General features: G+C 39.3%; 1 protein-coding gene, 1 long non-coding RNA gene and 2 pseudogenes across 7 annotated transcripts, besides 4 other annotated features; 2 read left to right on the plus strand and 2 right to left on the minus strand.

The window, feature by feature from the left end:
- Nucleotides 1–20,949: 20,949 nt before the first annotated feature.
- PRMT5P1 (protein arginine methyltransferase 5 pseudogene 1) lies at nt 20,950–21,749 on the minus strand (annotated as a pseudogene).
- Nucleotides 22,908–24,107: an enhancer, noted in NCBI's record as "MED14-independent group 3 enhancer chr4:148381637-148382836 (GRCh37/hg19 assembly coordinates)". NCBI's record gives its function as "activates an origin of replication core promoter dependent on BRD2, BRD4, P300/CBP and CDK7 cofactors, and independent of MED14, by STARR-seq in HCT116 cells {active_cell/tissue: HCT116}" and the evidence as "EXISTENCE:reporter gene assay evidence [ECO:0000049][PMID:35650434]".
- Nucleotides 43,520–107,377, plus strand: EDNRA (endothelin receptor type A). 6 transcript variants are annotated; one of them, NM_001957.4, is made up of 8 exons: nt 43,520–43,799; nt 48,035–48,524; nt 82,274–82,401; nt 94,929–95,127; nt 98,300–98,452; nt 102,240–102,373; nt 102,800–102,908; nt 104,901–107,377. In NM_001957.4, exons 2-8 carry the CDS (start codon nt 48,105–48,107, stop codon nt 105,039–105,041), a joined length of 1,284 nt encoding a protein of 427 aa, NP_001948.1. In that variant the 5' UTR covers nt 43,520–43,799; nt 48,035–48,104; the 3' UTR covers nt 105,042–107,377. The 6 variants fall into 6 exon arrangements, 3 of the variants coding, with proteins under 3 accessions (NP_001948.1, NP_001159527.1, NP_001341726.1); NR_045958.2 differs by lacking the exon at nt 94,929–95,127; NR_148963.2 differs by lacking the exon at nt 48,035–48,524.
- Nucleotides 44,210–44,309: an enhancer, noted in NCBI's record as "active region_21998". NCBI's record gives its function as "activates an Ori minimal core promoter by ATAC-STARR-seq in GM12878 lymphoblastoid cells {active_cell/tissue: GM12878}" and the evidence as "EXISTENCE:reporter gene assay evidence [ECO:0000049][PMID:35858748]".
- Nucleotides 44,340–44,419: an enhancer, noted in NCBI's record as "active region_21999". NCBI's record gives its function as "activates an Ori minimal core promoter by ATAC-STARR-seq in GM12878 lymphoblastoid cells {active_cell/tissue: GM12878}" and the evidence as "EXISTENCE:reporter gene assay evidence [ECO:0000049][PMID:35858748]".
- On the plus strand, nt 68,512–69,650 carry GTF2F2P1 (general transcription factor IIF subunit 2 pseudogene 1; annotated as a pseudogene).
- LOC124900795 (uncharacterized) lies at nt 87,553–102,241 on the minus strand. Its single transcript, XR_007058311.1, has 2 exons — nt 102,076–102,241; nt 87,553–88,955 (listed from the first exon to the last, which is right to left on the minus strand). It is a non-coding gene; the product is annotated as an uncharacterized LOC124900795 (long non-coding RNA).
- Nucleotides 113,388–113,447: an enhancer, noted in NCBI's record as "active region_22000". NCBI's record gives its function as "activates an Ori minimal core promoter by ATAC-STARR-seq in GM12878 lymphoblastoid cells {active_cell/tissue: GM12878}" and the evidence as "EXISTENCE:reporter gene assay evidence [ECO:0000049][PMID:35858748]".

Genomic DNA, 123,904 nt, shown 5'->3' on the forward strand with positions numbered 1-123,904 from the left:
TTACCAGAGGTACAAGGAGGAACTGGTACCATTCCTTCTGAAACTATTCCAATCAATAGAAAAAGAAGGAATCCTCCCTAACTCATTTTATGAGGCCAGCATCATCCTGATACCAAAGCTGGGGAGAGACACAACCAAAAAAAGAGAATTTTAGACCGATATCCTTGATGAATATTAATGCAAAAATCCTCAATAAAATACTGGCAAACTGAATCCAACAGCACATCAAAAAGCTTATCCACCATGATCAAGTGGGCTTCATCCCTGGGATGCAAGGCTGGTTCAATATATGCAAATCAATAAATGTAATCCAGTATATAAACAGAACGAAAGACAAAAACCACATGATTATCTCAATAGATGCAGAAAAGGCCTTTGACAAAATTCAACAACCATTCATGCTAAAAACTCTCAGTAAATTAGGTATTGATGGGACGTACCTCAAAATAATAAGAGCTATCTATGACAAACCCACAGCCAATATCATACTGAATGGGCAAAAACTGGAAGCATTCCCTTTGAAAACTGGCACAAGACAGGGATGTCCTCTCTCACCACTCCTATTCAACATAGTGTTGGAAGTTCTGGCCACGGCTATTAGGCAGGAGAAGGAAATAAAGGGCATTCAATTAGGAAAAGAGGAAGTCAAATTGTCCCTGTTTGCAGATGACATGATTGTATATCTAGAAAACCCTATTGTCTCAGCCCAAAATCTCCTTAAGCTCATAAGCAACTTCAGCAAAGTCTCAGGATACAAAATCGATGTACAAAAGTCACAAGCATTCTTACACACCAATAACAGACAAACAGAGAGCTAAATCATGAGTGAACTCCCATTCACAATTGCTTCAAAGAGAATAACATACCTAGGAATCCAACTTACAAGGGATGTGAAAGACCACTTCAAGGAGAACTACAAACCACTGCTCAATGCAATAAAAGAGGATACAAACAAATGGAAGAACATTCCATGCTCATGGGTAGGAAGAATCAATATCATGAAAATGGCCATACTGCCCAAGGTAATTTATAGATTCAATGCCATCCCCATCAAGCTACCAATGACTTTCTTCACAGAATTGGAAAAAACTACTTTAAAGTTCATATGGAACCAAAAAAGAGCCCGCATCGCCAAGTCGACCCTAAGCCAAAAGAACAAAGCTGGAGGCATCATGCTACCTGACTTCAAACTATACTACAAGGCTACAGTAACCAAAACAGCATGGTACTAGTACCAAAACAGAGATATAGATCAATGGAACAGAACAGAGCGCTCAGAAATAATGCCACATATCTACAACTATCTGATCTTTGACAAACCTGAGAAAAATAAGCAATGGGGAAAGGATTCCCTATTTAATAAATGGTGCTGGGAAAACTGGCTAGCCATATGTAGAAAGCTGAAACTGGATCCCTTCCTTACACCTTATACAAAAATTAATTCAAGATGGATTAAAGACTTAAATGTTAGACCTAAAACCATAAAAATCCTAGAAGAAAACCTAGGCATTACCATTCAGGACACAGGCATGGGCAAGGACTTCATGTCTAAAACACCAAAAGCAATGGCAACAAAAGCCAAAATTGACAAACGGGATCTAATTAAACTAAAGAGCTTCTGCACAGCAAAAGAAACTACCATCAGAGTGAACAGGCAACCTACAAAATGGGAGAAAATTTTCGCAACCTACTCATCTGACAAAGGGCTAATATCCAGAATCTACAATGAACTCAAACAAATTTACAAGAAAAAAACAAACAGCCCCATCAAAAAGTGGGTGAAGGACATGAACAGACACTTCTCAAAAGAAGACATTTACGCAGCCAAAAAACACATGAAAAAATGCTCACCATCACTGGCCATCAGAGAAATGCAAATCAAAACCACAATGAGATACCATCTCACACCAGTTAGAATGGCAATCATTAAAAAGTCAGGAAACAACAGGTGCTGGAGAGGATGTGGAGAAATAGGAACACTTTTACACTGTTGGTGGGACTGTAAACTAGTTCCACCATTGTGGAAGTCAGTGTGGCCATTCCTCAGGGATCTAGAACTAGAAATACCATTTGACCCAGCCATCCCATTACTGGGTATGTACCCAAAGGACTATATATCATTCTGCTTTAAAGACACATGCACACGTATGTTTATTGCGGCACTATTCACAATAGCAAAGACTTGGAACCAACCCAAATGTCCAACAATGATAGACTGGATTAAGAAAAGGTGGCACATATACACCGTGGAATACTATGCAGCCATAAAAAATGATGAGTTCATGTCCTTTGTAGGGACATGGATGAAATTGGAAATCATCATTCTCAGTAAACTATCACAAGGACAAAAAACCAAACACCACATGTTCTCACTCATAGGTGGAATTGAACAATGAGAACACATGGACACAGGAAGGGGAATATCACACTCCGGGGACTGTCGTGGGGTGGGGGGAGGGGGGAGGGATAGCATTAGGAGATATACCTAATGCTAAATGACGAGTTAATGGGTACAGCACACCAGCATGGCACATGTATACATTTGTAACTAACCTGCACATTGTGCACATGTACCCTAAAACTTAAAGTATAATAATAATAAAAATAAATAAATAAATAAAACAACCCAATAGAAAAACCACCACCTCCTTTCTGATAAAGGGGAAGAAATTAAAGACTTACCTAAAGGGTCTATTATATATTGAGTATGTGTGCACATGTATGTGTTTTAATGCAAAGTTAAATTAAGTTCTAAGCCAGACAAGTAGAACCTAGAAGCAAATTTTTGACCGAAAAGAAGTCAAAGTGAATTGTATTTTATCCAGAGAAGTAAATCTATTTTTATTTATTATTACTTCTTGACTCTTTAAAAAAGAAAAAAAATTTGTTATACTTTTCTGTTAAAATCAGGTATAAAATAATACTGTTGAAATAGAAGTTCAAACCAGAAAAGAAGAAAGAAACAAATATTCTGACCACAAAGGATAATTCAGTTACTGTGATTGAGCTCTACACATGGCCCCAAGCTTCTTGGCAGTCAAGAGCAAAAGGAAAACACAGCGAGTTATATAATATCAGTGCAAGAAAGCATACAAACGCTTCAAAGGAGAAAACCTTTGTTTCTGGTAATAAATTTTCCAAAAAGCATTCACTGCCAAATTAAACAATAACTGATAACAGTTGAGGTCTTATGGAAGGAGTTGCTTGTATTTGTATTTCTTAAAGATTACTACATTTTATCTTGACTGAAATTTATTATTCAACTCTAACTTATGAGAAGCCAATATGTATGCTAGTAATGGTATAATTGTATTGTTGTGAAAAAATGTATAAGAACACGGACAATATGCTAAAATCTTACTTTCTCCCAGTTATTTATAAGCAAACTTTACAATTTAATCGAAGTCTGATGCCAGTCCTTGGTGGCATCCAATAGAATTGTTTTTCACCTTCAAATCTACCAAGGGATATAAGGAACTGTCACTATCTTCACAAGTAAGCGAGCATTCCAAAAGAATCATCGTGACAATGGGATTTTAATGTAGCTTTGATATTTTACTATAGTCCAAAGTCTTGGGTGGGGGTATAGTGGGCTTATTTCCATTTTAATGCCAAATGTAGGGGAATGGGTTTGTTCTTGTTTCATAGAATGATAGAGAGAAATGTCTCTACAAAAGTGAACATTGGTACTTGGGGAAAGATTATAGAAAAGATTAAGGAGTGAAAGATAAAGGCCTTTACCAAAAGACAGAACAAGAACATGCAGATATCAACAAAAGGCTGCCAACAGACACTTAGGAAGGACGCAGGAAAGAGATACTGGCAGATTTTCAAGGAAAAGATGGATTTTAGAAAGAAATGATGAAAATTGCTGAAAATCCTGCTTTAAAAACAGTACTAAAGAACAAACAGAAAAACAACTTACAGAGACTACAGGAATTCTGGGAGATTCAAGGGGTTACTTAGGGTCTAAGGAAAGGTGCATAATGGTAGAATATATATCATGTTTATATTATGTGAGAACAGGAGTAATTACACCCACATGAGGAAGCCTTGGGAGTATTGCTACCACAGTCAAATAAAGTAGGAAGAAAAGGAATCCTGTAGGTAATTCAGTACAGAAATAAGGAAAGATAAGACAGAGATGGTGAAAAGCAGCACCGTGGATAATTCAATACAGAAATAAGGAAAGATAAGACATAGATGGTGAAAAGCAGCACCGTAGATAAAATGAGCATGAATTTGGAGTTAGACTCACTTGGATGTGAATCCCTTTTTTGCCACTCACTAGTTCTGTAATAGGAGACAAGTTATAAAACTTCCAGCCTCAGTTTCCAGAATTACGAGGAAAGTGAAAAGGAACAATGTGAAAAATACCTAACAGTGTATTCCATAAGGAAGATTATTGATGCATTTATAGAGCACTGAAGGCAGGGTGGGAGAGAGAGGAAGGAAGGGAAGAGAAGGAAAAGGATCCCTGGAATCTCTACTTAGGGAGCCTATAAAGAAATATAGAGCCAGGGAGGCCCAGGCTGCAGTGAGCCATGATAGCACCACTGCACTCAGCCTGAGCAATAGAGTGAGACCCTGTTTGAAAAAAATAAGAATAAGAAAAAGAAAAAGTATAGACAGCCAAATAAGATAGAGGAGAAAGCCCATGCTGTTATATACCATTAGAAGTCTTAGAGTGGAAATGACCCTAAGAGATTATTGAATTCAACTCCCATTTTGTAGATAATTAAACTGAAGCTCGAAGTGGTACTAGCTCAAGGTCACACTGCAAGTTTTCGGTAGATAAAAAGCCTATCATCATTATTTTAGAAAACAAAATCAATGTTAGGTAAGGTTGGGTGGTTTATCTGTGGCCCTATATAAGGGATGAGTGTTAGCCCTGGATGGTCTAAATTTTCAAAACTTATTATCTGAATTTTTTACCTGCTTTTGGCCTAGTCACTTAAAGACTGTTTCCTAAATTTAATGGATAGTGTTTCATATTCTAATTAAATGTAACTATAAATCTGAAGGATCTATTGAATATTTTGTTCATTATAAGACTGCCAAGACTGGGCATGTAGCTCTTTGGAGTAAGTAATTATTACCCCCTTTGTTACTTTAACCGCTGCCTCTGAAAACAATTTAGTCCAGACTTGTCAATTAATACCGGAATCATTAGTTTTTGGCAACCATGGCTTCTTGATAGCTTTTCCTCTATTCTAGCCAAATCCTGGTAGCTATAATCACAGAGATTCTTTTCAATGTTCTATAACTGGGTTGTCATTTTTAAATTGTAGCCAAAAAGAGTATTTCTCAAAGGAAAAAAAAAAGATTTTTTTAACGAGGAAAATAAATTCTGTTCCAGCCAATAAAGCATATTGTTGAATGTGTTTCTTAGTAGAGAGTATAAGCATACGTTTCAGTTCTTTCTTTTATTGTTGCGAACTTCAAATCACTAAAAAAAAGTACTTGGAATGTGATTTTAGTTTTTGTTTATTTTTTCATCAGCATATACAACTAGATATACTCAGGTTGATTTCATCTTAGGATAATGTCAAAGGTACTTGGTTTTACTTTTTAACCACATTTCTCACTAACTAGATGTTTTTAGTCCCTTTCCATCTTTCCAGAGAAGTGTCAGATTCCCCTAGCTTCACCAAGAAGCTCAACATCTAAATAAGGAGATACTACTTAAATAGTTTGAGGTAATTACTAACTCAAGAAAAGGTGTCATCCTGTCTTATTTAATGAGTAAATTATTAAGTAATTTAGTCAGTAAATGCTGAAATAAGAAGAGGGATGTAAGATGATAAAGGAAGACTTACACTATCATCATCATCATCATCATCATCATCATCATCATGACCATCACCTTCACAGGCTACCTTAAACACTTTACATACATTAACTCATTTAATTTTTACAACAGCCTGTGAGATAGGTCATGTTATCCTCACCTACAGATTAGGCAACTGAAGCTCAGAAAGGTTAAGTGACTTGTCCAGGGTCACACAACTAGTAAGTAGCAAATTAGAGATTGAATCCAGACATAGCTTAGGTATCTAAACCCAAAGGAGGCTCAAGAAAATCAAAGTTTGATCTGAGTCTTGAAGGATGAATAAGATTTCACTAAATGCAAAGGAGATTGGTGGCAAAAAGTATGAAGCAAAAAGAAAAAGGTAAAGAGTCTACTCCAGTCTGCCTGGAGTAGAAAAAAATATAAGATTGGAAAGATAAGCTGGTACCTTTTACTGGTAACCAAAACAAATAAACAAAAAAAACCACTGAAACTTTTAAGCAAAAAATAGACAAGTCAAAATGACATTTTTTTCTGTTCTATGCTGTTTATTTGTAAATATCAGTTTTTGTTATAAAGTCAACACCTGCTCATTTAAAATATCCCGACAATGTAGAAGAACATATGGTAGAAAATAAAGTTTTAAAAAGATCAATCTGCCAAGAATGTGCAAGATAGATCAAATGACTGGAGGACTAGTTAGCAGATCTTCATGATAAGCCAGATTTGTAGATATAAAGACTTGAACAAGTGGTAATGAGAAGAAAACGATAAATGGGAAATAGTACAAAGAGAAGTGTCAGATCTCATCCACTGAATGAACCTAAGGGATTAGAAAAAAGAAGACTTACATATGGTTTTGAATTAAACGTGGACAAATTGGAATATGACGTTACTCTTGACAGAAATTGGAAAGCTGGTTCTACAAAGACAATGATGAATTAAGTTGATCGTTTCCCTGAAATCATTGGTTCTCCTACACAAATGACTCTTCCTTGTATAACATGAGTCTCCAAAAATCCAAGTTGGTATTTCCCAAAGCTTAGCCCTTGGCCCTCTTTTCTTCTTTTCCATTCTTTACCCTGCAGACAATGTATCATTCTCGTGCTTCAATGTTCACTTCTGTGTTCATAATTCCTTAATTCTATATCTATATCCAACCTTAGCCTATCTTCAGAGTCACTATCTACTCTGGTGTGCTAAGGCTGCCACTTTAAGACACATCCGCCATTTTATATTAACATATTCTCGAATAAGTGAAGTCATGGCACACCAAGTGAGGAAGACTACAAGGCGCTTTACTGCTAACCCATATGCTCAGTAGATCTTGATCATGGCAATCCATTAGAAAAAAACTATAAGGCATTTAAAATTCACACATGCCCAGCCATACTCGAGAATCTCTAGCGGAAGGTCATGAATGTATATGTTTAAAAACCTTCGTGAGTCTTTCTATTGTAAAATGAGGGTTGCGAATCACTGACCTGTGATGAGACGATCAATAGAGCTACAGCTCAAGGTCTGGAAAAAGCAAATAGAACAATCAGAAGTTGGAGTTAGGTTGCAGAACAGAGCTCAGCTCTTGGATGCAACAACCTCAGGAAATATGTAAAGGAAACAAAAGATTAGATATGGGTTGCCCAGTCAAATGCAGGGATATTGGACAAAAAGGCCATAAGAAATATAGGAGGTGTTATAGCTTAGAACAACAGTTTTGCAAGTGTGATCCCTAAACTAGCAGTTTCAGCGTCACCTGGAAATTTAGAAATGTAAAAGTCCTGGACCGTACCTGGCCTATGAATCCAAAACTGGTGGTGAGGCCCAGCAATATGTGTTTTAACAAGTGTTGCAGGTGGTAATGATGCATGCTAATATTCAAGAACCACTGGTCTAGAATCCCTAAGCATGGACAGAAGGAAAGGACCTAAGTAGAGCGTAGGATATCTGAAGTGCTCAAATTGCTTCCAGGATCACAGAGAATTCATTTTTTTTTTTTTTTTTTGAGACGGAGTCTCGCTCTGTCGCCCAGGCTGGAGTGCAGTGGCGCGATCTCGGCTCACTGCAACCTCTGCCTCCCGGGTTCACGGCATTCTCCTGCCTCAGCCTCCCCAGTAGCTGAGACTACAGATGCCCGCCACCACGCCTGGCTAATTTTTTGTATTTTTAGTAGAGATGGAGTTTCACCGTGTTAGCCAGGATGGTCTCGATCTGCTGACCTCGTGATCCGCCCGCCTCGGCCTCCCAAAGTGATCACAGAGAATTCTTACAAATTAACCGTGTTCTATGCCACAAAGGAACTTTCATCTAACACTAAAGAATTGATATCATACAGATGCTATTCCTGACAGCAATGCAATAAAGTTAGAAATCAATAACAAAAATCTGTAAAAAAATAAAATTAGAAACTAAAAACCACGATTTTAAATAATTCATCAAGGAGATAAAAATCATACTGGAAATTACAAAATACTTAGAACTGACTGTTGACAAACATGCTACATATCAAATTTGTACAATGTAAATAAAATGATGCTTAAAGGGGCAATTATAATCTTAAATATGTACATTAGAAAAGATCAGAATTAAAAATAAATGGATTAAGATTGCAAACATAGATGAAATCTGCCATTTTCTAAATCTATAAAAATTAACTCAAGAAGAAATACTAAACCTGAATTGACTTATAAATATAGTTCTGAAAGATGGATCCAGACCAGAGACAGTAGTAATACTTGGGAACTTGTTAGAAATGCACCTTCTCAGAGCCCACCCATACCTTCTAAACTAGAAACTTGGGGTGGCATCCAGCAACCTGTGTTTTAACAAGTCCTCCAGGTAATTCTGGTGCAGTTAAAACTATAAAGTCCACACTACAAAGGAAGCTACTAAAATCATTTCATCTCCAATTTTCATCTGTGATTAACACCAGAGATCTTGCTTACAATCATTATGCATGTTTGAATGGGTTTTCATAGATGAAGTTAGTGATAGTCGTGATAATGTATATTGCCCAAAATATTTTGCCCCCACTTTGCATGAAGATGCTGTAAGTCTCTGGCATGCTCTGTAGCCTGCGCACTTCACAGTGGCACCCCAGCACCTTGAATTGCTCCTGTATCCAGCTTTGAATTCAAGGGACACTTGTCTGGACTGTGCCTCTAAAATACAGTCATGTTAGCCTTAATGACATTTTCAAACAAGTTATGGCCAGAACACCTAAAACACAAAGATTTGAGACTTTTATACCTTTTTGGTGCCTGCTTGCTGTAAATAAAAGTTGTACATATTTAAGAATTTGCTCTGAAAATTGCTTTTATTATGACCTGGTAATGAGGTGGTCAATGAATGGCAAGCCTCCATGTGCTTCTCTTTATAGGTTAGAACCTAAGAGTCATACATGACCAAACCGGTCTGGGCCAGTTCACATTAAGTGGATTGGAAGAGAGAATGGGAAAAGAAAATGAGTACAGACAATTCTTTTAAGAGATTCTGTAAAGGAGACCAGAGAAATAGGGCTTTAGCTGAAGGGGAAAACAAAGTCAAGAAAGATTATTTCATTCTTTCCAAGTACTCAGTAAGTAATCCTCCTATATTTTTTCTTTTTAAATAAATATTCAGCCAGCTGTGGTGACTCACGCTTATAATCCCAGCACTTTGGGAAGTCAAGGTGGGAGGATCTCTTGAGCCCAGGAGTTCAAGACCAGCCTAAGCAACATAGGGAGACCTCATCTTTACAAAAAATGTAAAAATTAGCTGAGAGTGGTATGCACACCTGTAGTCTCAGCTACTCAGTAGGCTGACACAGGAGGATTGCTTGAGCCTGGGAGGTTGAGTACTGCAGTGAGCTGTTATCACCACTGCACTCCAGCCTGGGCAACAGAGCAAGACCCTGTCTCAAAAAAAAAAAAAAAGTCTCCCCAATACATTGAAAGTACAGTCATCCTCCAGTAACTGCAGAGGAATGGTTCTAGGACCTCTATTTGGATACCAAAATCCATGCTTATTCAAGTCCCAAAGTCAGCTTTCACATCCTGTGTATTCTGTTTTTAAGCTGCATTTGGTTGCAAATGTAGAACCTGCAGATAGGGAGGGACTACTGTACTGACCATATTTCTTGAAAAAATCCCTGCCTAACTGGACCAGCATGCGTCAACTGTATTACAAAAAAAAAAAAAAAAAAGATGGAGAGAGAGAGCTTATGATGCTCAAAAACATTAAGGTGTTTTAAATTAATTCACATTCTTATTCCGCTATGTTCTACATTTGAATGTGCACATATGCAATCTATTTATCATCCCAAAGAGTTTGGTAAATTAGGAAGTATATTTAGACCAATATAATCAGTTTTTAAATGTCTAGAGTTTTAGCCACTGGAAAACAGGGCTGTCTTAGGCCTTCTATTCCACATCTGTTATTCTGTTCCACTTCTATGGAATGCCATTCCCCTTCAACCACCACAAACAAACTTTCAACAGGTTTTGTTCTGCCGAGTATTCTGTTTCCACAGCTTCAGGTCACAAGAAGTTTGGATAGGAGAGAGGGATTGTTTTGATAATGAGTCCTTCTCTTTTCCCGAAGCCTTAATCCTGATTAGAATGTTTAATTTTCTTCTGCAATAAATATGCCCCAAGGTTATTTTCCCTGGCAAATTAGCCAGTCACAGTTTTTTTCATGGTCTGACTTCAAAAATTTTTCTTTTACAATTCCCTGCCTGGCAGAATTCTCAAGTTGAAGACTGACTCACACACTCAAATCTGACTTCCTGATTTGGCATTCTGATGAAAAAAGTGAGTCTCTTCAGGTGATACTAGTTATAAGGAACTAACCAAGGGAAGGTGACTACTAAATATCTAGAATTCTAGGAAAAAAGGCTTACCCAGTCAAAATACATTAGGTATACTTAGACAAGCACATTCTAAGACTTTCTAACCCACTATCCAGTTGTTTCTGTGAAAACATCTCCAAATTAGTTCCTTTTGGGAACCATAATTTTGAAACATTAATGCAAACTCTACTTTTCATCAGATTTAATGAATTGGTCTACTTCATTAAACAAATAACCTCTTATTCTGCGTTTGTCATTTCCCATACATTAAAGTCTCATTTTTAACAATAAAAAACAATAAATATTTGAATACAAGGAGTCATCTCTAAGGAGGTCGAAAATTCTATTGATTTTAAAAATATGGATCTTTGTTGGAAGATAATCATTGGTAAGGTATGAGAATACTCAATACTAACTTACATTTACCTAACTTTTGTTTCTTAAAGGACCTTCACATTCACTATCATATCTGATTGTCACAAGAAATGTAGGAGACAGGGTAAGGCAGGTATAATCATTGCCATTTGCAGATAAGGAAAGTGAGTTCAGAAATTTCAAGGACTTGCTCAAGTTCCCGCAGCCAATGAGTGCCCAAGACAAAACCCAGTTATTGGACTCCAGACTCCAAACCCAATGGTTCTTTCATGACACCACTTAATGTCCCATTTGAGTAAGCAGAAGACAGTAGATCTCCCAATACTATCCCTTTCTGAGGGGTTACATACCAATCCTTTGCCAATTGATTTAGTGATTGAATTCCAGACTGGTCTTACTGAGTGGGTTATCATAAAGACCACAGTTTTTTTCTTTTTCTTTTTTCTTTTTTTTTTTTTTTTTTGAGACAGAGTTTCACTCTTGTCACCCAGGCTGGAGTGCAATGGAGCGATCTCAGCTCACTGCAACCTCCACTTCCTGGGTTCAAGGAATTCTCCTGCCTCAGCCTCCCAAGTAGCTGGGATTGCAGGTGCACACCACCATGCCCGGCTAATTTTTGTATTTTTAGTAGAGACAGGGTTTCACCATCTTGGCCAGGCTAAGTTAATGGTTCTAACATAATAAAGACGCTAAAGATTTAGAAGTGATAAAAAGAAATATTTATAGTCAATACCATAATGTTAAACATTTTTTTAAAATCTCTAATATTAATTCATCAACAATAGAAGAGAAAAAGCATATGTTTGGTAGGAAAGAGACCATGCAAGAGTTTAATAAACTAACAGCATTTGCTATACAGAGCTTACAAAGCTTTCAGTCTAAGGTGACAGACTAAACACATATATTTACTTCTTATTCCTTCCCAAACCCCACTTGAAAATATGAAAATATACATCTTGTCTTTGGCTCTGTTTATATGCTGGATTACATTTATTGTTTTGCATATATTGAACCAGCCTTGCATCCCAGGGATGAAGCCCACTTGATCATGGTGGATAAGCTTTTTGATGTGCTGCTGGATTCAGTTTGCCAGTATTTTATTGAGGATTTTTGCATCAATGTTCATCAAGGATATTGGTCTAAAATTCTCTTTTTTGGTTGTGTCTCTGCCCGGCTTTGGTATCAGAATGATGCTGGCCTCATAAAATGAGTTAGGGAGGATTCCCTCTTTTTCTATTGATTGGAATAGTTTCAGAAGGAATGGTACCAGTTCCTCCTTGTACCTCTGGTAGAATTCGGCTGTGAATCCATCTGGCCCTGGACTCTTTGTGGTTGGTAAACTATTGATTATTGCCACAATTTCAGCTCCTGTTATTGGTCTATTCAGAGATTCAACTTCTTCCTGGTTTAGTCTTGGGAGAGTGTATGTGTCGAGGAATTTATCCATTTCTTCTAGATTTTCTAGTTTATTTGCATAGAGGTGCTTGTAGTATTCTCTGATGGTAGTTTGTATTTCTGTGGGATCGGTGGTGATATCCCCTTTATCATTTTTTATTGTGTCTATTTGATTCTTCCCTCTTTTTTTCTTTATTAGTCTTGCTAGCGGTCTATCAATTTTGTTGATCCTTTCAAAAAACCAGCTCCTGGATTCATTGATTTTTTGAAGGGTTTTTTGTGTCTCTATTTCCTTCAGTTCTGCTCTGATTTTAGTTATTTCTTGCCTTCTGCTAGCTTTTGAATGTGTTTCCTCTTGCTTTTCTAGTTCTTTAATTGTGATGTTAGGGTGTCAATTTTGGATCTTTCCTGCTTTCTCTTGTGGGCATTTAGTGCTATAAATTTCCCTCTACACACTGCTTTGAATGCGTCCCAGAGATTCTGGTATGTTGTGTCTTTGTTCTCATTGGTTTCAAAGAACATCTTTATTTCTGCCTTCATTTCGTTATGTACCCAGTAGTCATTCAGGAGCAGGTTGTTCAGTTTCCATGTAGTTGAGTGGCTTTGAGTGGGATTCTTAATCCTGAGTTCTAGTTTGATTGCACTGTGGTCTGAGAGATAGTTTGTTATAATTTCTGTTCTTTTACATTTGCTGAGGAGAGCTTTACTTCCCAGTATGTGGTCAATTTTGGAATAGGTGTGGTGTGGTGCCAAAAAAAATGTATATTCTGTTGATCTGGGGTGGAGAGTTCTGTAGATGTCTATTAGGTCCGCTTGGTGCAGAGCTGAGTTCAATTCCTGGGTATCCTTGTTGACTTTCTGTCTTGTTGATCTGTCTAATGTTGACAGTGGGGTGTTAAAGTCTCCCATTATTAATGTGTGGGAGTCTAAGTCTCTTTGTAGGTCACTCAGGACTTGCTTTATGAATCTGGGTGCTCCCGTATTGGGTGCATATATATTTAGGATAGTTAGCTCTTCTTGTTGAATTGATCCCTTTACCATTATGTAATGGCCTTCTTTGTCTCTTTTGATCTTTGTTGGTTTAAAGTCTGTTTTATCAGAGACTAGGATTGCAATCCCTGCCTTTTTTTGTTTTCCATTTGCTTGGTAGATCTTCTTCCATCCTTTTATTTTGAGCCTATGTGTGTCTCTGCATGTGAGATGGGTTTCCTGAATACAGCACACTGATGGATCTTGACTTTTTATCCAATAGATGCAGAAAAAGCCTTTGACAAAATTCAACAACCCTTCATGCTAAAAACTCTCAATAAATTAGGTATTGATGGGACGTATTTCAAAATAATAAGAGCTATCTATGACAAACCCACAGCCAATATCATACTGAATGGGCAAAAACTGGAAGCATTCCCTTTGAAAACTGGCACAAGACAGGGATGCCCTCTCTCACCACACCTATTCAACATAGTGTTAGAAATTCTGGCCAGGGCAATTAGGCAGGAGAAAGAAATAAAGGGCATTCAATTAGGAAAAGAGGAAGTCAAATTGTCCCTGTTTGCAGACGACATGATTGTATATCTAGAAAACCCCATCATCTCAGCCCAAAATCTCCTTAAGCTGATAAGCAACTTCAGCAAAGTCTCAGGATACAAAATCGATGTACAAAAATCACAAGCATTCTTATACACCAACAACAGACAAACAGAGAGCCAAATCATGACTGAACTCCCATTCACAATTGCTTCAAAGAGAGTAAAATACCTAGGAATCCAACTTACAAGGGATGTGAAGGACCTCTTCAAGGAGAACTACAAATCACTACTCAAGGAAATAAAAGAGGATACAAACAAATGGAAGAACATTCCATGCTCATGGGTGGAAGAATCAATATCGTGAAAATGGCCATACTGCCCAAGGTAATTTACAGATTCAATGCCATCCGCATCAAGCTACCAATGACTTTCTTCACAGAATTGGAAAAAACTACTTTAAAGTTCATATGGAACCAAAAAAGAGCCCACATTGCCAAGTCAATCCTAAGCCAAAAGAACAAAGCTGGAGGAATCACACTACCTGACTTCAAACTATACTACAAGGCTACAGTAACCAAAACAGCATGGTACTGGTACCAAAACAGAGATATAGATCAATGGAACAGAACAGAGCCCTCAGAAATAACGCCGCATACCTACAACTATCTGATCTTTGACAAACCTGAGAAAAACAAGCAATGGGGAAAGGATTCCCTATTTAATAAATGGTGCTGGGAAAACTGGCTAGCCATATGTAGGAAGCTGAAACTGGATCCCTTCCTTACACCTTATACAAAAATCAATTCAAGATGGATTAAAGATTTAAACGTTAGACCTAAAACCATAAAAACCCTAGAAGAAAACCTAGGCATTACCATTCAGGACATAGGCATGGGCAAGGACTTCATGTCCAAAACACCAAAAGCAATGGCAACAGAAGACAAAATTGACAAATGGGATCTAATTAAACTAAAGAGCTTCTGCACAGCAAAAGAAACTACCATCAGAGTGAACAGGCAACCTACAAAATGGGAGAAAATTTTCGCAACCTACTCATCTGACAAAGGGCTAATATCCAGAATCTACAATGAACTCAAACAAATTTACAAGAAAAAAACAAACAACCCCATCAAAAAGTGGGTGAAGGACATGAACAGACACTTCTCAAAAGAAGACATTTATGCAGCCAAAAAACACATGAAAAAATGCTCATCATCACTGGCCATCAGAGAAATGCAAATCAAAACCACAATGAGATACCATCTCACACCAGTTAGAATGGCAATCATTAAAAAGTCAGGAAACAACAGGTGCTGGAGAGGATGTGGAGAAATAGGAACACTTTTACACTGTTGGTGGGACTGTAAACTAGTTCCACCATTGTGGAAGTCAGTGTGGCCATTCCTCAGGGATCTAGAACTAGAAATACCATTTGACCCAGCCATCCCATTACTGAGTATATACCCATATGACTATAAATCATGCTGCTATAAAGACACACGCACACGTATGTTTATTGTGGCATTATTCACAATAGCAAAGACTTGGAACCAACCCAAATGTCCAACAATGATAGACTGGATTAAGAAAATGTGGCACATATACACCATGGAATACTATGCAGCCATAAAAAATGATGAGTTCATGTCCTTTGTAGGGACATGGATGAAATTGGAAATCATCATTCTCAGTAAACTATCGCAAGAACAAAAAACCAAACACCGCATATTCTCACTCATAGGTGGGAATTGAACAATGAGATCACATGGACACAGGAAGGGGAATATCACACTCTGGGGACTGTGGTGGGGTGGGGGGAGGGGGGAGGGATAGCATTGGGAGATATACCTAATGCTAGATGACGAGTTAGTGGGTGCAGCGCACCAGCATGGCACATGTATACATATGTAACTAACCTGCACAATGTGCACATGTACCCTAAAACTTAAAGTATAATTAAAAAAAAAAAAAAAAGAAAATATACATCTTAAAGAATAAATCCCTAACAGCACTGGAAACAAGAAAAAGTATAACCAGTAGACCAGAAATCTTGAGGAAATAAAAAGCAGATGGTATTAAACTGATGGAAAATTCAAGGCAGAGAAAACTACAACACACAATAGGTGTGGGAATGACATCTGTGAATGAGACTCTGCTAGAGAGAAACTGCAAGCTCTAAATACACAAATATGGGCGGGGCAAAGTGGATGATGAAATCATCAGGAAAACAAAGAAATACCTATAGAACAACCGAGCCAGCTGTGTCCCTTCTTCTCCCTGTCTATGGATATCTTTTGGCTGGACTATTCACTTCTAGAGACTCTAGCTGGGCAGGACTGCTAAAATAAGGCAGGAAACAGAAGCACAGCAGACTCTGAGGTAACTCCAGACATCCACAATTGGCTCATGCACACACACACACACACACACACACATTCTCTCTCTCTCTCTCTCTCTGTCACACATACTCTGTCTCTCTCTTTCTCTGTCTCTCTCTCACATGCACCACACACACACACACACACACACACACAAAGGGAGCAGAGTTCTAGTTGAAGATACTCAATTTACAATTATTAGAGCTAATGAGAGAGTTTCCTGAGGGATCAAGATACAAGGTAAGTATACCAAAATAATGCCATTACTATAAAACAATGGCCCATTAAATGCAATATAATTGCATATTTATAATAACAATTAAAATTTTTATATAATGTATTTAAGAATAATCAAATGAGAAGTGTAAGAAAACTATTAAATATTTTTTGAAAATTTTTTGTAAAAAAATCCTAATAAACATCAAAATACATTATTCCTTTGAGTATAGGGAGATTCCATTGGTAACAGTATTCATTTTGACCAAATTGATATCTATAAATTCAATGCAATTCGGACTAAAATCCAAACTATTTTCAAACGAACTTGAAAAGTTGATTCTAAAGTTGACTTGCAGTAGTAAATCTGACCCCCAAAAGAAGTGCTTAAAAATAAAGAAAAGATGAGAAATTTGCCCTAACAAATATTAAAACAAACTATAATGCCATGCTAATTAAAACACAGAATCCATGTTAAAAATATAGCTATATCGATGTACACATGGATATAGATACAGATATACATACAGACAAACACACAGGCTCCTCCAGGATATATCCAGTATCAACAATGGTGAAGGAAATCTATGAGACAGGACATAAATAGAGCCTTCTTTACCCTTGCACCCTCAGTGCATCAGGATCAGCCAGAGTAACCCCTAGAGCCTGGAAGCTGATGAGACTGTGCAATTTAAGAACATTTTAAATACACTGTGGAGTATCCATAAAGATCAAATGATATCCATAAAGATCATATCCATAAAGTATCCATAAAGATCAAATTTCTAATGAGGGAACAGACACAGTGTGCTTTCTTCAGGCACACGTGAATTTTGACCTCGTATCAGGACCTAAGAAAACACTTGCTTTGACACTACTGAATTTGAAAGCATCTAATTTTTAGTTGTAGGAGATTGCCCTGTGCATTGCAGGATGGTTAGCAACATCCCTAGCCTCATTTTTATAAATAAATCAGATCATCTCTTTCTCTTATTCAAAACCCTTCAATGATAGCTTCTCGGCCTTTCAGCTAAGATCAAGCATAGTATCAAAACCCTTCAATGACTTTCTGTGAATTTACAATAAATCTAAACTCTCTACTGGTGCTGTGGCTGCCACCCAAATCTTCAACTCCTAATATGAGTAGAACTGCCCTCCCCACTTCACAGCTGTGACAACCAAAAATGTCCCCTTGGCATAAAATTGCCTGCAGTTGAGAACCACTGCTATGAACAATTGAAAGATAAAGTACATTCAACGGTGCACATTGCCACAATGCAATATTGGTAACACAAATCTGAGATGGGCCCTCTATATTGCCAGATATTTTTATATTATACCCTAGTCAATCACTCATACTCTCCTGGAGTCTGGGACTAGTGACAATTATTTCACCCCTTCTTTTTCTCAAACTTCCATCAATTCCTCCTAAATCCTCATTTTCAACTAGTAACTTTACCTCCTATTTCACTATGAAAACAGAAGTGATCTGAAAATAGCTTCCTCTTTGTTCTACCACAGAATCCACCAGCATTTGTGCCAGTACCTCTACATTCAACTTTTCCTCCTGTTACAATGACCAATCCCTCCCTGTTCCTATGTAAGTCCAGATCATTCACTTGTGCTATGAAGCCCTTTTCCAGAAGCCGGCTGAAAGTTTAGTTCCTGCAAGTATAGCCCCTTGCTCTGCATCTTCAATTTCTCTCTCTCTCTCTCTCTCTCTCTCTCCTCTGAATCATTCCCATCAAAATACAAAAATGCTGTGATACAGCTCCCTTCTATGTTCCCTTTATTGCAGTTTCCTCCAAAGGACTCTCTCCATTCACTGTCTGCATTTGATCAGTACCCATCCTCTGAGCCATCTGGTTTTTTTCCTACTAATGAACCCACTTGCATCAAAGTCATCAAGACCCTCATCTTGCCTAACTGCTGAGAGTCCCCACCAATATCTTAGCAGCATATGCCAAAATTGGTCATTTTTTTCATTAAACACTGTCTTCCCATGTTTTCTGGGATGCTACATCCCCCAGTTCTCCTCTCACATCAGTAGCTATTTCTTTGATGTTTCCTTTCCCAGCTCTTCCTCTTTTGGACCTCTTTCTGAACTCCAAGAGCTAGTGGCCCAGGCTCTGTCCTCAGCTTCCTGTCCTCACTACCACACTCTTTCTAGATGACCTCATTCAGTTTCATGGCTTTAAATAACACAGATGATCCCCCTCCCACCAAAAAAAAAATTATATCTCTATCCAGGACAATTCCTCTGCTGTTCAGACCCGTATGTCCAATTACCAACCACATATCTCCATTTAGATGTCTAAATTTGAAATCGGTATTTCAAACTTAGTATACATAAAGCTGAACCCTTGATGTAGCTCCTGCCTCCCCTAGTGCTCTACATCTCAGTGAATGAGAATATACACCTACTTCCTCCATCCCAAGACTTACAAGTCATCCCTAACTCTTCACTACCTACATTCAATCCATTGGCAGCTCCTTAGCTCTGCCTCTAAATTCATCCATGATCTTACCACATCTCATAATCTCTGTTGCTACTATCCTAGTCAGAGTGCTTGTCTTTCCATTTGAAGTCCTGCAATGAGTCAGAGTGACATTTTTATACATATTAGATTATATTTTCCCCTTATTCAAAACTCTCCAATGCTTCCCTCCTATTTACAGTAAAATCCAAATTCTTTACCACACTATGGCTACCACAGAACGCACCGACTATAGAGACCATAATTACCCAAAGGTCCCTGCCTCTCAGGACATTCTGATTCATCACTGTGTTTGCACCAAAGCCATGTTTTCCACGAACTCCTCCCAGCCAGTGACTAATATTAAATCAAACTAATTCCTGGGAATCACAATACTCTTCTGATGGCCAACCAGAACTCAAGGAAGCATCAATGATCTAGCTGCACCTTCCTCACACTGCTCGGCAGTCCACAAACTTCCACCCAATCTTCCTCTCTCCTCTGCCCACGGCAGACTAACATCACAGTATCACAGTCTCATGGCTCTCTTAGCCTTCACTAAATTCTCCCTATTTTCTGTCACCCAGGTATTCACTTCATAAAATCCTTCCACTTGTTTTTTTTTTTTTTTTTTTTTTTTTTAGACAGAGTCTCGCTCTGTTGCCAGGCTGGAGAGTGCAGTGGCGCAATCTTGGCTCACTGCAACCTCCACCTCCCAGGTTCAAGTGATTCTCCTGCCTCAGCCTCCCGAGTAGCTTCCACTTTTAATCTCATCTTCATATCTGATGCTTGCATAGCCCAGACCAATGTGCACATCCACAAGGCTCTGTGTGATCTTCTTCCTGAACACCTTGTCCATCTTGTCTTTATTTCTCTCTTTCTTACAAACACTGCTCTATCAGCACTGCCCTTCATTTGTCCCTTGCCAAGTGGTTTTGCACAGGCCTTTTGTGCATGCTGATTTCTCTCCTGGAATGCTCTACTCTCAATCTTCAAATGGTTTACTCCCTTTTTCAGTCAGGTCTCTGCTCAAATGCCATACTACAGAGAGACATTTCTAGATCATTCTTTTAAAAGAGCTCCCATCCCATCAGAATCTTTACCTACCCTGATTTACATTTCTTACTACATGTGTCACTAAAATTTTGTTTTATATGTGTATTTTGTCCAGTTGTCAATCATCTCTCTCCTCCTCTAGGATATAAGCTCCATAAAGGCAAATATATTCTTCCTGCCTGCTACCCAGTGCACTGCCTGGCCTACAGAAGTTCAATAAAATAAAATTGAGTTTATGAAATCAGTGATTTTGATGATATATTCAAGCAATGATAATTAACACATGCATTAATTTTATAGCCTTTAGTAATGCATACTTGCCACTATCCAAAGTATATATTCTTTGAGTTCATGTCCTTTGCAGGGACATGGATGAAGCTGGAAAAAAGCATCCTCAGCAAACTAAAGCAGGAACAGAAAACCAAACACTGCATGTTCTCACTCATAAGTGGGAGTTGAACATCGAGAACACATGGACACAGGGAAGGGAACATCACACACCGGGGCCTGTCAGGGGGTGGGGGCAAGGGGACGGAGAGTATTAGGACAAATACTTAATCATGCCATGCTTAAAACCTAGATGATGGGTTGATAGGTGCAGCAAACCACCATGGCACCTGTATACCTATGCAACAAACCTGCACATTCTGCACATGTATCCCAGATCTTAAAGTAAAATTTTAAAAAATTAAATAAATAAATAATTTTGTGCCTATATTCTTTTTTTTAGTGCAGGAAAGGGCTGTAACTTTATTTGTATTTCCTCTTACACAAAACCATCAAAACAAGAACAGAGAAGGGATGAAAATCTGTTCAAACCCCATGTTCTCAGGCATATTCCAGGGAGCTCTTGAGGCTGAGTGCACAGCTTCAAATCCAGCACTAATTCCTCAACACCTGGCCTGAGGTCTTCAAAGACTGGTGGCTTGAGCCCTGCAATTAATTATAATCCCTTGCCCACCTTGATATAAGGCAGGAAAGCAGATTGAAATGCTCCTCTTTGGTGGGCAAGGGGAATCACAGCCCATAAATGTACTACATCTTCTGTGCTACAGAAGCAGAACCTGAAGCTGCTTCCAAGGCTCTGGACACTTGCACACAGGGCTAGAGGCCAATGGTATATAAGCAGGCTGTGGGATTGTGAACAGCAGAACAGACTGGTGCTGTCATAGCCCACTGATACCACACCTTCTTAGAATTGCTGCCTCACCAGAAATGCACACAGATGGTCTGGCCTTCACGCACCATTATGGGCTGCTTAATAGGGAAGAGGATGGGAAACCATGAGAACATCCCAGGAGAGTGAGTCTCTGTCTGGACAGATACTCAGAGTGATGTACTGATAAAGCATCTTAACGTATCCTGCAAAGCCATGCAGTACTGTATTCACCTCCACGGGAAACTCCAAGGTCCAGTAGCAGTTGTTGTCAATCGTAGGATCTGTGTTGGGATGGCTGAAGGTGAAACAGGGCTGGGATGCAGACAGCTGGTGGAGGTTGTGCAGTCGTACCACATAAGGCATCTCAAACTAGGCCTCAGGGTCACAGATCTTCTCCCTACAGGCTCAGACCTCATTGTACAGCTTGGAGGAGGAGATGGGAGCCAGGAAGGAAGTGTATTCCCCGGGGATGCGCACGCCTTCATGTTTTAGGAAGTGCTGGGCTCCATGCAGGCACTCAGGGGACAATTCATTGTCAACAAACAAGCAAAAACTGTCTATATTCTTAAATTAAGATAGTACCTTATTCCAATTGTAGCACTATTATAATAATGTTTCATTTTAAAACTCTGGTCTTATACCCTAGTAATGCAACTTACAGGTTATCATTGAGTGTGAGGAATTCTGGTATCTGATATCTGTCAACAAAGTGTCTGGAGGTCCAATATCTTTGAAGGACAGGAATCTTCCATCTATCTGCTATTAGGCAACTACTTTTGTACCTTTGAATGAATTGAGGATGCTGGAGAGGATAAAGGTAACACTCTTTGGGTTGGTCCTTTATTTTAAAGAACACTGTCAATGAGAAGAAATATGTGAAAGCATTTTGCCAGGTTTGTCATTGGGCACCCACTATGTTGTTTTAGAATAGCTCTAAGGTAAGTGGGAGCTTTTCCTAAAGTACATAGCTCTCAAATTAACATTGACCCTTCAGGAAAGTAGGATCTCCTTACAATGTTTCACTTTATGATGCACTTTTCAGAGAAACTGGTAAGGAAATGGGATATGCCTATACCTCTTCTACCTTTCTCACAGGAATAGTATGAAACTAAAAATGTTGGCTATAATTGCATTTTGAAAAAATTAAGTGAACTAGATGCAAACTACTATAAAAAAATTCAGTTCATACTGCGGAATATTCTATCCTAAGGTGGCCAGCATGCTATACATGGCTTTTAAAATTTGTGGGACCAAAGATTATACCTATAATATGTGTTTCCATTATAAAATCCAAATAAGGAAAATAAAAAAGAACATAATTTGACAATCATTTAAGTAATCTAGAAGAGAGAGAATGGATATAGTCTAACCCCTAGAGAGATGAGTGTAAGTGGACTCAACCAGCCAAATCTGAAGATAGCCCACTAGTGAGGTGACTCAGGTTGTGATATAACAATGAGAGTGTTTCTGAAAAGGAATTGGGAGGGTATTCTGGTCAGAGCTAGTGGAATATGTGAAGGCTTGGAGGGAAGAGAGGGTGAAACTTGCATGAAAGCTATCAAATATATTTTTCTGACTCAACTCAAAGAGCATGCAGGCTCAAGGGTGAGACTTACCTATATTAAATAATAAATACAATCAAGTAGAATTTCAATTTGCAATGCTGATGGAGAGATGATACCACCAGAAGTTTTAGTTTAATGTAGTTCAGGGTGGAAGAAAGTGAATATCCTTGCAGGGTTCTGGAATGGGGGTGTAGATACAAGCCATTACAGTCTGAATGTTGGTGTCTCCCCAGAATTCATATGTTGAAATTCTCACCCCAAGGTGATGGTATTAGGAGTCGGAGGGTGGGGGGCGCCTTTTGGGAGGTGATTAGGTCATGAGAGTGGACTGCTCACGAATGGGATTAGCACCCTTATAAAAGAGGCCTGAGGGAGCTTGGCTGTCCCTTCCGCCATGTGAGGACCCAGAGAGAAGGCAGCATCTGTGAACCAGGAACCAAACACCTCACCAGACACCAAATCTGCCAGTGCCTTCATCATGAACTTCCCAGCCTCTAAAACTATGAAAAATAAATTTCTGTTTTTACAAGTTACCCAGTTTATGGTACTTCGTGAGAGCAACCCAAATGGACTAAGAAGCTAATATCATAGCGGCTCTATGAATTCTGGAACTGGCTTTGAATAAAGATAGAAAGAGGGAATGGGAATAGAGTCTCTCATATGAACTTTCAAGTTAATTCCTATGAGGTATTAAGGATAAAGAAAATAAATATTCTTGAGAAACACTACCACAACCAGAACTAAAAAAAAAAAAAGAGAACATCTCCAATAAATAAAGCAGGTTAGGGCTTCACATAAAAGAGTTTAGAATTTTGTTTAAAACCATGTCTAAAACTTCAGTATCTTCAATAATTTGGTTTAAAACAACATCTAAAACTTTAGTATTTTCAAGACATGATACTTTTTTAGTATCTTCAAGGCATGATTTTTTTAAGTCTCATGCAGACAGAAATTACAAACTGTAGCATGAGTAAACCTTACCTGGAGTGACTAACATCAACATAGCATCACTAAAATGATGAGTAGTAACGCATAACCACATCCTCAAGACTCACCCATATCAGCATTTCCTAATGTGATTTAACTGCAGAATGCTTTAGGAATTATAAAATGTTGATAAAACACCAACCTAGAAGATATTATGCACATTTGATTAAGAAAGAGCAAAAAATAAATGCTTCCAGAAAATATCAAAATTGAATTCAGTTTGAGAAGAAATAAACATTGAATAGAATCACAAATAAATTAAGTAGGAAAATGTTGTTATATTTTAGAGATATATAATGAACTACTTAGGGGTGAATGTCATGATGTCTATAATTTTTACAGTACTTCCACAGAAATATATACCTTTATGAAGCATATAAAGCAAACTGTGAACATTTTTTAATTCTTTCAAGCCCAAAGGGCAATTCATGAGGCAGCAAGTTGGAACAAAGCTACGGAGCCCAGAGCAGAGCGGTGTGTACAAAAATGTCTGCAAAATGTCATTTCAAGCCATAGAAAGCAAGTGTAGATGTTATTAAGGGCTGAATTATGTCCCCCAAAATTTATATATTGTATTCCTAACCCCCAGGACCTCAGAATGTGACCATATTTGGAAATAGGGCCTTTAAAGAGGTAACTGAGGTAAAATGAGGCTATAAGTGGGCCCTATCCAATATGACTGGTGTCCTTCAAAGAAGAGGAGGTTAGGACGCAGACACTCACAGGATAGACATGCATGCTCACAGAGAAAAGACCATGTGAGGACACAGGAAGAAGACAACCATCTGCAAGGCACAGAGAAAGGCCTCAGAAGAAACCAAACTTGGGGACACCTTGGTCTCAGACTTCCAGCCTTCAGAACTGTGAGACAATCAATTTCTGTTGTTCAAGCCACCCAGTCTGGTATTTTGTTACAGCAGCCCTTGCATACTAATACAGACGCCCTCCCGAATATATTCAGTCAGAAAGCTGTAGACAAAGGTCCTTGGGATACCATCTAATCTATCCATCATCCTTTAGGCAAGGCTACCTCTCAGTCTTCCAACTGAAGGACAAAAAGAATGCCTGAGAAGAACACTGGATATCCATGGAAGATGGCTGAGTTGCTGGAGATGGTACAATAAGAACACAATTCTGAAATCTTGATTCAAAATTCTCTACAGCACAAAACCCATCTATTTCAGAACTGTAGTCTTAAAGCCTTGGTTGACAATGATGAAAAAAATTGTAAGTCTTTGCTACAGAACACACTCTTCATTAGACATTATTTAAACTTACATTACTGAAAATTACATTAAGAGCTGAAAGTCTCAATTATAGCCTTTCTAAAATTTTTAAAAATATTTTTATTTTTTGAGACAGGGTCTTGCTCTGTTACCCAGGCTTGAGTGCAGTAGTGCAATCATGGCTCACTACAGCCCCAAACTCCTAAGCTTAAACAATCCTCCCTCCCAAGTAGCTGGGACCACAGGTACATGCCACCATACCCAGCTAATTTTTTAAACTTTTTATAGAGATAGGGTCTCCTTATGTTTCCCAGGCTAGTCTCCAACTCCTGGGCTCAAGAGATTCTCCCACCTTGGCCTCTCAAAGGTCTCTCATGCCTGGAATTACAGGCGTGAGCCACCAGGCCCGGCTATTATTGCTTTTTAAACTCAGAATTCAGCTAAGGTAATGAAAAACATCTTCAAATTTTAAAAATATAAATTAGAAATTAGAAAAAAAGCACTGCTTCAAGCTTTATCTCACAACTTTACTGCTTTCTTTTTCACCGCCATATAAAAATATAATTAGAATTGCTTCCTAAGAAAATTTCTTTTCCAGAAGTTACCAAGAAGTCTTGAAAAAGTCTAATGTAGCACATGCTAACAATAGATGGTGTTGATTTTTCTTCCACAAATAGAAAAACTAAAAATAGAATTACCGTATGACCCAGCAATCCCAACTTCTGAGTATTTACCCAAAGACTTGAAATCCGTTGGTCAGAGAGATGTCTGCATTCCCATGTTTATTGCAGCACTATTCATAACAGCCAAGAAATGCAACAAACTGCAGTGTCCATCAACGCATAAATAAAGAATATGTGGTATATAAACATAAAGAAATATTATTCAGCTCTTACAAAGAAAATAGCCAGGCACAGTGGCTTACATCTGTAATCCCAGCACTTTGGGAGGCGGAGGCAGGCAGATCACTTGAGGTCAGGAGTTCAAGACCAGCCTGGCCAACATGGTAAAACCCCATCTCTACTAAAAATTACAAAAATTAGCCGGGCATCGTGGTGGGCACCTGTAATCCCAGCCACTTGGGAGGCTGAGGCAGGAGAATCACTTGAATCTGGGAGGCAGAGGTTGTAATGAGCCGAGATTGTGCCACTGCACTCCAGCCTGGGTGACAGAGCAAGATTCTGTCTCAAAAAAAAAAAAAAAAAGAAATTTTATCATTTGCAACAAAATGGATGGAATGAGAACATTATGCTAAGTAAAATAAGCCAGGCACAGAAAGACAACTACCTAACATTGTTACTTATATGTGGAATCTAAAACAATCGAAGCAGAGAGTAGAATGGTGGTTACAAAGGCTAGGGCCTTAGGGGGGAATGGAATGATGACAGTCAATGCATACGAAGTCTCAGTTAAAGAGGAGGAATATGGAGATTTTTTGAGTTCTATTGAACAGCATGGTGACTATAGTTAATAATAGAGTATTTTATATTTCAAAATTGCTAAGACTACATTTCAAATGTTCTCATCATAAAAATGTTAAGTACTTGAGGTGATAGATACACTAACTAGCTTGATTTAATTCTTTCACATTGCATTCATAAATGATAATATCACCTTGTATCCCATAAATTTATACAACTGTAAATTGTCCACTTATTACACAATAAAATAAGTTAAAAAAAAATTTAGCAGAAAGAGTTATTCTCACTGATAAGCAATGTTTCTGCATGTTTTTTGCACTGTTTCTAATTACTAAGTTGTTTTCAATGTGTGTCAGAAAGAAGAATTTGCCTAAAGGCGAGGCTTGACACCCTTAGAACAATACCCTTCATCGCCCCTCCATGGCCTGTCCTCACTCTTCGTGACCTTTGCCCTCTCCCGGCCACCCATTCATTCCTGAGCCTCTCCTCTTTATTAGTGTTGCAGACATTACCCTTCCCTGACTCTTTCTCTGACGTTTCCATCTCTTTTTGATAAGCTTCTAGTCATTGCTTATCCTAACTGCATGCCTTCTATGAGATTTGTCCTGGTCTCTTTGACCTTTTCTTTTTCAGATTCTGTCCCTAAATCAAATGCATCCAACTCCTGGCTGCAGTTACTAATTACTACACTCTCATATTTCAAACCTGAAGTCTTCACCTAGGCCTACAGTGCCATATGCCATCAGATATCAGCCATCTCCACTGGAATGTTTTCAAACGGCTTCAAAATTGAATTGCTCTCCTTCCCACATAAACCCCTTTTGCACTCCTTCCAAATCTGGCTTCCTTTCAAACTTCTTTTGCTGTCCATTTTTCTTACCCAGCCACTTTTTTACATATTGTCTATGATTCCTTTTGTGCTATGACAGCACAGTACAGTAGTTTTGACAAAGACTGGATGATATACAAAGACAAAAATATTTACTAGACAGTCCTTTACAGAAAATATTTTCTCACCTCCTATCTAGCAGACAACTCTATGCTAACATTTAGTAATTTGTTTTTAAGCAGTTCACACGTCTTTCCCCCATTAGACTCTATGCTTCTTTAGAATAGGGTCAAGTCTTACTCTTTTTTTTTTATTTCTATACCTAGCACAGTGCCTGGTACACAGTATCTACTCAAGGAATTTTGAACTATTTTGAACTCCCTCTAGGAAATTTTAGAGTCATCTTTTGACTCTTCTCACTATATCCCCTAGGTTCAACCTGCCCCCCTAAAAAAATTATTTGTTGCATTAGATCGTTTGCAAAAATGGCTGCAATAATTGCCTCTCTCTCTGTCCTTGTTTAGTGCCCTCCAATACTGTTTTTGGACTTCAACATGTTGCTTGCTTTGGCCAATGGAATAATGGCAAATAAGATGCATTCAGACATTTGAAGGGTATGTGAACACTGGAACTTGACCTCTCCTGCTGCATGTGGAACTCTGGTGCCACCAGGGGAAAGAGCCAAGCTAGCCTGCTGAATAATGAAAGATACATTGCCCCGTTACTCCCCTACGCTAGCCAAGAGCCAGAGAAATAAGTGAAGCCATCAAATGCTAGCTGATTGCAAGTACATAAGGAAACCTCATTGCATGAATGAGCCCAGCTAAGACCAGCAAAAAACCACCTAGCTGAGCCTAGCCCAAATCATTCACCCATAAAATCATGAGCTAATAAACCATTGCTGTTTTAAGCCAATATTTCTGGGGGTGTGGGGGGTTGTTATACAGCATAGGCTAGCTGCTACATTGATCTTCTTCATTATAAACATCTTTAGGATTTGTACCTTAAACTTTACCCCAACCACTAAAGCAGTATGCATCATCACATTATCCTCACCCTTATGCTCCATATTAGAATAACTCACCAACTTATCTTTTTACCTCTAACTTCTTTTTTTTATTTTTTTATTATTATTATACTTTAAATTTTAGGGTACATGTGCACAATGTGTAGGTTTGTTACATATGTATACATGTGCCATGTTGGTGTGCTGTACCCATTAACTCGTCATTTACATTAGGTATATCTGCTTATGCTATCCCTCCCCCCTCCCCCCACCCCACAACAGTCCCCGGTGTGTAATGTTCCCCTTCCTGTGTCCATGTGTTCTCATTGTTCAATTCCCACCTATGAGTAAGAACATGCGGTGTTTGGTTTTTTGTCCTTGCGATAGTTTGCTGAGAATGATGGTTTCCAGCTTCATCCATGTCCCTACAAAGGACAGGAACTCATCATTTTTTATGGCTGCATAGTATTCCATGGTGTATATGTGCCACATTTTCTTAATCCAGTCTATCATTGTTGGATATTTGGGTTGGTTCCAAGTCTTTGCTATTGTGAATAGTGCCACAATAAACATATGTGTGCATGTGTCTTTATAGCAGCATGATTTATAATCCTTTGGGTATATACCCAGTAATGGGACGGCTGGGTCAAATGGTATTTCTAGTTCTAGATCCCTGAGGAATGGCCACACTGACTTCCACAATGGTGGAACTAGTTTACAGTCCCACCAACAGTGTATAAGTGTTCCTATTTCTCCACATCCTCTCCAGCATCTGTTGTTTCCTGACTTTTTAATGATTGCCATTCTAACTGGTGTGAGATGGTATCTCATTGTGGTTTTGATTTGCATTTCTCTGATGGCCAGTGATGGTGAGCAATTTTTCATGTGTTTTTTGGCTGCATAAATATCTTCTTTTGAGAAGTGTCTGTTCATATCCTTCGCACACTTTTTGATGGGGTTGTTTGTTTTTTTCTTGGAAATTTGTTTGAGTTCATTGTAGATTCTGGATATTAGCCCTTTGTCAGATAAGTAGGTTGCAAAAATTTTCTCCCATTTTGTAAGTTGCCTGTTCACTCTGATGGTAGTTTCTTTTGCTGTGCAGAAGCTCTTTAGTTTAATTAGATCCCATTTGTCAATTTTGTCTTCTGTTGCCATTGCTTTTGGTGTTTTAGACATGAAGTCCTTGCCCATGCCTGTGTCCTGAATGGTATTGCCTAGGTTTCCTTCCAGGATTTTTATGGTTTTAGGTCTAACATGTAAGTCTTTAATCCGTCTTGAATTAATTTTTGTATAAGGTGTAAGGAAGGGATCCAGTTTCAGCTTTCTACATATGGCTAGCCAGTTTTCCCAGCACCATTTATTAAATAGGGAATCCTTTCCCCATTGCTTGTTTTTCTCAGGTTTGTCAAAGATCAGATAGTTGTAGATATGTGGCATTATTTCTGAGGGCTCTGTTCTGTTCCATTGATCTATATCTCTGTTTTGGTACCAGTATCATGCTGTTTTGGTTACTGTAGCCTTGTAGTATAGTTGGAAGTCAGGTAGCGTGATGCCTCCAGCTTTGTTCTTTTGGCTTAGGACCGACTTGGTGATGCGGGCTCTTTTTTGGTTCCATATGAACTTTAAAGTAGTTTTTTCCAATTCTGTGAAGAAAGTCATTGGTAGCTTGATGGGGATGGCATTGAATCTGTAAATTACCTTGGGAAGTATGGCCATTTTCTCGATATTGATTCTTCCTACCCATGAGCATGGAATGTTCTTCCATTTGTTTGTATCCTCTTTTATTTCATTGAGCAGTGATTTGTAGTTCTCCTTGAAGTGGTCCTTCACATCCCTTGTAAGTTGGATTCCTAGGTATTTTATTCTCTTTGAAGCAATTGTGAATGAGAGTTCACTCATGATTTGGCTCTCTGTTTGTCTGTTATTGGTGTATAAGAATGCTTGTGATTTTTGTACGTTGATTTTGTATCCTGAGACTTTGCTGAAGTTGCTTATCAGCTTAAGGAGATTTTGGGCTGAGATGATGGGGTTTTCTAGATATACAATCATGTCATCTGCAAACAGGGACAATTTGACTTCCTCTTTTCCTAATTGAATGCCCTTTATTTCCTTCTCCTGCCTGATTGCCCTGGCCAGAACTTCCAACACTATGTTGAATAGGAGTGGTGAGAGAGGGCATCCCTGTCTTGTGCCAGTTTTCAAAGGGAATGCTTCCAGTTTTTGTCCATTCAGTATGATATTGGCTGTGGGTTTGTCATAGACAGCTCTTATTATTTTGAGATATGTCCCATCAATGACTAATTTATTGAGAATTTTTAGCATGAAGCATTGTTGAATTTTGTCAAAGGCCTTTTCTGCATCTATTGAGATAATCATGTGGTTTTTGTCTTTCATTCTGTTTATATGCTGGATTACATTTATTGATTTGCTTATGTTGAACCAGCCTTGCATCCCAGGGATGAAGCCCACTTGATCATGGTGGATAAGCTTTTTGATGTGCTGCTGGATTCGGTTTGCCAGTATTTTATTGAGGATTTTTGCATCAATGTTCATCAAGGATATTGGTCTAAAATTCTCTTTTTTGGTTGTGTCTCTGCCCAGCTTTGGTATCAGGATGATGCTGGCCTCATAAAATGAGTTAGGGAGGATTCCCTCTTTTTCTATTGATTGGAATAGTTTCAGAAGGAATGGTACCAGTTCCTCCTTGTACCTCTGGTAGAATTCGGCTGTGAATCCATCTGGTCCTGGACTTTTTTTGGTTGGTAAGCTATTAATTATTGCCTCAATTTCAGAGCCTGTTACTGGTCTTTTCAGAGATTCAACTTTTTCCTGGTTTAGTCTTGGGAGAGTGTATGTGTCGAGGAATTTATCCATTTCTTCTAGATTTCTTTATTAGTCTTGCTAGCAGTCTATCAATTTTGTTGATCTTTTCAAAAAACCAGCTCCTGGATTCACTGATTTTTTGAAGGGTTTTTTGTGTCTCTATTTCCTTCAGTTCTGTTCTGATCTTAGTTATTTCTTGCCTTCTGCTAGCTTTTGAATGTGTTTGCTCTTGCTTCTCTAGTTCTTTTAATTGTGATGTTAGGGTGTCAATTTTAGATCTTTCCTGCTCACTCTTGTGGGCATTTAGTGCTATAAATTTCCCTCTACACACTACTTTGAATGTGTCCCAGAGATTCTGGTATGTTGTGTCTTTGTTCTCATTGGTTTCAAAGAACATCTTTATTTCTGCCTTCATTTTGCTACGTACCCAGTAGTCATTCAGAAACAGGTTGTTCAGTTTCCATGTAGTTGAGCAGTCTTTTGAGTGACTTTCTTAATCCTGAGTCCTAGTTTGATTGCACTGTGGTCTGAAAGTTTGGTATAATTTCTGTTCTTTTACATTTGCTGAGGAGTGCTTTACTTCCAACTATGCGGTCAATTTTGGAATAGGTGTGGTGTGGTGCTGAAAAGAATGTATATTCTGTTGATTTGGGGTGGAGAGTTCTGTAGATGTCTATTAGGTCTGCTTGGTGCAGAGCTGAGTTGAATTCCTGGATATCCTTGTTAACTTTCTGTCTCATTGATCTGTCTAATGTTGACAGTGGGGTGTTAAAGTCTCCCATTATTATTGTGTGGGAGTCTAAGTTTCTTTCTAGGTCACTAAGGACTTGCTTTATGAATCTGGATGCTCCTGTATTGGGTGCATATATATTTAGGATAGTTAGCTCTTCTTATTGAATTGATCCCTTTAACATTATGTAATGGCCTTCTGTGTCTCTTTTGATCTTTGTTGGTTTACAGTCTGTTTTATCTGAGACTAGGATTGCAACCCCTACCTTTTTTTGTTTTCCATTTGCTTGGTAGATCTTCCTCCATCCCTTTATTTTGAGCCTATGTGTGTCTCTGCACATGAGATGGGTTTCCTAAATATAGCACACTGATGGGTCTTGACTCTTTATCCAATTTGCCAGTCTGTGTCTTTTAATTGGAGCATTTAGCCCATTTACATTTAAGGTTAATATTGTTATGTGTGAATTTGATCCTGTCATTATGATGTTAGGTGGTTATTTTGCTCATTAATTAATGCAGTTTCTTCCTAGCCTTGACGGTCTTTACAATTTGGCATGTATTTGCAGTGGCTGGTACCGGTTGTTCCTTTCCATGTGTAGTGCTTCCTTCATGTGCTCTTTTAGGGCAGGCCTGGTGGTGACAAAATCTCTCGGCATTTGCTTGTCTGTAAAGGATTTTATTTCTCCTTCACTTATGAAGCTTAGTTTGGCTGGATATGAAATTCTGGGTTGAAAATTCTTTTCTTTAAGAATGTTGAATATTGGCCCCCACTCTCTTCTGACTTGTAGAGTTTCTGCCGAGAGATCAGCTGTTAGTCTGATGGGCTTCCCTTTGTGGGTAACCTGACCTTTCTCTCTGGCTGCCCTTAACATTTTTTCCTTCATTTCAACTTTGGTGAATCTGACAATTATGTGTCTTGGAGTTGCTCTTCTCAGGAGTATCTTTGTGGTGTTCTCTGTATTTCCTGAATTTCAATGTTGTCCTGCCATGCTAGATTGGGGAAGTTCTCCTAGATAATATCCTGCAGAGTGTTTTCCAACTTGGTTCCATTCTCCCTGTCACTTTCAGGTACACCAATCAGACGTAGATTTGGTCTTTTCACATAGTCCCATATTTCTTGGAGGCTTTGTTCGTTTTTTTATTCTTTTTTCTCTAAACTTCTCTTCTCGCTTCATTTCACTCATTTCGTCTTCCATCAACTGATACCCTTTCTTCCAGTTGATCGCATCGGCTACTGAGGCTTCTGCATTCTTCACGTAGTTCTCGTGCCATGATTTTCATGTCCGTCAGGTCCTTTAAGGACTTCTCTGCATTGTTTATTCTAGTTAGCCATTCGTCTAATTTTTTTCAAGGTTTTTAAGTTCTTTGCCATTGGTTCGAACTTCCTCCTTTAGCTCAGAGTAGTTTGATCTTCTGAAGCCTTCTTCTCTCAACTCATCAAAGTCATTCTCCATCCAGCTTTGTTCCGTTGCTTGTGAGGAGCTGCATTCCTTTGGAGGAGAAGAGGTGCTCTCATTTTTAGAGTTTCTGGTTTTTCTGTTCTGTTTTTTCCCCATCTTTGTGGTTTTATCTACATTTGGTCTTTGATGATGGTGACGTACAGATGGGGTTTTGGTGTGGATGTCCTTTCTGTTTGTTAGTTTTCCTTCTAACAGTCAGGACCCTCAGCTGCAGGTCTGTTGGAGTTTGCTGGAGGTCCACTCCAGACGCTGTTTGCCTGGGTATCAGCAGCGGTGGCTGCAGAACAGCGGATATTGGTGAACCGCAAATGCTGCTGCCTGATCATTCCTCTGGAAGTTTTGTCTCAGAGGGGTACCCAGCCATGTGAGGTGTCAGTCCGCCCCTGCTGGGGGGTGCCTCCCAGTTAGGCTACTCGGGGGTCAGGGACCCACTTGTGGAGGCAGTCTGCCCATTCTCAGATCTCAAGCTGCGTGCTGTGAGAACCACTACTCTCTTCAAAGCTGTCAGACAGGGACATTTAAGTCTGCAGAGGTTACTGCTGCCTTTTGTTTGTCTGTGCCCTCCCCCCAGAAGTGGAGCCTACAGAGGCAGGCAGGCCTCCTTGAGCTGTGGTAGGCTCCACCCAGTTCGAGCTTCCTGGCCACTTTGTTTACCTACTCAAGCCTCGGCAATGGCGGGCGTCCCTCCCCCAGCCTCACTGCCGCCTTGCAGTTTGATCTCAGACTGCTGTGCTTGCAATGAGCGAGGCTCCATGGGCTTAGGACCCTCCAAAGCCATGCACGGGATATAATCTCCTGGTGTGCCGTTTGTTAAGCCCATTGGCAAAGCACAGTATTAGGGTGGGAGTGACCCGATTTTCCATTGGGTCACTTCTTTCTTTGACTAGGAAAGGGAATTCCCTGACCCCTTGTGCTTCCCGGGTGAGGCGATGCCTTGCCCTGCTTCGGCTCACGCATGGTGCGCTGCACCCACTGTCCTGCACCCACTGTCCAGCACTCCCCAGTGAGATGAACCCAGTGCCTCAATTGGAAATGCAGAAATCACCTGTCTTCTGTGTCGCTCATGCTGGGAGCTGTAGACTGCAGCTGTTCCTATTCGGCCATCTTGGCTCCACCCTTACCTCTAACTTCTATTCAGGTGTATAAAACACTTCTGCCAAATTAATCATCCTAAAACTTTTCTTTCACCACATCCTGATCAATGATAAGCAATGGTATTTTATTTTCTAAATATAAAGTCAATTTTATATCCTAAATGCCTATTTTTATATTCAAAACATTTACTTTGATCTTAAAACCATTGTAAGAGAACTGCCATGAGAAATAAACCGTAAAATCACAAATCATGAAAATGCTTTTAGTTCATTTAATCTTACAAATTCCCCTTACATGTGATGAAACTGAGACTCAAAAAGTCAAAGGAACTTGCCAGAGATTACACAGCTACTTAACAGTAGGAGTGAACTAGAATTTGAATTCCCTAATTTTCATTCTAGTTCTCTTTTAATTGTGATATGCTATAAACACTTATAAAAAAAACTTTTTCTTACTGAATGGACTCCTACATTAGAAGACCAGATTCTCCATTACTTTAAAAGTTATAGCCACAGACAGTGTTCATTTGGAACAGGGGCTTCTCACCATGATGGTGAGAAGTTTTATCTTCAGTCTCACCTCCGAATCCTGTCAGCTGTTATCTCGTATTTAGAGCTTACCATTTTCTAAGGTGAATCAATCATTCCTTCTTTGAAGACAGCAACTGCCACTCAAAACTAGCAATCCTAGAGGAATAACCTACACATAATATACAAACGTACCACTGTATATTCTTTTACAGTAAGAAATATACAGAGTTGTTCATTAAAACCATGTTTATAAAAGGAAAAAACTGTAAAGAACCTAAACATCCATGAGCAGGGGATAGATTAAACAAATTATGGTACATCTATAATACAAAGTACTGTTTAATAGAATTATGTATCTGTGAAATAAAAAAATTGCTAAGATATATAGTTATATAGAAAAGCAATTCACATACTGCATTACATAAGATATAATATTATCCCATTTATGTAAAATAAGCAAACAAAAAAGTGAAAAAGTATATGTGTATATGTGTGTAGGTATAAAGATGTGTGTATGTATATTTCTAAATTAGTAGAAGAAGGATTGGAAGAATAAGCGCTAAATGGTTAAAAGCTACAACCTGAAGAGAGGGGGGTAAAATCAAAGAATATGATGGGGAAGCCCTTTTATGTTTTACTTTATATATTTCTGTATTTTTTAGGCTTTTTAAGAGACAATATCTTTATATACTACTGTATCGTTTGAAGTGACAATATATCTATGCACTACCTGTAAAATTTTTTTGGTGAGACAAGAATTCACTACTGCTACCACCACCATCACCCAAGAGGAAGCACAAAGAACATTATAAATGGCTTTTTGTTTTTCTTAGTGATGTTGTCTATCTGCAAGCTAGCCCACTAATATTTGATCCTTACTATTAGGGGTCATCAAACTACAGTACATGGATCAAACTCAGCCAGTCATCTGTTTTTTATAAATAAAGTATTATTGAAACATAGCCACGGTCATTTGTTTGCGTATTTTCTATTGCTGCTTTTGAGTACAAAGGCAATGTTCGGTCATTGCAACAGAGACCATATGGCCCTCAAAGCCAAAAATACTTAACATCCAGTCCTTTCCAAAAAACATTTGCCAATATAACTCCAGAACAATGACAAAGACAAGTTTAATAGGCTCTCTAGGGCTCAGACTCATGAATGACCCCACTCTGGTCATGCTGTAATCAATTTAACAGCCACAGATACTATCAATAACAGCAAAATACACATCAAAGAGTTGGATATTTTTTTGCCTGGAGACTTTTCTTTCCCTTCACTTATACTTATTTTTTGTGTCTACATAATTTTCTTAATGTATTTAATTGGATTTCATTTTCTCTATGTCTAGACAAAACCTCTCTTATCTTTTCTATTAATTGAAATGGAGCAATTAATTTTATAATAAAGCCTTTCTGCTAGCCACAGATACTACTTTATGTTTTATTTCCAAAGAAAAAGAATGTAAGCTGTCTGTAGATTTTTAAGTTTCTTGCTGCTCAAAGATTTACTGCCATCACAGCAGGAAGATTTTGAAGCTTCAAAAGAGCAAGAATTACAATATATGCCTACAAAATGAAGGAAAATGAGATTTCCACTCTTTGGTTAACATGGACTAATGCAGATGGAATTAACAGATGAAGTTTCCTGGGAGCATAATAAAAGATAGCAAAGAGGCAGCAGTAAGTGGCATGGGAAAAGAGACTAATGGCAAATGTAGGTAGGAGTCAATTAAATATGATACAATGGAAAATTTACTGCAACTGGAGACAACACAATAACTTTCCATGATGTTTTGTTAGTGGACTATTAGAGTACTTGCCAGATATTAGGAACCTTAATTACTAAGCAACCATTGCCATCACTGGGAAACTTAATCCACTTACACTCTGTCCCTCTCCATAATATGAGGGAGTTGGTATAGATGATTGCTAAGGTTCATTCCAGCCCAAAAACATCATTTCCACCTGTCTGCTACTTAGTAAATGTTTTAGTCCATTTGGCTGCTATAACAAAATACATGAGACTAGGCAATTCATAAAGAACTGAAATTTACTTCTCACAGTTCTGGAGGCTGAGAAATCCAAGAGGGAGGGCTTGCTCTCTGTGTCCAAGATGATGCCTTGTTGCTGCATCTTCCTGGAGGAGATGAATGCTCTGTCCTCACATGGCAGAAGGGATGGAGGGGCTAAAAAGGGCTGTGGCTAGTTGACTCTGACCTCTTTTAGAAGAATACTAATCCATTCATTAAAGTAGAGCCCTCGTGACCAAATCACTTCCCAAAATACCTCACCTTTTAATACCACCACAGTTGGGATTAGGTTTCAACATGAATTTTGTAGGGGACACATTCAAACCATGGCACTAAGTTTATAACCTTGGGCAAGTCAACTAACCTTTTTAGGCTTCAGTTTTCTTTTCTGTAAACTGGGAGTCAAAACGGTAATTTGTAGTACTGTTGTATGAATTACATGAGATAACACATACAAAGCACTCAACACCATGTTTGCATGTGGTAAATGTAAAAACAGTGTTTATTATTATTATTTTAAAGGGATCATTCTACTGGCATTGTTATGTTTTGGCAACTATCCAGATGAGGAAAAGGCCTTCTAACTAAATAATTCTGTCTGTAGAAGAAATATGGCCATAGGGAACATTCCCACTAAAAGTTCAAAGGAAATTCAATAAACCCACATGCATATAAGCAATCAGAAACATTGAAATAAATTTACGAATAGAAGCAAAATTGGTGTCTTAGTCAGTTGCCATAACAAAATACCTTATACCAGGCAATTTAAACAACAGAAGTTTATTTTCTCACAATTCTGGAATCTGGAAGCCCACAATCAGGGTGCCAGCAAGGACTGGTTCTGTTCAGGGGTCTCTTTCTGCTGCCTTCTCACTGGATCCTCACATAGCAGAGGAAGAGAAAGCAAGCCTTCTGGTGTATCTTCTTATGAGGGCACTAATCCCATCATGACGGCCCCATTTTCACGACCTCATCTAACGCTAATTGCCTTCAAAAGGCTCTATTTCCAAACAGCATCACAATGGAGGCTTGGGCTTCAACATATGAATTTGGGAGGATACAAAAATAACATTCATTTTTGTTATTTTTGGCCCCTCACAATTCATGTCCTTCTCACCTGCAAAATGCATTCATTCCACCCCAGCAGCCCCAAAGTTTTAACTCATTTCAGCTTCAACTCTAAAGTGGAAGGTCCAAAGTCTTTAAAAATCATCTAAATCACATATGGGAGAGGTTCAAGGTACAATTCGTGCTGAAGCAAAATTTCTCTGTGTGTGTGTGCCTATGAAACCACGCAATTACATACTTCCAAAATACAGTGGTGGACAGGCAGAGGATAGACATTCTCATTCCAAAAGGGAGAAATCAGAAGATAGGAAGGAGTGATAGCTCCCAAGCAAATTCAAAACCTAGCAGGGAAAATCCCACCAGATCTTAAGACTGGAGAATAATCCTCTTTAGTTCCATACTCTGCCTTTCAGGCATGTTGGGATGAAAATGTCACCCTGTTGCTCTGTGGGGCAACCCTGCTCCTGAGGCACTGGAAGGTGCCATCCTGGCCTGCTGAAACCAAGAGGCAATCCCACCCTTTGAAAGTGAGATGGAAACAGCCTTGATCCCAGGCCCATGGGTGGAGTGGCAGCCCTGATGATCTCTGAATCACCTTTGGGGCCATTCTTCCCTTTCCTTAAAGAATAACCCATGCACGTTTGCAGCTGAATAGCCCTATGGTCCTGCCTATGTCTCCCTTTGGAATGAGAATATCTGTCTTATGCCTGTCCACCACTGTATTTCATTGTACTTTTCACTTTTTTTTTAACTCATGTCATGTTAACAATGAAACCACATTTCTCAAAACATATCTCCATCATTAAGACACATGTGCCTTGTTTGTTTGTGCCTTGGTAGTTAAAAGTATGTTATATCTCCCCCTAAAAGAATCTCTAAGATATAAGACCATTCTTCTATATATCCAAAATAACATTTTCACATTTAATACAATTAATAATTCCTTAATAGCATCTAGCACCTAGTCTAAATCCAAGTATTCTCAGCTGCCTCCACAAAAAAATGAGCTTTATAGTTGCTTTAGCCAAACCAGGATCCAATCCAGAACAGCACAACTGGATGTTGCGTTCCTTTAAATCTCTTTCAACCTAGAAAAAGATAATCATCTTTTCATTGCTTGGCTTGTTGAATAGACAGGTTAATTGCCCTGTAAAATGTTGTAACTTCCAGATTTGTTTATTTGCATCCTCATGGTATTTGTTTACCTTGTTCATCTATTCCCATCTTTGTTGGAAACTGGAAGTTACAGCTGAAGACCTGATTATATTCAACTGAAACATTTTTAAATGGATGGAATATATGATCAGTGGACACTTACTATCTGGTTACCCTATCATTAGTAATACTAAGATTGATTGATTTCTCAGCTCTCCAATGGGGCCACCAGCAATTTAAAAAAAACTTTGGGCTACTTGATATATTAAATATATTTTAATGGGATAACCTGGTCTAAACCACCATGTGCAACATTGTTGCAATGCATAAGCACTTTAGAATCTCCAGCAGCAGCTCATCTATAGACTAATTTTGGAGTACAGTCATGTGTCTTCATGATGGAGATATGTTTTGAGAAATGTGGTTTCATCGTTGTGTGAACATAATAGAGTGTACTTACACAAACTAGATGATAGAGCCTGCTACACATCTAAGCTATATGGTATAGCCTATTACTCATAGGCTACAAACTTGTACAGCAAGTTACTGTACTAAATATTGTAGGCAGTTGTAACACAATGGTACTTGTGTATCCAAACATATCTAAACATAGAAAAGGTATGGTAAAAAAAATATAGTATTACAGTCTTTTTTCTTCTTTTTTTTTAAAAGCATATTTCTCAAATCTCTTGCAACTTAGGTATTATAATCCTATGGGACCACGTGTGGTCTGCCATTGACCAAAATGTTATGGGGCACATGACTGTGTTTACCTCAAAAACAAATTGCCTCTAGTCAGTTTTAATTAAAAATGGATCTTCAACTAATAGGGCTTGTCTTTTCATCTCCAGACAGGTGTGTTTGCTGCCAATAGTCTTGGCCACAGCACTAACCAATGAGAAGGCTGTAGTGACAGTTTCAGGTCTCTGACATACATTTCCCCAATTTCTCTGCCTTTACTCTCACAACCAGTCTTTGTGGTTCTTCTCTGAAAACTTCAGGTTTCATTGCTCCTAGAGACCTTAACCATGAACACATCTCTAGCAAATACTGTGAGACTCAAAACCACTACTGCATTTCAAGTTTGAGGATCTTGGGAGTTAGCAACTGTGAAATGGATTTACAAATTTAAATCAAGAAACTTAAATTCAGAAGAACATTTGCCCCAAGGACACATGAAAAAATGGTTTTTTAAGTGCTATATTGAGTACTTCTTAATCTTCAGCACTTTTTGTTCATGAAATCAATACAATACTAACATGATGCCAAGATAAGTTCATTACAGTAATCCTCCACTTAGTGAGCTACTTGAACCAGAAGTCAAGTGTGATCAGGATAGTTTCCCCGAAACCCAGAAAACCTGCAAATCTGCATCCAACCCACTTTCCAGGGGAAAGAAATAACCTTTGGAAGTCAAGTTGAAAAGCTTAGTCAAATATATTAATTATATGTTCTTTGAAAGTAAAAAGCATGGAATATAGAGTTGGGGCAAGTATATAAAGTATTATCTATGGGGAGAAAGGTAACTGGAGGTAAAGTTAACTTGACTAAAAACTGGTTCGAGTCCCCTGAAGTCATTTGCCCCAAGTAAAGCTGAGAAAATGAGGATATAAATCTCCAACAGCTAAAGAACATTTATGTTGTTCTCATCTAGAATGAGGCAATCCTATTCTCTTACAAAGGCAGGTCTATGCTGATTATTCACATAAATACACTTACTTATGTTTAAAGATCTTAAAAGAGACAGTAAACTCATTTTATGAATTTAGAGGGCAGATCAACAGGTAACGTATAGAGGCAGATTTCATTTTGATGTCAGGAAGAATTGATTACGGTAAAAGATACATAACATAAATTTACCATTTTAACCATTTCAAAGTGTACAGTTCATTGGCATTAAGTACATTCACATTGTTGTGCAACCCTCATCACCATCCGTCACTGGAACTTTTTCATCATCCCAAACTAAATCTCTGAAACGTATGAAACAGTAAGTCCCCATTCTCCCCTCGGCACCTCCAAGCCCCTGGTAATCACTATTCTACCTTCGGTGTCTATGAATTTAACTATTCTAGGTACCTCATCTAAGTGGGATAATAAAATATCTATCTTTCCTTTTATGTCTGGCTTATTTCACTTAACATAATATCTTAAACGTTCATCCATGTGGTAGCATATATCATTCTTTTTTAAAGCTGAATAATGTTCTGTGTTATGTACATGTATTTATATACATATACATACATGTATATACCACATTTTGTTTATCCATTCTTCCACTGATGGATATTTGGATTGTTTCCATCTTTTGGCTAGTTTTCACCTTTTGGCTTTTCTGAATAATGCTGCTATGAATATGGGTGTACAAATATCTGTTTGAGACTCTGCTTTCAATTATTTAGGTAAGTACCAAAAAGTAGAATTGCTGGATCATAGGGTAATTTTATGTTTAATTTTTGGAGGGCTGCCATGCTGTTTTCCACAACTGCTACACTATATTTTACATTCAGACTGGCAATGCACAAGGGTTCCAATTTCTCAACATTCTTGCCAACACTTGTTCTTTGCTGTTTTTGCTTTTGTTTTACTATAATGGCTATCCTAATAGGTGTGAAGGAAGAATTTTTAGTAACTAGTCCTACACCACAGTGAGATCAGCTGTCTCAATAGGTGGGTCATGATGAATGTGTTCTAGCAAAGACTGGACAGATTGACATATTCAGATATGCAGGTGATGCACTGTCCAAGTGTGTCTGGCCACAGAGTGAATAAGGGCTGAAATCCAGCACATGTTTCACGGGCCAAGATGTGAACTGCCTCTTTTGGGAGGAAGCAGTAAGTTTTTCTTTCCCGAAAATATTGTCAGCTTGCCAAGCCACATGCCCAAAGGGTCACCTTTTTTTAATATAAACAATGGCACTTATAAAAGCTATTAGTTATTCTGGTTGGCTGATTCTCCCTCCTAGAGAAGCTGTAAGATTAGTGAACAGGGTAATATCTAGTCTAACCCTACTAGATGACTATTAAGGCCTCTTTCAATGGTGGTTTTCTGTAGATCTCTTTGATGGTTTTACAAAATGGTCCCTAAATTCTTTGACACTCCTCACACTAAGGGTTGGGCTCTATATACCCTCACCTTCAATCTGGGATTTGTGACTGCTTGACTAATAGAATCAAGCAGAAATGACACGGTGCCAGTTTCTGGGCCCAGCCCTTAAGAAACTGGCAGCTTCCACTTTCTGTCTCTGGGGACATTCACTCTTGGATCCCCGCCACCATGCTGTGAGGAAGCCCAAACCACAAGTCTCCACAAGTCTTTGTGGAGAGACGCACGTGGAGAAAAACTAACACTCAACACCAAGCAAGTGAACTGTCTTGGAAGTGGATCCTCCAGCCCCTGCTACATGGAGCAAAAACGAGCTGTCCCAGACAGGCTCTGCCCAAACTGCAGACTGATAAGCAGAGTAAATGAGTGTTGTTATTTTAAGCCACTACGTTTTATAGTAATTTGTTTAGCTGCAGCAGATAGCCGGAACAGCATGGGATATAACATGACCAGTGCTCCAACCTCACACTTCTACCATGTGCTGACTCTAGCAGTGCACTGAAGGACTCCAAGGCAGGCCTTCCCTGAGGAGACCCCAGTTTTTACTCACATGTCACAGGCAGTGGCCTTTGTCCCTCATCTCCTCTCCCACCCCCAATTTAGGATAAAGTATCTGCCGTGATAAAGACGTTGAGACCCACTTTCTGTAAGGTCGGCTTCTTCATTGTTTGAATTTCTTGAGGTTTCACGGAGCCACGCGCTGGAACCTTCCATAGTCTCTCCTGAGGCTCCTTCTTTGCCCTGGGCTGGAGGTCTGTAGCCGTGGGATGCTGGCTACAAGGGACAAGATAGAAGCAAACCACCTGATCCAGTAAACTGCTGTCCACTTCGGCTCCTCAACGGCCTCTAAGCTTAAGAGGGAGCACGCAAGCCAAGCAAAGGCGGCAGGGAAGACGGAGAAGAAACCACCCGTGGGCCCTGGCTCTGTGTCCAGTTGTTCCGTCACAGATCAAATCTGCCTGCACTAAGAGGATGGGTTCCTCTGCAAGGCCTTTCGGAATTCTGAGTCTTGTCTGTCAAACTCTACCCTCTCTCCTCCACATCCCCCACCTTTTCTTTCAGGAAGGAAATAGTTAAAAAAGACTCCTGCCCTTCAGGGCCTGGAAGGGGGCGGCAGCTTTGTGCTTTTTAGTGGCCGCGTCCCAGGATAGCTGGAAGGTTAGGACGCTCTTGCGGTCCCAGAGTGGAGTGGAAGGTCTGGAGCTTTGGGAGGAGACGGGGAGGACAGACTGGAGGCGTGTTCCTCCGGAGTTTTCTTTTTCGTGCGAGCCCTCGCGCGCGCGTACAGTCATCCCGCTGGTCTGACGATTGTGGAGAGGCGGTGGAGAGGCTTCATCCATCCCACCCGGTCGTCGCCGGGGATTGGGGTCCCAGCGAGACCTCCCCGGGAGAAGCAGTGCCCAGGAGGTTTTCTGAAGCCGGGGAAGCTGTGCAGCCGAAGCCGCCGCCGCGCCGGAGCCCGGGACACCGGCCACCCTCCGCGCCACCCACCCTCGCCGGCTCCGGCTTCCTCTGGCCCAGGCGCCGCGCGGACCCGGCAGCTGTCTGCGCACGCCGAGCTCCACGGTCGGTGCAAGTCTTTCTTATCGGGGACTGGGACTGGGGCGGGTGCGGGGATGGCGGAGACGCTGCCTGGGCCCCTCGGTCGGGAGAAGACGAGAGCTGGGAACGTTCTGGCCCGACCGCCCTGCAGCTTGGGCGACCCGTCGCAGCAGGGGCTGGCACCCACTTGCCCCAGGGCGCGCGGGGAGGCGGGCGCCTTCCGTGAGGGGTGCGCTGCGGACACGTGTAGAGTTCGGGGAACTTCACCTCTCCACGTTAGGGTTTAGGATTCGGAGTTTTAGGAAGAGGAAGCCCAATAGTTTTCCCTGGGTGACCCCTTTTCCCCAGGCATGCAAGAACTTTGAGGAACGCCAAGCTCTGTGGCTTGCTCCAGCGCCTTCTTGTGAAGTTGGCTCCACAGCCTTTTCTTACTGGCTTGCTTTTCCTCCCCCACATCTGGGTCTGGGTATGCCAAGGGTAGCCAAGGGCACTCGGTGTGAGGGACTGAGGTGTTTGGGGAAACCCCCTGTGTAGCTAGTTTTGGAAACCTGCCTGTGGAGGTCTGGGCGTTTTGTTCTGTGCTCGCCTTTAAAGGACACTTGTTGCTTCTCACGTGCAGAAAACAAGGGCTGCTTCTAGATAATCACCCTCTGTTTACATCATCCTAATGGCTTTCCCCTGATAGAGTTGGGGGTGGGAGGCATATTAAACTCAGGCGTTGTCTCTAAGGAGAGTTGCTCATTTCTTAACCAGAGAGCAAAACCTCAGAAAACTTGTAAAAAGTTCCTACTTTTACTTGTTTTTTCCTCCACCTGTAGTTGTCTATGTGTTAGCTAATTGAGAAACACCTTGGCAGTCATTTCATGTAAATTGAATGCTCTAAACTCATGCCATTTTGATAAGGTCTGAATTTCCAAATTACCAATTACAGGTGAACTTTGATCCTGAGAGTCTCATATGTTAAATGGTTAAAGTGTAAGCGTAAGGATTCAGTCCTCTTTCTTAATAATAGTTTTTGCACTCCCCAAACTCTCAGATTCCAAACAGGAAGAATGCTGAATCTATAGACCATGTCCTTCAGGTCTGAACCTGAGATGCTTCACTAGCGCTATGACTGATTATGAGTGATGATTCAAAGCACAGCCTGACTCAGATTCCTGGAAATGAGCTACAGACCCACCTTGGAAGAACCTGCAGTTGAGGGGCTTCTTTCATTTGGTTTTGTACTTTTCAGCCAATGATAATATGACATCCACAGGCCTTTGCCAAGTATCCCTTAGTTTTGCAGCTTAACATGTGTGGAGAGCTGATAGAGAAGTCATCAGAAATGATTTCTGTAGTGGTGTCATTGTTGGAGGAGGAAGGAAGGGGGTTTTAATGATAGCTGGCTCTCATGCCTTAAGAACCCACAGCGTTGGCCTTACCTCCTGGCATAATCAGCTAACCAAGCAGACCAGCATGCTAACGTTCAAAGCACCACAGGACCTCTGATGAGTAGAGCAGTACCCACCGTAGCCAGGTCAGTTCACAGGTCAGTTCCCAGCCGACTGTAACCGGCAGAGAGCCATTCCATTTCTGCAAAGGCCTTCTCTCTCTCATTTTTAAGAAAGCTGTTATTGAAGGTTCCCTTTCATTTGGGAAGCTGGAAGACGTTAGTCACGAAACAGCACAAGATATGAAAGTATTTCTTCTCCCCCCTGTATCTGTGATCCAAAAAGGAGGATGACAAGAAGCTTTTCTCTTGGAGTCCTGGTGTTCCCTTTGGAATGGAAATGGTGTCATTTCATAGGTCTATCAATTTTTGGCCAGATACTCACTCCAGATTATAAGAAGCAGGAAAAAACTGCAAACTGTTTATAATTAAGTCTAGTCAGAGCTGACAAATACATGGCCTGCCTCTAGCCTTGAAAAATTGATATTTTTCCCATTTAATCAGAGTGAGTCAAGTCCTATAAGCAAAATTATGTGTCCTGCCATTTCTTGGCTTTGAAACCTTGACCTAAATACTTCTTCAAGACTCTGGTTTCCTTATAAGTAAAATGGAGATATTGCTCCTGCCTACCTAGAGTCGTAAAGCTCAAGGCAGATAACAGATACATATATAATAAGTTACTATATGTAAATACTATTATTATTTCAGAGTTCAGGGGGAAATCTCTGGGGAAGGCAAAAGTATCCAATACTCGCACTTTATATATACCCTATACTTTCTATGCAACTTGAATAAATCTTATTTTATCCACGTATTGGCCAAACCTAAGCTTTACTGATTTCCCAAGATAATTGTCAAAATTCCTAAAAGTGGTTAACATCAACCTTGAATACACTCAGAAAAAGGATTCAATTTTATTTTTTACTTTTTATTTATTTAATTTTTTTTTTTTTGAGACAGGGTCTCACTCTGCTGCTCAGGATGGAGTGCAGTGACTCGATCATAGCTCCCTGCAGCCTTAACCTCCTGGACTCAAGTGATTCTCCCATCTCAGCCTCCCAAGTAGCTGAGACTACAGGCACACGCCACCATGCCTGTCTAATCTTTTTTATGTTTTGTAAAGACAGGGTCTCACTAAGTTGCCCAGGCTAGTTTCAAACTCCTGGGCTCAAGTGATCCTCCTGCTTTGGCCTCCCAAAGTGCTGAGATTATAGACATGAGCCACCACACCCAACCAGGACTCAATTTTTTTAAGATTAAATTATGACCTGGGTATATACATCACAGACACGTACACACACCACCGCATAAATCAGATTATGTCTTCATTTGAAGATTCATAAAAGCCTACAGAAAAGGAAATATATAAAATATTGAAATAGGATGAGCTATTTTTAATTATCTTTGATTATTCCTTATTAAGGTCTCCTAGACTTCCTGGACAGGAAGGACCACTTGCTCTCTGCAAGTGACTTAAAAATAAATAAATAAATAAATAAACCACACCAGATGGTCTTTGAAAATGTCTAACCACCCTCCTGAGTCTATTGCTTCATCTAAACTCTGGAGACTTCTTTAAAATATTTTACATACAAATAAAGCACAAGAATGAGAGACAGGATGGTTTAGTGGTTAACAGCTCCGGCTCAGAGTTGGACTGACCTGCCTTAGAATCGCAGTGTTGCCACCCATCACCTGTGGCCTTGACAAGCTGCTTCACCCTCCTGGGCCTCTGTTTCCCTATCTTCAAAATTGAACCGTGGATCTACCCCACAGGACCATTGTATGGATTACAGGGCATCATGCACATATAGTACTGAGTACAGTGACTGGCATAAAATAAATGTAGCTATATAGGATGGTTAAAAGATAGCATGGGGACAGGTGTCCCTTGGAAACCAAAATACTATGACTAGCCTGGAAAAGTTCATTACTCCCATTTCATTCATCGGCAAATACCGTATTGTGATGATAATTTCTGAGAAATGAAAAAGCAAAAAAACTCCTGTAAAAAATTTAGATTTTACACATTAATCATCAAGGTTTTCAAAACAAATGTTTTTATCAATTATTTCATTCTTAATTGAAACTAAAATTGTTAGATGTGTTAATGGTGTTAACCAGAGTTCTCATTAACATTTCATAACACTTTAGATGGCTACCTGTGCTGCACTTCATCCCTATGTTCATTATTTATCATATGCAAGACAGCACACATTTTAGAAGATTCAATTTTTACATTCGATAATTTTATTTTATGCCTCAATACCCTGTACCCTTTACTCAGCATATAATGCCTTTTCTCTTTCATTAAAAAATATGTTTGTATCTCAACTCTTGAAGATTTTTGTAATTCAGGTTCTTATCAGCCTGAATGTAGAGAAAGAAGTAACTACTACTTAAAGGAAAAACTGACATAGCCTCATCCATATTATGATGTAGATATAAGTATAGCTATGTATAGAGATGAGTGAGAGAGACAAAGCTAGAGAGATAGGGAGATGGAGATAGAGCTAGAGATGGAAATAGAGACAGAGATAGATAGCTATAGAGACGGAAATGGAGACAGAGACAGAGACGGAGATGACAGAGATGATGGAGATGATGGAGATGGAGATGGAGACTGACATAGAGGAGATAGAGCTTGCCCTAATAGAGCTTCAGTTTTTTTCTGGTTTTGCTCTGTCATAGGGTAACCTGATATACATATATCTTATCTAATCACCAAATATATCCTGCATTTTAATTGAATCAATAAATAATCATTGACTATGATCTTTTTGGCAACTGGGTTTTGGAACAAAAATTATTTTTCCTTTTGTTTCAGGTGAAAAAAAAGTGAAGGTGTAAAAGCAGCACAAGTGCAATAAGAGATATTTCCTCAAATTTGCCTCAAGATGGAAACCCTTTGCCTCAGGGCATCCTTTTGGCTGGCACTGGTTGGATGTGTAATCAGTGATAATCCTGAGAGATACAGCACAAATCTAAGCAATCATGTGGATGATTTCACCACTTTTCGTGGCACAGAGCTCAGCTTCCTGGTTACCACTCATCAACCCACTAATTTGGTCCTACCCAGCAATGGCTCAATGCACAACTATTGCCCACAGCAGACTAAAATTACTTCAGCTTTCAAATACATTAACACTGTGATATCTTGTACTATTTTCATCGTGGGAATGGTGGGGAATGCAACTCTGCTCAGGATCATTTACCAGAACAAATGTATGAGGAATGGCCCCAACGCGCTGATAGCCAGTCTTGCCCTTGGAGACCTTATCTATGTGGTCATTGATCTCCCTATCAATGTATTTAAGGTAGGAAGTAACCACAAATGTATTTGCAAATTTAAACCCATGCTCTGATTCCACGTGGAGAGTTGCTGCAGACTTTTCTGACCTTTGGAATTTTATCTGTGTTTTTACTGAGAGCTATTTCTGCTGTCTTCTAACTACTAGTTTTAAGATTTACAAATTTTATTATCTGTCTTATGTTACACTTAGTTTCTACCTTAATTGTAACAAAATAGTATTTCAGGGATGATGGTTCAAAATCATGGTGTTTCATGACTTGGATTCTCATGCCACCCCTGGGCTTGCTGGTTGGATAGGCTGTCTTGGCAAGATCCCTGGATTTTTATGAAATGCAATTTCCAGAGTGAGAGCTACTAGGCCCAGAAAATACTTGAAACAAACATATCCTTGAGTTTAGTTACCGTTGAATATGATGCTGTTCAGAAGCCAGATATCTACAGTCCAGCTTGAAATGAATTGTATTTATTTTATTTTGACTGTCTAGATTAATGATTAAAGCCAAAGGGCATCCTGGCTTTTCTCAGTGATATGGGTGACTTAGAGATAATGGGGTCCACATGATAGCAGGCCACTGTTGACCTTGCTGAGCAGCATTACTAACTAATACCACTTAAAATTTGCCTGCTTTACTGTGGTCTCCTTCATTTCTTCAGTCTGCATTTATTGAGCACCCACTGTGTGCCCACCCCTGAGCTAGGCAGTAAGGAACCAAAAAGAAACACAACAAAGTCAGTGCCTCAGTGTGAGAGGAAGATAACTAACCTTGCTTACAGACTGTATTAGGCCATTTCTACATTGCTATTAAAAAAAAAAAAAAAAGGCTGGGTAATTTATAAAGAAAAGAGATTTGATTGGCTCACAGCTCTGTAGGCTGTACATGCATGGCTCCAGCATCTGCTTCTGGTGAGGGCCTCAGGAAGCTTCCAAATATGGCAGAGGGAGAAGGGGTGCAGGCACGTAACATGGCAAGAGCAGGAGCAAGAGAGAAGGGGGCAAGGCACCACACTTGCAAACCACCAGATGTCTCGAGAATCACTCACTAATGCAAGGACAGCACCAAGCCATTCATGGGAGATCTGCCCCCATGAGCCAGACACCTCCCACCAGTTCCTACCTCCAACATTGGGGATTACATTTCAACATGAGATTTGGAGGGGACAAACATCCAAACTATATCAGAGACTACTTAGACCCAAAACAAACTAAAGCCGAAGGAATTACATATTCCATATTTGGTCTAGTTGTTGGGAGGGAAAAATTGCTGCAAGAATTCAGATATACTAAAATTCAAATGAAATGGCCTGATCTATGCCAGATTTTATGAAATGTGTTTATTCTAAACCCAAGAAGAGTATTTTCCTCAGCCTTGTTTTTTCCTTCTATGTATTATGCATAGAAAGCAACTATTCTAAGAGGTAATATTCTGAAATATTACTTTAAATGGCAAGTTTTGTCAATTGAAGATACAACACATTTTAAGTAAAACAGTAATCTCTCAGTTTCCAATAAGTACACTTAAGCTGTGGTTAAATTATATTACCCTAGCAGAAAAATCAGTGGTCTGATAATATAGATGAAAACAATGGTTACAATTTTGACATTGCAAATAAAAACTTCCCAAAATTACACCAGTACACTGTTTCCAAAATTGAAGAGATTAGAGAACAAACAATCAAAAAATTACCATCTCTTTCCACAGGATAGCATAAATACATGTGTTTTCTATTAGAGCTTAAAATAGGAATTTAGAACTAAACTATGATGCAAAATTGAAAATGTGTAATTGATTTAAAATGTTTAGCATATGCTACATAACTTTAATCTTTTCTTTTAAAAAGTTTTCTCTTTATGATATACTATGTGCACACAACCACTTGACTTTCTCCTGACATTTCTCCTTAATGATAAATTGGAAAATTCAAATTTTGACTCTTCAGCCATCAGAGTGTGGAGTATCAAACATTGATTATTCAAACTTATGAACTAGTGAACCAACCCATCATGGCTCAAGAAAATAATTATCCATCTCTGCATTTATAACTCCCTGCTGCTGTTCACCCTGAAGCACACTATGTAGACTTGCCATGTGCAAAGCAGCTTCTTAGCCAATCAATATCCACAACTGCTGGGAAGGATACCTGCTTATCTCTTTGCGGTGCTACTGCCAATCACCAGACTAAACATCATTTCTATTCCATGGCAACGTTTTAAGTCAGACCATCTGGAATGTCTCCAGATTTGGTAAAAATGCAAATAAAACTTTGCTTTACATTCACCTAGCAATGAATAAAAATTAACATATTCTTATTTGACCATATTGTTCTCCCCTCCTGGGAATCCAATACTTTGTATACCTTACTGTAGTTCTAAATAATGTGGACAGTTTGACTGGTACTTTTACATCATAGGTAGGAGTACATTTGTGTAATTCCTGTTTTTCCAAAACTCGTAATGAGTCATTTAACTATCATTAATTTTAGAAAGTAAACCTTTAGGCTAAAAAAACAAATACTCTTTAGTTATTTCAATCTTTTTCCAGAGGAAAAGAGAAAAAAGCACTGGAGTGTGCTAAAAAGGCTCACAGTATTTAGGAGCAATCGCCACATCTTTCTGTCATCCTCTTCTCTAGGTCATGAGATCATACATGTTGCTATTCTTCTGACTTCTAAGCAGGATACTCAAGAGATCCTTCCAAGCAATGTGAGTCACAGGCCCCCATCCCTTTCCCCCATAGCTGCCTCCCATAGTAAAATTCTGTGGGAGTCTGTCACATATTAAACCTATAGATTCCTCTAACCATATCAAGTTCACTACCTCTGTATTGCAGGGCAAGGTAGCAGCTGTCCATCTCACTTTACCATTACATTTATGTAGCTATGAAAATAATGCATACAATTGGAGAATATTCAGTTAAAGGGATGTGTGAGCCTTCTTTATTTCCCTATTAGAAGGATTAGGTTGAAAGAAGAATAAATAGTTGAAAGTATCTAATATGCTCTTCAAAGAAAGATGAGTTTTGAATCACACCTATTTTTGTGTTTAACAATTATATTAATTGCTTTTCTTTTTTAATTTGTATAAATTTATGGGGTGCAAGTGTAGTTTTGTTACATGTATATATTGCATAGTGGTGAAGTCAAGGCTTTTAGGGTATCCATCACAAAAATAATATACATTGTACCCACTATGAAATTTCTCATCATCCACTCTTAGTTGCTTTTATGCTCAGTTCTAAGGTGTCTCCAGACAGACAACATTGCTTTGAGTCATATCAGAGTCAGCATAAGTGGAAGTAGACTATTTAAAGATTGTATTAATATCTGAGGCAAGCTAGAATTACTGATAAGACTGTAATAATGTTACAAGAAGAAGAAGAAGGCACTATAAAGTATTCTTCCTATTAACGTTTTATTCCCTTTCTCTCACTTTGAAAAAGATTGTACTGAAACGGTTTCATAGAGCAATGTAATATAAAACACAACTGAAAAGTAACATAACAGGTATCAAACAGCTGGGCTGTTTCGGATGTCATTAACCTGTGTAGCTGATGCTTGGTGGCTCTGGATGGCCTGTGGCATGGAAGGTGGGATGGGGTCATTCCACCCCTAAATTTTCAGAAATTTCTTAATTTCTTAATTGATCTCCCTATCTTCAGAGCTTCTTCCCCATAACATATCCGGGACTTTGCTTCCATCTGTCAAGTGCCACTGCTTCTAAAAAAGCACCCAGGAGCTCCCACCTGTCCCCCTTTTCCCCCATGTTTAGCAATCAAGGCCCTCCACACTTTGGCCATACTTCACCTCCTTCCTACTAATTCCCAAAATGCATGGCTCAGCTCTGTCAAAATGCTATCACTACCCCCAAGGAACATACTTTGCCCTAAATAACATTCTCAGAGAGACTGAATGTAGTCACCGAATTGCTGCTGCTGAAGCATTTACAGATCCTAGTTTGAAAAATGAGTTAGGCCTAGAATTATATATGTTGCATCTAACAGAAATAACCCAAAAGATGAAAAGAAGTTCCTATAGCCCTTGCTTACATACACTCACACACACACACACACACACACACACACACACACACACAACCTGATGATAAAAGAAACTCAGCAATCTAAGAAAGTAAAATGCAAGGCAGAAGGAACCAAGGCAAGCCAATGAATGCCAGTTGCCTTCTTGGTTTTGAAACACAATGGCCTTGCAAATGCTAATGTTGAAGAAAAAACTATTTCTAAGATTATCAAAGGATAACTGATTTTTAGTTGTTCAAAATAAGGATAATATTACTAATTGCAGTAGAAGATTGACAAAAGCAGGAAGGAGGAAGGGAAAGGAGTTAGCAGATTTTTTCATATACCCAAGCTTATAACCCATACTGCTGGTGGATTCATTCTTGTCAATAAATTACATTATCTGATATCCTAAATTTTCAAGAAAAACAAAAACTTAGCCAAGTAAATTAATCTGTACATAGGATATTTACATTTGTTAGAATGGCAAAATAGTTAAAACATTGTCTCCATGTTGGGAGACTGAAAATAACCCCTGATTACTAGATGACAAAATAGATAAGTATAGAATTTAATAATTATATTATTTAATGATTCATGAGATTACATGTATGCCATAGAGTGTTGTCCATAGGGAGATGGGTTATAATTTTGAACAGAGTGGAAGCCCTAAAAGTGATATTTGTGCATGAGCCAAGGCTTGGCACCATGTAGCTTCAGGATAACAGCTCCGCCATTATGCACACACAGACATTTCCATATATCACTGTACCTCGTCTCTTAAGCAGAAACAAGAATGCAGGGAGATGTATGTATGAGAGAGATGGAGTAAGGGAAAGAAGTAAGAGGTACAGTCCAATGGCTTGCCATAGACGCTTTTGACGTGCATAGCAGGGAGTTGATGCCGTGGATAATATGCCACGTAAATCACGTCTCCACTTAGCATGTGGCACAAAGCAGATCTGTGAGAACAACAGTGATAGAAGCCGGTAACTCTGTTGATTACTAATTTTGTCTACCCTAAGCAACCACCCCTTATTGAGGACAACAATGAAAAATAAACACATCTTATTTCTGCATGAAGTTACCACGAATATTTTGCAATGAAAAGTCAAGACTCTCAATATGTTGCTCTGGCAGAGGATCTGAACAATGTGGAAATGAGAGACATCCACATAGAGCCAGTTATCTCCATGTTCACACAGCCTTTGACATCTTGTGCAACTGGGATCCATCCTTCTGGGGCAGCTTTACAAAAGCTGCTTCTTGACATATCAAATCACCACAGCAAATTGTGTCTTAAAAATAAATTGTCACAACTTACAGATTAGATACCTCAAGCATAGTAGATGTTCAGTAATGCTTGTTGTTATGATTTGATTTGATAAGGGCCTTCACTCTTAAATTAACTTCAAATCAGATTAATCTGAGATATTCAAATTAAAATGATGATGAAGGTGGGGGTGGTGGTGGTGATGATGATGATGATTTGTCAAAGGGATTCTTCATTTATAGACAAGGCAGAAGACATTATCAGTGGTATGCATATACTATTCCCCAACTTAGTCAAGTTACCCACCAAATTCCGTATGTGATAAGCATATTTCCCTTTTACCGCATCATCAAGCAAATAAAAACACACTTTTCTCATGTACTCCAAGAATCATGCTATCATCATAAAATTAGCTATAGAAACTGCATTCTCTAAATTTTAAGAGAGAAAATGTGTCCCTTGACCAAGATCTCTATTCCTCACTGGTGCATTGTATTCCAGCTAGATGTTTTCCCATAGGGTAGCTCTGATGCTGCCTCCTCTGTGAGCACCTCTCTTTCCATGCTTTTCCGCTACCTCTCTATACTCCAGCTAACCTGGTCTATCTATCTGAGTCCTTCTACCTGGAATATGGTCCTTCTACCTGGAATATTTTTTCCTCAGGCCTTCTCTGGCTTCTTCCACTTTATTCCTTGGATCTCAGCTTAATCATCTCTTTGGCAAGTATCCATGATCCAAACTGGGTTAGTGCCGCTCCCAAGACCCCCTTTATTAACCCTGTACTGGCACTTAAAACATACTCTATTGTATTTGCCAGCTCCTTGGCCTGTCTGCAAGTTCCTTCAGGCATGCTGCCATCATTCTCATTTATCACTGTATCTCCTGTGCCCAGCTTTAAAAATATTAGGTAAATGAGTGAAAAAAGAAAATGTACTATAGTTGCCTCTGTTAGAATGTTTTTCTCCCATGCAATTCCAGATCTACAAGCAGACCTGCTTATTGAGTTTATTGAATTTCTACCTTTTTTTCTGAAAATCAGAATATCTCAGGGTCCATAAATCTGTGAGAAACTCGTGGGAAGCAGAGCAGCACATAACAGCAAGATGATTTTCCCCTTCCTTTTGTCTTTAGGGGTCAAGAATTCTTGTCTCATGGTTCAGGCATTGTGTTAACTATTTCTGTGCATTCTTTAAGCATAGTTGTAACTGTAGTTTTGATTGAAATATTAACCTATAAGTGATTTGGAATATCAAAATAAACATTCATATCACAGAAGTTTTTTTTTTTTTTGCTCTTGAGAGAATACGAAGTAGGTTGATTTTTCTGCCATTACTATGATATATGTACATTGCAAAACATTATGCTAACTAGCTAGCTTAAGAATATATGTACATATAAAATGACAGAGTGACAAATTTATTAGCCAATTTGCTGTTTGTTATAAGGAAGTTGCTGTCTGGAAAGGCTTCAGAACCCTGTCCAGCTCTACCTCCCCTTCTGACTTTTCGTTTCCTGTGTCTGGGAACCTCATTGCCTTCTCTCATGGTCATGTTAAGTAATTATTCTCATGTGAGGTTACTCTGCTAACCCTCGGCATTTGGCTCACAGCACAGTTATTCCCGCGTCAGTGATGGGGGATGGAAACCGTCCATCACTGCAAGACTGTTCCCATGGCTGAGGAGGGAGAGATGGTTTCAGTCCTGTTCTTGTTAGTAACGTGTTGAGATGTAAATAGATTCATGGCTGATGATGTTCCCCCATCAAAGAGTTCATTTAGCTCATAGGAAGAGTTTGCTATATTCTAAATTTAACATAAAATAATGATGCAGGAAAGTTTTAGGTTTAAGAAAATAATTTTCACATGATACATTGTGTATGCGTGTGTGTGCTTGTGTGTGTGTGTAAATGTTGCTCTGGTTCCAGCATTCTGATCAATAAAAGCAGAAGTTCAGGCCATTTTATCCTGAAGTATTTCTATAGGGTAGTCTTATGAGTTGCTTGATTATTATACAAAGTATATACAGTTAGTATAAAGAGTGTGCAAACTAAAATGAAGGGGGCTGAGGAATCAAGTGTGTTGTCGCTGAAGTTGATTTTGAGACTGGAGTGGTTAAATAAAGGCTGTTCTAAGAAATTCCATCAAAATAAATTTGATATACTGCCAGAAATTCTACAACTGCCTTCTGGATCTACCACATTCTCTTGGGAGTTAGAACTACTGCTTTCTATAGCTACAATTTTATTCTTAACTAGGTCTAGTTTTTATTGGAAAAACTGTCCTAAGATTAAAAGTTAATAGTTGAAATTAAATTTAATAATAAAACTGAATGTGTCATTCAGCATTAATTTTTGGTAGCCTTATGTTTCAATTTGAACATCAAATATTATGTAAAACTGCATGCTCTGAAGCATCTATTTAAATTTGGTACATTTTTGCAGAAGAGCAACCTGGAAAAAAATTAAATAAATAAATTTGGAAGGTTTGAAGCCTTCAATGTTCTGGGGCTCAGGAGCCTAAAATCAAATGTGCCCTCAGAAAGACTTAATATTATTTTAGGTTGTGCACATTTAGAGGTCGCTTCTCAGAACTTAAACACCTCTAAGAGTTTTATTGACACTCTAACTTTTAAAACAACTTCCTTGGAGACTAGTACCAAGAGAGGAAGCAAGTCAAATCTTGCATCTCATACTTGCCCTAAACATGAGACTCCTGTTATTTTAGATCAAATTTATACTAGAAGGCAATAAAGATGGCAACTCATTCACCACTTGTTTACTCAGTAATATAAGGTATTTATTCTCTAGCTGCTCTTCATTTATTCAATAAAGACATTGGGTAAATAGCAGCAAACAAAACAGATAGATATCCTTGCCCTTGTGGATTCTGGTAGAAGAGCAAGACAAAAAGGGAAATAAGTAAGTAAATACATAGTATGTAAGATAAGTGCTAAGTAGATAAGTACAATGGGAAAAGAGAGTGGAAAGAAGAGAGATATTGAGTGGGTGACCTCAATACAAGGTGACAGTTGAGTAAAAGAAGGGATGAAGGAGCAAACAATGCCACTATGTAAGGTAAGAGCATTCCATTAGAGGAAACATCAAGTGCAAAGGCCCTGTGGCAGGAATGTGCCTGGAGGGTTAAAGGAAGAGCAAGGAGGCCATCGTGGTTGAGTGGGAGAGAGAGAGTCGTGGCAAATGAGATCACAAGGATATGAGGGTGGAGCAAGAGTAGGGGAGAGGTAGAGCACATAGGGCCTGATAGCATGGTGACTATATCATCTATTGTCCAAACAGGACAATTTTGAGAGTGAAGGGAGACACTATTATGTCAGGACAATAGGCATAAACCAGGACTGTCCTGGGTAAACAAGGAAAACCTATACACCTTTAAAAGTCTTTGGCTTTTTTCTCTGAATGAGATGGGAAGTTTTTGGAAAGTTATGTCCAGATGAGTGACATGAACTTGTTTACATTTTAACAGGAACATTCTGGCCAGGCACAGTGGCTCATGCTTGTAATCCCAACACCTAGGGAGGCAGAGGTGGGAGGATAGCTTGAGCCTAGGCGTTGGCTGCTATGTTGAAAAGTATTTCCTAAATCAATGAAGGGAAAATATGCAATCTTAAAATATGTTATATATACTAATATATAACATGAGAATATTACCTAAAGTGTAGCGTTTACTCTATGCCAAGCTAAGTCGTATGACCCTCCCAACAAATCTATGACATGCTACTGTTGCCTGAATGATAATATGAAAAAAGTGAGTCCCAGACTGTTAAGTAACTTCCTCAAAGTCACACAGCTAGAAATGGCAGGTCCAGGATTTGGATCCAGCCTGATCCCAGAGGCTGTGCTGTTAGCCAGCCTGCCGTACTGTTCTTCCACACACCTCGTAAGACAAACCTTATCATTACCAAAATGTCATCCCTAACACAAATAGATTTTCAAAGACTGTTCAAAGAAGAAAATCATTTCCTTTATCTTCTCCACTAAATCTAACAGCTTCATTAGTTCCTTCTTTAAGACAGAAGTAACACATTGTAAAGAAAATGTACAATAGATTGCACTCCAAAATAGCATCTATGTTGTAAGTCTTGCAGATGGCCTTGGGACATCTGGTGAACAGGATTTGTGTAGCCTATGTTCATTGTCATGTCAGTGAGGTCAACTGACAGAAGGAGAGCCAGAAAATAAAAAATAAATAAACTGAGAGGAAAGATTGAGTTATTTGATGGACTGATTGCCTCGACACCTCTGCTCAGAGAAATGCATTTTGCCAAACGAATGGCTCATCTAGTTATCACTTGAAAGGCTAGGCAATTTGTCTGTGGACAGGATACAGAAGAATGAATGTCTATGGCTAGCCCATAGTTTCAGCTGGGTTAGAAACATCAGGCTTGACTGATAAAGCTAGAGGTTGCTTTTCTAGACTTTTCTCCTTGGGGGTTTACCAGATGCACAGGAGTTAAAAGGAGGATGTGGAAGCATAACAGATGACATTTGTGGATATGTCTAAACTGATCATTAAAAAGATGCCAGCAATCCTCAATTTTTAAAGATTTGCATATAAAACGTACCTTTTGTGAAACCTTTCCATTAAATCTAATGCATAAGGAACTTCATTATTAATTCCTAATTTTAAAAGCAACAAATAAAGGAAACATTATTGAACATTTTTTCAATGTCCAAAATATTGCTTATCAAAATATGAAAGGTAATGGATACACGTTTCTTAACAAAATATTGAATAACACATTACACTGCATCCCACGTAAGTTTTATGCCACAAAAGTAATTCTGCAGAATGTCTGTACAAAAAAAAATCTCTAACTACTGTGAACTTTTAGTTTGAAAGAAGATTTAAATTTCAGTTTTCACCAAATAGAAATATCTAGAATACAGCAAAGTTTCTCTTTTAAAATGGTGTCATTGATGTCATAAGTATGGGTATTTCTCTGCATATTTTCATTGTTTCCACAAATTTTACTTGCTTAAAGAAGTGAAATCTATGAAAATTAGGGTTATGTTATATCATTTAACAGTCATAATACTTTTTAAACTTTTAAATATGTTATTGAAATGTAGCATACACATAGAATAATGTGCCTAAGCATTGGCTCTGTTAATTTTCACAAAATGAACACATGTGTAACCAGGATCAACAAAGAGAGCATTATCAGCACCCTGAAGTCTCCTAGTCACTATCCTAACCCCTAAGCCACTCACTTTCCTGACTTCTAACAGCATGAATTTGCTTGCCTGTTTTTGTGTTTCTAGCATATGGAATCCTATGATGCCTGTAGGTATTGTTTTGTGTCTGGCTTGTCTTACTCAACATTATGTTTGTGAGAGTCATCCATATTGTTGCATTCAGTTGTAGTTCAGTCATTCTCATTATTGTATAGCACTTCACTGTGTGAATATCGCACTTTCTCAATTCTACTAAAGATGGGCATTATTAAGTAGTTTCTAGTTTTGGGCTATTTTGAATAGTGCAGCTGTGGACATTCTCCTATGCATCTTTTTGGTGCATATATATGTTGAATATGTAAGTATATAGATATAAAAACCTATAGCTGTGTACATAATGATATCTGTCATATTTATGTATCAACATAGATAGCTGCATACTAAGTATATCTAAATATATACTTCTTATTTAATTTTTCTTGATCATAACCTTTTATATTTTACTATTCAGTAATGTTGGAGAATTACACTAGGTTAAGGTACAGAATTAAGAACTAGGCAATAGAATTCTTCTTTTTTTTTTTTTTTTTTTTTTTTTTGTTTAGAGATGGGGTCTTGCTTTATTGCCCAGGCTGGTTTCAAACTCCTGGCTTCAAGTAATCCTCTCATCTCAGCCTCCCAAATTGCTGGGATTACAGGCATGAGCCACCATGCCTGGCCCAGAATTCTTTTCTAATTCTAAAAGCTTTAAGTCTTGTGTGGCCTGTGTATGAATTTGGTCCATGATAATTATTTGCCTTTCAAGAAAATCTGTTATCTGCCTTCATAATGGATAATTCCCAGATCAACTCACACATTGACTAAGTACCTGTAGAAAACACAGAGGAATCTAGGCTAGCCGTGCCTTCAAGTTGCTGACGTTCTATTTGAGGATACAAGCAAATAGCCAATAAAGTTAGCCTGGATACCAGCGGAGTTTTATACTCAAGTATTTTCTTGGACTTTTTTTTTTTGAGATGGAGTCTCGCTCTGTCGCCCAGGCTGGAGTGCAGTGGCGCGATCTTGGCTCACTACAAGCTCCGCCTCCCAGGTTCACACCATTCTCCTGCCTCAGCCTCCCGAGTAGCTGGGACTACAGGTGCCCGCCACCAAGCCTGGCTAATTTATTTGTATTTTTAGTAGAGACGAGGTTTCACCGTGTTAGCCAGGACGGTCTGCATCTCCTGACCTCGTGATCCGCCCACCTCGGCCTCCAAAGTGCTGGGATTACAGGCCTGAGCCACCGCGCCCAGCCTCTCTCGGACTTTTTGAGACCAAAGAACACAAAGATACTATTTTTAATGTGAAATACCTCTAAAAATGTTCATTGAAAGTAGAAAGATTGGCATCTTAATACAAGATTGCCAGGGTAGGGATGGTTGTCATAGAAATTTACCAAATTGGAACACATGAAGACAGAGCTAAAAGAAAAATTTATCTTAATATCATCAGCAAAATTTGCATTTGCAACATCCCAAAAAGAAATTTTATTTATGAAAACCCACTGACCACATATGAAATGGAATCATCTTACAATGTAAACACTCCCAGGAAGTCATTCAGAACTCTGTGAAATGTCTGAGCACTGCATTTTTGCAATCTCATGAATAAGAGTTTAAATGTGAGTCATTGACACTTTTCCTGCTTTTTGTTCTGGGGAAATAGCTTCACGGTAATATTTTCATTAATTGTATGGAGTGACTTCAGAATCATCTCCAGCTCCTGTACCATCATAAAGGAAGTCAACCCAGAGGGAGTGGTATGCACTAAGGTGACCGTCCAGAGCCCACTTTCAAGCACTGCTGCTTGCTCCTGCTTGATTCGCTCACCCAGGGCCCAGCAAACTACAGCTAGTGAGCCAAATCTGGCCCACCACCTGTTTTTGTAAATGAAGTTTTATTGGAACACAGCCATACCTATTGCTTACGTATTTTCTATGGCAGCTTTTGAGTAGTTTCAACAGACACCATATGGCCCAGAAAGCCTAAAATATTTACTATCTGGCCATTTATGGAAAAAGTTTGTCAAGCCTGGTGGCATCTCACCAACTGCCCTGCCCCTTCCTCTCATCCCTGGCTCTCATCTACCTCCATTTGGACCCACAGGCAGTCAAAGCCCAAGATCTGAACTTCAGAAATGTGAATAAGGCTTCATAACCTTTTTCTCTTTTTAATAGAGATGGGGTTTCACTGTTTCCCAGGCTTATCTTGAACTCTTAAACTCAAGCAATTCTCTTACCTCAACCTTCCAAAATACTGGGATTACAGGCATGAGCCACTGCGACCAGACACTTCATAACCTTTGATATTTTTAAGTGCCTAATGCCTTAACCCCAAGAAGTAAATGGGCATAATCTCAAGAAATCAAAATATGTTTTATTTTTTAAAATGGTTTGTCACTGATCTTGAATAAATCACTTGACCTCCCAAGTCATTCTTTTTCTTTTTCTTCTTTTTTCGAGAAAGGGCCTCACTCTACCACCCAGTCTGGAGTTCAGCGGCATAACCACAGCTCCCTGCTGCCTTAAGCTCCTGAGCCCAAGCAATCCTCCCACCTAAGCCTCCCAAGTGGCTGGGACTACAGGCACATGCCACCATGCCCATCTAATTTTTTGAATTTTTGTAAAGATGGGGTCTCATTATGTTGCCCAGGCTGGTCTCAAATTTTTGGACTCAAGTGATCCTCCTTCCTCTGCTTCACAAAGTGCTGGGATTGTAGGTGTGAGCCACCATGCCCAGCCTGAAGTCATTATTTTGTATTTGAAAAAAATAAATAATGAAGGGACCATTTCATGGTATCCCACTAGGCATAATGACATAAAGTAGGCTTATTCCTAAGCTGACAGCCAAATCAGTTACAACAACCAAGATCTATTGTCTCTTCGTTGTCTCGATTTATGTTAGTAAACATCAGAACTTTGGTCTCATGAGAGGTCTTGGCAACCACAATTCACATGTTTTCTAATCAAAATTAAACAATTTTTAAACTCTTTGTCACACACTTAGAAATATTCAATACATCGTCCTTTGGGTAATTAAAAGCAGCACTAAGCCAGGTGGCTAGATTTTTGGGTAGCCATTTATGTTTCAGTTAAGAAAAAGAAAAAGGAAAAGGAGATGATGAAGATTTTTCATTTATTTTAGAGAAATTTCATATGAAAATATAGTTACTCTCTAAAAGTCTTTTTTTTTTTTTTTTTTTTTTTTTGAGACGGAGTCTCACTCTGTCATCCAGGCTGGAGTGCAGTAATGCAATCTTGGCTTGCTGCAAACTCCGCCTCCCGAGTTCAAGCGATTCTCCTACCTCAGCCTCCTGAGTAGCAGGGATTACAGGTGCCCACCACCACACCCAGCTAATCTTTGTATTTTTAGTAGAGATGGGGTTTCACCGTGTTGGCCAGGCTGATCTCGAACTCCTGATCTCAGGTGGTCTGCCCGCCTCAGCCTCCCAAAGTGCTGGGATTACGAGTGTGAGCCACCACACCTAGCCTCTAAAAGTCTTAAAGATAAAGCTTTACATACTTGAAGTTACTCAGTCAGAAAATCACAACACTTTATATTTCTTTGGAAGGACCAATTGAATTACAAGATCATAACTAAAAACAGATGAATTTTCTTACCTCTATGCTGTAAAAATCAGGGACTATTTCTTTAATAATGGACAGAAAGGCCATGTCTTAGACAAAGGGGAAAGTGGGGGATAAGATAAGAAATATCTCATGTTCCATTTTTTAACATTAGGTGTATGTGTGTATGCATACATGTTATTTTTTGTGACACAGATGTTCTCTGTTTACATTAGATTTTTCCAAACTGTTAGCAGTCAGGTGCGGTGATTCACACCTGTAATCCCAGCACATTGGGAGGCCAAGGCCAGAGGCTCATTTGAGCCCATAAGTTCGAGACTAGCCAGAGTAACATGATGAAACCCCATTGCTACAAAAAATACAAAAATTGGCTGAGTGTGGTGGCACATGCCTGCAGTCCCAGCTACTGGAAGGCTGAAGTGGGAGAATCACTTGAGCCCAGGTCGAGGCTTCTGAGCCATGATTGCTCCCACTGCACTCCAGCTTGGAAGGAAAAAAAAATGTTGGGAGGAAAGGACAGGGGAGCTACAGGGGATGGAGGTAAAAAAAAAAAAAAAGCAGAGTTGGGTAGTGGAGACCCATCCTTAGGGCTCAACCATGTCATTCTGCCAGCACCCAGGTGACATTTCATATATTTGAGGAAGAAAGGGAGGGAGCATGGACTCTCAAAATGTGAGGAGTCAAAATATGTAGTTCCAACTATGTGAAAGCAGCTTGAAGAACCAGAGCATTGACCTATTCGTGATTTTTGCAGAGGCACTCATTTGGATTGGCCCTCCAAACAGGCTGGTGTAAGAGCCTCTCAGTATCTACACCAAAGCCCATCTCTCTTGTGGTTTTGAAATTCTTTACTTGTTTGCAGTAGCTCCAGTGAACCCTCATGAAGTGATAAACATTTAGTTTATTTGTGGAAATGGCCCAGAAGAAAAAGCTGGTATTAGAACCGAAGATGTCTAATGAAGTATATTTTTCTTAGCCAGAAATTTTGGATAAATGAATGAGTGGAGAAAAGTAAGTGCCTGAGGGCTCAATATTTGTCCTTCAATTACTTTTTAGGTTGTGATTCTTGGTACATGCCATATTCTGTTCAGACTACCTCTTCTCTACTAAAAACATGCCTGTGCAGGGGCAGTTCCCACACTAGTAGGAGGTACAGTCTCACACATTTATGCCTTTGTATAAATTAGAGAAAATCCTAATGTTTCATGTTTTGAATAGGGAATATATTCAAATGGATCAAAAATCAAGAAAGTAGAAAAAGGTACACATTGAGAAGTCTTCCTCTTAGACCAGTCCTGATCACCAAATTTCCCCACTCCCACCCTCTATAGCGAATCACCTTTAAAAGATTCTTCTGTATCTTTCCAGTGTTTCTTCATGCAAATATAAGAAAATCCAAATATATATTTCTGTTCTCTCCCCTGTTTATTATACAATGTTCTGTACATTGCTTTTTTCAATTGACAGTACATCCTGGAGATCTCTGAATATCAATATATGAAAAGCTGCCTCATTTTTTAAATAGTTTCATAGTATCCCATTGTGGGAGAGTGCCATAGGTTATATAATCAATTGTTCCAATCTTTTGTTTTTGCAGACTATGCTACAATTGTAACCATATGCATGTCATGTTTATATCTGTGGGTACACCTATATGACAAATTCCCACACATAGGATTCCTGTGCCATAGGTCAAGTGTCTGTATTACTTTGATATAAATTGCCAAATTGTCCTCCATAATAATTGTGCTGTCTTGCACTCTCATTAGCAACGTAGGAGTTCCTATTTCCCCATTGCCTAAACATATTTTTAGATTAGGCATTTCTCTTTCCTTTGGATTATCTTAAATAGAAAATGTCAGGGAGGAAGTCTTTTTTTGTTCCTATATGCTAAGATTGCCTATAAAAAAATGGTGAAAAAATAGGAAACTAATTTTGGAAACGTATTGGGTCACTGAATCAAATGCCCAGTGATAATTTAATGTGTCATTTACTCTTGCAAAAGTATACATTTTTACCCATAATGAAGAGGACACTAATTCAAGAAAGTATCATAGAAAATTAGATATTTTTTCTACTCTGAAGCAATCACTGATTGTCAGTGGATTCTATACACTAAATTATTTCAGAATTCATACACCTGAAAATTGTCAAATATATAAACTCTAATTATTAAATTATTGATATTTAGAAGAAGGATTTGTGAAGCATTTGTGCCAGTTTTTCCCTGTCATTTATATATCAAAAAAGTACTCATAATGGAACCAAATTATTTCCATCTTCAACTTGAACAGCTTTTTGATATTTCAGGTTGAAACCAAGATAAGCCTGTGCATTGAGTCTGAAGAATTGTACTTTTTCCAAATATTACAGTTTTGAAAACTAATTTATGAATTGAAGTAGCTAAGTTCCATCCAGTTTCCAACTCCCATTTTTTGACACAGATCAGAATGAAAAACCTAGAAGCCAATATCCAAACTTTACTCCAGACCTTTCCACTGTTCAGGCAGTAGTTGAGGACTGAGACAGACGTTCTGAATGACAACTTTACGGTGACAACTGACTGTTAATGTCATGTGATAACATGTCTGTAGCTTTTTTGGAAATAATCTAGGATGATAGAATGGGAGGTATCTCTTCAAAAATATGTATTTAGCCTAATTGCTGAAATACTTTATATTTTTAGGACTGATATGACTGCTTTTTTTCATTTATTTAGTTTATAACTTCATGTAGTATGAATTCAGCCTGAAATTGACATTTAAATTTTGTACCTAAATTCGTAGGTTTAGTTTTTTTAAGAAAACAATGGCTTTCCAGTAAATAAAATAATATTTTTACATTTTCTTTTGTTCAGCCTTGAGTTTGTTTTGAGAGCTTTAGTTTGGATAAAAAAGAGAAATGTCATTTTAAAATTTGGGAGAATTGTAAAACACCATTATATTTTTTCAGATACGTTTTAAAATTTATTTTGTACAAAATATTTATAGATATGAGGCTTCACTTTGTTGAATTCATCATACACACACACTTCTTTTTAGCAGAAATTAATAGAAAGCCAATTCTAAATTAATGTAGGTAATACATAATCTACTCAACTGGATGAATACCTTGGTTGCAAGTCTTGTCCTGAGCGAGCTAAGTGACAACACTCTCAATCTACTGAGCTTCCAGCATCTAGGCAGAGCTCCCAGGACAAGCAGAAGTCACAGGGAACAGGAAGCAGGAAAGAGCAGGAAAAGATCCTTTAGTTCCCATGTGTAGAAACAAATGCTCAGCTGCCTCTGTATTGAACCATACTGATGCCTGCCACTATATTGTTCATTGTAGATAGAAATCATTATAAGTTGCAGTCGATTAGAAATTGCAACCACCTCTTTCAAAAAAGTGATTACCAAAATTTTGAAAGGAAGAGAAATACAGATTGTAATTTTTTGCTATACCAGCAAAGAAAATTAAATATTAAAAATATTATAAAGATGCTTCTGACAAGCTATGTGACCTTCAGAGTTTCGTCGTCAAAACACAGTATTAATCTAGATCAGCGTTTCTCCAAATTTTTGTTCTCAGCACCCCTTTATACTCGGAAAAATCATTGAGGACACCAAATTTTTCTTCATGTATGTTATATTGATGGATATTTATGATGTTACAAGTTAAAACTGATCATTTTATAAAAAATATTTATTAATTTTCATGAACATAACCCCATTAAATGTTAACATAAATGATATATTTTTATGAAAAAAATTATATTTTCCAAAACAAAAAAATTATTTAGTGCGAAAAAATGGCATTGTTTTACATTTTTACAAATCTGTTTATTTAACGTCTGGCTTAATAGAAGACAGCTAAAACTCATATCAGCTTCTGCAATCTGTTGTACTATGTTGTTTTGGTTGAAGCATATGAAAAAACTCTAGCCTCACAAAAAAAAATGTCGTTTAAAAAAGGATGAGGATTTTCATCGTCTTTTCAGATAATTGCGAATATTCTTTGATACGACATCAAAACTCTCCCATTGGCAGTTCTGTAAAGATTAGTTGCAATGTGTAAAGTGAAACCATATTAATGAACTTTTCAGACACTACTACATTAAAATATGTTGTCTCTCTTGTACTTTGCATAGATCGTTTACATAAGCATGGTTTTGCAACATCAGATATTGGCCGTTACGAATTACTAGTTTACCAATTATAAGGATCTTCTCAATGTTGCCTTATTTAATTACATAATATCAAAAAACTACATTCGTTAATATCACCACCAATCCTTTGTCACGTGGAATATTAAAAAGACATGTACCTAAGCTCAAGATATATTAAAAATTTGTAATTTCTCTGCTGCTTCAACAGGGATATCTTAAGGGAAACTCATGAAACATGATCCATAAGGAAAAAAAATTGGACCTTATCAAAATCAAAAACTTTTACTCTGCAAAAGACCCTGTTAAGAGGATGAAAAGACAACAGCCGGGTGCGGTGGTTCACGCCTGTAATCCCAGCACTTTGGGAGGCCAAGGCAGGCAGATTACTTTGAGCTCAGGAGTTAAGGACCAGCCTGGGCAACATGGCAAATCTCCATCTCTACAAAAAAAAATACAAAAGTTAGCCAGGCATGGTGGCATGCACCTGTGGTCCCAGCTACTCTGGAGGCTGAGGCTGTAGAATCACTTAAACCTGGGAGGCAGAGGTTGCAGTGAGCCGAGATTGCACCACTGCATACCAGCCTGGGCAACAAAGTGGGACCCTGTCTCAAAAAAAAAAAAAAAAAAAAGGATTCATATCTAGAATATACAGAGAATTCTCAAAACTCAATGGTAAAAAAAATGAATAATCCAAATAGAAAATGGACAAAAGACATGTACAGAAATTTTACTGAAGGGTATATGCAGATGACAGATAGGCACATGAAAAGATGTTCAATATCATTAGCCATTAGGGAAATGCAAGTCAAACCGCAGTGAGATATCACTACACCCTATCTGAATGGCTAAAATGTAAAAAAAAAAAAAAGAGAGAGAGAGAGAGAGACAACATCTAATTCTGTCATGGATGAAGAGAAACTGCTGGTGGAAACGGAATGTAGAGCCACTCTGTAAGAGAGTTTGGCAGTTTCTTTTTTCATTTTTTTTTTTTTTTTTTTTTTTTTTTTGGAGGTGGAGTTGCGCTCTTGTTGCCCAGGCTGGAGTGCAATGGCATGATCTAAGCTCACTGCAACCTCCGCCTCCCAGGTTCAAGCAAGTCTCTCCTGCCTCAGCCTCCTGAGTAACTAGGATTGCAGGTGTGCAACACCATGCCCAGCTAATTTTTGTATTTTTAGTAGAGACGGGGTTTCACCATGTTGGTTAGGCTGGTCTCGAACCCCAGGCCTCAGGCGATCCACCCACCTCAGCCTCCCATAGTGCTGTGATTACAGGCGTAAGCCACCCTGCCCCGCCGGCAGTTTTTTTTTTTTTTTTTTTTTAGACAGAGTCTCAGTCTGTTGCCCAGACTGGAGTGCAGTGGCGCCATCTCGGCTCACTGCAAGCTCCGCCTCCTGGGTTCACGTCATTCTCCTGCCTCAGCCTCCCGAGTAGCTGGGACCACAGGTGCCCGCCACCATGCCCAGCTAATTTTTTGCATTCTTAGTAGAGACGGGGTTTCACCGTGTCAGCCAGGATGGTCTCAATCTCCTGACCAGGAGATCCGCCCGCCTTGGCCTCCCAAAGTGCTAGGATTACAGGCGTGAGTGACCGCGCCCGGCCGGCAGTTTCTTATAAAACTAAATATGCAATTACCATAAGACCCAGCAGTTGCACTCTTGAGCATGTATCCCAGAGAAGTGAAAATTTTGTTCATGCAAAAACCTGTACATTGCTCTTTCCCTGGGTTCCCAGTATCCTGGCAGGTTCCTGAATATTTGTCACAGCAATGAGCTAAAGCCCCTGGAAGAGGTGAAGTTGGGAAACTGTGGATTGCCAAGACTCAAGGAAGGACTGAGGTGTCATTTACTTTGAATGAAGATCTTGCAAATATTCATGATATTGGCCGAAAAGCAGCTTCAGTCAGTGCTCATAAAGAACATCCATTTGTCTTGCAAAATATTGGAGGCCATATATGAACAATATTTACTGAGAGCTCATCAGATAAGCTGTCTTCGGAAGGAATAGTGGTACAAAGAACTGAATGCCAACAGACTGCCAGTGAAAAGTACATGAGATTAAAAAGATTGCAAATAGAGGAATCTTCCAAACCTGTAAGGCTATCACAACAACTGGACAAAGTTGTAACAGCCAGTTTTGAACCTGTTGCTAATCAATACAATACTGAATGTGAAAGGAAAGAGAAAACAGATGGAAAATAAGCTCCAGCTAATAAACAACACGTTTCAGACATGCTATTTTCAGCCTTTAGAAATATCAATATTATCATCTTAAGGACTTGGTGGACATCACAAAACAACCTGTGGTATACCTGAGGGAACTCTTAAATTGGTCTTCAGAATGTAAAAGAGATCCACAAAAACACGTGGGAGCTGAAACCAGAGTACAGACATCACCAAGGAGAAGAAATGAGTGATTAAGATGGCTCCTAGCCAGCATGTTAGTGAAACAACAGTGATGCTAAGCAAAACGCATTGATACTGGAAGGCTTGAACACCGTATGTTAATGGGGGCTAAGTGGCAATACTTTCCTTTCTCTCGGTAAATTTTCTAAACCTATAACTGTTGTAAAGTTTCTTCAGTGTTTTTTGAGGAGAAAGAACAAATTTATTTATAGACTTAACTTGTATTAAACCAGGCTATTCACAATGGGAATAAGGGTTGGAGGATTAAGAGGATTTCTCTTAAATATTAGCTTTTAGCATGTAAAATTAGGAAATGGTTTTTAAATGAGGACTCTCTGCCCTTGCTGTATCTCTGAGGAGCTGAGGTAGTACAGAATCAAAGAGAATAATATAGCAAGAAAAAAACAGTCAACTACAGAAATTCTTAAAAGGAATAAAAAGCCAAAGTTCCTTATTTTGAGGGGGGAAAAAAAAAAACCCTGTACATTAACACTCACAGTAGTTTCACCTGTAATAGCCAAACCCTGAAGACAACTCAGATGTTCTTCAATGTGAGTGGTCAAACCAACCATGGTACATCCATACCAGAGACTACTACTCAGCATGAAAGGAAACAAGTCACTGTTACACACAACCATCTGGGTGAATCTCCGGAGAACCGTGCTAAGTGAAAAAAAGTCAATCTCAAAAGATTGCATACTATATTACTCCATTTATATAACATTCTTGAAATGATAGAGTTATAGAGATGGATAACAGATTAATGGTTGCCAGGGGTTGGGAATGGGAAGGGGAGAGAAGGGAAATATGGGTAGAAGAGGACATCAAAAGGGATCCTTGCGGTGATAAACCTGTTCTGTATCTTGACTGGTGATAAATACACAAACCTACACATGTTACTCAATTGCATAGAGCTAAATGCACACAAATTAGTATATGTGAAACTGGGGAAATAAAATAATATTGGTAGATTATATCAACATCAAAAAAATTGTGCCATTTCACATTCCCACCAGCTTTATATGAAGGTTTTAATTTCTCCACATCCTCACCCCAACACTTATTATTGTCAGTCTTTTTCATTACAGCCATTCTAATAGTGTATAGTGGTATCCCGTGGTGGTTTTAACTAGCATTTCCTTAATGGCTAAGGATGTTGAGCATTTTCTATGTCCTTACCTACTTATGTATCTGCTTTGGTGAAATGTTCACTTAAATCTTTGCACATTTTTAATTAAGTATTTATTTTATTTTAGTTATAGGAGTTCTTTATAGATTCTAGACAGAAGTCCTTCATCAGATGTATGATTTGCAAATATTTTTCCCAGTTAGCGGATTTGTTTTTATTTTCTTCATGTCTTTTGAAGAGCAAAAATTCTTTATTTTATTTATTTATTTTTTTGTTTGAAATGGAGTCTCGCTCTGTCACCCAGGCTGAAGTGCAGTGGGGCAATCTCCACTCACTGCAACCTCCACCTCCCGGGTTCAAGCGATTCTCATGCCTCAGCTTCCAGAGTAGCTGGGATTACGGGCATGCACCACCACGCCTGGCTAATTTTTGTATTTTTAGTAGAAACGGGGTTTCGCCATGTTGTCCAGGCTGGTCTCAAACCCCTGACCTCAGGTGATCCACCCACTTCGGCCTCCCAAAGCTCTGGGATTACAGGCATGAGCCACCATGCCCAGCCTGAAGAGCAAAAATTCTTATTTTGATCAAATCCGGTTTATCAAATTTTTCTTCTATGGATCATGCCCTAGTGTCCTATCTGTGAAATTTTTGCCTAACCCAAGATCACAAAGAATTTCTCCTATGTTTTCTTTGAACAGTTTTAGAGGCTTAGCTCTTACATTCAGTTCTGTAATCTTTTCTGGCTAAATTTTTGTGTATGATATGAGGCAGGCATCTAAGTTATTTTTTTGCATATGGATACTCAGTTTTTCAACACCATTCTTTGAAGACTATTCTCATTGAATTGCCTTGGACCTTTATTAAAACTCAATTGACAATAAATATAAGAGCTTGTATCTGGACTTTCTTTCTGGTCCAGTGACCTGTGTTCTATTGTTATGCCAATACCATCCTGTCTTAATTACTGGAGCTTTATATTAATAGTAAGTTTTTAAATAAGTACTATAAGTTCTCCTACTTTGCATTTTGTCAGAATTGTTTTGGCTATTCTAGATCCCTTATATTTTTATGTAAATTTTAAGATGAATTTGTTAGTTTCCTTGGATTTGGATAGGAATTGCATTGACCCTTTAGGTGAATTTGGGGAGAATTGCCATCTTAATAATATCAATTCTTCTTTTGTTATATGTATTCTCAACTATTTTATTCTTTTTTGGTACAGTTTTGAATGGAATTTTTCTTTAATTTTTTTAGATTTTTCATGGCTAGTATGCAGAAATGCAGTTGTTTTCTGCATATTGATCTTGGATCCTATGACTTTGTTCAAGTTCTATTCCTTTTGCAGCATCAGCTTTCTTCCTGCGAATGTGTGATGGTGAAGAGTACAATGACCTTTAGGTAGTTTGGTGCCACGGTCGTGATTCATGCGAAAGCACCAGCAGTTTACCTACCATTGCTTTTGTACTAACAGTGCAAATGTCAACCAGTGAAAAAAGGCAGTAATCTCTGAGTGTTATTTTGATTTTGCAGACCTCAAGGAAGGTTCCCAGGGTTCCCCAGTGGTCTGCATACAACACTGAGAGAACCAGTGATCTAGATCAGGGGTCCTCAACCCCCAGGCTGCAGACTAGTACCAGTTCATGGCCTGTTAGGAATCAGCCACACAGCAGGAGGTGAGTGGCAGGCAAGCAGTGAAGCTTCCTCTGTATTTACAGCTGCTCCCCATCACTCGCATTACCTCATGAGCTTTGCCTCCTGTCAGATCAGCAGCAGCATCAGATTCTCAAAGGAGTATGAACCCTTTTGTGAACTGCACACACAAGGGATCTAGATTGTGCATTCCTTATGAGAATCTAACGCCTAATGATCTGTCACTGTCTCCCATTAACCCTAGATGGGACCATCTAGTTGCAGGAAAACAAGCTGAGGGCTCCCACTGATTTTACATTATGGTGAGTTGTATAATTATTTTATTATATATTGCAATGTAATCATAATAGAAATAAAGTGCACAATAAATGTAATATGCTTGAGTCATCCCAAAACCATCCTGCCCCCGCTGCCAGGTCCATGTAAAAATTGTCTTCCACAAAACGAGTCCCTGGTACCAAAAAGGTTGGGGACCGCTGATCTAGATGGTCTCTAAGCTCCCATCCAAGTGTAAAATGCTATAATTTTTAAAACCTAAGATGAACAGTGTTGATCAGATTTGACTTTACAACATTTACTTAAATGGCTGGTTTTCTTGGCAGTCAATATTTCTTAGGCAATTGCTGCATGTGGAACAATGTATCTAGTCCTTTGAGAGAGATGGAAAGGAAATAGAACACTGGTCCTAATCTCAAGAAAATGGCAAAAGAAGGCTCTCTGGGTTTGCAGGTGTCTAGGAAAGGAACCCAGTGTCACTGTAGGCTGATTGTATTAGACCTCAAATTTGTATATTTTTTGTTCTACTAAAAATAAACAAAATGCTTATAGTAGAGATACAACATATATCAAACTTCAAGACTAGAAGTAAAACTAGGTTAAAATCTATCATTCTAGGCTAGTACAACCTAATGTTATCTCATTTCCAAATGACCATAAGACATAAAGTAACATCAAACTAATTTTTACAACTTTTTCAAGTAGCTTTAATTTTACATTATTGTTTATAACAGACCCGTGGTTGGAAGCTTAAAATCTCCACTTAACTGATATTTTTTCTACATTTTATATGTAATTCAAATTATGTATACAATATGATGCTTACAGCTCACTGGGCAAATTTACTATACATTTTAGCTTTTCCTTTGAGAGTAATGAAATAGTGTTCATATATTCAAGGCAAATAAATAGTCTCAAGGCTTCAATATGTGGGATTCTCCAAGTTCTGACATCCTTAATCTTTTTAGGTAGAAAAAAAGGGACTGAAGCACTCTTTCACGGGAAGAATGAAAAGAAATTGAGAAAGCAAAATTAATCATATACAGTACAGGGAAGGGTGCAGGTTAGCTTAGAGATAAATGGAGTTAATAATAGTTTCAGATAAACTAGTTACAGACTAGAGTTCTGATATGAAAATAATGTACAATTTCAGAGCTGGTAGAGAATTCAGAGAGTATCTAGTTCTAGCCTAACATTTCTTGTTTGGCAGAGGAGGGAGCTAAATCTTCTAGATTTTTGACAGAGCTAGACTGGAAGCCAGCATTTCTAACTTCTCCTTTAGTATGTTCCATCCTTCCATCTCTGCATTCAATAGAACTTTTGTGGTTTTAATACTCTCGACACCACAAATTGCATTTCCCTAGAAGACAGCCTGGCTTCTAAAACTTTATAGTGAATTATTAAAATGTATGCCATTCTTATCTGAAGTTTCATAATATGATTAGTAAGCCAGCCATCCTGACTTTGTCTTCTATTTTGCTTAATGCCTCAATTATGAGTAATTGTGAAGTTTTATTTTCTAATGAATTTCTGTTGTTAAATATTCAAAATCACCTCAATCTTATTTACTATCAAGTCAGTGAGAGCATCAACTTTATTCTACTTTATTCTTTTTTTCCCGAAACACACATATGGTATTATTTTGCTCATGCTGCATACCATATCTTTTTTGGCTCATTTTTTCCATCTACACTCAGGATAATTGTGACCACATGACACATTTTACAATAAAGAACTTAAGTTTCTTCAGAACTTATACATTAGATCATTAAATCAGCTGCATACTTTCAAATATGCCATTTGTTTTCCCTTTTTCCTATTCATCATCACCTACATCACTGATAAGATTTTGGGATCCACTACCTAAATCTGTATGTGGGGATCTCTGCTATTCTGTTTTATCTTGTTTTGTTCTGCTTTGGTTTTGCCTGCCTGTTTCTTTTAAATAGGCACTAGCATGTCTGACCATAGAGACTGATGATTAAAATCAACTATAAAACTTTTCCATTAGGTTTTGGGACTTATTGTCTGTCCGGGTCAAAGCACCCCATTTCTATGATGGGAGCTCTGACCCAGACACACAATAAGGCCCAAAACTGTGCTTGTATGTTTTTATGACAAGATGTAGGGCTCCACTCACAACACATGGAAAATCTTTTCTCCATTCCATGAAAACCAGGGTCTTTCTTTCTAGCATGAATCTCCTCTCCATTATGAATTAAACCTTAAAGTATTGACACACACAATCAGCACAAACCTTGCAATTTCAATATTGAGGCTCTCTAATTTTTCTTCTCTAAAGTTCCATTCTTCTCTATCCAATGATCCTTTGGTCATATGCTTACAAAATAAGTAAAAGCCTCAAGTCCCTCACTTTTGGATTGGTACTCTTACAGCAAAGAGAGTTATTAAAAAGAGATATTCCTCTTGATTCCCAGGCTTCAGGTGACTGAGATTCTCAGGGGTGATAAGCCCATATCTTGGGTGAATAATCTATCCTCAAAGGAAAAAATCTTCATGGCTCTGGAACTCTGGCTTTAAAAAGTTCTCTTTCTCCTTGTTTCCTCTCATCCACCTTGTTGTTATTAACATCTATGTATTTCAGATTCTAAAAAGTGAAGACCTCAACAGAGACTGAAACACCGAATATTCAGTAGTGAAAGATGTGGTTAGTGAGTAGCAACAATTCCATCTCTTTCCATCTAAATGCAGTTTAGCAAGAAGCAGTTCCTCAGAATCCATCTCCTACGGGAACTAACATTTATGATTTGCTATAGATCAGGCCCTGCTGTAAGTGCTTTTCATGTATGAACCCATTTAATACATCAACCATATGCATGGGCACTCTCTTTATCTGCAGTTTTCCATGAGGAACAGTTAACATGTCTAAGTCACGCCAGGGGACAAAGTCACCCGAGCCTGTTCTCTTTACTGTTAGGTCACACCACCCTCTTCTTCTGTGGAGCTCCCAGGGAAGATTGCTTAGAGCTTCTTGAGAAGCTGTTATTTCTGCTTATCTTCTGGTGGGGTCTTTTGTTCTTGTGTGGCCTGCCACCACCCTGCACCTGGTGACCTGGACCATGGGTGACCATAACCATGAACCATCAATAGTTATGGCTCACACTTCCATATTCTGACTTCTGCCAAGCCCTTCCTCTGGATTCTCTCTTCGCTGGCCCACAGTAATCCTCTGTGGTAGCTACCAGAACGATCTTCATTTTATAGAAGAGAAAACTAACAGGCACAAAGGTTAACGAGCATGCCAATGTCAAAAGATCAGGAAGACAGCAGAGCTTGGGGTCAGTCTGCCCCCAAGGAATCCAGCTTCAGGGCCCACGCTCTGAGCTACTATGCCAAGCCAGCTGCCTTGATTACAAGGAGGGCTTCTCCATCCCCCCAGCTCAGGGAGGGCACCTAAGGCCAGAGTCAAAACCATTTATGGAATTTCTGCTCTACTCTGCATTTGTCATACATCCTGAATTCTTGGACTGGTCAGGAGGCAAGAAAAGCCTGTTCAAAGGAAAAAGTGTATGGATAGGGGATAGGGAGAGGCCATAGCTTTTATGACATTTGTATGAATGCTCTGTCTCAATCCTGAAGCAATTAATGCATAACAGAAGAACAAAATCTATTCTTGGTCACACACAGTGACTTATTTCGTAGTATCTGCAGTGGCCAGAGAGCACGTTCTCATAAATGGCCTGTCCTGGGCATCACAATCTTTATAATCATCTCAGTCTGTGCTGTTGGAAGATGTTTTTGTTTGCTACTGAGTCAACTATGTACCAACTTTTACATCCCAGTCCCTTCCCCAGAAAGAAAGAAAAACCTCAGAACCTCAGTTTTTAAAGCCTGATACCTGGTCAGTCATGTCCAATTCTAAGCGACCCTATAATAATTCATATTGAAGGGAAGAGAAGGTTTTCCTTGCTTTGAGGTTTGCAGCTATTACAGACTGTATTTGTAAATCCCTCATTCCTGTCTAGGACAAACAGGAGATGAAGGAGAGGAGAAGAACCCTTCGGCCTCACAGGATGGGGTGAGAGGAAAATCAGCACAAAGAAAAATATGCCACTAGTTTTATTTGTACCATTTTAAGATGCCATGACAACAACAAAAATAATGTACAAGTAATAGGATTAAGTAGCAGGGGATATTAACATCTGGAATGGATAAAGAGGCATAAGTTCGTTTATATTTTCATGGTTGTGCATAAATGGTACGTTTCAGTTTACGATTACAAATTATAGCAATTCAAAATAACGTTTGTGTGTTATATGTTCAGTTTGCAGAATTCTTTCATATGCATTAACCCATTTGAGCACCCCAAATGAGCATCATATCCTTGTGGCAGGTATGAGAACTACCCCCATTTAACAAATACAGAAACACAGACTTACAACGGGGAACTGGCTTACCCAAGGTCACACAGTTAGCAACAGGTCAATCTCGTACTTGAACCTAAATCTTATAGGTTCACAACCCATCCTGAATATAGGGGAGAACAGCCTTATTTTGTAGTGCTAAGCTGGTGAGGCCTGGGGCAGTAGAACATCTGTTATTGTACTGTGACTTTATGTGCTGATGTCTTTAGGGACTATTGTCTTTGGGTGAGAGTGTAAGGGGATGCAGGCTACATGGCCCCAACACGATTTTTTCTTTTTCTTTTTCTTTTTTGTTTTTTTGAGACGGAGTTTCACTCTCGTTGCCCAGGCTGGAATACAATGGCATGATCTCGGCTCACTGCAAACTTTGCCTCCCAGGTTCAAGTGATTCTCCTGCCTCAGCCTCCCAAGTAGCTGGGATTATAGGCGCGTGCCACCACACCTGGCTAATTCTTGTCTTTTTAGTAGAGACAGGGTTTCACCACGTTGGCCAGGCTGGTCTCGAACTCCTGGCCTCAAGTGATCAATCCACCTCACCCTCCCAAAGTGCAGGGATTACAGGTGTGAGCCACTGCACCCAGCCCAAGATTTTTTATTTCTTGTGACTATATTTTATACCTTTTTCTGCTCCTCCTGTTCCATTTGACTGTCAGCTGTCATTTTTGCTGACCATGGCACCTCTAGAGCAGTGATCCTCAAAGTATGGTTGGTGAGCCAGCAGCATCAGCATCACCTGAGAACTTGCTAGAAATGCAAATTCTCAGGCCCTGCCCCAGACCTACTGAATCAGGAACTCTGGGGATGGGGCCCAGCCATCTGTGTTTCAATGAGCCCTCCAGGTGATTCTGCAGCTGCTAAGTCTTGGGAGCTGCTGCTCCACAGCAACTATTCACAACCTTGGCTGTCCTTGGGAATCCCCTGGGACCCTTAAAGACTACTAATGCTTATGTCCCAACTCCAAAGATTCTAATTTTGTTGGTCTAGGACACAGTTTTTTAACCTCAGCACCAGTGATATTTGGGTGGGGGGATGATTATTTGTTGGGGTTGTCTGTCCTGTACATTGCAAAATGTTTAGCAGCATCCCAAGCCTCTACCCCTAGATGCGAGTAGCACACCCACCCCCAGCTGTAATAACTAAAAATATCTCAGACATTGCCAAGTGTTCCCTGTGGTGGTGGGGGGAAGGGGGATGGCAAAATTGTCCCCTGGTTGATAAGCACTGGCCTAGGGTGATGGCCAAGGCACTGGGATATGGAAGAGCTCCCAAAATCATTCTAATATACAGGCAACACTGAGAACTATGCCTCTGGAGAGTCTCTATTAATGAACAGCTCTGGATGTGCAATGGGCCAGAGCACAATAAGAGCTAAGCTTTACACCACTGGGTGTAGAGTGAGAATCAGTCCCCCTGTGGTGGAGACTCAGGCAGTTTGCTGAGGACTAACACACATGAGCTTTAGGGCATAAATTTCACAACTTTTTGGCTCCTTACATTTTTGTTTACTTTCTGGTTGTCAGGTATGTTCTAGAAAACTAATGTAAACAGATATGTTCCCCATACTTAAGAGGTCCCAACCAATGAGATCTTGCATTGCACTAAATATAGTGGTGAATGTACATCCTCCATCTGGCTCTATCCATTCTACAAACAGGGTGCATATCAGTGTATCATATGGTACAAGTTCTTCCCTAAATCTGTTTTTAATGGGTTAAAACATGCAGCTTGTCAATTCTATGATGTTGATTTTGATACAATCCAAATCAACCACACAAATGCAAAATTCCTATATTAATCTCTGCTGTTTAGAAGAGCTTTCATTTTCAGGTGGGGATCAGGGGCTTTAACTATATTTCAACTATAGAAAAATTCCCTGAGTTAGAACAAAGACATGTAAAATCCTGGCCCAGCAGATTGCCTTCTGTGTCTCCACGATTCTTTCTGTGGTGTTCTTCTGTGATCTGCTTGAGAAGAGGAGAACATGATGTACATTTAGACCATGGGATGTGCCTCACCTCCAAGGGCCTGCCCTGCAGCTCTTAGGAAGGTGGGCAGTCTCATCACAGCCCAAAGTGAGATGTCTCCAAGCAAAGAGTAAATGGCAGCCTCTCTTCAGCCTAGACTCTTAAATAGCACAGTATTCTCCCACTTCCTCAAACAACTCGATGGTAGGTTTCTTTCAACATAAAGAGTGGGAGCACTACTTTGAGACACTGATAAACAACTTTCAAATAGAAAATAAATTTCAAAGTGAATGTGTTTTCAGGGCAAAATTGGTACTGTCTCATTTCAAACTATGAAAATATGATCTGATTTAATGAGTTGGAGTCATCCATTCATCCAGCACCTACTATGTGCTAGGTACTGTGTAATGTCCTTGGAAATTATAAATATGAGGGTGGCAAATTATAAATATTAGGGTACATAGACTCTTGTAGCAAAAATAAGCTATGACTGATCTGAGGTGCCTGATTAACCCTTTGAACCAATACGACTCGTCAGCTTGTCAGACTCTTTTGGGTTTTGTTTTGTCTTGTTTTGTTTTGTTTTTTTCATTGAATTGACAGTTGCTTGTTAACATTAGTGAAATCAGTGAGTTCTTTGCCATGGTCTAGGATGTATTCTCTTAAACAGTTACTTATTTATTCCTCTCCTAGTCTATTTCATTAACATGCTTTTAAAAATCAAAACTTTTTGATTAAGCAATAGAATTGCTCTCCAGAAAATTACTCCAGGAAAAAAAGATCATAATGGAGTACTAAAAGATATTATTTCCATATGTTCCCACTTGTTTTCTTTTTGTAAAAAAAAAAAGCATATGCTTCTATGTACATAGGATGTTTTCTGGAAGAAAACACACTTAGCAATTAACAGTGGTTGCCTTTGGGCAGGGAGTTTGGGGGCCTTGACTGGAAGGGAGACTTAACTTTGCATTATATAAGCTTTTATACAGCTTAATTTTTACCATCTTATGTATTATATTTTTAATTTTAAGTGCTAGTAAATAACAGGATGCATTCCCAGTAGTCCTTCAGAAGCTCCAAGTGCTTCTGCTAAATAAGAGAAAACCAGTGAGCCCCACTGTTTGCCTCCATGAGGACTCCTGCTCCTGCTCTTGCTCCAGCAGAGCAAGCTGAAAGGACACTTTGAATGTAGGACTGCTCCAACACTGGTTCCATGGAAGAGATTAACAAGCGGGTTCTACTTGAGGTTAGATAGTTAATGAGGGCCTCTTTGAGGAAGCCACATGGAACCAGAGAGGAAAAGGAAAAGAGGGGGACGTTGCCTACAGGCAGGGACCTAATTTCCTCCTAGCAGCATTGGACACTTACTACCCATACATCCTTTCAGAATGAAGGACATACAAGTTAGGGAAGTCTACACAGTGATTACACCTAATAATTTTCTCCAATGATTTCTTTCCTTCCCCTTTATCTATAATTCCCAAGAAGAATCAATGCTCACTCCTAGGAAAAGGAAAAAGAACACCACCACCAACACCACACCTATTTGTCTCAAAGAAAGACAATTCCATGATCTTTTTTGCTTCCCACTGATTCCATGATGTCTTTCCTCTCTGTCCTTCTTTATGCCTAACCCTAACCTAATCCTAGTTAAAAGTTTAAGGAAGCATGTAAAAGGAAAAAATGTAATTGAGATTGGAAGAATCTGAGAGAATCCATGTTCATTTGTGGTTTTTCTGGATCATTTTCTTAGCACTTGCCACTGAGACCTTCACAGGATTTCAGAGTCTCCCTTATTAAGCAAGAACATCTTTTTCTTTTCTTTCATTGTTAGATGTGTGAATTGGGAAATCCATTCATGTGGATTATCAGGGTCCTCTTAATCTCCGGGAATGAACAAACAAACAATTCAACTGTTCCAGAGTATATCCCATAACCGTGCCTACACTGTTTTAATTACATATATCTGTGGTCTTTGAAGAATTATAATTCTGAGCCAGAATTCTAAATTCTTATTCTATAAAAAGTAGTTTTCAGGTTTTCTTGTTTTTATAGGGTGATTCATCTCAGAAATAGTGTTTTATGTCTTTACTTGCACCAAGCATTAATAACCAGCAGTCAGCAATGGCATAATTATTTGTCAGCTTCATGAAAACCATAAGAAATGAAGGCAGTGTTTGTGCAAAGAGTTTTGTGGTTGTCCTTGGACAAAAGTTTATGAGGAAATTTTGAGAAGACACCAATCGAGACTGTTTATAGTGAGATGAAGAAGAAACCAGAGGCACTATTGGATTAAAGAAAAAGGTTATTTTCAAAAACTATTTAGAAGAAAGGAAGTAATCACGAAAACTAAAGAGAGAAAACCTCTATAATGAAGTTTTATAGGGTCTTAGCCAAAAATCACAGAGTGAGAGACTGCCCTGTGTAACCAAGTTCTCATTCTTTATCTACGGGGTACTGGTTTCCCAAACTCTTTCAAAGGACTCGTGTTATGGATCACACTGACCATGGAATTAAACCTCACATCATCTTTTGGAAATAGTAGAAAAGAAATTCAAAGCTTAGCTTAGAGTTACTATGGCAAAAAGAACTTTTCAAAAAAAAAAGAAAAAGGAGTTTGTCAAGTTAGTAGGATACTGTTTCCTAGTGAGTTAAGTTTAAATTGAGTCACTAAGCAAAAAATTAGAAAGGAAATCAATACCATTTTCACACTTGAAAAGGCATCATATGTTCAGCAGGAACTTCCTTCCCCCTTTTAGGTAGCTGAGCTATTATTTAAGCCCATGCTCCTAGTATAATACCTAATTAGACAAATACAGAGTACTGGTAGCTATTGTTATGTGTCTGCTACCCAGCACAGCCACTAGAGGGTGTCCACTCTTGCCTTGCAAACAAGGTTGGAAATTGTCAACATGGAAGAACAGATTTTTCTGCATGTGATACCAACAGATCAAGGTAACCACATTTTTCTGTATAGTAAGGGGAAGTTTGAGCCTAAATAGAGAAAAGCCACTTACATCACATCTACTGAAGCAGAGTCAGCCCCTTAAGCACAGAGGAAAATGTAAGTTCAAAGTGGCTTTAGGTGTTAGCTAGCTGCCAAAATTAGTAGCTTCTACACCACTTTGTTTTTTTCCAGTATTCTCCCTAACCTTTCATTCTTAATTTCAGAGACAATATAATCTGCCAATTCCAGTAGTTGAAATTATTTGCTTTACTCATGGTTTAGTAAGCACAGATAAAAAACCACTGTCGGCTTCTCAGTTGAGCTGTCTCCCAAAATCCCAAACTTTTACTACTGTTTGAAAAGTAGGCAGCGTGACTAGTTGATGTGAGATCAAAGGCACATCTCTTCTGTTATTAAATTGTATTATATAACTATAATATATTTAATATATATGTATTATATTAATACACTATATTGATTTTTATGTATTAAATATATATCACAATATATTCATGTTACTACATATTAATAATAATAAATTATATCTGTATATCTTTCCAGACTAAAAATTGCTGAGGCTTTAAAATACGAAAGAAAAAAATAACAATTCTAATACTCTTTTGCTACAGTGCTAACTGAAAAGCACTGTGAATAAAATTTAGAAGTTGGGACGCATAACTAAAACTGTAAGTGCCCACATGCTCCGTGCCAGCTCTACCATTTCTTACCACTGTGTCTCCTTCTTTCAGCTGCTGGCTGGGCGCTGGCCTTTTGATCACAATGACTTTGGCGTATTTCTTTGCAAGCTGTTCCCCTTTTTGCAGAAGTCCTCGGTGGGGATCACCGTCCTCAACCTCTGCGCTCTTAGTGTTGACAGGTAATGTGGTTCTTTCCCTTTGCTCTTTGGCTGGGCTTAGAAAAGCATTTTTCTCAAAAAGAAGAAAAGTCAAGAGAATTCGTGCCCAGGACAGCTGTTGATTAGCTTCAAGTGAATTAAAGCATTAACCATCTTGCCTTTGCTGTTTAGAATTGCCTTCCACATTTGCTGATTATTAGCCATCTTTGGCTCAGACAATTATGTACCTAGAGCATTTTATCAAGAATACCCATTTGACGCCCTTTTGGCAATAAAGTGAAAATTAACATATTAGATGGAATAAACTTTGTGAAAAGGAGATTCCAGGATATGCAAATCCTATATTTCACCTGGTAAATTTATCATAAAAAAAGATACTGTTCAATTATATCTGTAATGTTTAATTAATTGAGTGAGAGGTAAGTGCACCATATTGCTATGTTCTTCACCCTGCCTTTTTGAAAGACTGAAATGTTTCATAAGTTTTAAAAAGAGTGCAACACCAGAAGCATCCCTTTATCCAATTCTGAAAACTCCATCAAATGTCCCGAAGTCTTTCCAGAATCCGCACGCATGATTGTTAAGCGTTCTCTAAAGAAGCCCTTCTGAATTCTGTGAACTTCTAGATGGTATTTTCTTTACCTTCTGGTTTTCATAGCAGCAATTATAAGAATGAAATTAGGAACTTTATAACACATTCTGTGGCACTCTTTTATATTTACTATAATCTCACACAAGTGGTGTATAATGGCCTATTTAATTAGCCTACATACAATTTAGAAGAGGTTTTCATTCTAACTCATTCCCTGACAATCACTTTATCAGGGAACCTGAGTCTCATCATTATAGAAATAAAAGGCTCACTCTTCTAAAGAACATTAAAGAGTTTACAGATATTCTGTTATTTTACATTTATAATTATTGTTAGGACAAAAATTGTTACTGTTAAAACATAAAAATGTGCATTCAATCAGCAATTAGAAAATTAGAATGGTATCCTTGTTATAAATTTATGTCAGCTGGGCACGGTGGCTCACACCTGTAATCCTAGCACTTTAGGAGGCCAAGATGGGCTGACTTCTTGAGCCCAGGAGTTTGAAACTAGTCTGAGTAACATAGGAAAACCCCATCTCTACCAAAAATACAAAAAATTAGCTGGACATGGTGATGCATGCCTGTAGTCCCAGCTATTCAGGAGGCTAAGGTGGGAGAATCACCTGAGCCCAGGAATAAATAAATAAATAAATGGCTATAACTGTGAAACACAAAATAAAAATGTTATTAAAAATAAAACACAAAAAATAATTTCATTAGTAATTTAAAACACAATCATACCATTGACAAAAATGTTCCCATTGCAATGGTAAACACAAAGATCAGAAATAACCTTATCATCTATTAATAATACCCTTCAGTGATTTGTAGGAAAGTCTAGGGTCTCTTTGGGTTACATCTACATTATATTAGATGTTAAAGGCTGCTGCATAAAAACACTTACATACCATAGGTGGCCACTATATAATCTTGAGATCATGGTACCTTAGACCATAAAAAGCTGAATAAACACTTATGATGTGGATTTGATTCACTAATAAATTCTCACTCTGATGTTCCCACTCCCAGCATCCCAATATCATTTCTTCTTTCATTCAAAATGTTATATTATCTAAAAATTAAAAGCATTAAATTGCACCTATTACATTGCTAATACAAGTAAAATTTTTCCTGTATTCATCAAGCTGCATATCATCAAGTTACATTTCTTTCAGAGATGTAACCATGTATTTTCATTATAATATCTAATTAAATTTTTTAGTTATAACTCTAAAATTCATGTAGAGAAAAGAAATGGGAAAATAATCATGACATTTTGAAAAAAGAACAATGTGTCCTACACACATGTTCTTCCTATATGATTTTTCTTTTTATTAAAATACAGGGTCTTGCTCTGTCACCCGGACTAGAATGCAGTGGCCTATATGGTCATTTTAAATGCTATAAAGCTACAATGTTTTAAACAATGTAATGCAAACCCATGAACACACTGACAAATCAGTGGGAAAACTCGACTCAGGTGCTGGAATACACAAGAATGTATTAATAATATAGGCTGAAATCACTTTGAATATAATCGGGGGAGGAAAGATTTATCAATAAATTATGCTATTTAGCCATCTGAGGGAAAAAGCATGTTAAAGTCTTCTGTACATATCAATAATAATATTTATAATTATTACCATTTATTGAATATTACTAAGTGTTAGGCCCTATTGAAAATACTTTACAAAAATTAGTTTAGGGCTGGGTGAGGTGGCTCATGCCTGTAATCCCAGCACTTTGTGAGGCCAAGGTGGGCAGATCACTTGAAGCCAGGAGTTCAAGACCAGGCTGCCCAACAGGTGAAACCCCATCTCTACAAATAATACAAAAATTAGCCAGGCATGCTGGTAGGCATCTATAGTCCCAGCTGCTTGGGAGGCTAAGGCACAAGAATCGCTTGAACCCGGGAGGTGGAAGTTGCAGTGAGCCGAGATTAGACAACAGCAGCTGCACTCCAGGCTGGGGGATGGAGTGAGACTCTGTCTCAAAAAAAAAAAAAAATTAGTTTATGTAACTGTGATAGTTGGTGTGTTATCTCCACTTTACAGATAGGGAAGCTGAGGTTGAAAGAGATTAACCAAGTCAGCATGGCTACTAAGTGCTGGAGCCACTAATCAAATGTTGGTAGTCTGCATTCTTAACCACTATACTCAAGCATGTAAAAACTCAAACCATTGTTGATGAAGAAAGCCAAACTCTGAATAATAGTTGAAGAGATGTATTCTGAACCAAATGTGAAGACCATGACCCGTGACACAGCCTCAGGAGGTCCCGAGAACCTGTGCCCAAGGTTGTTGAGTTACAGTTTAATTTTATACATTTTAGGGAGACAGAAGTTACAGGCAAAAACATAAATCCATACACGTAAGGTTTACAGTGGTTTGGCCTGGAAACATGGGACATCTTGAAGTGGAGGTTGGGTGAGGAGGGCAGGGTGGTGCTTCCACGTCACAGGTGGATTCAAAGATTTCCTGACTGGCATTTAGTTGAAAGAGTTAAGTTTTGTCTAAAGATTTGAAGTCAGCAAATGCTGACAAGAAGTGCTTGGGGTTAGGATAAGGGGGTTGTGGAAGCCAAGGTTCTATGTAGATGAAGCCTCCAGGTAGTATGAGAATAGATAGTAAATGCCTCTTATCAGATCTTAAAAGGTGCCAGACTCTTAGTTAAATCTCTCCTGGATCAGGAAAAGACCTGGAAATGGAAGGGAATAATCTACAGAATGTAAATTTTCTCCACAAGAGATGCCTATACAGGGCCATTTCAAAATAGGTCAAAGAAATATATTTTGGAGTGAAATACTTCTATTTCTTTCAGGGCCTTCTCTCTGTCACGTGATGCTATACTAGAGTGTGCTTGGGATTTGGTATGTCACTGCTACAGAGAGTCTGTTTTGTTGGGTGTTTGTTTTTTTTTGTTGTTGTTGTTTTTTTGTTTTTTTTGTTTTTTTTTTTGAGATGGAGTCTTGCTCTGTGGCCCAGGCTAGAGTGCAGTGGCTTGATCTCGGCTCACTGCAAGCTCCGCCTCCCAGGTTCACGCCATTCTCCTGCCTCAGCTTCCCGAGTAGCTGGGACTACAGGTGCCCACCACCACGCCCGGCTTATTTTTTGTATTTTTAGTAGAGACGGGGTTTCACCGTGTTAGCCAGGATGGTTTCGATCTCCTGATCTCGTGATCCACCCGCCTCAGCCTCCCAAAGTGCTGGGATTACAGGCATGAGCCACCGCGCCCGTCCTGTTTTGTTAGTCTTAAGATCTGTTCTAACGTTAATGCTGGCCTGTTGTGCCTAAATTCCAAAGAGAGGAAAGTATGAAGAGGCAGGTCTGACATCCCCTTCCCATCATGGCCTGAACTCGTATTTTAGGTTTCTTTGAAATCCCCTTGGCCAAGAGGAGGAGTCCATTCAGTCATTTGAGGGGCTTAGAATTTTATTTTTGTTTATACCATAAAGGAGTAGAAGAAAATAGACTATCTTTTTGATCTCTGGAAAGGGAAGGAAGACCCTTCTGAACTTTAAAAGAATGGTAGAAATGCTGGACAAAATTATAAATGTATTTTAAGATATAGTATTTTAAAACCTTTGGATTAAACATTCATAAAACTTAAAAAAAAAAAAAGTAGTAAGCTAGGAAAAATTGTCACTCCTCCCACAGGCCCAGGGTGCAGAGCTGGTTCCTCCTCACTTTTTTGTTCTGCCTCCTCTTTCTTCCTTGGGGGGATCTAGGAGCATCATGCGGAGCTTCAGTCATGCCCAGTGTTGAGTCGGGGAGATACTGGGAAAGTTAGGTCATAGATTCCTATATCTAGTGTCGGGTCACCTCACCCAATACCACCTCCTCTCTTCATCTCATGCATGAAGAAAAAGAAATAAGATGTTCCATCACGATAAATAGTTGTGTATCAAATGAAATGTGAGTCATTCTTAGTTAAAAAGAAAGGAAGGACTGAAGGAAGGAGGGAAGGAAAAGAAAGAAAAGAAAAAAAAGAAAAGAAAGTAAGAAAAAATGATGCCAAGAATCTATCTCATTAAGATTTGATCTGAGTTGTAGATCAAGGAAATGAACTATTTTAAAATTCCACTCTCACAAAAATCAGCCTTAATCCAAAAGGTCTTTCCTTGAAAATAAACTAATCATTCTTTGTTCCCTAGACACACACTTTACTATTTTTACATTTCATTTGGTATTGACCCTAAGCTTCAGGACTTGTATGTAGGGAATCTATTTGACATTTCTATTTCAAAAGCTTTCACACGAGAGAATGAATCATTCACACTTAATTCCTGAAGATAAGATTCCATTTGCTTTAACTCTTAATTTGGTTGCATTATATTCTACTACTACAAAAAAAAATAAAAATAAAAAATAAAAAACACTTTTTAAAATGAAACAAGGAATGAAAAGGGAGTTTGGAACCTGTTGCAGTTTGTGAATCCCTGCTTTCATTTTATGAGCTGAATAAATTATGGCCCAGGACAAAGAGTTCCCATGATTTTTTTACACAGTATTTTAAAAACATAATTATCTCACATTTCAGAGTTGTTTGAAAGAAAATGAGAGAAACCTTACATCCAAGTTCTATAGGATTTCTTTATTACTTCGTCAATCAATGATTACAGAATGATGTAAGATCAAAGAAAATATCTAGCTTTCTCACTATCAGCTTTTAATCTGAATAAGCTAAACAGGACTGAGAGAAAGCACATGATTTCTGCCAGAATGGATAGGCTTTCATTGCTAATTTCAACTATGGACTTGTCTCAGTTTAACCTTTTGAATAATTCCTCCGCAAATCTAGTTTCACATCCTTGGTCATTTGAGAAAAAGACAAATCAGGAACTGAAGAAATTCAGAAACAAATTTTGACCCCTATCCAGCTTTCTTGTTGAATTATCTTTTTAATTCTAAGGCAGTATACTTCTATAATGAATAAACTTTTCCCAACAAAAATGAATAACCAGCCATTACCAGCTATTAAAATAGTTATTTTTACATGCTGAAAGTGACAAGTTTTATATATTACTTTGAGTTTGTTTGGAGGCAAAAAAAAAAAAAGCAGCAGCAGGAGAGGGGTAGGAGGGATCACTGTTGATCTTTGCAAAATCGTGTTAAAGTGGAAGATGATGATGATGGGGTCAGACCAGTAAAAAGGTCTGGGTACAGATCCAACTTGTTAAAAGTTGCCTGGGGAAGAAGGCTATAAAAAGATAAAACTCTTTTAACAACTATTCCAGAGTGATGTGTTATTAGATACTTGGAAAAGTTGCAAAGATCCATTAATGAGGCAGCTTTGTTTTATATGGCTGAAAAGCTGATGTCAGTTCTTGAACCCATCATTTCAAATAATTGATCAGTGGTCTCTGTGATATTCTCAAAGGTATATCCTAACTCAAGAAACATGAAGGTGGTTTTCAGAAAAACCTCTTTGTTAGAGTTGGACTTGGTTTCTCCTTATTTTCCTGGTGTTATGGTTTTCTATTGCACCATGACAATAGTGAAGACACAGAGGAAGGGTCTGAGCCAGAAGACATGAGCAGGGAACTGGACAAAGTCCAAGGCTGGCTAGGGCAATAGGATCTTATTTGGGAGTCTGTTCACTATCGTACTGAGTTATTTGTTCTTTTATCTTATTCTATTGTCAAGATCAGGCAACTGGTTAATTTTGCTACCCCACTTCTCTTTGATAACTACCCCAAAACTTAGCAATTCAGAACAACAACCGTTTTATCATATCTCACCATGTTGAAGGTCAGGAATTTGGGCAATTCTTCTGCTCCTTGTCACGTCACCTGGGGTTGGTGGACTTCAGCTGACTCTGAGCTTGTGTCAGAGGTCCAACACTCACATGCCTGGCACCTTGGCAGGGACAGCTGGATGTCTGAGCTCAGCAGAGCCCATCTCCCCCTCCATGTAGTCTCAGGGTCCTCTCTGTTTTTGCTCCAGCAGGCTCAAGGCTCCTTTCAGAGGCCAGACCTGGAACTGCAAAACATCATTCTAGCCACACTCAATTGATCAAAGTAGTCACAGGCCAGCTCAATTTAAGAACTCAACTGAAGAAGTGGTAAAGCATTTGCAGCTGTCTTTTAATTCACCACACCTGATTCTCTTCTAAATTGGAATTGGCCAAGCAGTTGCAGTGGCTCAGCCTTAGGAGGCCGAAGCAGGAGGATGGCTTGAAGTCAGGAATTCAAGACTACCCTGGGCAACATAGCGAGATCCTTGTCTCTACAAAAAATATTTTTAAAAATTAGCCTGTCATGGTGGTGGGCACCAATAGTCCCAGCTACTAGGGAGCCTGAGATAGGAGGATCCCTTAAGGGAGTACAGGTTCTGGAGGCTACAGCTATGATTGTGCCACTGCACTTCAGCCTGGATGACAGAGTAAGACCCTATCTCTAAAAAAGAATTCTTCCTGCTAGCATTTAGCTTCCAAACCTCCATATGGTATGAGAGATATAAATCATTAACAACCATTACAAATGATCAAGTTTGCTGTTAATTAAAGATGTGCAGAGGTAAAGATAGGGGCGGCACTGTACCTTATGGAAGTGGTAAATAAGAATAAATAATAAATTCTAACACAGGCAAGCATTCATTAACAGGCACTTGGTAGAAACTTCTTTCTTAAGGCACTTCAGCCACCTATTTATTCCCTGATCCAGTAATCCCACTCAAGATAATTAATCCAGAAAAATCATTCAGAAAGAGAAAAAAAATTATGTGTACAAACAAGCTTATAGGCGTCTTATTCACAGCTGTGAAACACTAGAAATGATGTGAACATAGAAAAAAAATTCAAGTAAATTATATCAAAATCTTGTTATACTGTGTAGCCATTAAATTGATAAGGGCCACGCCCGTGTAGAAACATAGGAGAGTATTTTTAATGTAAATAAAGCTAAAATTTAAAAATTGTGAGTCATATGATTATAGTCTATTCAAACTATGCCTGTGAGAATCAAAACAAGAAAAGAATAAAAAAATAGATTTTGTTGAAGTGGTATCTTTTTAATTTGTTTTATTTTATAATGTTTTAAAGTTCTTTCAAGAATAAACATTTTTAAACTTAATGACTATCCCAGACCACACCTTCAAGATTCAATAAACATGCATTAAATGCCTCTGGCCTTAATAACATGTAAAAATCTATTTATAGGCACACGCACTAACAAACATCTTTACATGAATAAAATATATATTTTATACTTTTATTTTGGCCTATCACATGACAGGGTACAAGGTGATATAATGCAAAAAGGCTCTACCGGGAGTTGGCAGCCCTGAGCCATGGTCCAGACGCCCCAGGTTCACTGGAGACCAGGCAGAGGATGCGACAAGATGCCAGCTCTCAGGTTCCCAACTGGAACATATGGGGCAGAAAGATCAGCCCATAGATCCCTCCTTTAAATTATTGAATCTGGTCCTCTAAAAGTATTAGCTTTTAATCTGTGGCCTAATTCATGGCTAGCTTGAAAAATAGGAAAATGATCAGAATGTAGTGTGCTATTAGCTTTAGCCAATTAAGGTAAGGTAAGGTTACACAGTACATCTGTGTAAACATAACTCTTAGAATTATGCTGACTGATTCTTCACCAGAATTCCCTAGAGATTAAGAATTCCCTAGCCAATTAAGGTGAGGTAAGGTACATGCATGGTAACAGGCATGAAAACGCCAACAAAAAGACACTTCATTCAACAGGTATTTATTTGGCACTTGTTGTTCTAGGTATTGTGACCAACATACAAAATGTCAGCCTTTATGAAGCTTATATGCTTTTTTTCACTTTTTTCTTTTCTTGCTTTCTTTTTTTTTTTTTTTTTTCAGACAGGGTCTTACTCTGTCACCCAGGCTGGAGTGCAGTGCCATGATCAGGGATCGCTGCAGGCTCAACCTCCCTGGGCTCAGGGGATCCTCCCACCCCAGCCTCCCAAGGGAATATAGGCATGCACCACCATGCCTGGCTAATTGTTGTATTTTTGTAGAGATGGAATTTCACCATGTTGCCCAGGGTGTCAAGCGATCGCCCCCCTCAGCCTTCCAAAGTGCTGGGATTGCAGGCATGAACCATCGCACCCGGCTGGGAACTTACATTCTAAAGGAGAGGGGAGAGCATAGATGATAAACCAAATAAATAAATAGAACATTGTTGGTCACATTGTAGTGCTATGGGGAAAAATGAATCAGGGTGAGAGAGACAATTCTGGAGGGGGAGTTGGCAAACTTAAGTAGGGTCTCCAGGGAAGGCTTCTGTGAAAACTGCAATTGAGTAAAAACCGGAAGGAAGTGAGGAAGCAGCTCTGAGGACACCTGTAGGCATTCTCACAGGGGTGGGAAGCCACTGGGGGGTTTGGAGCAGAGGGTGCTATGGTCTGACGTAACAGCCTCACTCCAGTTGCTATGTTCTGACGTAACAGCCTCACTCCAGTTGCTATGTTCAGACGAGGCTGTGGCAAAGCAAGGTGGACATAGGAAGATCAGTTAGGAAGCTATGGCAATCATCAAGGCACTGCGATAACAGGTACGATGGTGAAAAGTGGTTGCATTTGGATATATCTTGAAGGAAGTTGTTGCAAGATTTGCTGAAGGATTGGATGTGTGGTGGAAGAGGAGTGAAATCTAACCCAATGTTTGGGGCCAGAGATGGGAACAACTGCAGAAAGGTTTAGCCACAAGGAAGACAAGGAGTCTGATTTGGGAGTGTTTAGATGCCTGTTAGGTGTCCTAGTGGAGCTCGCAAGTAGGCAGTTGGAGGTACAAGTCTAGAGTTAAAGGTGAGGCACCAGGCTAGAGGTATAAATTTAGGAATTACCGCTAGATGGATAGTTAAATGACATTAAAGCCACGAGACTAGATGAGATCACCAAAGGAGAGCGCATAGACAGAAAAAACGTCTGAGCACTAAGCCCTCAGACAAATCCAATACTAAGAATTTGTGGAGAAAGCGGGGTCCAGCCAGGTAAATGAGAAGGAATGGCCAGTAAGTCAGAAGGAAAACTGGGAGATTGTGGTGGAAATCAAGTGAAGAAAGCATTTCAGAGAGGAGGGATTCTTTCTGGAACAGCAGTTGTCAGTGGTGGAATCTACACTTGCAGATTTTCCATGACAACTGAAGATGTCATGGATATACAGAGAGAGATGTATATACATACTGACTAGATGGAAGGCTATTTATAATCGCACCTCATGAGAAAAGCATATTTGTGTGTCAGTGTGTTGTGCCATTATATTCAAAATAGAAATCAGTTTTGAAACATCCAGTGTTTCATGGTTTCCATACATTTCCCCACCTCCATTATCACAAATGATTGTTCCTAATTGTTCTTATGGCTGTTTTCCCCTTATCTCATGGAGATGTTATCGAGATCTGTGTGATTATAAATGGAAAATATTCTAATTTTCAGTGAGTGGGTTAATGAAGGAGCAGACTGATCATGAATTATTTGCTAAACTAGACTCTAAAAATGACTTCTACTTATTTGTGAATGTTGAATTTACATTGGATTATGGATGTGTAATATTCTGGGAACTCATGGCGCTTTATAAAAATGAAGTTGGTCTGTGAACATGTTCATCATAAGAACATGTTGACCACATTTTATTCCTTAAGCCACTTTTCACCCCAAATCCTGGCAAGGAAATCAGGTTTTCTTACTCTCTAATGAAACAGGGTGTTTTATTTAAATCACCTTCCCTGGTAAACAACCTGAGAGAAGGGAAGAAGAAATAGATGTAACTCCGTTGACAGCCTTGGGATATAGACATCCTGTCTCCATTCCTCTTAGCTTTACTGGGTATCAGGCTGCCAGTTTAACAAGGGAACAAAGAAAAATAAACAATGATTTTTATCCCACTGGACAATTTATGGAAATAACCATAAATTTTAAAATTCAATCTTGATTATATCATAAAAGGATTTTCTTGGTCTGTTTGCATAGCTGTATTTTATCCCATTTTGAAATAATCTGGACTTTTTTGAGATTTGTATTGTACACAAATCTTATTTACCCTAAAAATCTTTTATAAAACATTTCTCCAGTAAATTGTGCTATATAATATGCCATGTGGCATCATCGTAAAATACCCAAATCTGTACATGCTCATCTCTAGGGAATTCTGGTGAAGAAACAGTCAACATAATTCTAAGAGTTGTGTTTTCACAGATGTACTGTGTAAATGTACTGAGACAGTACACTAAATATAACTGATGGGGGCTTGTCTTGGTGGATATGGGTAGCTTGTATGTTGCCTTGGCTTTATTGATTAATCTTCTACATTACTTTGCATGTCCTGCAAACCCATGAGCACCTGTCTCCAATGCATTCGGTCTGTTTTACAGCCTTCTGGCACTATCTAATGAAAACTATAAAACGAAAATGTTTCTTTTCCATTACGGCAGCAACAAAAATTTCAGGAATGAGGCCACAAAAATACCATACCACGTCACAGGTCTCTTCTTAATAGTAAGTCTAAAAGCAGTTAGCATTAGACCTTCACATCAGGTCAAAGAACATAGAATTTCTAAACCAAACCTTCCTTAGACATAACATTTAAATGTGATTATTATCACTAAAATAGTGAAGTAAAAAATAGGGTGAGCATAATTTCTTATTATCAGACAGTTTTTTGATTGACATAATCATTCAGTCACATTTATGTTATATACTCTGTTTGAACCATTCTTTTCTGTTAGATTGTAAACCCTAAAGATTAGGAACCAAAGTATCTTTAAATAAGTTTTATCTGCTCTAGCACAGGGCCATAATGGGAGTGATATAATCCCTCTTTGACATTTACCACAAATAGGTATTTACTAAAACTGCCACCTGGTACAAGCCCACTGTGCTCACATAAGAAGGGAGGAAACAATGGAATATCTGTGGTGGTTATTCACTCAAGGATATCTAGACCCACTTCATAGATAATGCTTTAAGGTTTCTTTTTTTATTTTATAAAGAGGAATAACATATTACTATAACAAGTACCAGCAGCTTTCATGATCCCTCCCATCCATCCAATTTCTCCCCCAGCTTAAAAAACATAGGCACAACTGTCTGTTACCGCCACATTCTAAACTCTCCTAAGATTTCTCTAGACCAAATAAAGACCTCAGACTCAGGCCTGCCACGCAGTTGATTTCCAAATGGGTGGAACTCTTAAAAGCCCCACTTGTGGCCGGGTGTGGTGGCTCACGCCTGTAATCCCAACACTTTGGGAGGCCAAGGCGGTCAGATCACAAGATCAGGAGATCGAGACCATCCTGGCTAACACGGTGAAACCCCATCTCTACTAAAAATACAAAAACAAAATTAGCCGGGTGTGGTGGCGGGTGCCTGTAGTCCCAGCTACTCGGGAGGCTGAGGCAGGAGAATGGCGTGAACCTGGGAGGCGGAGCTTGCAGTGAGCTGAGATCCTGCCGCTGAACTCCAGCCTGGCAGCCTGGGTGACAGAACAAGACTCAGTCTCAAAAAAAAAAAAAGGCCAGGTGCAGTGGCTCACTCCTGTAATCCCAGCACTTTGGGAGGCCGAGGCAGACGGATCACGAGGTCAGGAGATCGAGACCATCCTGGCTAGCACGGTGAAACCCCGTCTCTACTAAAAAAAAAAAAAAAAAAATACAAAAAATTAGCCGGGCGTGGTGGCAGGCGCCTGTAGTCCCAGCTACTCGGGAGGCTGAGGCAGGAGAATGGCGTGAACCTGGGAGGCGGAGCTTGCAGTGAGCCGAGATGGTGCCACTGCACTCCAGTCTGAGCAACAGAGCGAGATTTTGCCTCAAAAAAAAAAAAAAAAAAAAAAAAACCCACTTGGTTTTCATACCAAGACTCAGAAAATTCCTAAAAAGACAATTACTGGTATTGGCAATGAGGAGGAACTTCCCAGCACTTACAATTTTTGTTTAATTGAAATACATTTAAAATTTCCTAACAACTTGGTTCCATTACCCTTTTTTTCAGGTACAGAGCAGTTGCCTCCTGGAGTCGTGTTCAGGGAATTGGGATTCCTTTGGTAACTGCCATTGAAATTGTCTCCATCTGGATCCTGTCCTTTATCCTGGCCATTCCTGAAGCGATTGGCTTCGTCATGGTACCCTTTGAATATAGGGGTGAACAGCATAAAACCTGTATGCTCAATGCCACATCAAAATTCATGGAGGTACTAAACGTTTAAAAGGAATTAACTGGGGAAGGGAGGAGGTCCTCCGTTAGACTTCACCATCTTGAGACTTGATGACATCGCCACAATGTCAAGTGTGGTTTCTTCTGTCAAATATTCCTCAGTTGCATGAAAAGTAGATGTTAAACCTGTGTCTAGATTCTTGAATAGAACAGTTATGCTGGCTTTCACTCTTGTATTATACCACAATGGTAGACATATCTGTTATTCTGCACCAAACCACTAAGAATACCAAAGCAAATTTACTAAGAGGGACTAGATGTGTGTGTGTGTGTGTGTATGTGTGTGTGTGTGTGTGTGTATATATATATATACATATGCTATTTGTTTTTATAATAATGAATACAACACAACAATTTCCATCTGGAAGACGTGCTGATGTTTATCTTATGTCACTTGGGGAGAAGCACATTTCTCACATTCTTTAAAGATGGATTTACTAATTCAAAGTAGAGAGTAGTACTTACATGTACTTATATTAGTACGGTTTCTATGTCTAATATACAAATAATATAAAATTGTAGAACTTCTTAAAATAATATTTTGGTTTAACAAATTCAGTTGTTGGTTTTTTTAGTACACCTGACCATATTAATGTTTTTCTGAAAAGCTTAATCACATGACTGTTTTGGGAAACCTATTTAAAATGCATCTTTTCTTTGCAAAACTAGTTACATGTGGACTGAGGAGGAAAACCAAAAGGATAACTATTTCTCTTAAATCAGTATAATTTAGTGCTTTGATGTAAGTTTCATGTAGCTCACATTCCACATGTAATTATTTACAGACATCTCAAGGTATGCTTTCCCAACTTGGAAAATTCACAGAATTCGTGGTTTTACAGTTGACCAGTTATCCTGCTTGGAAATTCTTGTTTTAAAATTAAAAGTGCTCATGAAAACTGCCAAACTAACAACTTAAAATTGAAGTTTCTTACTGGGTTAGTCTTCAAAGTGAAAAACAAAGTAGACAGTAGGAGATTGTCAGAATTTGGGCTGTGTGAATAAGCAATCTAGATATTCCAGATGCAAACATTAGAGAAAAGAGGTTCACTATAAGAAGGAGCTTACTAATCCTTACAGCCAGACAAAATGAAATGGGCTGTTTCATAAAGACTGTCTCCTATCTAGACGTGTTCAAGTAAAGGGTAGCTACCCTTCAGGCATGGGTGGGCTAGACGGTTGCAGTAAAGGGTATGAGTTGAACAGATAATTTTTTAGAGTTCATTCCAAGTCTGAAGTCCTGTTCTCTTTTTCTAAATTTATTTCCCCTATTTTTTCCATTCTTGCTCTTCAACTTTACCCTAGACTGATGGTAGGCCCCTCTCTACCCATGTTGATGACATCAGTTCCAAAGAGATGCATTACCCATTTCTCTGTGGGCCTTTGCCATGGAGGGGGCAGGGGACTCCATTCAGCCCTCTCAAGGGTCAGCCTCTAGACCCTCTGCAGCTGTTTCTGCATCATTTATACCCAGCCAGCAAATGCACCCGGAAAAAGAGGATACAAAAGAAGGGAGAATGGGTGCTCAAAGGAGTGTTCGTGTTGCACTTCAAAAAAGAGAGAGAGAGTGCTTCTGACTTTTTTTAAGTTCAGGACTGAAATCTTTCTACAGTGTGTTGGGAACAGGGAAATGTTTGTGTAAGCAGTTTAGAATAAACCAACTCCTTTGGGAGTTTGCACTTAACCTGAGGATAGAATTCAGGGATCTGTGAACTTGGTTGGAAAAGAAACAACATGTTTATTTTCACTAACTTCTAACTGAATTTATTATTTCCTTCTATTATGAATGTACCCAACAAATCACCATAGTGTTTACCAGTATCATGACTTTTTCAGTAATAAAAATAGCAGACATTTTCATACGATATAACACTTGTATAATCTCAAAATATTATTTATGCTCTTCAGAACTTCAACACTTCAACAGTTCGGTAGTTATTAGAACCATCACTAGGTTTGTTATTTGTGAATAAACACAATATTACTATATCTAAATTTAATTTCTAATATTTTGATAGCTGTGCTTTAATGTAATTGGTTTCCATTGCAATCTTATGTATTTTATTTTATGCATGTAAAAGTATTATTCTCAGAAGGGATTATAGTCTTTACCAGACTTCCAAAAGGGTCTGTGGCATAAAAATAGTCAAGAACTCCTCCCCCAAATTTTTTGTCTTTAGGAACCATTTTTAGATTATTTTAATAGCCATGTTATAAATGCAGCCTTCTTAGCCTCTTTCTATATTCAGAAACTGTCCCATTTTTTACAGAGCAACATGATTATTTTTTACTGTGGGAACTGCATTGTCCTTAGTAAATTAACAATCTGAAGAAGCACTATAAGGAAAGAAAAAGCATTTCGTCCCAAGTTGGTGATTAATTTTGTGGGAAGAAGAATTTAGATATCATTTTTCATTTTCCATTTTTATAGGGTATTAAGTTTTCTTCTTTAAGCAGAAGTAAAACCGAATAATCTCGGTATTTATAAATCCTGCCCAGTTAGATAATACCAGATATGCTTCAGTTGAGATATGCTGCCTCAATAGTTTCCAGGTGGTAAGTATTAAAGGAGGGAGAAGAGTATAGCTATTGAAGTTCAAAGCGGCTGGCTTTAAGGTCACATAGCAGGCATACCAGGCAGAGGGTTAACCCCTATTAACCAAAGCTACACAGATAAGCCATTCGTAACCTTCACCGTTTCAGGTTAAATACACTTTCACCACAATAGTCAAAAGTAAAGCAGGCGCTAACAAAATTTTGAGGTTCATCCAGAAATAAAGATAAACATGTATATTCTTTTGTCTCAAAATCATGTTTTATGAGCTTTAGAAGGACATTATTTTTATTGATTAGGGCTCTTCCGTTGTGTAGTTGAAACCTTCAATCTATGAAAAGTATCAAGTATCCTTGTCAAGATAATTTTTGTAAGTGCAGTTTCTTTATGTGCTGTTTAAAGCCAGGATAATTTCTGAAGCTTCCAACTGAATTGAGTTTTGAGCCCCACTCCCAAACCCATCACTGCAACCAGAGAGCATGATTTTACAGATGTATCTGCAAGTTTAAAGACCTTAAAGCTACCAGAGGCACAGCATGGTTAATTGACATGACTCTGCTCCTCCTTTTCTCTTTTTTTTTTTTTCACTTTGAAGTTCTACCAAGATGTAAAGGACTGGTGGCTCTTCGGGTTCTATTTCTGTATGCCCTTGGTGTGCACTGCGATCTTCTACACCCTCATGACTTGTGAGATGTTGAACAGAAGGAATGGCAGCTTGAGAATTGCCCTCAGTGAACATCTTAAGCAGGTAAATCCCATAACATCATGAAAATCTGGCCAGGACTGGTTAGTCCTTGACAGCAGCAGGCCTGCAAATACCATCTTTAGTAGAATTAGCCTGATTTCCTAAAATAAAAATACTATCCTGTAACTGTTTTCTTTATAGTAATAGTGTTAGAAATTTCTTTTGTAAAATGGGAAACCTGCTTGTAAAACAAGTGGTCCTGAAGGCTGGGCCCAAATAGAGAAGAACTATCCCTCTATTTTGCCAAGAGTGTACTGAGCATGTGTGTATGTGAGTTCGTGCATTCAATTGGGCTTGAAACTGTACCAGGACACAAAAAAGCATGTAACTTTCTCCCCATGCAGATTTACAGTCTTGTTGTAGAAATAAAATATGCATGCAAAACAACTGGAATATAGAACCACAGGTGTGGTAAAAGTAGCCTGTGCTATGGAAAGCCAGGAAGGGTATGAGATAGAGTCATGGGGAAGCTGTTCATGGATGAGGGGGATTGAACCAGACCTTGGAGGATAAGTGGGATTTGATGGGGAAGAAGTTGACAGAGAGCATTTCAGGTGGAAGAACAGGAGTCTAGTTAGAACGTGGAATAGGAACCATGCATTTGGGGAATGGGAAAAAGGAGATGAACCTCTCTAGAGCAATGTCTAATGTGAGACTTATGCTAGGAAATGGGATCATGTACATTAGAAGAGGTAAAGTGTTGGAGGACCCAAAGTTCTAGAAGGAATTTGAACATGTCAATAGGAGGCTAATGTTGGTCCCTCCTGGGTGAAATTAGAACAGATAAAGCTGTGGGCTTTCAAGGGCAAAACTAGACTCATACTTGGCTCTCTGACCTTGGGCAAATTGCTTAATCTCTCTGAACTTCTAGTTTCTCATAATATGTATGTAATAATACATCATGGGGATTACCTGAGACATATAAGGTGCCTAATAGTACCCAGCTCCTAGTAGGTATTAAGCAAATGTTAATTTACATTAATTCTAAGAGGAAACCTAGGACTTCAGGTAAGTTCCCTGTTGCAACAGAAAAGTATATAATGGTGGCCAACTACACCAAAAGTTAATGTGAGTTGTTGATGGAGTCTGTAAATCTGTCCTATATAATTACCATGTGCAAGCATAGTTCCTCATCAGCAACTCTTCAACTACTATACTGATTTTTCTGAGCTTCAGCTTTTCATCTGTAAATTGGGCATAATATATGAATCAATAGTATTATGAGGATCAAAAGGATGAATGTGTATGCATGTACTTTATAAAATCTAACATGCCATACAAATGGTAGCTATTATCTTTCATTGACATTTAGCAAGAAGATTACATTGAGAAACCTTAGTATGACTTTGTTCAGGCATGAAAGTTTCAAATACTCCAATTGCTTAATATGTTTACAATTATTTCCTCTCATTCTTGGAATGGAGGTAGTTAGTATGGGTTTGTGAAAAACAGTGTTTTAAAATATGGATTTTTGCATTCGCACCATGATTGAGCCTGTTTAAGCTATGAGTGGTATTTGCTGTGGAAATAATTAAATAGTTAATTATTTAATTTTGGAATAATATTAATTATTTAATTGTGGAAAGAAATAATTGTCATATGCTGCTTCATGTTTACACAGCATTTTTTAAGTTTTTAAAGTGCATTTCCATTTCCATGTCTTTTTCTTATTTGATTCCTCCAAGCACCCTCTGAGATCAGTAGGATATATATTCTTTATTATACAGGTGATTTAGAGGTTTGCTCAACCAAATGGAGATTAGAACCCAAGATTTTGTCCTCATGCAGTTAACGTTCCTTTTGGTGCCACTCAAATCTGTAGCAAATCCTAAGTACAGAAGAGCAAGTGTGGCTGAAAGTCCTGCAGATGGGACTGCGGGAGAAACAGCATAGAGCACAAAACCTTGCCATCTTGACTAATACTCTGTGGGGCTCATAGTTTTGCTTCTTGCTTGGTTGTCTCTAATTTCTCCTCATCATAATGATGACAGTTTTATCAAGTAGGGGTTGTGTTCGGATGCTGGGAACACAAAACCCAAAATAACTGTTAGTTGACCAAGAAGGAGTTTATCTTTCTCCCATAGCAAAAAGTTCAGACATCAAGATTTAGTGGTCAAGCCAAGTTAGAGGCCAGGTATCTACTGTTTTGCTGATCTTTGCTTCAGTCTCAGGAGACTGTAGCAGCAGCTCTACTTTTATATCTGATTTCCAAGCAGCAAGAGGGGAAGAACAGAAAACAACCCGTCATGGGTGTGCATCAAAAGAGTGTCCCTATACTTCTCAGTAGCTCTTCCGGAAACCCATGCAATGGTTTCTATTTCATCTAACGGGTCAAAACCCTGCCAAGTGGCCATGTAGATAATTAGGCCAGGTTCCCCAGCTGCCTTAACAAATCAAGACCAGAGTGATGGTAAGGAAGACAGGAGAATGGATATTGGTTAAGCAAATATCAGACTATCATGGCAGTGTACTAATACTGCTTTTAAAAGCGTTATCCTCTTTGAGTATGCACTCAGGAAAGGTAACCTCTCCCCTAATACACTGCTTTTCTATTTTTCTGGGCACACTGTCTTTCTGGACACACAAAATGACCCTTTTAAAAAGAGCCCCCATTCCTGAAGATTTGAATATTTTATTTCTTCCCTCAGTCATTACTCCGGAGCCATATCCCAGCTAGCCCAATAACTATGAGAGGTTAAAGAACTCCCAGTTCCTTTAGCTAGAGTAGCGAGTTATGAAAACTGCCCCAGAATATTTTGAATGGCTCAGCCAATCATGTGAGTTTATTGTAGGCTTCCCGGACTTAATGTTATATGTTTCAGGTTGAGCCAGCATTACCCTTCCAGACCCTGTTTTTAATCAGTTTTATTTTGACATTAACTGATCCCAGTTACAGACAAGTTGCATTTTGTGTTCCTAGTCAGGCTTCTAAATGCATGCAATATAATACTCAAATAATGCACACCAATGAATGGTTGCAGATAATTCCTAATTTATAGATTTTCTGATCCTGAGCAGACTGAAAGGCATGCAAACCTTCCATGAAGTCCGTCCAAGGTCAGCATGTTTCAGATTTTCTAGTCATCACTGCTGATAATCCTTTACCCTCATCCTTCTGCTTGCAAACAACATATAATATTTTTATATGTCATTAAGAAACTACATGTCATTAAGAAAAGAATTTAAAGAGCAAAAAATCCCAATAATAGCTATGTTCAAGATCAGGAAAAGGAAAAAACATAGTGCTATGACTTTTCCTTTTCTACTCCCCACTCCTATTTTGTTTTCTCCAGGTCTTTGTTGATTTGTCCATGCAATATCATGTGATGTTCAGTCTCCTTGCCTTCCATGCCATCATTAATGCTAATTAGTTACCTGTTATTAAGAGTCATTAGCTAACCCTTTCCCCCATGCAGTCACACTCCACCCCACTACACACACACACAGGCAGACTCAGCCACCTACACACACACAGCTGCAGACTCAGCTGGCTCACCTCCAGCCAGTTTCCACCTCTCTCCTGGCATATAACCTCCGTCCTGGCCCTAATAACCAACCTGAGGCCCCCATCCTTCCTGGAAGCTGCCCAGAAGCATCATTAGCAATTCCTTCGTTAGAACACTGACCTTAGAATCTTGAAGAGGTAGAGGCAGTGTAAGCCAGGCTGTTCTCCTGGCTCTTCTTTGAATTATTCTTTCTCTGGTGTCTGCTACTTCTTGGTACTGTAGTTCTTGCATCTAGTATAAAAACACTAAATTTGTTGTCCTATTTTTTTCTCACTTTCCTTTAGCGTCGAGAAGTGGCAAAAACAGTTTTCTGCTTGGTTGTAATTTTTGCTCTTTGCTGGTTCCCTCTTCATTTAAGCCGTATATTGAAGAAAACTGTGTATAACGAGATGGACAAGAACCGATGTGAATTACTTAGGTATGATCCTGTGTACTCGCTAGAAAATTGGAGTTTCTCAGATTTTCATATTTATAATACTTTTACAAAACCAGCTACTCTACATGCCCGTTAGCCCTGAAAATTAAAACTGCAAAGTTGATTTTTTTCTTTAGCTGACATAGCCTATAACTGATCCCAAAATGTGTGCAAGCCACATCTGTTATCTTGCCCCTCCCCTCCTGAGGCTGTGCATAAGGGTTTGAGCTAACCAACTAGTGATGTATCTGTAACTGTCCTGCAAAACTGAAACTGCCGTTTAAACAAGCACTTTTTACAAAATTCTAACTGCCACCCATACGAAATGGCTTCTGGGCAAGAAAAATGCTTATTCTAGGAAGAAATGCTAGTGAGCAGATTTTAAAACAATATATTCTAATTATTCTACACCATTTTCTTTTGCTCTAGTTTCTTACTGCTCATGGATTACATCGGTATTAACTTGGCAACCATGAATTCATGTATAAACCCCATAGCTCTGTATTTTGTGAGCAAGAAATTTAAAAATTGTTTCCAGGTAAGATGATTTTTCAAGTATTTTTTAAAGACAACAAAATGAGTATATTAAACAGTCAACAGACACAGCCAATTCCAGTTGTAATATTACTTTGATCAGCTATACTACTTTTTAGCAGTGAAGTGAAAATCATGTTTTATTACCCAGAAAGAGAGTCAGATTGTCGGCATAACAGAAAAGCAGTTCCTATTTAGACAACCACATACAAAGAGGTTAAAATCAAAAGGACTAAATCACATGCCAGTTTAGAACCCTCCTTTAGAGAGAAATGTTTCAATGTATGCTCCAGGCCACAGAGAGTACATAAGACCTATTCATACCTTACTTTGTCTTAGACTTGAACCAAAGTCTTGACAAAATATAAGCTCTATTGTTAAGAAAGCGCTCACTGATCGAGACCATCCTGGCCAACATGGTGAAACCCTGTCTCTACTAAAAATACAAAAATTAGCCAGGCATGGTGGCGGGCACCTGCAGTCCCAGCTACTCGGAGAATGGCGTGAACCCAAGAGGTGGAGCTTGCAGTGAGCCGAGATAGCGCCACTGCACTCCAGCCTGGGCGACAGAGCCAGACTCAGTCTCAAAAAAAAAAAAAAAAAAAAAAAAAAAAGAAAGGTCTCACTAAATGCTGTTTAATTGTGTACTTAGTAATAGAATCTTCAAGGAAAGTAAATGCTTATTGCTGTGGGAATCTGAACAAATATAATTTTATTCAAAATCAGTTTCCTTCTGCTTTCAAACCTCCAGCCAGCTCAGCCACCCATGTCCTTCAGAAGCTCTAAGCCTGTCTTATTGATGTGTAATTTTCTGGTTCCTGAAATCATTTTAGCATAGGCTTAATCCTCACTGGATTTTGTTATCTTGGACCAGGCTGTTTAACTTTAGCTTATGGTACATATGAGGCAGAGTGCGGTAGAGGTCAAGAATGCAGGCTCTGGAAGCAAAGAGCCTCGATGGACATTACAGCCCTGCACTTGCTAACTATCTACCCCAGGTAGTGCCTCTCTTGCTTTTTCAGTTTCCTCACCTATAAAATTGGATGATCACAGTATCTCTCTCATAAGGAGGGTAATATATGTAAAATGCTTGAAATAATAAGTGCTCAATATGAGTTGATTACTATTAGGGACAGAGTAGAGAGGAAAAACACAGTAACGACCTGCATGGAACTTACAGTCTAAACAGAGGCAGACATATATTAACCAAGGAATCACACAAACAGATGAAACTCGGTATGGAAGTTTGGGGCCGTATTTCTGAGGTCTTCTTGGAAATGTTTGCCAGTCACAAAACACTCAGCCCAAAATGGATTGACTAACATGCAGGTTAAAATTAGTACATTATATAAGGTGAAATTAATTATTACTTACTCATTAATTTACATATTCATTGGGGGAGGGAAAATCAAGGTAAAAATTATCAGAAATTAACCCCACTTTTTGATGAATCTTCCTAAAAAGGCAGTATATCCAAGAGAAAGAGCCCAAATCTAGAGAGTCCTGGGTTCTAATTCCAGTTCTAACTCTCATTATCCTCTCTGGACCTCACTGTCCTCATTCATAAAATGGGGGAATAGCATAAAATGGGAGAACATCCAAGGCTGTTGTGAGGATCTGATAAGGTACCTGGTGCGGAGAGCCACACAGGTGGTGCACACTGAAGAAACGCTAGGACCCCCCCACCAGCCCAGCCCTACCCGTGCCTGCCCCAAGCTGTGGAGAGCCCTTCCTCTCACCTACAGTGCCTTCCCTTTCTCTTGCACTTGGTAATAAAATTAAAATGAGAAACAAGGGTTCTATTTCTCTGCACTGGAATGGACAGTGTAACTCCTGCCTGGTGATAACAGGCTCTCCACTCTAGGTTACTGTCAAGGTTCACTTCCCTCGAATGCGAATGGACATTTGCCCCTCATTAGCATGGCCCAGGGCCGCTGTGTTTGGCCGGGAATGGGCTGGTAGGCTCGCCTTACTTCGAGTCTGTTCCTTCCCCCAGTCATGCCTCTGCTGCTGCTGTTACCAGTCCAAAAGTCTGATGACCTCGGTCCCCATGAACGGAACAAGCATCCAGTGGAAGAACCACGATCAAAACAACCACAACACAGACCGGAGCAGCCATAAGGACAGCATGAACTGACCACCCTTAGAAGCACTCCTCGGTACTCCCATAATCCTCTCGGAGAAAAAAATCACAAGGCAACTGTGAGTCCGGGAATCTCTTCTCTGATCCTTCTTCCTTAATTCACTCCCACACCCAAGAAGAAATGCTTTCCAAAACCGCAAGGGTAGACTGGTTTATCCACCCACAACATCTACGAATCGTACTTCTTTAATTGATCTAATTTACATATTCTGCGTGTTGTATTCAGCACTAAAAAATGGTGGGAGCTGGGGGAGAATGAAGACTGTTAAATGAAACCAGAAGGATATTTACTACTTTTGCATGAAAATAGAGCTTTCAAGTACATGGCTAGCTTTTATGGCAGTTCTGGTGAATGTTCAATGGGAACTGGTCACCATGAAACTTTAGAGATTAACGACAAGATTTTCTACTTTTTTTAAGTGATTTTTTTGTCCTTCAGCCAAACACAATATGGGCTCAAGTCACTTTTATTTGAAATGTCATTTGGTGCCAGTATTTTTTAACTGCATAATAGCCTAACATGATTATTTGAACTTATTTACACATAGTTTGAAAAAAAAAAGACAAAAATAGTATTCAGGTGAGCAATTAGATTAGTATTTTCCACGTCACTGTTTATTTTTTTAAAACACAAATTCTAAAGCTACAACAAATACTACAGGCCCTTAAAGCACAGTCTGATGACACATTTGGCAGTTTAATAGATGTTACTCAAAGAATTTTTTAAGAACTGTATTTTATTTTTTAAATGGTGTTTTATTACAAGGGACCTTGAACATGTTTTGTATGTTAAATTCAAAAGTAATGCTTCAATCAGATAGTTCTTTTTCACAAGTTCAATCTGTTTTTCATGTAAATTTTGTATGAAAAATCAATGTCAAGTACCAAAATGTTAATGTATGTGTCATTTAACTCTGCCTGAGACTTTCAGTGCACTGTATATAGAAGTCTAAAACACACCTAAGAGAAAAAGATCGAATTTTTCAGATGATTCAGAAATTTTCATTCAGGTATTTGTAATAGTGACATATATATGTATATACATATCACCTCCTATTCTCTTAATTTTTCTTAAAATGTTAACTGGCAGTAAGTCTTTTTTGATCATTCCCTTTTCCATATAGGAAACATAATTTTGAAGTGGCCAGATGAGTTTATCATGTCAGTGAAAAATAATTACCCACAAATGCCACCAGAACTTACGATTCTTCACTTCTTGGGGTTTTCAGTATGAACCTAACTCCCCACCCCAACATCTCCCTCCCACATTGTCACCATTTCAAAGGGCCCACAGTGACTTTTGCTGGGCATTTTCCCAGATGTTTACAGACTGTGAGTACAGCAGAAAATCTTTTACTAGTGTGTGTGTGTATATATATAAACAATTGTAAATTTCTTTTAGCCCATTTTTCTAGACTGTCTCTGTGGAATATATTTGTGTGTGTGATATATGCATGTGTGTGATGGTATGTATGGATTTAATCTAATCTAATAATTGTGCCCCGCAGTTGTGCCAAAGTGCATAGTCTGAGTAAAATCTAGGTGATTGTTCATCATGACAACCTGCCTCAGTCCATTTTAACCTGTAGCAACCTTCTGCATTCATAAATCTTGTAATCATGTTACCATTACAAATGGGATATAAGAGGCAGCGTGAAAGCAGATGAGCTGTGGACTAGCAATATAGGGTTTTGTTTGGTTGGTTGGTTTGATAAAGCAGTATTTGGGGTCATATTGTTTCCTGTGCTGGAGCAAAAGTCATTACACTTTGAAGTATTATATTGTTCTTATCCTCAATTCAATGTGGTGATGAAATTGCCAGGTTGTCTGATATTTCTTTCAGACTTCGCCAGACAGATTGCTGATAATAAATTAGGTAAGATAATTTGTTGGGCCATATTTTAGGACAGGTAAAATAACATCAGGTTCCAGTTGCTTGAATTGCAAGGCTAAGAAGTACTGCCCTTTTGTGTGTTAGCAGTCAAATCTATTATTCCACTGGCGCATCATATGCAGTGATATATGCCTATAATATAAGCCATAGGTTCACACCATTTTGTTTAGACAATTGTCTTTTTTTCAAGATGCTTTGTTTCTTTCATATGAAAAAAATGCATTTTATAAATTCAGAAAGTCATAGATTTCTGAAGGCGTCAACGTGCATTTTATTTATGGACTGGTAAGTAACTGTGGTTTACTAGCAGGAATATTTCCAATTTCTACCTTTACTACATCTTTTCAACAAGTAACTTTGTAGAAATGAGCCAGAAGCCAAGGCCCTGAGTTGGCAGTGGCCCATAAGTGTAAAATAAAAGTTTACAGAAACCTTGCAAGTGTCTCTTCATTTTTATGTAGTTTTCCATAGAAAATGTTTGTTACATAATGCCTGTTGCAAACCTCTCCTTAGTAATATCCTGGAAAGCAGTTTACTATCAAACAGGTACTTCCTACCTCTATTCTCAACCAACCTATTTTGTTGTACTGAGCATTTAACTCTGTCATTCATTCCTTCATTTACCTTTTCAGTAAGTTTAATTGGGCATCTACTATGCACCAGGCATTCTTCCAGATATTGGGGACATAGTAAACAAAACAGGCAAAGTCCCTGATTCCATGGAGCTTGCATTCTAGGCAATAAACAGTTACAGTCAATAAGCAATATATTAGGTAGATATCTGGAGGAAAAGATTCATATATATCCAACTGTTTACTTGACATCCACAGTTGGATGGCTAGTACACCATAATATATGCAGAATGAAGCTCCTGATATCTTCCAGCTTACCCTGCCTAATATTCCTCTGCTCAGTTATAGACAGTCCCATTTTTTAGGAGTTGTTCAGGATAAAAACTTTGAAGTCATTGCTCATTCCTTTTCCTCACACCTTTTAGCCAACATCTCCATAAGTCCTGAGAGCCCTATCTTCAGAATATATCCAGAACCTGACCACTTCTCTGTCTCTGCCTCTACCTCCCTAGTCTGAGCACCATCTTCTCTTGCCAGGATAACCACAATAGGCTCCTGACATGCCTACTCATGTCCAGCCTTATAAACAGCTGTATTCCAGTTGGAGCCAGTCTCTCCTCTCCCATAAGTGATTAGGTTAGGCGAGGCTGACCAGCATCCTCTGGGAGTTTCTCAGTAAGAACTAAGTCAGATAGAGCTATTTTCCTACTAAAGCAGGACTGGGAAGTTGTGAGCCTGGGCGTGCCTGGACGCTGTGGTTGAGCATTACGAAGAAAGTCAATCTAGAGTGTCATGAAGATGAAGAAGAGCATCAAAGTCCCCAGTTCTAGCTCTCCTTGATGCTTTCTCATGGCTTCAGTAAACAAACCAACACATTTACCTTTTCACCTACACTAGTTAAATCTGGTTTTCTGTTGCTTGCAATACGCACATTCTAAGACCATCTCATCTAAGTTATCTTGAGTTATATTTTGTTGTCGTTAACTTAATAGACTATGTTTTTTAGAGCTGTTCTAGGTTTACAGAAAAATTGATCTAAAATTACAGAAAATTCCTACATGCCCTCCTTTCTCCCCCCTTCTCCACACAATTTCCCCCTATTTTTTACACCTTGTATTAGTGTGGCACATTTGTTACAGTAAACGAACCAATATGGATGCAATATTATTAACTAAAGACTATAGTTTACATTAAGGTTCACTCTGTGCTTGACATTCTATGGCTTTGGACAAATGTATAATATCACATATCCACCATTACAGTATCATTCAGAAGAGCCTCACTGCCCTAAAAATCCCTGTGCTGCATCATTTCATCCATCCCTCCATCCCCTTCTTGATTTATCTGTTCACTCAACACAAATACCATGAACAACCATCATATTACATTGTGCTAATAGCTGGGAACAGGAAATCAGATGAATAAATAAATAAATGCAGTGACGAGCTTTGTGGTGACTCAACAGACGTCAGCATAGGGGCTGGTAAAGGCACAAAGGAAAGAGTAGTCAAAATTCTTTTAACTTCAGTTGGTGAGCATCAGCAGACAAGTATGAGGGCCTTTGCTTCCACAACTCTCATTTTACTTTGCATGAACATTATGTCACCTCTAGGAAAATGGCATAAGAATAAGCAATATAGTATTGTCTCTACATTGTGAGTTTTTATAAAGTCAGTAAATACATATTATTTTCCATTCAAAAGTAATTTAAAATTATCAAAATAATGAAACACAATTCCTAGATATAATTAGGAAATACCTGAGACAAATGTCAATCTTTGACTAATCTATTACCTCTATTGTTATTCTTAGGAGTATCACTAGTCCATGAGATAGCATGGAAAACCTTTTATGTGTAGAGTAAAGGAAACGTACTGCCAGCCTTCCCAAAACACTGCAAGCTCATGATTCTGAGTCTTCTCTTTCTTTATTTGTAAAATAATAGAGTACAGCCCTGTATTTATTGATTTTACTCCATACTTCAAAGCAAAGTTAAATCAGAGTGCAAGTTCACCATATGCAGTTGAATGTTTCTGAAATTCCAATGGGGTCTTCACAATTAAAACCCAGTGGTTTTTTGTTTTTTTTTTTAATAATCCTACATTTGAAGAAGTTTCTGCCATACTTTTCTCTAAATAGTAACAAAGACAAACCAAGGTCTATATTTGGTCAGCACTGATGTATTTTGACTTTTTTGTTTTTAAAACTGAAAGGGGACAGACTTGGGTTCCTAGAATCAGGAAAGAATCAAAGACTGAAAATAGCATTGTAACTGCAAAACTGGGCTTTCCCTATGAGGCATGCTAGAATAGTTCACTTTTGATTTGATGAAGCCAGAACTCATTGTAACTCCTACTTTCCCAAGCTTTTAGCATCAATATTATTCAGTAGATTCTACCAGCTGTATTTCTTTGGGGGTGGTAATAAATTAGGAACAGCAATGCCAACCCTAGTTAGAATCCGAAGAGTCATGGAATCTTCCTAGAGGAATATAGAGAATTCCACAAATTTTTCCCTTTTAGTCCTAAACCACAGGCCCTTTATCTAGTTTATCTAAATGGAACTGATCATCTTTTACTTGAATTTGATTCTATGAAGGTAGATACAACTGTATACTTGATGTTGTGTGATAGATTTGTCCCAGGTGGGAGTAATGACCCTGCGCGGTCTGCATACTACCACATTGTCAGCCAAATCACAGGCCCAAGGCACCTCCAGAGCACACAGAGCACAGCTCTGACTCACTCCATTTTTTTCTTTTTTTTTTTTTTGCAGGGTGGGTGGTTTGTTTTGTTCTGTTTTGAGACAGGATCTCACTCTATTGCACAGGTTGGAGTGGAGTGGTGCAACCTTGGTTCACTGCAACCTTGACCTCCTGGGCTCAAGCAATCCTCCCATCTCAGCTTCCCCAGTAGCTGGCACTACAGACACATGTCACCATACCTCGCTACTTTTTGTATTTTTAGTAGAGACAGGGTTTCACCATGTTGCCCAGGGAGGTCTCAAACTCCTGGGCTCAAGGAATCCACCCACCTCAGCCTCCCAACGGGCTGGGATTACAGGCGTGAGCCACCCCACTCGTCCTCTTACTCACTCCATTTGTGCATGCTTTTTTCAGAATAATGCCATTTCTCCATGAACTATAGCTCTCTATTTCTCTCAAAGTATGACTTTTAGTGTTAACTTCAATTAAGTGCTTGTGCTTTTAAAATATCCTAAAATGAGAACATCTAAGTGTGAGCAAGTAAAGGGAATACATTTGTGCCTAATGAAAAATTAATGTCATAGGTCCAACTTTTTCTCTATGTTATGAAACCTGATAGGGGTAGGCCTGGATTACTCTCCCTCACTCTCAGTCAAAATTCCATTGGGACAAATGGAATTCTGCTGAACAACTTAGATCTAGCAAGCAGGGCCAACCCCTGGAGCTGGGGGTAGAAGGGTGATTTCCCAAAGAAAGGAGAATTGGCCAGACGCAGTGGCTCACACCTGTAATCCCAACACTTTGGGAAGCCAAGGTGGGCGGATCACCTGAGGTCAAGAGTTCAAGACCAGCCTGGCCAACATTGCTAAACCCCATCTCCACTAATATTACAAAAGTTAGCTAAGCATGGTGGTAGGTGCCTGTAATCCCAGTTACTCGGGAGGCTGAGGCAGGAGAATTGGTTGAACCCAGGAGGCGGAGGTTGCAGTGAGCCAAGATCACTCCACTGCATGCCAGCCTGGGTGACAGAGCAAGACTCTGTCTCAAAAAAAAAAAAAAAAAAGAAAGGAGACTTGTCTATATATCTTGCTACTCCTTATTTCAGCTCCTTTTTGACATAGTTAGCTCAGTTCATTCATCAATTGTTATTAGTTTTTAAAAATAATTTTCCCTTTCAAATTATAAAAAGAATATATCAAATATGTCAATAATGTCTTTAAAACTCTTACAGAACAATAATTAATGAACAATCCATGTATATATGGAGGGAAACCCTATATATGGTGATATGGTTTGGCTCTGTGTCCTCACCCATATCTCATCTTGTAGCTCCCATAATTCCCACATGCTGCGGGATAGACCCAATGGGAGATGATTGAATCATGGGGGCAGGTCTTTCCCATGCTATTCTTGTGATAGTGCATAAGTCTCATGAGATCTGATGGTTTTTAAAAGGGGAGTTTCCCTCCACAAGCTCTCTTCTCTTGTCTGCCGCCATGTGAGACATGCCTTTCACCTTCTGCCATGATTGTGAGGCCTTCCCAGACACATAAAACTGTAAGTCCAATAAACCTCTTTCTTTTGTAAATTGCCCAGTCTCGGGTATGTCTTCATCAGCAGCTTGAAAACGGACTAATACATATGGGGATATATATCTGACTTATCCAGTCCTTTGCTACCCTAAACAAGACAGTGCCGTACATCATTGTCAAGTCTCCAGGGGGATTTGCATGATTTCTCTGGGAGATGTAAGCAGGACTGCTGCTGGATCATAAGGTTTGTGCATAGTTAATATCACCAGTTACAGCCAGGATGTCTCCAGAATGGCCAAACTAGTCCTGGGTTGATCCATCATTGAAGAGTTCAACAGCTCCAGATGCCATGAAATTGCTCCACTTTACACTGGAACCATCACGATGGAGGAGCATACACCGTTAGGGACACGTAAGCAGACACTGTCAAAGACCAGACCGGACCCCCTTGCATCCATTTTACCAGCTCTCTTCACTCATCTCCAGCTTCAAAGTTTTGGGGTTTTTTTGTTGGATTTTGTTTGTTTTTGAAACAGTGTCTCGCTCTTTCGCCCAGGCTGGAGTGCAGTGGTATGATCACAGCTCACTACAGCCTCGACCTCCTGGGCTCTAGAAATCCTCCTACCCCAGCCTCCTGAGTAGCTGGGAGTACAGGTGCATGCCACCACACCTGACTTTCTTTTATTTTTTTACTTTTTGTTTTTAGTAGAGAGGGGGGTCTTGCTATGTTACCCAGGCTGGTCTCGAACTCCTGGGCTCAGCAGTGTTTCTACTGCTTAATATTTACACCTGCAACAATCGGTGGCTCACCCTTGGACACTGGAGCCCGCCTAGACTGTAAGAAGAACTGCCTTGGAATTGTATATCCTCCTCCACCCCCACCACGACCTATAGCCAATGACTTACTGGTGTGGACTTACACCAGCTCTTGTATCTCAAGGTGGGGTAAACACCTTGCACCCTGGAGATCAGGCTGAGTCTGGGACTTCACCTGACATCTCAACTTTACTTAGTTTCTCTCTTTCCTTCCCGCAGCCTACTTCTTCCACTCCCTTACTAATTTCCTCTGGAAGCTGTGCCTTAACAAACCACTTACACCCAAATCCTTGGTTCAAGCTCAGCTTCAGGAAGAATCTGGGCAAAGACACACATTTCTATTTCACTGCTGAACATAAATGACAAATTCCAGACATTGATCATGTTAGATTCTTCAGCATACTAAATTTGGGCTCCTATTTAAAACTACTTTCACTTTCTTTACTGGGCCATCTTAATATAATATACTAAAATCTCTCCTAATTGACAATCCAAGCTTCCTCCCCCACAGCTGCAGTCCCAGCTGCTGTCAAAGAGCATGGCTTTTCTGTGGGATAGTCACGTCGACCCCTGTAGGAACTCCATTTCAGACTCTCAGGGGGTATGACTGTTAGGTGTTTCTGTGTCTCCAAATGTTACTCATGGCAGAAAGCAGCTGCAATTGCCCTTTACAGAACATGCCCCTCTCAAATAGCTGTCACGTGAAAATTTGAGTCATTTATGAAGCTGCAAACCAGTAAGAGAGGTAACAAGATTAAGTCAGGGTGGGCGGGAAAGTGCAGGCAGCACACACAGGCTGCTCGTCCAAGGAGTGTGACTGTGAGAACACTTGGGAACTCGGGCAGCAGCCAGAGGAAACAGCAGGGGCAAAGGAAAGGTGTATGTATATTCAAGAAAAATACAACCTCAGCGTTTTTAGGACAGAAGAATTGACGCCAGTGAAAGGAAAAAATTGTGTAGGGATGAAAATAAAAAGATATTTGATAGATGAAGTTCCCAGAGAAGGTGAGAGGGGGAGGAAATGGCAGTCTTGGAAAGGAAGAAGGTCTTCACTGATGATCAAAAGTGCCTGTGTCTTCAGGCATAGGATTTCCTATGAGTTCCATGTCCTCTGTCTGTATGTTAGGCTTAAGGACAAAGGCCTATTTGTGCCATACAAAGAAAAGTGCCTGTATTAGGCCGTTCTCACATCACTATAAAAATACCTGAGACTGGGTAATTTATAAAGAAAAGAGGTTTAATTGCCTCCTGGTTCTGCAGGCTTTATGGGAGATGACATGGTGCTGGCATCTGCTCAGCTTCTAGGGAGGCCTTGGGAAGCTTACAATCAGGGTGGAAGGTGGTGGGGGAGCAGGCATGTCACGTGGCAAAAGCAGGGGCAAGGGAGAGACGTGGGGGGAAGCTCTCTTCACTCATCTCCAATACTTTTAAACAATCAGATTTTGTGATAACTCACTATCATGAAAACAGCACCAAGCCATGAGGGATCTGCCTCCATGTACCAAACACCTCTCACCAGGTCTCACTTCCAACATTGGTGATATGGTTTGACTGTGTCCCCACCCAAATCTCATCTTGAACTGTAGCTCCCATAATCCCCACTTGTCGTGGGAAGGACCTGGTGGGAGGTAATTGAATCATGGGGTCAGGTTTTTCCCAGGCTATTCTCATGACAGTGAATAAGTCTCATGAGATCTGATGGTTTTATAAAGGGCAGCTCCCTTGCACATGCTCTCTTGCCTGCCACCATGTAAGATGTGCCTTTGTTCCTCCTTTGCCTTCTGCCATGATTGTGAGTCCTCCTCAGCCATGTGGAACTCTGAGTCCATTAAACCTCTTTTTCTTTATAAATTATCCAGTCTCAGGTTTTTCTTCATAGCAGTATGAAAATGAACTAATACAATAAATTGGTACTGGTAGAGTGGGGTACTGCTATAAGAATACCTGAAAATGTGGAAGCGACTTTGGAGCTGAGTAACAGGCAGAGGTTGGAACAGTTTGGAGGGCTCAGAAGAAGACAGAAAAATGTGGGCAAGTTTGGAACTTCCTAGAGACTTGGAGGGCTCAGAAGACAAGAAGGTGTGGGAAAGTTTGGAACTTCCTAGAGATTTGTTGAATGGCTTCGACCAAAATGCTGATAGTGAAATGGACTATAAGGTCCTGGCTGAGGTGGTCTCAGATGGAGATGAGGATTGTTGGGAACTGGAGCAAAGTTGACTCTTGCTATGTTTTGGCAAAGAGACTGGCAGTATTTTGCCCCTGCCCTAGAGATCTGTGGAACTTTCAACTTGAGAGAGATGATTTAGGGTATCTGGTGGAAGAAATTTCTAAGCAACAAAGTGTTCCAGAGGTGACTTGGGTGTTACTAAATGCATTCAGTTTTATGTATTCACAAAGATAAGGTGTGGAATTGGAACTTGTGTTTAAAAGGGAAGCAGAGGATAAAAGCTTGGAAAATTTGCAGCCTAATGATGCAATAGAAAAGAAAAACCCATTTTCTGAGGAGAAATTCAAGCCTGCTGCAGAAATTTACATAAGTATCAAGGACCCAAATGTTAATTACAGGACAATGGGGAAAATGTCTCCCAGGCATGTCTGAGGTCTTCACGGCAGCCCCTCCCAATACAAGCAGGGAGGCCTAGGAGGAAAAAATAGTTCTCTGTGCTGGGCTTAGGGCCTTGCTGTTTTGTGCAGTCTTGGGACTTGATGCCCTGTGTCCCAGCTGTGGATAAAAGGGGCCAACGTACAGTTCAAGTCATTGCTTCAGAGGGTGCAAGCCCCAAGCCTTGACAGCTTACACATGGTGTCAGGCCTGCAGGTGAGCACAGGTCAAGAATTGAGGTTTGAGAACCTCCACCTAGATCTCAGAGGATGTAGGGAACTCCTGGATGTTCTGGCAGAGGTGTGCTGCTGGGGCAGAGCCCTCATGGAGAACCTCTGCTAGGTCAGTGGGGAAGGGAAATGTGGGGTGGGAGCCCCCACACAGAGTCCTCACTGGAGCACTGTCTAGTGGAGCTGTGAGAAGAGGGCAACTAGCCTCCAGTCCCCAGAATGGTAGATCCACCAACAGCTTGCACTGTGCACCTGGAAAAGCTGCAGACATTCAATGCCAGCAGCCAGGAGAGGGGCTATACTCTGCAAAGCCACAGTGGCAGAGCTGCCTGAGACCATGGGAATCCACCTCTTGCATCAGCATGGCCTGGATGTGAGACATGAAGTCAAAGGAGATCATTTGGAGCTTTAAGATTTGACTGCCCCACTGGATTTCGGACTTAGCCCCTTTGTTTTTGCCAATTTCTCCTGTTTGGAACGAGTGTATTTACCCAATGCCTGTACCCCACTGTATCTAGGAAGTAACTAACTTGCTTTTGATTTTACAGGCTCTTAGGCAGAAGGGACTTGCCTTTTCTCAGATGAGACTTTGGACTGTGGACTTTTGAGTTAATGCTGAAATGAGTTAAGACTTTGGGGAACTGTTGAAAAGACATAATCGGTTTTAAAATTTGAGGACATGAGATTTTGGAGGGTCCCAGGGTGGAATGATATGGTTTGGGTCTGTCCCCACCAAAATCTCATCTTGAACTGTAGCCCTCATAATCCCCACGTGTCGTGGGCAGGACCTGGTGGGAGGTAATCGAATCATGGGGGCAGGTTTTTCCCTTGCTATTCTCGTGATAGTTCATAAGGCTTATGAGATCTGATGGTTTTATAAAGGGCAGTTCCCCTGCACATGCTCTCTTGCCTGCCACCATGTAAGATGTGCTTTTGCTCCTCCTTTGCCTTCGGCCATGATTGTGAGACTTCCCCAACCATGTGGAACCATGAGTCCGTTCAACCTCTTTTTCTTTATACCCAGTCTCAGATATTTCTTCATAGCAGTACGAAAATGGACTAATACAATTGGGAATTACAATTCAGCATGAGATTTGGGCACAGACAAATATCCAAACTATATCAGTGCCTTTTTAAATAGTGCCTTATAGGAGCATCCTGGAAAGATAACCATCCAATGCACCAGTATGAACACTTTACCTTGGCCACCATCTAGCCAGGGGAACTAGGGGAAGACTCACCTAGGGCTGGAGTCAGAAGGCATCTCAGTCATGCTCAAGGCTATTTTTGTGTACCAGTGGAAACATAACTGTGCAGATTTTTTCTATAAGGAATATTCATTGCTCTGGCAGTCAAATACACACACACACATTTTATATATATATATATATATATGTATATGTATATATATATATAATTTTTTATGATAATGGTGTTTAAACTTCCTCAGTTTAACAGTTGACTATACACTATATACCCAAGTTAAATCAAAATCTTTTCTTTATATATGTATGCTTTCTTAGAGAACCAATCAGAGAAAATACATTTCCAAGAAGCTGAAGGTGTATACTGTCTGCATATATCCCTTAATCTTTTATTTGACAGATATGTCCTAATCTCAAAGCTGTTCCACATTAAAGAGTCTTTCTAGGTGTTCCAAATCTATCAGTTAGGGTTGCTGCAGGAGATGAAGCCCCAGGGCAGTCTAACATGCCTATCTTCCACTCCTGTGTATGTCTACGGAAAATCTATAAAATAGTAGATTGTCCCAGCCTGGGCAACATGGTGAAACCCATCTCTACCAAAAAAATATAAAAATTAGCCTGGCATGTTCATGCATGCCTGTAGTCTCAGCTACTCAGGCGGCTGAGGTTGGAGGATTGCTTGAACCCTAGAGGCAGAGGTTGCAGTGAGCCAAGATCGTGCCACTTGCACTCCAGCTAGGTGACAGAGAGAGACCCTGTTTCAAAAAAAAAAAAAATAGTAGACTGTTTTCTAACTCCTTCCTTCCCCTCCCACACACCTCCACCAAGTGCTAGATTCCAAATATACTTGGGCTCAATATTCATTAGGCAGAAGGGATTCTGAGTTCACCACTTTCTCCACATTGTCCCCCTATTTCTCAGATCCAGTATCATTTTAAATATCCAACAATTACATTATGAATTGCAAAACTCCTTGGACTTGGTTAGGTGGTATAACCACTCATTTTTTTAATCAGCCCAGAATTTCAGGTCTTTTTCAATCAAAATATAGAAGGATCATGGGAGCTTAATACTCTACTGAACCATGAATTGGTTGAGGCAAAATAATGGCATTACCTCTGACCACGCGTGAGATCACTCGTCATTTCACCAGGTTGTTGCAGAATACTCCAAAGACTATTCTCTGGTTATGCTCATGAACTCTCATCCAGAAATTATGCTGCATGGTGTACAATCCTACAAGATTTTGCCTCTGTCGATCACACAGTATGCAACAAGTTGAAGGTGGTTGTCCTGATTTCAGGTCTCTCCTTGGAGAGATCTTATTTGACCCTACAATCTAAACTAGCCACTGAGTCACCCTATCATACCACTCTGTTTAAATTCTCTGCATAGGCTGAGCGTGGTGGCTTACACCTGTAATCCCAGCACTTTGGGAGGCCAAGGTGGGTGGATCACGAGGTCAGGAGTTCAAGACCAGCCTAGCCAACATAGTGAAACCCCATCTCTACTAAAAATACAAAAAAAAAAATTAGCCTGGTGTGGTGGCAGGTGCCTGTAGTCCCAGCTACTTGGGAGGCTGAGGCAGGAGAAGCACTTGAAACTGGGAGGCGGAGGTTGCAGTGAGCCGAGATTGCACCACTGCACTCCAGCCTGGGTGACACAGTGAGACTCTGTCTCAAAAAACAAAATTATCTGCATAGCACATGCTGCTAAATGATATTTTTCTTGCTCATTTAATTGTTTGTCTAGTGCTTGTGTCCTTCCACTAGGTAAAGGACCGGCTCTGTCTTATTTATTGTGATATTCCTAGTGCCTAGAATAATTCTGGATGCCACGTAGTAAGCCCCCAATATGTATATGTTAAGTGAACTAAATCAAGGTGTTACAACAGGAAATGGCAAAGGTTGCCTAGAACTTCCATGAGGCTACATTTAATGGTCAGAGAAAGCCTCCCTGAGGAGGTGATGTTTGGGGGAAACCTACGTAATGACATTTAGGTAAGAGTATAAGGGTTTGATTATTATGCTGACCTGCATATTTTAGTTTTCATATGAAATTGTTTTTTAAACAAAGGCCATTATAACTATTCTAAGAATGACCAGAAAAACTGTGAGATTGGCCAAGATTCCAACAGAACAGGTATAGGACCTAGACCTTCAGTGTGGGTTTAAAAGTGATAATAAGAAAAATCATCTTAAATGCCTCTCTAAACATTTTTCCTTTCAGTAATCCAGAGATTTTTTAATCCCTAAAACCCTATCCACCATTAAGATATGAGAGGAGAGGACAGAGGAAACACCCAGAACAACAAAGTCATCAGTGGAGGATTTCAAAACCAATGATGAAAGAAGTATCTACCAGATTGAGGAGAGGGCACACACCCCTCCTGAGCAGCAGGAGAGCTTAGCAGGGAGCAAAGTGCACGCCCTGCCTGGATTCTTTAGGATCTCAGTGGTCCCACTCTGGACCCCTAAGATTTAGCCAGTGGAGGGGTTGAATGTGGAGCCAGAAATGAGGCAGAGAAGATAGATAAGCTAGAAACTTCAAACTGGCGAGTTGTGCCCTGGGTGGAAAAAGGCCCTCAGGCACTGCAATTCCTGTCTGGGACAGAGGGCAGACCACCACACCACACATAGTGCCTGCTGGCCTAAACCAGCATGTGTGTTTGCAGTGGAGGAGAAAGAAGCATGAGTTGTTAGAGGGGACTGTATTAGCCATCCTCAAGTTTACTACACTTTCCCTTGCAGTATAGAAAAGAGCCAGAAGCTCCTACTTGTTCCTAGAAAAAGTCATAGAAGCTAGCCAAGAGTCAGGAATCTATGAACTTGCCTTTGGGTCACTACAGAGAGAGGTGAGATGACACTGAAGGCCTTGGGTTACACAGGCAGGCCAGAAAGCTAATGGAGGACAAAACTGACATTTTATCAGCAGACACAGTGAGGATAGAAGTCAAGTGAGGTGAGTACATATCTCAGCTGGTGATCAACAGGGAAACGAGAGAACCACATCACTTGGGTAAGGAGCCCTTCCCCAAAGCCGGAAGGTAAATAAGCTTCCTTCTGCACCCAGACACCATCTTGGGCATAAGAAAAAGGAAGGAAGACCCTTCAGAAAATAAAACAGCTCCAAAAGGGAGTTTGGATTTTAAATTGCTTAAATATGATTATATATGCAACCACAAAAATAAAGCAGTTAAATTGGAATAGGTTCATTTACCTTCAAATCACACACTTTAAAAAAAATAGTTTTCTAAAATCATTGGGAATTTAAGTAGCTCCAGTGTTAGCTGAGATCAGTTATAGAAATGCAGACGCTAGGCTTGTTGCAGACTCACTCCAGGTTAATTCAATTTGGGCCTTACTCTGTATAAAGCGCAAGTGTCCACTTCAGTTTGAGATGCTCAAGCTTGCTCAGTTCAACTCACCACCCTCCTGACTAGGTGTCCAAGGAGTCCTTTGGTCTTATGGTTGTCCTGGAGACAGAAGTAGGTTACAAATCAGAGAGTAGCTTCCTCTGATTGCTGCGGAGTAAAGGAAAGAGGACTCAGCTGGGCACCCACAGTGGCTGTCGTTCACCTGCAGTACGCTTAAGGCCAGCACCGAAGCTCCCAATACAGACCAGGACCATCAGGGTGGGGCATGGAACTTCTCTGGCAGTGACCTCCCTGCTAGCCCTTGTGTTCACTTCCACACATACACTTCTCCCCCCTTCCTCAGCCAATTTAACCTACGTCCCCTTTCTCCTGTTGCCACTGAAGAAAAATTCTATTTTCTCTTTTTCTGACACAGTAGCTATTAATGGCTAACAGGAATGATAATCCATTAAACCTGGACCCCAGAGCATTGATTCCTTTCCTCAAGGTCAGGAAGAGCTTTCTCCAGAAACAGTATTTCCAGATCTCCCATTTCTGAAAGAGAAGGGAGAGGTTTGCTTTCCATGCTAAAGAAGGTTGCCCAAACATTCACTACTACCGTCCTCCTATGCCCAACAGGACAAATGACTTCCAGAGAGAGAGAAAGAAGAAAGAAAAAGAAAGAAAGCTTGAAGGAAGGAGGAAGGAAGGAAGGAAGGAAGGAAGGAAGGAAGGAAGGAAGGAAGGGAAAGGAAGGAAGAAAAGAAAGAAGGGAAGACAAAGAGAGAAAGAAGAAAGAAAGAAAGAAAGAAAGAAAGAAAGAAAGAAAGAAAGAAAGAAAGAAAGAAAGAGAAAGAAAGAAAGAGAAAAAAGAAAGAAAAGCAGGAGGAGGAGGAGGGAAGGAAGGAAGAAAGGAAGGAAGGAAGGAGACAAACCCAAGATGAGTTTGGGGGCCAAAATAGATTATCTACAGTAAAACAAGGTAGTTAACCAAAAAAGAGAAAATAAGGGATTCAGACAAACAGGGGCCCCAACCCAGGAAAGAGACAAAGAGACTTCCCAGAATAAGAATGAAGAGAAGGCCCGGCATGACAGCTGACAGCCACAGGCCTAGAGAACCCAGTCTAGACTGCAGCAGGAGGGCAGAAAGCTCTGGAAGAGAGGTTTGGTCTCCAGGAGGAAATAGAATTAGTAGATTACATAATATTGTCCAAATTATGACATTGCTGTATTTGCGGTAATCAGAGAAGGGAAAGTGTGTGTGCCTGTGTATGTGTGTATCTGTGTGTGTGTCTACGTGAGAGTGTGTGTGTGTGTGTGTGTATGTGTGTGTGTAAGGGGGCAAGAAAGAGACATACAGAGAGAGAGATTAGAGAGAAGGAGAAAGATTGAGGTAAGACGCCATCTACTCTGAAAAGAAGCCAGTGTCTGAAATTGATAAATCCAGGGAAATGGCAGCATAGCCATGTTGTTCAAAAACATGGCGTTAAACACCAACATAAGCAGTTGGACAGCTGAAAGTGGTTGCCTCAGGGGAACAGGCATCAGGAGAAGTGAAGGATGAGTGAGGGCTTCTGTTTTTCATTTAAGCTGTGGAAGATTAAAGATGGCCACAAATGACACCCTTCACATGGAGGGATGGAGCTCATCTTCCCTCCCTAAGAATTTGGGCTGGCCTCTACTACTTACAAATAATGTACTAGTGGACAGGACAGTTTCCCATGATCAGTCTTGCTTTTTAAGAGGATTAGAAGCTTCTACCGTGGTCTCTTGAATCCATGAATCATAATTCCAGAAGACCAAACACATTGCTCGAGAAAACACATGGAGAGGCCCTGAGACTGCAGAAAAAGAGAGAAAGAACTAGCTCAGCCCAAACTTCTGGCCACCTCACCAAGACAGCAGGCATGTGAACAAAGCTACCTTGGACCCACCAGACCAGGCCAGCCACCAGCTGAAACGTACCGTGTCAATGCCATGTGGAACAGAGAAGTCACTCAGCCAAGCCCTGCCTGAATTCCTGATCTGTAAAATCATGAGGTATAATAAAATTGTTGTTGGTTTCACCCAGTGCATATCAGGGTGGTTTGCCATGCAGCAATAGACAATTGGGACATTAGTATGTTCATACTTAGTAGTAATAAGTCTTCATCACTAATTTTTAAACTATGTACATGTATAAATGTTTTCTGAGATAGAGTCTTGCTCTGTTGCCCAGGCTGGAATGCAGTGGCACAATCACAGCTCACTGCAACCTCGACCTCCTGAGTTCAAACGATCCTCCTTCCTCAGCTTCACAGATAGCTGAGACCACAGGTGCACACCACTGCACTTTGGTAATTTTAATTTTCATAAAAATAAAAATTAATTAAAAATAGCTTCATCTTATTAAGGTTGATGAAGTATATTAATGTCAATTTCACGGTTGTGATACTGTACAATAGTGTAGAAGACTGGGGAAACTGTGTGCAGGGCATATGGAATCTCTGTATTATTTCTTACAACTGCATGAAAATCTACAATTATCTCAAAACTAAAAGTTACAAAAAATTTGAATAGTTTAATGTTTGTATCTTGTCACATTAGCATATATTTAACAAAAATGGTATTATTCTTTATGTATTATTCTATATTTTCCACTTAATATATGGAATGTTGTCAGCACTTATACATCTAAATGTTGTATAAGCCTGTTGCCCTCATTTAAGTATACATCTTATACATCCTATACACGTACTTATACATCTAAGTGCTGACCACACTTAGATTGACTTCAGGCCGGGCACAGTGGCTTATGCCTGTAATCCCAGCACTTTGGAAGGCCGAGGCGGGCACATAACCTGAGGTCAGGAGTTCGAGACCAGCCTGGCCAACATGGTGAAATTCCATCTCAACTAAAAATACAAAAATTAGCCAGGTGTGGTGGTGTGTGCCTATAATCCAGCTACTCAGGAGTCTGAGGCAGGAGAATCGCTTGAACCCGGGAGGCAGAGGTTGCAGTGATCCGAGATTGCACCATTGCACTCCAGCCTGGGCAACAGAACAAGACTCTGTCTCAAAAAAAAAAAACAAAAAAGAAATTGACTTCAGCGGCTGCCTCAGTGACTTTAATGGCTGCCTAATATTCCACTGTATGGATTTACTATAATTTATTTGACTAGTGCCTTACTAATGGATATTTAGATTATTTCCTCTTCCAGATACTATGTGCTCTATTGAGATCAAAGAGTTCTGAGTTCTCTTTGAGTCATAAAAACAGAGGCCAGGCTATGTAGCAACATCCTGTACTCTAAACCAAAAAAAACATTTCCACCATCCTTATGATAGTCCCTTTCTTGTGTTTACATCTTCCATAAGCCGTTACAGATCATCTTAGTTCTTTTAAATCCAGGTAAGTCTTCATATTTATCTACAGTTATCTGGGTAGCGGACTATACTTCAAACTGCAGGATGTCAGGGAAAAAATAATAAATTAAAACTCAGAGCTCCGGCCCTGAGTCATCCTGTCTGACGGAGTTTCATAAAAAGTTAAATCAGTAAAGAATACAAATATATAAAAGAAAGAACTGATCTTCAAAACAGATCTAAAATCTCAATGCATTTAATATCCATCCTCGCAAAGTAATCATTTAATCTGATAAGCAAGTTTTACATTAATGATATCAAGATCAAATTCATGGGTGTTCTAGATAGATACATCCATGAATTTCTGTCCAAGAATAAGTCATTCTGCCTTCTAAAGACTGTAGGCTTTTTAAGAAAATGGATTTGAAGTGTGTTATTCATTAATTCACTCATTCATTCAACAAATATTTAAATGTCAGGGCCAATGATTAAAAACAGACTGAGGCAGCTGTCACCACAGAGGAGTTCAGACTCTAGTGGAGGGACCAAGACCTAAGTAAGTAAGTTACTAAGACAAGTATAAACAATGTGGCAGAGAATAA

The sequence above is a fragment of the Homo sapiens genome, chromosome 4 (assembly GCF_000001405.40).
Source record: "Homo sapiens chromosome 4, GRCh38.p14 Primary Assembly".
NCBI classification, from domain to species: Eukaryota; Metazoa; Chordata; class Mammalia; order Primates; family Hominidae; genus Homo; species Homo sapiens.

Excerpts from the sequence above, each read along its gene's own strand:
- EDNRA (NM_001957.4), top strand. The coding sequence starts at position 48,105 with ATGGAAACCCTTTGCCTCAGGGCATCCTTTTGGCTGGCACTGGTTGGA. Across the intron at positions 48,525-82,273 it reads TCCCTATCAATGTATTTAAG|CTGCTGGCTGGGCGCTGGCC; the intron begins GTAGGAAGTAAC and ends TCCTTCTTTCAG. Across the intron at positions 102,374-102,799 it reads AACCGATGTGAATTACTTAG|TTTCTTACTGCTCATGGATT; the intron begins GTATGATCCTGT and ends CTTTTGCTCTAG.